The sequence below is a fragment of the Amia ocellicauda genome, chromosome 8 (assembly GCF_036373705.1).
Source record: "Amia ocellicauda isolate fAmiCal2 chromosome 8, fAmiCal2.hap1, whole genome shotgun sequence".
In the NCBI taxonomy this organism is placed as follows: Eukaryota; Metazoa; Chordata; class Actinopteri; order Amiiformes; family Amiidae; genus Amia; species Amia ocellicauda.
In genome coordinates this window covers 15,055,479-15,163,632 of record NC_089857.1, presented here as the reverse complement: position 1 = coordinate 15,163,632, position 108,154 = coordinate 15,055,479, and the positions used below count along the sequence as shown (strand labels likewise).

The window sequence follows — 108,154 nt, the reverse complement described above, 5'->3', positions numbered from 1 at the left end:
ATTCACACGAATCGCCCCCCACCCCCATCTATCATCTTTGGGCTTTGGGAATTCCAGACACAGTATTCCACAGCAGGCATATACTGTAGTAGTCTGTTTATTTTCACTGTAAGGCCGCAGCCTAAAGGTGGCTTAATATGATTTCTTTCAGTTACAGCAATCATTCCTGCCTGGATGTGGTAAGTCTTCTATGCAGACATTACAAGATCCCGTGGCATTGTGGTCTGTGCTTCAGATTTTCTTACAAATACCACTCTTCTAAAACCAGGAGCCGGATAAGGGTTGGAACCATTGTACAACATTCCTGCTGCTAATTAAATGCTTGCTAATTGTAGTGATATCCCAAGACTTTAGGGAATTATGGGAGTTAAAGCTTTATTAATTGATTAAGGCTGTTGCCCTCATACAATAATGCACATACCTTGGTCTGAATGAACTACAATGAGGGCTACTGGGTACTTTGAAACCTACTAATATCTTACAATGCTGTTTTGTAATCCTCAGAATATGTCTATTAATCCTATGAGGCTGAACTGTACATAGAATAAAGGGATTACTTGGAAATAGTGGAATATCACCTGCTGCAAAAAAGTGGCAGGTTAAGATAGTAGCTCAGTTTTCTCTGCCCACTTATTAAGGTCATATACACCAATTAACAAGGCTATTCAAAATATAGTCTACCAAGAGACTAATGAAATACATTTTGCCAAGCATTCACTTTTGGGATTTTGTTGTAATAGTAATTGCAAGGACATCACAAGCCTAATGAGAAAGGATGGGGTGCGAAAGAATACCACTGTAGTACTGATGTATAGGAATGATGTACCACAGTAAAGACCGAAGGTTTGAGCACATGTACTAGACTACCTCTTGCTGTTTCAAGAGCACAGACACAATATGTGAGAGGTGGTCACTGTGTTTACATGACATTAGTTGTGCACTATGCCTGCTTTCTGTGCCTAAATTGCACCCAGGCAGGACCACTTGCAAGTTGCATGAAACACCTTAAGTACTGAGCAACTGAAATATTATGTTTAGTAGCTTTTCCCTTAACTGGTGTATTGCCTTCCATGTATTAAGTACTTCATGCAACTCAATTTACGGGGTAATCTAAGAGTGAACCTCACTTGAAGTGGCGCTTTCCCAATTGACACAAGCCTAAACAGGCAGCTGCTCGAAGACTGGTCTCAATCAGCCCCAATTCACCACCCAGTGGAACGTTTAAAGAGTAATGTTGACCTCTTTTGAAGCCAGCTGGTCAACTCAGAGAATATCTTAAACTGCAGGGAGCAGCATCCAAAAGGTGCTCACCATGCACCAGGTATCCAAATGATTCAATCCTGTTTTATGCCAGCCATGCAGCTGCCTGATCCCTCTCAGCAACGCTCTCGCTTTTGCCTCCCTGTGCTACAGATATACTACTAAGCATCCTAGGCACGTGAATAAAGAGGCTGAGACACCGTGCATGCACGTGGGATAATTGTATATGTCAGTATTATAGACTGTTTCTTGAGCTGTTCAGTGGCAGCCCCCTATCCACAGCTCAGGCTCTCAGACATGTGTGACCAGGGGGTGTCAATCACAGCTCACTGCTTGCCACAGTCACCCATGTTTGTATTTGCTATGAACAGTGATAGTATTTTTGGAGTGAGTGAACCACTTTCTTATACAGTATATCCAATAAAATGCCAAGCAGCTGGAGTGACTTTCAATGAGATATGTATTTTATACAGCAGTATAAGCAAAGTAATAATCAAAACTCGACAAATATATGTACATGTTGATTTAATCAACTAAGGACATGTTTAATGCAGACTTTTGCATTAAAAGATACAAGATATGTTTTGGATTTGGCCTTTCAAAAGTACATTATTCCTCAGCTTTTTTAATCAGGGAGGCTCAGGGATTCACCCAACTTTCAGGCACAGTAAATGTGTGACTTAAATGTACAGCTTAAATATGGCACCTTTCTCCTATTGAAGATAAGAATTAAGAGATAAAGTTAATAAAAAGGGGAAGTGCAATCAAAAGTATTTAAGACTTAATAAACACTTGGGATGTACGTGTGTATTGTTTGAATTCTAGACTGAGCTAGCTCAAAGCCTACCTCTCACCAAGAACAAAAGTTATGCCTTCTGCACTGTGCTTTGATCCAGTACAGGCTCACATTGTGCTAATTCTGGTTTTGTGTTGCGTGTGCCAAGTCATGCCCCTCGCCATGTCTGAGAATTCAGTATTAGCATAATTTTATTATACAAATTATATTCAGTATACTCAGCATGGTGCACTGGTTAATGGATTTTCTTCATTCTTTTGCCTGAAATCATGGAGGTTTCAATGTACACAGGAGGGCTTTGTTAGGGGGAATAATTGCAATAGGAAAAGTGTTTTAAGTACTACAATGCTGTGGTAGTCAGCTCCAGTCAATGAGGATTACAATTCTGTACAATCACCATTATATACAACTTTACATTGTCAGCTTCTTAAGAACTGTCATAGAGGCCAGAAACAAACAAACACCAGACCAGAACCAGGAAACTAGCCAATATAAGCACCATTGCTTTAATGCAGTGACTATTTCCTATTAGGTAACAGTAGTAACTATTTCAGGGCCATTTAAAGCCAAAGCACCAGAAACAAACCAGAAACAACCTAGAAGCATCAAGGATTAAGTGTTAAACTCCATGCTTATGTAAATGTGATTGTTCCAGTTCATTACATTCCACTACTTTCTTCTTTGCTTGACTTTCATGATTAGGAATTGTATCTGTGATTACAGTTATCAGTCTGCACTGATTAACGAGTCTAGTCACGTCAGGGCACTTTGAGACATAACATGTTGCATTGCACTGAAATAAATCAATGCCTTAATTATTTAGAAATCATTTGCTTTGTTTTTTCCCAGTATAAGGGCAACTTCAAATTCCTGACCTGTCTTGAAGTGTCCACAGAGTGGTCAACAAATCCAATATAGATATGAATATATTTGAATAGTACTATAGTCAGTACAGTATAGTAATATAGTGCTGATATAGTGTTACAATCGGGGCTAGTAACAATACAGTTTAATAGTTCTGTTATAACAGTGAACTACAACAGAGATCTGTAGCGACTCCAGTGCATTACAGTACAATATATGACGTGTCATAAGATCAGTGCGTCTGAGTAACGATTACATTTGGGATTCAGAGTGTGTTCATTTCTGCAGCCTATATGTAATAAAGATTGATTGTTTGATTGATAGATTGATAATTGATAGATTGATGATATAGCCACCAAATATATTTACCCAGGTTGTAATTTAAAAAAAAGTGTCTATTCTGTATGACTATGTATGACATCTTTGTATAAACTGAACTTATTTGAAACAACAGTGAATACAAACAAACATTGTTTCTTAATTGATGATGATGATGAGATGATAACAATAATGTTATTGTTGAATTGTTACTACCTGATTTGTCTGTCCGTCATTTCCGTGGTACTTTGAATGGCTTGTCAATTGTAATGGATGAGCCCTGCTGAACTACTTAGGTAGGATATTTCACTTTAAACCTTCTCTATCTTTATCAGCTAGGAATAATTATTTCCATGGCAGTGAAACAGTACTTAATTAAGTCACAGTTAAATGTCTGATTTACATGGTAATGACTTTCTATTTAAAAGCAACTTTTAAATCCCATGCTGTCTCAAAGTGTCTCAGAGAGCTGTATAGTCATCCTATTCCTGACACAAAGTCAAAGCTTCCTCAAAGGTTGTAGAGTTGTATAGGGTTAAAAATAAACCATGCCATAGACCTACTGGACTACTTTGGAATACTTTGGTTGGTTGTATAGCTTAATTCTCTAAACTGTTTTTCATTCTTATTTTTCCATGCTACCACTGGTTCAAATCCTAAATACCATTCAATAACAGAGTGTGGAGTTATTGTAAATGTTTGAAAAATCGAGCTGACCATGTTGTACCTTTAAAAGGTGTCATGATCCTGGAATATCCACTAGAGGACACTGTTTGGAAACGATACAAGAAAATTTGAAACATTTTCTTCTCTTGAAAAGAAACTATTACTATTATTGTAATTTAGTACACAACCACTAACATACAACTTACCACATGACACAACAGTACATGAGTAGCAATGTTATAGAAACATTACATACACATAAGTTATCTTTCTAGGCATGAGGTATTGCATAGGTTTAAGACTAGTTCATGATAGAACAATTGATTCCCTTATTTAAAAGAAAAAGTAAAGTCCAAACAGATTAATATGATCTTGTAAGCCCCATAAATTAGCCTTAAGAAAACAAACTATTCTGCTTTTGCTACACATATCTAAAACTCTAAATTCTTACTGCAAACAATTTAAGACATTCATACTGTGGGGGGCACCTAGGCGCCAAGGACAATATGGATGCTTATGTTTTTAATTTGGAATGATAAATGGGAGGAGGGATTTCTTAAAATTAGGACCAGTATGTTGGCCCTTTAAAAAATATAAACCCTAACACAGGTTAACTGAAAACACAAGGGACACAATAGCCATGACATTTACCAGAACACAACACTGAAGCGTGCAGAACTAAAGACATTCAGTAAGCCAAACTCAAGACTAAATGAACCACCCAGGTTTTCAAACCAATCCTGGAGTACCCCCTGCCCTGCTGGTTGAGGTCTTAATTGTTTAATTGAATCCTTAATTGAACCAACAAAGCAATATACCATTAAATTAAGCAATTAAGACCTTGAACAAAAACCAGCAGGGCAGGGGGCACTCCAGGACCATTTTGAAAACCACTGACTCAGACCACACCCAGGAGACAGCAATTCAACTCTTCAGCCCATTAAGGGGAGGTAAGTGCAGCTGCCCTGCCACAAATGTGTCCATGCATTTTTTTTTTTATTCTACATTTCATCATCAGATATTACGACAAACCCTCTCACTCTTTTCTTAATGTATTGCTATTGCAAATTTGATAATACAAGTATCATATTAATAGTTTTTGTTTTCTAAGCTTTACCTGCGGCAGACAGAATTTTATTTTCAGGAATCCATAGCCCTTTCTGAATATAACAGCATGGGGTTGAGAATAATGAATTCTATTTTCACATTCGAGAATGCTTTTAAGAGCCACACTCCAACTTTAATTCTTTTAATCTTTTGTATCAAAGATTCCTCCAAAAAAGCCAAGGAGAGGTAAAGAGACACTCTGTTCTGATGAGTCGCTACTTGTCTGTGCTCTTTCTCCCATGCATGGTATTTTTTTTTTTAATCTCTTGTGGGGAGTTGAAAAGGAAATTTGTTTTCATGAAGATTGAATGCAAAGGAGTTAGAATGAAGAGGGAGCATTAGAGAGAGAGAGAGAGAGAGAGAGAGAGAGAGAGAGAGAGAGAGAGAGAGAGAGAGAGAGAGAGAGAGAGAGAGAGAGAGAGAGACTCCTATCAGTCATTTTGGCTCAGAGTTTGAGTTTTTCTCAAGCTCTGGCTTTTACTGATAACAGATAATTATTGACTTTTAAGTACACTGGTGACACACCTCATAGCGTTATAGGTAGAGATAGAGTTACAGACATACAGATACTATAATACTTCTAAAACTAAAATGATTTCTAATAAGAAGGAATATGTGAAGCTCCCTTGGAAGTCCACACAGCAGAAAAGAATGAAAGAAAGAAAGAAAGAAAGAAAGAAAGAAAGACAATAAAAAATTGAAAATGTATTTTCTTGGGAAGTGGACTGAAGAATGGACTGAAACTTATAGGCATAGCCTGATAGCTCTTCTTAATTCTTAGTTCTACACGACCTCCAGAGCTGATTGGTGATTGGGGCAGCTAATTTTGCTTTTGAGGCTTCAAGCTGTGTCAACATAGCACGAATACTACTACTACTACTACTACTACTACTACTACTACTACTACTACTACATAAACACCAGAGAAACAGGCATGCATGTCTTCCTTGTCTTGATATTTTGATCAGGTATACAAATCATTCAGCGAGAAACCAGAGGCTAAATGTTACCTGAATGTTATCTTACCGGTGGGACTCCCAGGAGGTGGCAGTAGTGTCCTGTTCTTGCTGACAGACTTCTTTCAGATGAAACACCTGCTGTACAACACCTTCACCCCACAACTATTGAACCAAAGGCTACTGGGAAATGACACGTGTAACTATTTTATTGCAGAAACCTCGGTGACAGGTGTGAAAACCGTTGCTTCGGGGGCACTTATTTGAATCTCTCCAGCTCATCAGTCCTGACAGTGGATTTCATGCATAAGCAACAGACGCTAAGACCCCTCAGAATACCACAGAATGTGTTACTCATGTTTAATGTTGACCGAAACATTGACTGTGAACCGGTAAATTGTGAAAGTCTGTACAGGATTCTATACTTTTAATCCAAAGCTTCCTGTTTTACCTTTGTTGGGCAGTTGCACAAGACTGGAAAACTTCAGAGAGTATTGTCTGAATCCTTGTTCAGTAACTTTAGAGATCCATCTATACTTACACACTTATACATCTTTGTGAATGTATAGTTGAACTGAGGAGGACAGATGTGTCTCTCCGATTAACCCCTGACCCAGGAATCAGGAGACGCATTCCAAACATTCTCACATGTGGAAGAAAAGTTCAAAACTGAAGGCAGAATACTCTCTGTGCTTCAGCGATCTGATATGAAATATCTCTGTTTAAATGTTTTCTAATTATGGTGAGATGCAAGGCAAGGCAAGTCTACATTAAAGAATACAGATAATACGATTTTTGCACAACTTTAATAATGCATTTCTAACTTGTCAATGTATGTACAGTATTATTTATGTATTTACTTATTCATTCATTCATCCATTCAGTTGTTTGTATATGCCAATAAAAAAACTAAACTAAATATAACAATTTTATCCAGTACGAAATTATTGAACAATACATATTGAACCAGTGGGGCAGTGCTGGTAGGGCGGCAGGGGGCAGCGACTCCTCACTTCTCTGGGCAAGCAGAGGGAGGTGTTGATGATTTTACTCATGTCAATGGGTATATATGTATGTCTATGTGTTTACAAATAAGCAAACCATAATATTACGTAAGACACCCTTTAGTGAATTAAAAATGAAATTGAACATATAGAGTGCCTCTGGTGCCACTCACTCTAAGAGCACTAAGAGACTATATCTTCTTGTGGACTAAACCATTTAATCCACGAATCAGGAAGGGAGTGTGAATTACGTATATGAATAATAACAATTAACAATAGTTCTAATTAAATTGTATTTGAATCAAGTAGTTATTTGTAGGTGAATTGAGATTATGTTCGTGAAGTATGAAGATCATGTATTATTTAATAAGTGATGTTATTTATTTTGACATGTTTACAGCGGATAGACGGAAACTGAACTGAAGCAACTGAAATCATGGCGAAAGAAAATCACAGGAGACCTGCTGAGGAAGCACCTCTAGCAGTGGGCCTTGAATGAGTTCATATATTTGATTTGTACTTTCAAATGGAAACATAGGAAACTTGTTATGAAAATACGTATTTATTTATTTGTTTAATTATGCTGAGCATAAATGGCTTTTGGTCTCGTGTCTTGTCTGGTCTAGAGAAGTCTGGTCAGAAGTGGTCTCTGACATGGAAACAAGGCCAAGAGACTGACAGGAACTGGCAGAAAAATGGCAACAGGTGCTGTGGACTGATGAGTCAAAATTTGAATTATTTGGCTGTAGCAGAAGGCAGTTTGTTGTCCGAAGGGCTGGAGAGCAGTACACGAATGAGTGTCTGCAGGCAACAGAGTAGCATGGTGGAGGTTCCTTGCATGTCTGGGGCTGCATTTCTGCAAATGGAGTTGGGGATTTGGTCAGAATTAATGGTCTCCTCAATGCTGAGAAGTACAGACAGATACTTATCATGCAATACCATCAGGGAGGCATCTGATTGGCCACAAATGTATTCTGCAGCATGACAACGACCCCAAACATACAGTGGCAGTCATTTAGAACTACCTTCAGCGTAAAGAAGAGCAAGGAGTCCTGGAAGTGATGGTATGGCCCCCACAGAGCCTTGATCTCAACATCGAGTCTGTCTGGGATTACATGAAGAGAGAGAAGCAACTGAGGCTGCCTAAATCCACAGAAGAACTGTGGTTAGATCTCCAAGATGTTTGGGCCGACCTACCTGCCGAGTTCCTTCAAAAACTGTGTGCAAGTGTACCTAGAAGAATTGATGTTGTTTTGAAGTCAAAGGGTGGTCACAACAAATATGGATTTGATGTAGATTTTTCTTCTGTTCACTCACTTTGCATTCAGTTAATTGATAAATATAATCTATTAACATGTCTATTCTTGAAAGCATTCTTACTTCCTAAACCTTTTGCACAGTACATATTTTATTAAATGTTCCAGAAAACAAGCGCACTAATGCGACTTTGTATATTACAATAAAACTTGAATAATATTGTTTACTTGTATTCAGGTGCATTAAAAGTTAAGGCAGCATCACATTGCAAAATCCATTTAATATTCAAAATCAAGGAAAGTCAACTTGAAAAGTGAAACCGATTTTGTTTAAAGGACAATAAATATCTTCTGGGTTAGTTATTACCATCAATCTTATTTTGTGTTCTATTTTGCAAGGGAGTACGAAGTAATCATCACTTTCAACATTTCTGCTGTCCCAATTATTATTATCATCATCCATAATAATAATGCTTTATTGGTTTTATTTGTTGGAAAATTTGCAAAAGGAGTGGAGATAATTGAAATGATTCTGAACGCAAGCATGAAAGTTAAAATTTTCCAGTCTCCAGTAGTGAAATACCAGTTGAGTGTGAGAGCTCTGGGACAGGGTGCATTGAGAGTGTACACAGACTATAGCTCCCTCCCCTTTGTGCCCCGTCCTGTACCCACAGATCCCTTACCACCATCCCTCCCTCTCTCTCTCTGACAGCTAACCTCTTTGCAGCCTTTGTCATCCTCACCCTACCCTGCCACCTCTTTACGACAACCACCATCTACCTGGTGGCGCTTGCGGTAATGGCGCTGGTTCGCCCAGCCGTAGCTGGCCCAGGGCACAGTGGTGGTGCTGGTTGCCCTCTCCTACCTGGCTCCACACAACCCTACTCTTCAAATATAAGGCCAGAAGGGCTGCAGTGTCCCATTGCTCCCTGAACTCCTAACTCCATTAACTCAACTCTGCCTGGGCTTTACTGGAAAAAAATCGATTCAGATGGTACAGTGGAGCAGTTCTGTTGTACCCTCGAGCAAGGTACTTCACTGAGATTGCTCTAGTAAAATGCCCAGCTGTATAAATGGGTACAAATGTAAGTCGCCCTGGATAAGAGCGTCAGCTAAATGACAAAAATAATAATGAGAGGAAACACACTCCACTGGCCTGTAGATTCAGTGACTCAGGAAGCAGGAATACCTATAGATGCCATTCTGAACGAATCATTGCTACAGACCTACGACAGACAGAGGAAATGCATGTATGTGTTATTTGATTATTTCAGCTTACACCATTGTTTCACTGACTGGATTCACACTTCTGAAATTGTCTCAAAGCAAACAGGAAGGAGAAATAAATTACTGTCCCTCAGTGTTATCAGGCCCACTGCTTCGGTACATGTGTAGAGGAAAATCAATTGCTTCCTTTGTCATGCCGTTGTCTCACATTCAGCTCGCAGATGTCCTCTTGGAGGCTGGTGGGCATCAGCACCAGTAACACAGTCTGAATGGGAAATCAAGGGTTAACTTTGAGTTTCACACAAAGCTCTCTGATTCTGTTGTCCTTTATCGAGCCTGTTCTCTTTCTGAGAACACTGAGTGCAACCAGAGGACAAATGCAATATATAAAGTATCCTGGGCAAATCCCTTGATGGATCATGTGTTTTATACAAGGAAGTCAATATAGCATGTTTGCAGTGGTGCTTGGAAAGTCCCACACTTGGTTTGTAGTCCAGTGTGTTCTAAGATCTGATGGTTAGATTCGGTTAGATTCAATAAATAAATAAATAATAGTATTTAATTGTTGTGTTCTCAGTGGTTTTCAGCTCCTGTATTTGTGCAGTACTTGTTAATGTCATATTTTGGAGCTCTAAATGGATTGCCAATGAATACAAAGCTATTTTAATGCAAACAGTAAATAGATTTTGTAAATCGGTCTTTTAAAGTAATTAGACACGTTTCACATGATCATTTGTGATATTTTTCTGCATTAGGTTTTTCTGCATTTTGTGTGGGAAAATAAATGTTTTTAATGCAGACAAAGCTGGAAGTGCTGTTATTTAGTATTTGTCAGTTACTGATTTGGTTGAACCTACTGTCCTTCAAGTAATGCATGGAATGAATTCGCATGAACTGAAGGACCCCATTGATGTGCTTTTCCCATAGGGCACTGTGGCTGCAGTGTCACATGATCCCACTTCACCTTCAATCATCTTTCACCCTGACCACCCCTGCTGGGTTTACTGTCATCATCAGCCAGCCGGGAATGTGCGAGATTTGGGGTTTGACTGCACTAAACTGACTGAACCTACTTAATCCCCCACCTGAGAATGTACTTTTTAGTAATTTTATCATCTTGCCACAGTGACTCATAACCCAGGAGGAGCGAGTGTCAAAGAGTGTCAAAAAACTGCTGCTACATCAATCGATACGTGACGTTACACTTTTCTTATTGAAGGCCCTTCTCCTCTAGAGAGGTACCTGCACAGGCCCTGGTGTTATTAAAGAGGTATTATGGAAAGTCTGTTTCTTATGATCATAGTATACATGCACTTTTTCTCACGAATTAAAACATTTACAAACAAAGGGATCGACAGATATTAATGCGATATTAGTTAACAAGCCAGGCGTAGTTCAGCATAATACAATTTAGGCTGGTTGCCACCCCCTCTTTAAAGACAAGTTTGGATTCATGAAGAAGAGTAAAAACGTCCTGACATGTAGACTGTTGTTATAATTAGTAGATAGTTCCACTTAATGCTCCCTTAATGGTTTAGTTTGTAACAAAACATTACAAGCTTCACAAAGCTCAGGTTTTCAGCTTTTCACACATGCTATTCCTGTGACTTGTAGCTGCTTTTTGCATGTGAGTAGCCATTACAATTTTCATTTAATTTTGCTTTTATTTTGTGCAATTGTTTTTTAAGAACTTGTGATGGGTATCCAAAGCAAAGGTAATAAACACTGAATGGAACATTTCTTGATTTGTTTTATTGGATGGACTCCTTATTTAATTACCAGGGATGTTGGCGACGGAAGAGGGATCATGAGGAATATCTGGGGATGAAATCCAGTCCTTCACACTAATGCATTCCCGATTCTTGGTCTTGGTTAATCTGAAGGGAGGGCCAGGGTCTGGAGATGACATGATGTGTCTTCGTTCATCAGTCTGTGGAACACGTTTGATATTGTGGCAGGTTTGTCGTGGTGTGGGATCAACACAGGTAGCAGGGCCAACCTCTGTGTTATCTAGTATCTAGGTGATGAATCTGATTTATACCTCCACCTGCACAGTCTGTTAGTCTAACGGACCCCTACACAGCAACCCCACACACTCACTTTCACACACACAATTTTCAATTTAAGGTGCTTAATTGGCATCACTTACAAATTCACAGTGCTGCCAAAGAAATTATACATTAAAAACATATATGGAAATATAATATTTCACAATGTATTATAAAATATATTAAAGCATAAAAAATATATCAATGATAGATAAAATGTTAGTGGATCTCTGTCTCCACCTCACTCACACAAACACACACAAAAGCGTTGAGAATCTGAATTGAGTGGTAAACCTGTCAGTGAGGTCGCTGTGTCCTGGGCTACGTACTCGAACCCAGCCAACCCCCCTCAACACTGTCCAGTGCTGTCCACTCCCTCCCCAACCCCCACACTGTGACCTTCTGTGAGGCCACGCTTGTGTGCACTTGTGTGTCTCTGATCTACTGGATGAGAGATGCTACTGCTTTACAGAGCCCAATCTCACAGACTGAATGACAGGAGCTGTTGGCATGATTTTTAAAACAAAACTTTATTGGATGAGCCGAGTCAGGGGTCTGCGTTCACCTCTTGGGTAAAGGCTGTGGTTCAGGTTAGCCTAGAAGTGATGACTGGGTGCAGAGCATGAGAATCTCGCTACATGGCTTCTGATCCAGTAATAGAAATATTGCACAGGAGTGTAAACGCAGAGTTTCATCATGCTGCCACACGCCTCGCCGAAGCTGCGCACGCCAAACACATAGAACTTCTTGTCCTGCGGGAGGTAGCACTGCAGAGCCACGCCGTTGTCATCCTGCAGGGAAAGGTTAGCACCTTCAATACAGTTGCTATTGGGCCCCAGTTCTAAGCACTGCTATGGCCTGAGGTTACAGAGCCTGGCCTGGCCCCCAGCGAGCAGCATGCCAGCCTGAGTGATGGGTAAGGGCCCATCAGTTTTCCTGCAGCATCACTGTTCCCCTTGCTCAGTTTATTTGCTTTACTGATTCAATATATTTACATGCTTTCATCATTTTGTAATAGTTTTAAACTAATGCTGCTTGAATACATCTCTAAATGACTTCAGTGGAAGCTTAATTAAACTTCAGTTTCAGGCAGGACTACAGTCCTCTAACCACAGATCCCTTCATGGTTTCGTTCTTAACTGTTTCTCCACAGAAGTCATTGGTCGGGGCCTCTCATTTTGTACTGTACCTGACATGCGTCCCTCCCACCAGCCCCTGCACACATCATCCTTTTCTTCAGCACCATGTTGTGTATAATATAGGCAGGTTGCAGATTCGATTCGAAATAACGAACACTCTAGTCTGTTGTAATATGCCATAGTCCCCTGTTTTGAATAATATATATATATATATATATATATATATATATATTCATTTAAAGACTTTTGAAAACATATTTTTCACATCAGAAGTACTCATCTATAGCTGGATCCTGTAGTTTCAGTATAGTTCAGGTACTTAATAGATAACCTAGAGTCCTTTATACACTGTATCTATGCCTGTCAGACTGCAGGTCAGGGTGTGCTCAGTGCTGGACAACAGCCCCCAGGGCAGTGAGGCTGAGTGGCGGGTTACCTTTGTACTGCAGGCCGAAGCTGGCGATGTAGCACTCCTTCAGATTGCAGCATGCCTGCATTTTGTCGGGCAAGCAGATGGGCACGTACTCGGTGTAAACCGCTGGGGCGTACAGCTTCAGCAGGGCGAAGTCATTCCTGGACGAGGACGGGTCGTACGCCTGGTGGGTGATGATGAGGCTCACCTGGAACTCCTGCGTGACGTTTGGAATCAGCTGTGTGCGTCAACAACCCCCACCTTCACCCGCAGACTCTCAGCCTCTCTGTGGAGGTGAGGAGGACGAGCTGTGTGAGGACTGATACTGCCATACAAACAACTGTTATCATAATAATAATGCAAGCCACTATCATTGATATGATTTTCCCCACTCTGTGCAGCACGCCTCTGGATCGACAGCGCCCCCTGAACTCCGCGAGAGGGCCGTGCGCTCACCTCCAGAAGACGCACTGTGCAGATGTGAGGACCCATAGTTTGTGGATAATGGAGCCTCCACAGAAATGCTGGTAGGAGTTGTTGACTTTCTCCTGCACCGAGGCTTGCCACGGCCACTCTCCAAGGCCCACGTCATTCCCTCCGACCAAACGAGAGATCCGCCGCTGTGACCTGGTAGCAACCTGTCCGCAATCCTCTTGATAGATGCATAGATCAATACACAGACAAATACATTGAGAAGATAATATTGATTAAGAGATCATCAGTAGATGCTTGTTACTTGTTTTGTGTTTGATGGATATTGCATACTCTGAACACTGTTTAGGTTTTTAAACTTTTACCTGTTTATTTACAAATTAAAGTGTGTATAAGTCCTAGTTAATATTTGTATTATTATTATTATTAATAATAATAATAATAATAAATCATTATAATAACACATTTAAGTAGTCACCAAAACTTGAATGTCCAAGTTAAAGGAGCACTGTAATTTGATATGCTGTGTAAGAATAATATTAAATATATAAATAAAATATATTTGAAACATGTATACACTTGCTGACCACTTGATGTCAATAGAAAACTGAAATCAATATTGCATGGCACTTTACATTTACACTGTTCCATCATAATGCCAACTGTGTGTGAATAGGATTTCAGCTGTGTAAAGGTGAATGATGAGGTGTAGTAATAACTATACAAGAAAATGTCACATTTAAAGGCGTTGAAGAGAAACGAGTCACAGCACAGCAGCGCCAGATACAAGACAGGACTGCATTGCACAGACCGCTTCAATGAGCAAAATCATGCTGTTGATGCGCATGCGTGATATCAATATCCGGTTCTACATTTTCTAAAACATGGCGGACTCTAGCTAAGCTAATGAGCAATTATTTCTTGAGATTACCAAGGGCTGAACACAGATCATCAGATATTAAACATTTAAAGAGATTCACTGCCAGATTCACGCAACAAATTTGTAAGACATTACTTTTTCATTGTTGAAGCTGTTTACCACTATCTGGCCGATACCTATACGATTACACCAGTGTGGTGTCTGATCCTCATGAATATTCATTTCAAACGGTCTACCGTTGGATTCAAATACTTATGTTAAAGATTTACAAAACGACACGTTAATCTCAAACGGTCGTTCTCATCCCTGGTACTTTTTAATTGTGCAACTGATAAAAACGTGGTTCCTTCATAGGATATCACGTTCCTTATACAGTTGTATACTTTACTTAACCCCCTACTGTTTAAAACAATGAAAATGCTCTGATTTAGGAAAATATTAGTTCAATTAAGGAGTCACGTAATTGAGGAGTCGGTTGGAACAAAAACCAGCAGGGTAGGGTTGAGAAGCTTGCTCCAGATAAAGCTTTGTCTGGGTCAGTGCACAACGCCAGGGCGGTCCCAGGGCAATTATCTGGAGTACATTTCAATGTTCAGTTGTAATTTGTATGCATTTTTTAATTGTTTTTTTAATTTTCAGTACGGAGCATTTTTGGTGTGGGGATTTTTGACCTAAACTGTTCATTAGTTATTGCTGTTATTTCAATGTAGGTAGTGCACTATTTGTATGTATTACTAAATACATGTATTCAATATGTGTATGTTACAGTGCAATACATGTTCTGCTATGTGCCTTATTTAAATGTTGGTGTGTCTTTTAGTTTTACCTAAACATTTTCTCACCACTGGAACTCCTAGAAATTACATTTTTAGAAAAGGTGAGTTTCATTAATTGTCTCCCCTCTGTTTGCATTTAATTCAGTGCATAATATGATAATGAGAATAATCTCTTAACCCATTACTGATTCTATATAAAATTAGGAGCAGGGTTCGAATTACGGGCGGGATTGGGGGTTGAACCGCACTTATTAAGACTTGCACCCCCGAAAGAGGCACAAATAGAAGGGTGGGGGGTCGAACCATGAATAAAAGGACAGCCTCTGAATAAACACCACAATCCCGGCCAGTCGGCTATAAATGCTTGACAGCAGCGATGTGCATCAAATTTACTGATTCGTATATTTTGATTCAGTTAATTTAGTTTAGTTAGTTAAACGGAATTAATTGAAATGCGTCGTTCAATGGATTCACTGATTTAACATACATTTGATATACTGATTATACAGATCTCTAGCTTAGCAAATAATAGATAAGCCAGATTCCCACTCTCCCTATCCACTAGTGAAAACTCAGCTCAGTTTAGTGCAATATAATAATATTACTGTTGCAGGGGTGGAAAGTAACGAATTACAACTACTCTCGTTCCTGTAATTGAGTAGCTTTTTCGGGTACTTGTACTTTTTTGAGTATTCTTCCAATGTGGTAATTTTAATTTTACAGTACTTAAATATATTTTGAGCGAAGTATTGTACTTCGCTACTTTTAAAAAGGCATTCGTTACAGAGTACAAATTTTGTAGGCTGTCATGGAAAAACAAAATGTGGACGACAGACAGACAAATAGACCAATAAATGAAGGAGCATTTTTGAAAATAACACTGATCTCTGAAACAGTAAATGTTCACACGATCATAATGAATACATCATTCAGCAATGTTGACAACATATAAGACAATATTAGAAATTACAAACCCATACTTAATAGCAATTTGCTTTTTGGAAAGAGTTGTTTCTGTAAAATACAGTGGACAGACTAAAACGCATGACAAAACGGAATGCCCAGTGACAGAAGGACAGTCTATATCTCCAAATCCCACACAGGAATCCTAAAATCCTGAATACGCATTCTTTACAATAACCTAATCTGAAAATGAAAAGTGGAATGACAGGCCTGGAATGACTATAGAATTATATATATATATATATATATATATATATATATATATATATATACCGATCAGCCATAACATTGGCCACTGACAGGTGAAGTGAATAACACTGACACTGATAATCTGGTTATCATGGCATCTGTCAGTGGGTGGGATATATTAGGCAGCAAGTGAACATTTTGTCCTCAAAGTTCATGTGTTAGAAGCAGGAAAAATGGGCAAGCGTAAGGATCTGAGCAACTTTGACAAGGGCCAAATTGTGATGGCTAGACGACTGGGTCAGAGCATCTCCAAAACTGCACTCTTGTGGGGTGTTCCCGGTCTGCAGTGGTCAGTACCTATCAAAAGTGGTCCAAGGAAGGAAAAGCGGTGAACTGGCGACAGGGTCATGGGCGGCCAAGGCTCATTGATGCACGTGGGGAGCGAAGGCTGGCCCGTGTGGTCCGATCCAACAGACGAGCTACTGTAGCTCAAATTGCTGAAAAAGTTCATGCTGGTTCTGATAGAAATGTGTCAGAACACACAGTGCATCGCAGTTTGTTGCGTATGGGGCTGCGTAGCCGCAGACCAGTCAGGGTGCCCATGCTGATTCCTGTCCACTGCCGAAAGTGCATACAATGGGCACGTGAGCATATTAAACCATCTACTTCTCCGGAACGATCGGGCCCAGTGTGCTGAATTTGTGCATAGGCCACACTAATACTTCTATCTATCAAATTTGCAAAAGGCAAATGACTGCACATAAAACCAAGCCTGCCATAATCCAATGAATATGCAGGTATGCAAAATTTGCATATTTTCAATGCATGACCTTCCATGCCTTCCATGACCGGCAACTACTTTTCCACATTCAATGGAAACGTTCAATAACACAAGCATTTAAACAACAAATGCATGCTAAAATCTGAAACCTACTGATAATAGCTTGGAAGCCTAGAAGTTCTAGAAGTTCTGTATTTTGTGAGAGTAACAGATAACAAGAGAAAATATTCTCAAACCATAATTTGGGCTTTTCTTGCTCTATTGCCAGAGAGGTTCCTAAAGTTATCTGCCAGCCAATAAACTGTCAAAACTACCTTCTTTTTCATCTTCTTTTTTTAGATCATTTAAAATCTCTCATTTATTTTATATGGAAATAAACTATAATATTATTACTCGAATTAAAACTCTAACTCGTTATATTAACTCGTTTTTAAGACGTAATATTATTACAGTAGCGTGTTACGTTACTCCTCTTCTCAACTCTATGAGAGAGTAAAACTAAATATGTAAGATAAACATGCAAGATATAAAGCCAACTGAGAGTCAAATGCCTAGAACTAAAGGTCTAATGAGAGATGGATCACTGCTAACTTTGAATGAACAGCTACCTGCTTCTCACATATCCTACTTGAGACTTTAGTCTTTCTGTCAGTGGAAGGAATTCCCAGTCTGTGGAGCAGTGGTTAGGGCTATGGGTATGGACTCTGGAGCACAGGGTTGTGGGTTCAATCCCAGTGGGAGTACTGCTGTTTAACCCTTGAGCAAGGTACTTTACCTACATTGCTGCAGTAAGTGCCCAGCTGTCTAAATGGGTAAACATAAAAAAAAGAATCTGGTATCTTGTAACAATTCTAAGTCACCCTGGATAAGGGTGTCTGCAAAGAAATCAAGTAATAATAATATACTTAGCAGGTAAATAGATTTGTGTGCTGGCACTGGTTTCTGCTCCAAAACAGCTTAGAAATTTGTAAATATGTATTTTGTTTTGTTGGGTATAAGATTAAATGTTTACATGTTATAACTTAATTAAAATAATTCCCCCACCACCTTTTTGTGGAATATATTTAAGATTTAATGGGCCAACTAAAAAATGACTATGTCATTATATTTCCAAAACATGCAATGTAGTTACCATTGTCCAATATTGTCCTTCACTCTCATGAGCAACTGCACAATTTTTCATAGTGTTTAACCTTATGTTGTTCAGCAGCTTTTATTTTCTAAAAACAATGATCCAGTTGCTTGGCAAAAAGTTAAACAGGGAAATTTTAAATTAACTTCATTTCGTGGTATTGACTTACTGTATGGATGGGAGTGTATTATGAAAAGCATATATTTCCTCTAAATACCAATTGATCTGGTCAGGCCTGTCATTCATCATTACTATGTTGCAAGTTAAAAATGCCCGTTTGATGACAATACAACTTTTCCATCCACATATGTTATCTCTGTGTGGTTTGGTGTGTGTGAAGTAGACATTAATCAATGTTGTACAAATACTACAATTAGCACTACAATGTCTAAGTATGATTAAGAGTAGCTCGCTCATTTTTAAAAGCTAAAGTGTCTTTTTACCTTTAAAGAACATTCTGTCAGAAGCACTTTTCCTTACGCAGCCACTGATATCTCTTAATTTTGCTATTGGTTGTTTGATGCCATGCTGGGTGGCACAGAAAGACATGCCCCAAACTGCTCTGCACCTCCCTGGATCCTGGGGGAGGTGAATTACATGAGGAGCACCTGATTGGCTATTCCCTCTTCCCACTAAGTAACAAGTTTCCTGCTGAGGAGAGGCATGGAGCACAAGCAATTGGATGTGCTGAGCAAATGCCTTAACTTTGTCAAGTTTTAAAAAAGATCTGCTTCCTGAAGATCCGAAGATCCGAAACACTATGGCTTTGTAGATGCATAATAATGAAGAAACTGGGATAATCCTATTTATTAGCTGGGGAATGCGGCATGAGATTCATTCATGTTAATAAGGCTCTTTAGCATTTGAGACAGCACCACTCTTAGCTGTCTAATAACAATGTCTAAATACTTTTTAAGAATAACACACCGATTCACAGATGGTCATAGCACTGTTAATTGGGTTCTTGAAATCAGCACTGGCTGCTCTGCATTTCCCTCAGGTGTCTCAATGATGTCCTCTCACAGTGCCAATTCTGTCTATTCCCAGGTAGCCAATCAGAACAAAAAGGGGTGACAGATTGACCAACAAGCAATGACACTTGTGAATTCCGGGTACATAGTTTCTCTATAAGTGCTTATGATTCACCTACATCAATCACTTCTCACAAACAGTTTTCATTTTACAGAGAAGGGGAGAAAATATCTAGAGCCTTCGCGAAGAAAGTTTTTGAGTGAAGGAGGCCATGTGCTCGTTTCACCCGGGCGACAAAACAAAAGCCAAAAAGCCCAGTGGCTCTCAGTTCACACAAATACCATTACGGAAATGCATTCACAAAACAAAATTTGCATCAAACTTACATTCTGCTTTGGGCTCTTGAGATATCTACAGTGGCTGAATTCACTGAAGTGTACCACACATTTAATAAAGGCACAGCTGTGCTTTAGTAATGAAAGAAATTATAGGCTTGCAAAGAAACCTAAAATGTTCCCTGAGTGACTGCTATTAATTTGTGCTGCCAGTATCTAATCGTATATATATATATAATCAGTTTGAAATCTGTGAAAAACATTCCATTAAGATTGAACTCTGGATTGAATTTTTATTTTATTTTTGCTCATTAAGCCTCTGCTATTTGGACATATCTTCAATTTCTCTCTCTGTGTTTAAGGTCCACTGATCTCACACTTCTTACTGTAACTCTTCAAATGTAAAGTAGTTAAAATATCTAAAATTTGAATAACGTATTTTTTTCTAGAGAGTTCATTAACAATATAAAAAGCAAACAATGTGCTTGGTTGGTGGAGAATTTAAATCAAGTTAAGTAATTATTAAATCTTACAATGGACAAGTACCATAACCTCTGCTTTCTATTCAGTCTTGATCGCCACAAAACAAAACCATTGCCCTAGAGAAATTTAGAAGAAAATCAAGTAGATACATTCTCGCTCTAAGAAGGAATATCAGAAAAGGACAGGTTAAATAAATCAAAGTCCTTGATCTTAAACAGAAGAGATTACAAGGAGATGTGATTCAGGGATTTGAAATCCAGAACAAGATAGACAACCCCAACTGTAACTTCAAACTCAACAATGAATCAGGTATAAGACATGACAGTTGGAAATTAGGTTTCACATTTAAGTGTTGAGAATCATGGAGAAAATTACCCATCCTTGATGAAATGGCTGGATGCATCTCTAGTGCTTGAGAGGTATAAAACATTGCGATCCCTGTATTCAGGGAGAGGAAAAACCTTCAAAGTCCTATTCTTTTAACGGATGGCTAACTTAACAACTGAAGCAAGGAATAAAAAGGGTTCATTGAAACGAGTTTTAGTTAGGCCTAAGAGGAGAAATGTAGAGGGAGTTCCTGTGTCTGTGTTCCTGTGTTCCTGTGTCAAGCTGTTAAAAAACCTTTATCCTCATCTTCATGACATATTAAAGCTTACCAGACCTTTGAATTGCTCTCTCTTCCGAGGGGTTTTAAAAATATATGGATTTCATCATATGAAACAATCTAGTCAGGATTTCAACAGCTTTTTATGTTGTTTCATGCATTTTTGCTTCACTCCTTATGATGTATACTATATAATATTTTTGATTAATTATTTTTCATTCCTTTACATTTTAGGGCAATATATTTATTTTTATTTCTGACAGCACAGGTCTAACTGCACAAAACACGATTTACTTTTTAATGCTGAATAAGCAAATAACTATGGGCCTGCTTTTCTTAAGCTGATAAGTTGTTTACTTGAAGTAAGGATAGAGCAAATAGTTATTAAAGTGTTAGTCAAAAAGCAATAAACCTTTCACCGAACAGCCACATTAGTCAAAAACATAAACATAATTAAATATCAACTATATATTTTTTAGCTACATGTGGATTCTTTGTTTAGATTATTAAATATTTATTCTGCTGTGGTTATTTAAGTTGAGAAGCAATAATTTAAATTCTTCCCTTCTGGTTTGTAGACTATTTAATTATGGATACTTTTCTTCTGCTTTTGCCTTCCCGGAAGCGTTCATATATAAAATATAACAGTGTCACAAATATTTCTTTTCCACATTCCTCGCCATCTGAATGTAGAAATATTATGCACATAACTTATTTTCAGTGCATTTTCATGTTTTATTCTTCACATTCACCACTTACCTGGAACATGTTTTCAAGTAGTGCTCCACTACAAGTGTAGCCCAGGCCCAAGGCAAGAGGATCATTATTACAGTTAGTATGAAGTATTATCTTAAAATATAATAAATGCTTGTGGCCTCCTTACATCCCATAAGAGTCTCTGTCTCTGTGTGTGTGTGTGTGTGTGTGTGTGTGTGAAAATGAGACTATTCAATATTATCAAGAACTTCAAGTGTGGATTTTGTGTTCATATATCTGTGATATGGTCAAAATGACAATTATGTTTTGGTAAATACAGTATAACAGTTAAAATGCATTTGAGCTGCTATTGTAATTCTGTCTTTTGCTCTTAACCTGGCAACCGTCTGAACAAAGTGGCATTTTAAATTTGCCAGTAAATCTACAACCAAATTAAAAAGTAAATAGTAGTTATAATCTAGAAGAATTACAATTGATTCATATAATTTTATATAGCTATATTCCAACACATCTTCATAAGAAATGTTATTCTAGTGTAAATATACATTCATTAGAATAATACTACATGATTTTAGTGCAGCATTTTGTGACAGAACATTTTTTTTATTAATTTTTTCTCGGTAAAAATTAAATCAGAATTGAAACTGAAACATTATGAATGTGTGCTCAGGCTTAGGTGTCATACATATAGCATTTTCATTGCAGCTTGTGTGCCTGCCTGTGTGTACTGTGCAATCTTAAACAAGGGAATTCATTTCCAGCTCTCCAACAGCTTCCATTAATAGCACTATTTGCCTGTCACATAAAAAAAAAAAATGTCTCTGTGGCATTAATATCCTCCAATCCTTCAACCTCCAAGGAGATTAGCCAAACAAAACTGAAAGTGCTGCAATATTTATCTGCACATCAACCTCAGAGATATTAAAGAAAAAGAAATCTATCAAGAAAAGTCGAGCAAATAGCCAAAGCATTTTTATTCAGAGATTGTTCTCTCAAGAAAAAGAAGTGAAACAAATATTAAAAGTAGCCTGTTATGAAGACGTCACTCCCTTAGACTTTATAGAGCGTCCAGTCCCCTTGATCATGGGACTGCTCTTTTGGTGTAACTGTTTTTATTGCTCTTTTGGGGCATCAAGTTCATGTGGATCACGTTTCTTGCCTATCTATCTATCTATCTATCTATCTATCTATCTATCTATCTATCTATATATACACACATATTCAAAACAGGAGCATCTGTGTTTCCTCCACATTTGTGTAGATTTGTATTATTCAAAATATATATTTATATTCAAAATAACTAGCAACCAACAGAGGTGTTTTTTGATGGCGTAGCTCAGTGCTGTTCCTGGAGAGTCACAATCCTGCAGGTTTCACAGCTGGACGTATGCAAGATACAGATATAGAAAACTGTGGTAAACTTGCTTTCTGGATGGAGCTTTTAAAAGCCTTATAAAATGTACATTCTTAAAGTCTTTAATTCCCTAAGCTATTCGTGGTTCTCCAGTTACTGTCTGTAATCCTTCTCTAGGAAAAACAAATCATTACTCCCTGACAGGGGCAATCGGTTAACCCCTGTGGAGAACAGCATGGAGTAAATTTACTTAGCTGTGTTATCATTTGGCAGGAGCAAGAACATTAATTCATATTGAGTCAGGAAAGGAAGTAATTTGCCCGAATTTGAAAGGAAAAGATTAACTTTTTTTTTTTTTAACCAAAGAATCCCCCAGCTGTCGGTCATTTGGAAATATAAAGCAACTGCTGGGGTGCCATTAGGGATATTTAGGCATACAAATCCAAGTGTTAAATATACACTTCAAGTAGATTTGAATTGGATATGTTCACACAATGTTATTCCATGCATACATAAATTTGATTATTAAGTATGTTCAGATGCCATGAAAAAGTAGTTCACCGAAAACCTTTACACATTTCTTGCATTTTAATTCTCTCCTATTCTAAAATATTCCTCAACTACATGGACAGGTGAGTCATGGATATCAATATATGTATATGTTTTAAACCTATATGGGGGAATATGATAAGGATCACTTGAGATGATACTGTGGTCCTAGACTGTAGGGGACACCTTCAAAATTACCCAGGGACTACAGGGGCCATGCGGAAAACTGACCGTATCAGTCAGTTCTGCCAGGCTGCTGACCCCAGCAGGCGAGACGGATCTTTCTGTGTCAGTTGATGTCTGTGCTTTCCATCCACCCTGCATGTTGCTCCCTCAGCTGTTTATTGATATGCAGGCACCAGTTTAGAAACTCCTCAGAGTGTGTGGTGCACCTGCAGCTGGGATTTAAAAAGCGTACAGAGCAAAGCATATGCGGCATGGAGTGTGAATGCTCAGAGAGACAGACAACAGGAAGCACAGAAGTGTGGTAGGGATCACAAACCGGACCCTGTGAACCATGAGTGATCTTGCAGATGTGCCTGAGAACACAGGACCAGTTACGCATGTTCATTTCAAATTACACGAATTTGAGTTCAAACAAATATTCAGCGAACCTGTTTAACTGATGCTCTGTTGAATGAAAATGCAATACTGACCCTGCATGTAAAATAATACAGTTCATAAGCTGTGGCTGTAATCCATATGATGGTTGTCTTCCAGATAAATAAGTTATTATCCCTTATTGCACTTCTTTATTGCTAGAAGGTCAAAGTGGTGGGTGACAAGTAATACTAATGACAATCATGCCTTTGATTTATTTTGTCAAACCACTGCACAAGCAGGAGTGAAATCAGTTCAGTTACCCCACCACTGAAAAGGGGATTAATACAATTTTTAGATTTTAACAACTTCTCTTTATAGGCCTGTTAATCACCTTGTGCAACACTATATACCCCGCTTGTAATTTACATTTGTATTAATTAGTATCTGAAGGTAGTGCAGTGCAGATGACTGGGACTAATTGTGAGTGTCGATTGCTCTGGACAGATACATATATCCCAAGCTTCATTAAGTAGTATCCCTTTTTTATGTTAGATTATTTCCTCACAGACTTTAGTTGCCGTAACAGAAACGTTTGTTAATTTAATCAGGAGATGGTGCAGGGGGCCAAAAGCGATTTTGTTTCAATGCCCCCTTAGCTTTCCTACTTTGCTGCTCCCTGCCTGGCTGGGAAAGAAAGTGTTGCTTTCAGGGGGCTTAATGCATAAGCAAAGCTTTCGCTACACCTGCTGTCAAAAATGATAATGTATGACAGTTCTTCTGTACAAGCTGTATTATTATTTTTCCATACAAATGAAGAGTAGTTCATGCAGACTAATGTATCTATAACATGCATGCACTTAAAGGAAATTAGAAAGATGCATGCTTGGCTGATATTCAAGTTACAGTGAGGGAAAAAAGTACTTGATCCCCTGCTGATTTTGTACATTTGCCCACTGACAAAGAAATTATCAGTCTATAATGTTAATGGTAAGTGTATTTTAACAGTGAGAGACAGAATAACAACAAAAAAATCCAGAAAAACGCATTTCAAAAAAGTTATACATTGATTTGCATGTTAATGAGGGAAATAAGTATTTGATCCCCTATCAATCAGCAAGATTTCTGGCTCCCAGGTGTCTTTTATACAGGTAACGAGCTGAGATTAGGAGCACTCTCTTAAAGGGAGTGCTCCTAATCTCAGCTCGTTACCTGTATGAAAGACACCTGTCCACAGAAGCAATCAATCAATCAGATTCCAAACTCTCCACCATGGCCAAGACCAAAGAGCTGTCCAAGGATGTCAGGGACAAGATTGTAGACCTACACAAGGCTGGAATGGGCTACAAGACCATCGCCAAGCAGCTTGGTGAGAAGGTGACAACAGTTGGTGCGATTATTCGCAAATGGAAGAAACACAAAATAACTGTCAGTCTCCCTCGGTCTGGGGCTCCATGCAAGATCTCACCTCGTGGAGTTTCAATGATCATGAGAACGGTGAGGAATCAGCCCAGAACTACACGGGAGGATCTTGTTAATGATCTCAAGGCAGCTGGGACCATAGTCACCAAGAAAACAATTGGTAACACACTACGCCGTGAAGGACTGAAATCCTGCAGCGCCCGCAAGGTCACCCTGCTCAAGAAAGCACATGTACAGGCCCGTCTGAAGTTTGCCAATGAACATCTGAATGATTCAGAGGAGAACTGGGTGAAAGTGTTGTGCTCAGATGAGACCAAAATCGAGCTCTTTGGCATCAACTCAACTCGCCGTGTTTGGAGGAGGAGGAATGACCCCAAGAACACCATCCCCACCGTCAAACATGGAGGTGGAAACATTATGCTTTGGGGCTGTTTTTCTGCTAAGGGGACAGGACAACTGCACCGCATCAAAGGGACAATGGACGGGGCCATGTACCGTCAAATCTTGGGTGAGAACCTCCTTCCCTCAGCCAGGGCATTGAAAATGGGTCGTGGATGGGTATTCCAGCATGACAATGACCCAAAACACACAGCCAATGCAACAAAGGAGTGGCTCAAGAAGAAGCACATTAAGGTCCTGGAGTGGCCTAGCCAGTCTCCAGACCTTAATCCCATAGAAAATCTGTGGAGGGAGTTGAAGGTTCGAGTTGCCAAACGTCAGCCTCGAAACCTTAATGACTTGGAGAGGATCTGCAAAGAGGAGTGGGACAAAATCCCACCTGAGATGTGTGCAAACCTGGTGGCCAACTACAAGAAACGTCTGACCTCTGTGATTGCCAACAAGGGTTTTGCCACCAAGTACTAAGTCGAAGGGGTCAAATACTTATTTCCCTCATTAACATGCAAATCAATTTATAACTTTTTTGAAATGCGTTTTTCTGGATTTTGTTTTTGTTATTCTGTCTCTCACTGTTAAAATACACCTACCATTAAAATTATAGACTGATCATTTCTTTGTCAGTGGGCAAACGTACATAATCAGCAGGGGATCAAATACTTTTTTCCCTCACTGTATTAAGGTTCTTGTTTTGCTATTAAGCTCTTTGTTAGAACTTTTTAATTGAGCATGCCTAAATTTAAAACTCCAATTTCTTTTTTCTTGTATTTTAAGATAGGCCGGTGTGAAAAGTAACAGCCTGGATAGTCTAGAATTCAGAAAATGGAAACAAAGTGCCAGAATGTGTCTGTTGACTTGCCAAAATGACTTAATTTGCTTAAATAGTGCTTAATAATTACTTTCAGGCCTAAATCTTTGTGATTTCAGGTTAGATTTACTGTGTTTTTCAATGAGTGTCATTTATTCAGGTCAACCACTTAAAACCTTTACTCAGAGCACAGATTAACCCTCATATTCCAAACAATAATGCCCAGCTGGGGGGGACACATCCCCCCCAGGATTGACAGTGTCCTCCCCAGTTCTGAAATGAAACCTAATCCCCTGCCGGGCATGGCCCACTTTTTACACATTAAATTAATGTTAACAAATGCTTAATTACACTGTTCTTATGAGTAACTAACATGTAGTTACTGGGTACCAACTGTGTAATTAGGGAGACCTATTGTAAAGTGTTACCAGTATGTCTGAATTCTCTACTCATTCACCACTCTATAAATGTGGCAGCCCTGAGTCTTCCAGACAAGGTTGTATAACCCGAGTGCCTCATTCTCAGTTTCTAGTGTCAGGACAGGCAATTGCACATGTATTTTATACCCAATATACAGAATGAGGTTACACATATCTTTTTAAATCTCTTTAAAAAAAACAAAAAACAAAAACTCCTGATGTTTGAATTTGGAAGAGAAATAAATTAAGGCTTGCAGGGATGCATGATTTTAGTCAGCACAATTGAATGGTATAACCCTGTAGGCAAGAATAGGAAAGGAACTTTGCTTTTTCTCATCCCTTTTAAATGAAGCCACAGATAAGAGCTGGGACTTGAAACAACATGAACAGAGTAATTGCGATTCCTGTTGGGATCAAGCCCGAGAGTTTTCTTTTGAAAAGCTGAAATTTTTTGTATTAAAATACTCTGATGTTTGATATGATAAATATTTAAGAATTTAGTCAAATTAGATTTGAGACTGGGGCTTTGTCTTTCCAGAGGGAAGAAATAAATCCTGCCACTCAATAAAGATTTAAAGAATAGCATATTTACTTTATATTATATTTACTCTCAGCAGGAATTAGAGTTTCAAGGAGTACTCTTAGGACAAGTGTACTTTAATAATTGAACAATGTATGTTTCCATGAGTTTCTCATTTATTAAAACCCTTAAAGCCATTTTAAGTCTAAATGTAAGTTATGAAGTGGACATTTGTAATTTTATATTAGTCAGTCTACAGTACATTAAATTAATGTAATTTTATTCATGTTCCCTGTAGCTGCATAATTAAATTTGAGTGGATTTGGATGAAGTACATCAGACAAATAAATAATTATAAAAAAACAAAGAAATACATATTAAATATAGAGTGTTTGAGCACCAGATACATGGGTTGTGACCAAAAACAAAAGGTTTGCATCACATTTGGACAAGTGAAAAACAAAAACAAAAATGAACATCTGTATCAATTAAGAATTTCATTTAAGAATTTTGAACAGCATGATGTCAAAACACAATGACATCAACAAAACCCTAACCTTGAAATGTACATTTTTAAATGGGCAGCCCATTTTTATATTATCTTGTTTGTCCATCATTTCACAATAAATAATCTGACCTTTCTGCAGACAACAATTACCTCTCTGGCCAATTGGCAGGCAAGCAGTGTGTCTTCATATTAAGTGTTATTAAAATTCTCAGACCTGCCAGTAATTGATAGTTCATCATCAGCAGCTGTAAAAAATAGCACAGCTTGACATTCCAGGGATAAAGGCTGATACATTTCACTGTTCCCATCAAATCCTCCTGCTAAATCCTGCAATAAAAACTAATATAGGCTATATATAGTTTCTTGCTATAGACTATATATATACACACCATTAATGTTTTGAAATCTATGTAATATTTGTATCATTCTTATGAATTAACTTTCTCCTTCAGTATGATAATATGCATGTTCAAAATATTATTGAAAGACTTTATAGCCCTTACCCACTATGCTGCTTTACTGTTAGTTCAAAGCTGCTGACACTACAATAGCGATTCAATAGTGAAACAATGTTACTCCATGTGATGCTGAGCCACTGACTGCAATCCAACCGTTTCAATCAATGTTTCCATGTTGCCACTTTCATCTCACAATTAATTGACTCTTGCCAAATATTACAAGGTTAAAGTTGCCTTCCAACTACAAAATGAAAGATTTGCCTGCCACTCAAGAGCTACAGTGGGCCATGTTTCAAAAAGCAAACTGCTCCCAATGCATCTCTTTGACAGAAGCCCCAGAAAGGGTCCTGCTATTTGTCATGCATCAATTCAACCACTTAAGCAATCTCTCCAGAAGACCCTGCTCCATTTAGGTCTTTGTTATCATAAGTCTTTTGTTCACCAAGCCACTCACACTACCACCAACACCACCAGAACCATTAAGCATACTTACTCTCATGTGGCATGGCTATGGCACAAATTAACTGGGACTAAATGTTCAGAACAGAAGCAGCCGTGTGTTTAGTTCCTACCTCTGGTTTCCCCAGTGTCAACAGCATTGTGCAAAAGCAGCCTAGCAGTCTGATCAGAAGCCTGCAGATTTTTATTACAGTATGTCTTGAGATGTAGCTCAAAACACTGACACAATTGTGAGGCATAGAAGCAGAAAGACAGATTTTCCATATAATAATCATAATAATAACTCATAAACAAACCTGAACTGGACTGGAGTCTGCTTTTTTAAGCCTAATACAAGTTAAAAAAGTAAATCATGCCTGATATCTGACAAATATGGTGAGCTTTAGAATATGATATCAGATAGATAATATATTTTAAAGAAATAAACAACATTTATAGTACATCATTGGCAATGCTTCATTTCTCAAGGAAAGCTTATAATGAAATACATTTTAATCAAAGGCTTGTTATCAGTTTGCACAGAAGACTACAACAATACCCATGAATCAAATGAAAATCTAGACAAACATTTTACAGAGAGTTTAATGACAAGATTTGACAATGAGATAACAATCAATCCATCATCCCAGGAAACAACTTGGATTAAATGAGCACAGCCTGCAGGATGCACCATGTCATTGCTTCAGTATGCATCTGCAAATCTGTTTTGAATTATCTGTGCATTTCCACAACCAAGTGTTCATCCAACCATCATTTTCTGAGACAATGTTTACTTTTATACAATAAAGGAATATCTTTTTTCATACATATATTTTTTAAACCCATCAGCTGTATCTTGCAGTGTGCATTCATTAGTTTACATGGTGGGCTATATCAGACACTTAACAGAAACAAATCCTCGCATAACAGCTTCCATAATGCTGGGTACATCTCAGTCACGACCTCTCTGTGCCAAATAACACATTAGTCACAGCTTCGCAGAGTTACCATTAATTTTCCTCAGATAAGCCAAAACAACCATGAATACAAAAAAAATGCAATCAATCATATGCCTCCGTAGACAGGATTCGGATTTGGTAAAAAATCAATTTCACCGTTATCAGGCGAATATCTTATGGTACAAGCCATCTATAACCCCCAGGGGATTTACATATCTGTCAACAGGGCATTAGGTAAGGTTCTGCGCCAACCTGACAAATTATATAAAAACCTGGAGGGTAACAACGGGGCTCATTCTTCACATAAGAGGTAGAACATCTAGACCAGCATCAAGGTTTTCTCCTGAAGAAACGGACAGTCCATTGAAGACAAAACATGGCGCTAAGGATTAATGGAGGCTGGTGGTTACTGCTGTTCGTCTTGTTGCCGTTTTGCATGAGCCAGGAAGAATACACGGAGGTGAGCAGGAGACAGCCTAGACCCAGAGCCCTGGTAACTCAGAGCCAGCAACAGCTCGCTGGGAACAGTCCCAGGAGGGTATTTAATAGAGGGGCCAGTGACACTCTTGTTAATGGGACTGATGGCAACAGTACTTCCTCAAGTCCAGTGCAGGAAGACACGAATGGTACAGAGGGTCTAAGAGAGTCAGCTGGAGACAGCGATCAGGTACTCTAGGCCACTGTAAACACTTACAAAAGTACATTTGAAGACAATTTTAGTCCTACTGTGCATGGCTGATCAAGCTCCAATATTTGGGAGCCTCATGGTCTTCTTGTTTTGCTTTGCTCCAGTCTAAGGTCACAGTTTACCTTTTTGATAGAAGTTGCCTGAGATGGTAATTTGAGTTTGATTATGACGCTTGTGATTCCAGTCACAAGACCTTAAATACATTTCTAGACCTGATATATGTGTAGAGTTAATTACATATTTAGAGCAATAACATAAGTGTGCTTGATTGGGAGAAAACAACAACAATCCAATACAGGCTTTTCGGGAATTGAGCCCTGTGAAAAGGGCAATGAAAGCTTTCATGTAGTTAGCAGAGACTACTGTGTGCGCTGTGGAAAAGTATAAAGTATAAAGTATATGAAGTATAAAAGTATAAAGTTGACAATTTGTTTTCACAAGCTTGTTTACTTTGAAGAATGTTATCTTTAGTGATTTAGGAGTGAGATATTGACGTGACAGTTCATTTCTTTTCAAATTTTCAGACATATATCTTTCTTTTTAGGTACAAGCATAATTAATTAAAATGGCAAGCAGTCTGACTGAAAATAGAACAAAGAAGGAGATATTAAGCAGTAATTTTGTAATATAAAATATATTAATATGAAGGTCAAGAATATATTAACAAAGTACATATTTTAAGAAAGAAGGGTATGCCTGTATGAAAATGTATTTGATTTAAGTGTGTCTCTACTGCTTGTAATTAATTTCCTAATTTTAATATTTTATTATAATACTAACCTCCAAGCTGCTAAGATTGGAATAGTCTGTGGTGAAGAATTGATGATGCTGTTTACTTTACCAGGGCTCTAGCTACCATTTTTTTTAAGTTGGATTGCTGCACATTTTTCAGCCATATTAAAATTAAAATTGGTCTATTGACTAATGATGCTAAATTAGAAGCAAGAAGAAATACATTGTAAACAAAGCAAAGAGCATGACAAAGGGGAAATTATAAAGGCCTTTAGTTTTACAAATTTCCATGCTGGAACCATTGTGTTTAGTTTGCTTTTCACAAACATTTAGCAGATTATGAATCTATTATGCAAATTGAACAGGCATCCGTATGTGAAATATATGTCACACTGGGCTCCTAAGGGTTAATTAATACTTGCTGCCTGCATGCATTGCTATGGCCCACTTTGATCTATTACCCACCTACACCCTTACTATAAAGAGTGCAATCAAAGGTAATTGAACCTTACATGCAGCTACCTATTAGGGATAGGGGGCATGGCTCAAGGCACTGTAGTGATACAGGTTTCTCAGTCCTGATCCTCAGACCCACTGTGCCTTCAGGATTTTGTTCCAGTGGATTCTTAATTACTTTTGCTTATTGAGCCCTTTACATTAAGAACGATGTTCTTAATTAGGCCTTTTTATCTTTTTCTTTTTAAAACTATTCTGTCCTTAGCTAACTATGAAGAATTGAGCAGACATCTTATATGCCCTGTTCTCCTTTTATTCTGTTCTCATTCATTATTGCTCCCCTATAGCTGTCTTAATTACTTTTAATGGTTTACTAATTGAGTAATTGATGCTATAGAGATACAGGCAGCAATGACACTGCATACATCACCCCAGTAATAGAAATTTGCAGATTCGCATTGGCCCAGTGGTTTCAATTACAAACACCTGGCCATTGAAACAATACACCAAGTGGTGCAGTATAGTACATACTCATGTCTAAGTCATATTATTTAAGAGCTTACAGGTTACAGGATTATTAGGGCTTGTCAGCAGACATGTATAGATCATGTAAAGGGTGAATTGTGATCAGAGAAAAGGACAAGTAAGTCATCAAATATAGTGGTTTTGATATATGCCGAATGTTCACAAATCTCTTGCGCAACGTTGTCCTCTGATGTCTAGTGAACTCACATTGAGGAATCGAGATGTTTATATCTGGGGTTTCTGAGGTAATAATTTAAGAGGTTGAATCCTATTTTAAGTGAATTTACAGTGTATTTGGTCAGTATTTGGGCTTTAAACCACAATCTAAAGCACACTTCTGAGAGCTCTGAGAGTCACACTACACTACAAAGTACAAACCCACTGCACCAGAAAGACTTGCTCTCAGGGCAGTTCATTTGTACTCTCTTGAGAATCAATGGGAGAGATATTACTGAAACAGGCTTGTTGTATTTGATGAACCTTGTCACTGTTTCAGGCAGTTGTTCTTCTGGAAACCCTCTAAGTGCACAATCAGCCACACGGAAAAGCATTATTTGTCACAAAGGAGTGTGGCAAAGTGACCATTACAGAACATCGTTCTATAGAAGCAAACTAAAACCAGCTAAAACAAACTGATTGATTTAAAAGGGGCATTTTGTGCAACAGCACTAGTAGTTATATATTACTACTAGCAGTATTCGTTATGAACAGCTCTTGTCTGACTACTGTCTCTTTTTCCATGTCTAAAGGAGCAGTTTGAAAGGCCACATCTTCCAGACTGTAATCAGTGTTGTCGGGGAGACTTTGGCATGAGAATGATTCCGGGACCCCCAGGAACAGCTGGATCTCCCGGTCCATCAGGTAAATGTCTCCTTTATAGAAATCCCCAGTCAGAACTGCAATTTAACCAGTTCTGAGTTATGATTGGTCAGCTGACACAATGTTCGATAGCTACCAGGTTAATTACAATGAATGTGACTAAATAAATACAAAAATAAGTTATTTTACACATTCTTTAGTTTTGTATCAACAGAGGCTTTGATGGTAAAGGGGGGCATTTACCTTCAAGACATAAAGAAATGTGTGAATAATCCCTGAATAAGACAATAAAGTCTATTTAAACCACCAAGAGAAAAGACCTACCTAATTTGAAATGACATGAGCTGAAATAAAAAAGGAAGGAAATATAAGAAAAGTCAATCCATTCACCAAAGTCAATTAAGACAATATTCTTTTTTTAATCACTTTAATCACTGCTCACAGCAATGGCGTTTTCTATGTTCCTTTTTTTTTAGATTGCTAAGCAGGATTGAAGTTTAATTAACACCTATAGAGAGAGAGAACAGCTAAACCAGGCATCAAAGAGAGCTGCAAAATAATTACACTTCTGCCAACTATAGACTAGACTACTGAGGAAATAATACCTTCACTTTAGAACCATTTTAGCGCAGTATAACCTTATTTTAAGAGCAGTTTTTAGCAGTCTTAGAGCTGAGCATTAAACAAAATAAACTAAATGAAACTTCAAAACCAGCTCCAAATGCCACATGTGTCCATCGGTTGACATATCTCCTTGCCAGCCGTTGTCTCTCCAGTTAAATAATCACCACACCACTGAAACTCATATAGCAGTGCTGCCAGTGTGTGCCCCTATCCACCCAGATTGCCACATAGGGCTTCATAAAAACATTCCCGATGTACACCAGGCAGACTCAATTACTCAGCACAATAGGAGGCACTGGAGAATGCCTCCTTCCAGGGGTTTTATACATTTACCAGATGTAATCAGTACTCACAGTTCTTGCTCCCTCTAACAATACAGTAACCTGCACAGCCCCTTTCCATTTCAAACTGTGCTTTTAATTGCTTTGCTTTTAATTGCTTCTTCAAATGATTTCATAACCTAGATGTATTCTGTCTATCAGACCATGGGTGAATGCAGCATAAAATGTGGGTTTTAAAGTGAAAGAAAGCTTTAGGAATGCAAAATACTGTAGTATGGTTGTTGAAACACATAAATGGGTTTTTAGTTTTGTTACAAGTTGTGTATACCTGCAGGATTCCTGGATATGTTAAATTCACGATTCATGGCGTTATTTCATTATCAGAAACTTTGTTACCAGAGGTAGAAATGACAAGCATAGGGATGTGACTTCAGAGAAGTGGAAGGAGGCTACAGTGGAAAAATATAATTGAATGTTAACAAATAATAATAGTAATATTGATTTCAAATGTGTCAGGAAACATGAAGTCTACAGCTACTAAGTTGTTTTCTGCGAGGGCATATACAAATATCTGTTGGTAATAAGACAGGTCTGTACTTTTAACTCCAAATTGAAAGATAATAAATACACACAAATGAAACTCATGAATATATAATAAGGCAATATGTACCTGGGAAGTGTTTGCTGGAGCCGTAGGCACTTGCTACACAATTTGCTTCCTCGCACTGCTGAAATCTTTGTGAAAATGTCATTATTTTTTGTATAATCGTTATCAACAACTTTGCCAAAATGACATAGCTGGATTTGTGTGATTTTAATTTGCCGATCTGCTTTGCTTGGCTTGTATCATCCTAGGCTACCTTGCAAAGTACAATTGTAATAATGTTTATATAGTTTATATTAAAGGCATTCATTGACAAAAGACACAAAGACCTTATCTACCAATAACTGGCTTGAGTTCTGATCACACTCTCCGGAGCTAAATCTGAAAATCAGCATCAACCAATTATTACATTTCAGATGAAAGAAATATCTCCAAAAGGCAAATCTCGATTAACACTGACAAAGGTTTTTGTGTTTTTGTTAGTGCAGTGGGAGTTTTTTTTCCAACCATATGGCCGCATTAAACAGTGGATTTAAAAATAGACTCAGGCTAATGTTGTAATGCTTAATGAGCTGCATAAAAAGGCACCCGTGTCTTCTAACTGCACTAGATGATTACTGTGATAATTTTGGAAGGGAATTGGCAAAAGATGTAGATAAACACACACAGAACCTTTTCATAGTGGTTGCGCCCATTCATTTGATAATTTCCCCTTGGTTAATTAAATCCCACAGCTCACCAAAATGAACACATTTTGTGCACATGGCATTTTTCGTTTTTTCAACTTTTGTTTTCTACATTCAGTTCTATAAACTGAACTTTTTGCAATTTGTTAGAAAGAGAAACAAAATAATCTATAAGAAGTCTGTCAAGGTATAAGGTTTCTCAGGGGTTCAATAAATCAAATAGTATTTTATGAAAATCCATGTATTGGAACCAACTAGAGACTGTCTGGTAGGGCAGGTGGAGAAGCAGTTGGCGATGTGCGATACGGAGGGTAAGGGTTCTGTCATCACAGCCTGAAGAATCGCCGCCAGGGGCCCTTATGACACTATTCTGCCCATTTGATGAAACAAATGCATCTTGTGTGGAAATATATATTCTATGTGTGTAAACAATGTTGGGGAAAAAAGCTAATCTGAATAATGGAGTTAAAGATTTAACTTTCAGTTTTTTAACTGTGGTGCAAGAAGGTGGTACAACTCCAGTTGATTGCAATGGGCTGGGCTTTATTTTCTGCCCTTTCAGGAAACCCTGGAAACAATGGCAACAATGGGGCCCCAGGCCGTGATGGAGGGAAAGGTGAAAAAGGAGACAGAGGAGACATGGGACCTCGGGGCGAGCGTGGGTCTCATGGTGTGAGGGGAGAAAAGGGCTACCCTGGAATACCGTCCGAGCTACAGGTACACTTAGACCCTCCGAGTAACTGACCTGTCAGCAGCTTTAACTTTACTGCTTATGTATGACATTACTGGATTATCACTTCCTTTTAATCGCTTTTTTGTAAATGTGATTCTGCAGGAAGATGTCAATTGCACATTGGGACAGGACTGACAAGAATCCATTTAGTTTATACTGCAGTACTAATTAAAAACCAAAAGTGCTGCTCATACAGTCATGATAAAAAAATCAATAGAATAACCGTGAAGGAGGGGAAAAAAACAGTTGCTACAAGTCACCTAGTGGAAAACTACTTGCATGGCTTAATGTTGGCCTCAAAGCTGGTGTGCATTTTGTTTGCTTGGTAGTAGAATATATTCAGTATATTTGGCCTTTTCTTTTCGTTTATAGTGTGGTGGATTCCTCAGAAAAAGCCATGATCAGCAGAGAAGCCTAAATAGTAATAGAAACCAGTGATATGCAAATGATACTTATGACCTCCAGTATTACACCAGACAATAGCTATCATACACCAAAAGGCCAAGAGTTACTGCAATTAATCAGGTTTATATTTCAGCACCTTGGATAGGAGCCGCCACTAACCTTGCTTAGTGATGAAAATGCGGTCTATTCAATGAGGAAAAACATAGCCCTGTAGAGAATCTGAGCATTGCTGAGTCACATTTGTCCTTGGATTGTATGTGTTGCAGGTCGAACTCTTTCCAACACGACACAGTGTTTTTGTGACCTAAAGTGCATTTCTTGAAATTATGACATTCCAAACAATAGTGAGATTTTTTTTAAAAACTTTATTAAGCTTGAAACAAACACTGTCTAGACTAGACTTTAAATCACTCAATTCACTTGAATTCAGCAGCCGCTCAAAGTTAAAAATATATTTTAATATATTTTTTCTCAGTACAGAAGTGACTATTGTAATAGTGGGGCTTTCAAAGAATTATGCAAGTTTTAAAATATATTTTTTTTTACTTTTAATGAATCAACAGGACTAAGACTAATTGATTTCTGAATCTCAAAAATCCCCGACCCCTGCAGTATGTATTTATTGTGTGTGTTCAAATTCATGTTGATAATCTCTGCATGAAATTTCTGACGTGACCCTTGGTAATTGATCTTGGCTTCCTATCCCTGCATCTCCACAACATCCCACTGTCAAAGTGATTGCACTTATTGAATCACTTAATTAGAAAGAAATGGGTAATTAGACTTAGGATGTTAAATTGTTTTTAAAGCATGTTACAGTTAGTCATTGGTGATTTGTCTCTTGGTAAATGGCTTGTTTTTAGAGGTAGCATGTTTTATTTCCTGTTTCATATGGTAAGTAATTAAGACTCGGTAAGGTATCTTCAGTAGCAAGATCTGCTAACCCAACCCAAATTAGATCTGCTGTACTGAACTGTAGCAAACATGATCTACATGAACACAAGTGATTAATTAACCACCATGATATTTTTACCCTTGTTTCAAATGTATTAGAAAAAAAATCACTCAAATAGAATTCCTTTCTGTTTACATACTAATAAGGAAATTGAGTGGTTAGTATAAACCTTATATACTGGTATTCAACCAATTTTCCACTAACTGTATATGTTTAACAGGTCTTCAGCTTAATGATGTACTTTCCTCAGATTTTCCTAATATGCTGCTCTTTGAGACTCTGAAGTTAAATGTTACATTTTGGCCCCTACAAATCCTTTGGGTCCAGCCTTCTGAAAATATTCCTTCACTGGCAATGTAATTTGGCAATATCAATGTCCTATGTGCTTATCTGGAAATATACTGGCAGTCAATGCTCTTCCAAGCTGAGCAAAGGGAAATGCTCACAATTATCCAGTGAAGCAGTGCCATTGTTAGCATTTTAAACCCATTTTAAATATCAAGCCTTGTTCTCATAATTCACTCCTCCATCACAAAAGATTACATTACACCAAATTTCTGAGACTCTTCTCCTTCCGAAAAATGTCTCAGTGTCCGTATTTGCTGAATATCGTTGGCTGCCTTTATGAATGAGGCTGTAGATTTCATTAACAAGCTTGAATTCAGTTGAATTAATACATGAAGAATGAAGGGTTTATGAAAAGCAACAAACACCAAAAAAACAATACCACTCCATCGTATTCCCATCTTAAGTGACAATTTCTTGCAAATCTGTCTGCTTTTCCTGTGCTGCTTATATAAGCTTGTGATTGAAAAGGCAAACATTCTGATCAGGGGGCTCTAAAGAAGAGTGTGTACAATATGTTCATTGGTATGTATAAAAGTAGTCTTTACAAATGTTTTTATTAGGTTTATTTTATTTTGGCTTGTTATATTTTCAATGTAGATATATGGGAGTTGCTTTGCATACAGTGAGGTAAAAAAGTATTTGATCCCCTACTGATCTTGTACGTTTGCCCACTGACAAATAAATTATCAATCTATAATTTCAATGGTAGGTGTATTTTAACAGTGAGAGACAGAATAACAACAAACAAATCTAGAAAAATGCATTTCAAAAAAGTTATACATTGATTTGCATGTTAATGAGGGAAATAAGTATTTGATCCCTATCAATCAGCAAGATTTCTGGCTCCCAGGTGTCTTTTATACAGGTAACGAGCTGAGATTAGGAGCACTCTCTTAAAGGGAGATGTGTGCAAACCTGGTGGCAACTACAAGAAACGTCTGACCTCTGTGATTGCCAACAAGGGTTTTGCCACCAAGTACTAAGTCGAAGGGGTCAAATACTTATTTCCCTCATTAACATGCAAATCAATTTATAACTTTTTTAAAATGCGTTTTTCTGGATTTTTTTGTTGTTATTCTGTCTCTCACTGTTAAAATACACCTACCATTAAAATTATAGACTGATCATTTCTTTGTCAGTGGGCAAACGTACAAAATCAGCAGGGGATCAAATACTTTTTTCCTTCACTGTATGTGAACAGGGCTGAAAATATATCATAGTCAATAAGAAATACATCAACTTAAGTAGGCAATACTGTACTGTACATTTCACAATCAGGTACTTGTTATGTTTCCTTTCCTTAATATACTCTGCCCTGCCCTGTGAAAATGTAATCAATGTGTCAATCTTAATTTTCAAATTGAAGTAGTGTCATATATCATATCTTAATGAACATATGCAAAATATATTTACCTCACTTCACAATGGTGGAAAAAAGTCTGTAAATGTCAACAGGTCAAAAAGTAAAATTGATTGCATATGTTTATCTTGGCCTCAGAAGTGCATAAAGAGAAAAGCAATTTGCCTAATTGTATTCAGTGCAGAGCCAAGACTTCGGGAGAAATGCCAAAGGCTGTCAGCCTCAACTGGAGCTTATTTTCTGTGCAGTAAGTCAGACCGAAATCATTTCATTTCAGTGTCAGTCCTGTTAATTTATATATTTCAGATAAAATGTAAAAATAAATTTTGCAACAATGCAGGTCTAAATACATGTTTCTGTCAAGCTTAATAAAGAAGATGACGCAATAGATTTGGAAATCATATTTGAGCGAATTAATGGAATGTCAAGCTTTCACAGGAAACTCAACATACTGTGACAAGTGCATTATTTTCTTCTCTAAGTCCGTCAGTTATATATTTTCATTTTGCTTCTCTTGTTCTGGCATACAACAAAGATTTCTGTTGCTTTAAAATTATTTTCCTATAGCCAAGACCCACTCATCCAGTTTATAACATTATTTAACTTGAACAGGAGACCACCGCAAACATCCATGATCCTCAGCATGAGAGCAAGCCTTATATTCAGATGCTCTTGTAAGTCAATTAAGCAGTTAACTGGATCTTGGGACACACCACTTAAGTAGTCAGGGCAACAGAACAATCAAGTTCACCTGCCACACTGTTTCAGTGTTTACAAATTGAACAGATTATTTAGCTAAGTAAACTTGAATATTAATCTAACAATAATTGTGCTGTTCCTATTTAAATCTGGAGTAATATCTATTAATTTAGTTTTTTTTTTGTCCCTATTAATATAACTTAATAATGTTTGGTAAAGCGTGTTTGAATGTGGCCGGTATTTTCAAGGTCAGCCTTGAGGGAAAAACAAAACATCTAATTTAATAATCTCCTTATCTCAAGTACTGTTTAAAGCACGCAACATCTGATATTTTTATTATTCAAAAGAAATAAACATATCTTTCAAGGTCCCATTACTTTATTTCCCTTCCGATAAGAACAAGTAGTCCTTTACCAGATAAGTAACACTCAATTTCTTGAGATTTATGGAAATAGGGGACAGTTGCATTTATAGTTTTTATGCATTGTAAGACAAATGTGATTGTCTTTATCATTCAGAGCAACACTATATTTTCTATTATGCTTTCCATTATGATTAGCATTTCAATATCTTAAATCTATTTAAAAAAAATGCAAGGTCTGTCACTTGAATATTAAACAGCAATCCCATTGTATGAACTGTGAACATCCAGCCTTTAATGTAGGTGTTGTGTAAAATTGTAATCATAGAAATGGAAAATAAACAATAATCTAACTTATAATTGCTTTATATAAAGCATTGGTTATCTTAATGTTTCGATTTGAAATGCTTATTTTTTCATGTCCTTTGCTCTGATATCCAAACATTGGAAAATACTTATTACATATGAAAACAAAGATGTCGACTACAATTCCCTGTTCCCAGTTCACCTTCACTGTTTCTTGCCTTTAGGAATGTAAGTATTAAAGCCCCAGATCACCTCTTCAGACCTGTAACGTTTCCTCCGTTTAATGGCACGACAGATAACTCTTTTTGCTTTCTCGTGGGAGATCATGACCTCTTTTGTGGGGTATTTACCATTGGAAGCTTCCAATAATAGTTGCAGACGTATTTTGCTTGCATCTTCCTGCGATTTGTCATCCCTCATGTATGCATTATAATTAAACAAACAGCTCCCTTGCAGTAGACTCACTGAGTTGTTATACTGCGGTGCCAAATATGTTCACATTTCTGAAACATCAAGTAAGCTCTACATATTTTTCCTAAAAATATATTATAAAACATGATTTAATACATTTTTTCCACACACATTTGTGGCTATTGGTTTCAGAGACACAGAGCATTTTTCTCTGGAGCAGAAATCCTCCCGCCAGTCCAGCTGAAACGCTGTGTTGCTGTGACCTGGAGCGCAGAGTGCTGGCAGAGTTGTGTCTGTTTGGGTTTAGTGATGATTCTTCTCACAATATTCATGAGCCCTAGCACTAAAAGCCTATGCTGCAAAAAAAGTCTGCATTGCAGTTTTCTACTGAGCAATCTGTTAAGCAGGAATGCTTTGTACTGATAATTAATGCCTGACTTTTTGTTTATTCTTATGTGTACCTCATTACCATTATTTTCAACATAATTATACATGTAATGATTATGATAGGCAGCAAGTCTAAGACCTTAATTTTGACCCACACCCCCAAGCTCAAATCCCAATCCAATATATGATCTTGGCTTTTTGTCTGAAATGAAAGAATTGGCATGCCATACTACTAACTTCACAATACCAGGAAATCAGCCAAGAAAACATATGCAAAATCATTAACACATAACAACCTCTGTTCAAAAGCATATCATGTCAACAGATAATTATTTCACACATATATCAACATTTTGAACTGAAATTATTATTTGAGTTTGGATATGGCTTTTCTACACTACAAAGAATTTTCCCTGTCACTCTTACTTAGCTTTGTGTATTGCTTTTTGTGATGGGTGGGTGGTTAAAGGTTTGCATTGGTCCAGTCCTGAATCTTAATTAGAAAAGAAGAAAGAGAAAGAAAGAAAGTGCCTCTTAGCAATGTTCTCCTCATTATCCTGAATTTAACCTTTCTGAAATATTAGGATAGGGAATTTTTCATAAAGTAAAGCGTCAAGTAGAATATTGCCCAACCAGTCTCAAAGCGAACAGATTTTTATCTAAACCAATAGCTTATGTCATTGTTGTATTTCAATAACATTCTAGATAACATGCTAATTAAACTGATTCCAAAATCATTACTACTGAAAAAAACATTTGGGTTGTTTGTTCAAATAAATACATGTACGAGAGAAACATAAAGCCTTCCCCTCTTTTAACCACGGTGCTCCCACGCAAGGCCTGAAAAAACAACAACCATGCAATCAACAAGTGACTGCCCTGAGGGCCAATTTGAGCTGAATATTCATTAAAACCATTAACATTAACACATTAGGTGTTAATTATGTGTGGGAGGTTCACGCTGTCTGCAGTTAGTGGCATTACCCGTGGTGAGCACAGTCCGCTGAGTCCTTGACGTATTAAGCCTTCTGCTGACTCCACGGCATAACAGATGCCACCCATCTATTAAGCCCATCCAATGTGTTGGTATGTTGTATGTTTATTAATATTTGAATTTATGAACTCACTCTGGCAATTAAATTATTAAAGATCGACCATTTCAGGTACAGGTATTTCTGATACTCTTACACATCTGCAAAGAAGAACAAAATATTGCCTTTCTTGCCAACAGTATTGTTTGCACACTTCTACTTCATTTTTGTGTGTGTTTTTTTATCTTAATTGAATAATGTTGAATTCTCTTTTCATCCTGTGGTATCGCTGAGCAATTTGTTAAAGCGAGTAAACACATCAAACACAGCCAGACGATAGACAATACAGTTTTGTATCCAGAAGCAAATGAACACTCTCTGGCTTAAACACATCGGTCCCTCAGCACACGTCTCTAAGAGTCAGTGGCAACATGTAACCATGGATTCTGGGTTTGTAAACTCCATTGGCAACAGTCGAATTTACAGGCATTACATTAATAGCCTTTACTTTGACGGTTCAGGCCTAGTAGTTTTACTGCTGAATGGGAACTAATGCTGGGATGCCTCTGGCTTTCCCAAAGGGAAGTCTGCTGCTTGTGTTTGTGAAATTATACTTCCTGCCACACGAGAGTGGCTGTAGAGAGGCAAGTGAATTCAAATGGGAACATCACAGCTGTGAAAACACTAAGGGGCTGCCTCTTACATGTTATCTCCACACTTAAAGCAATTGTGCCTTTTTATTGCGGAAAAACAGTAACGTGTTTAAAACCTAAAGGAGCTTGGTTATGTCCTATGATGGAGGACAGAAATCTCAGAGCAGTGCTGTTCAGTGTTCTCAGTGATCTAGATGAATTAGACAATTCCTACACTGCAAATATGTGTCTTGTGAATATTTTGTCGGGGAAAGTGCTTGAGTACTAGCATCTAGTAGATACAATAGAATAGGTTGCTGTGATAGAGCCGATGCAATCATTGCTTTTCAACTTTAACAATCAGTGCCCTGGGCTGGTTGTTATAAATACATGTTAGAAGATGAAGTTTCACTCTGTCGATAACAATAATGGCAGAATAAATGTGGAGATATGCAATGGAGGCAGGAACGTCTGCCAAGCCATTGTATAAGCTCATCTGAAGGCCAAACAAAACACATGGCCTTCCATTGAACCAGTGAAGTATAAGCAAAGACAGATGGGGTCCCTACGCACTTCACTTCCACTCCAAAACTATTTTAATTCTCTCCCTCAGGTTGCATTCATGGCATCCATGGCCACCCACTTCACTAATGAGAACAGCGGCATCATTTTCAGCAGTGTGGAAAACAACATTGGAAACTTTCTCGATACGATGACTGGAAGATTTCACGCACCTGTCACAGGTTGGTGTAGTAGAGGACCAGAAAAACTTAACCCTATTGACTTGGGAGGTTTTTTAACATTTGAATGCTGACAAGAGTGGTACCATTTCCCCCCACTAATATGTTATTTCATTTACTTGACTGTGATCTGATCGGCAGTGCCTTAAAATTGGGGCTGGGGTTATCGCTAGCATAGAACCAGAACTGGGACATCTGAAGCAAACCTCTCTGTGAGTGAGCATTGATTGTTCAGCGTATTGGTTGCGACAACTATATAATGAATTTCTGCTTTGTATTCTCCCAGACCCAGAGAAAATGCAATATTAGAGGTATTAAGGGATATACACCGATCAGCCATAACATTATGACCACTGACAGGTGAAGTGAATAACACTGATAATCTCAAGACAATTCCCTGCTGTGGCTATTAGGTGCTTAAAGCAGGCCTAATATAAATATATAAATCTCAGCTAGCATAATGGTTAAGATGCACGACTGGCATTGTGGGTTTGAATCCATATGTATATACACCGATCAGCAATAACATTAGGTGAAGTGAATAACACTGATAATCTGGTTATCATGGCACCTGTCAGTGGGTGGGATATATTAGGCAGCAAGTGAACATTTTGTCATCAAAGTTGATGTGTTAGAAGCAGGAAAAATGGGCAAGCGTAAGGATCTGAGCGACTTTGACAAGGGCCAAATTGTGATGGCTAGACGACTGGGTCAGAGCATCTCCAAAACTGCAGCTCTTGTGGGGTGTTCCCGGTCTGCAGTGGTCAGTACCTATCAAAAGTGGTCCAAGGAAGGAAAAGCAGTGAACCGGCGACAGGGTCATGGGCGGCCAAGGCTCATTGATGCACGTGGGGAGCGAAGGCTGGCCCGTGTGGTCCGATCCAACAGACGAGCTACTGTAGCTCAAATTGCTGAAAAAGTTCATGCTGGTTCTGATAGAAAGGTGTCAGAACACACAGTGCATCACAGTTTGTTGCGTATGGGGCTGCGTAGCCGCAGACCAGTCAGGGTGCCCATGCTGATCCCTGTCCACTGCCGAAAGCGCCTACAATGGGCACGTGAGCATATTAAACCATCTACTTCTCCGGAACAATCGGGCCCAGTGTGCTGAATTTGTGCATAGGCCACACTAATACTTCTATCTATCAAATTTGCAAAAGGCAAATGACTGCACATAAAACCAAGCCTGCCATAATCCAATGAATATGCAGGTATGCAAAATTTGCATATTTTCAATGCATGACCTTCCATGCCTTCCATGACCGGCAACTACTTTTCCACATTCAATGGAAACGTTCAATAATACAAGCATTTAAACAACAAATGCATGCTAAAATCGCAGTTTGTTGCGTATGGGGCTGCGTAGCCGCAGACCAGTCAGGGTGCCCATGCTGATCCCTGTCCACTGCCGAAAGTGCCTACAATGGGCACGTGAGCATCAGAACTGGACCACGGAGCAATGGAAGAAGGTGGCCTGGTCTGATGAGTCACGAGTTCAAGGTGTTGACTTGGCCTCCAAATTCCCCAGATCTCAATCCAATCGAGCATCTGTGGGATGTGCTGGACAAACAAGTCCGATACGTGGAGGCCCCACCTCACAACTTACAGGACTTAAAGGATCTGCTGCTAATGTCTTGGTGCCAGATACCACAGCACACCTTCAGAGGTCTAGTGGAGTCCATGCCTCGATGGGTCAGGGCTGTTTTGGCAGTAAAAGGGGGACCTACACAATATTAGGCAGGTGGTCATAATGTTATGGCTGATCGCTGTATAACATAAATATCTAATATATTAACAGCAGTGTGGAGTAATGTTTAGGGCTCTGGACTCTGAACAGAGAGTGGGGGGTTCAATCCCAGGTGGGGGACACTGTTGTTGTAAACTTGAGTAAGGCACTTAACCCTGTTATTGGCATTATAGGCCATGCAAAGGATAGCTTAGTGATGGGACAGTGAGGCAGCACATCATGATTAACAATTCAAAAACAAGCCTTTTGTTTTTTATTTGTTTGGATCCTTGCCAGTATGACACACAAACCAATTTTGTTAAACAGGAAGGATTCATTGTATAAAGACACCTCTGCTGTTAACACTTCTTTGATGAAAAGAAATGTGTAATAGAACAATACAACAACAGAACAACGGAAATAATTAAACATAAAGCATAAAATGCTTTGTGAGAGAATAATTAGAAAAGAATAACATCTGGATAATTGCTCACAAATGTAATTAATTAATTAATTTGCAGACATATTAACACATTATGGTGTTCTTTACAATTGTCCAGGTTTATACTGTTATGGTTATAGTGTCAACATGAAGCAGGATTTAAGAACATTGTTAATCCTCCCTAGTTGAACATAAGGATAATTGTATTCAGTAGGCATATAAATAAAATGTAATACTTGTCAAACAATGCAATTTCATAATAAGTGCAGTCCTGAATGCTGATAAAATATAACCTATATCTACACTATATGGGCATTGGGAGAGAGATTAGCACCTGGGACAACAATAAGAAGTCTGGTACTAATGCTAAAACCTTGAAGAAAGTTCTCAAACCTTCTGCATGAGGCACAATTAATCAATACAGTCCTGAGACACTACACAGACAGATGTGAATGGTACCAGAGGTGCCAATTAACACATTTCAATGCCAACCTGCACCACATGCCTTAAAAGCCCAATATCTTTAGAGCCTGGAATAATAACAACTTAAATCACAGGGTTAGCGTTTCCAATTCCTTTTGGGTTTAAAGAGTAGGAGAAGAGTTAATGGGGTCTACCATAGTGGGTAGTAGCATCACTAAGTAAATAAGATCATAGTGACTGGCACCGGCATACTGTGCATATTGTAAATCATGTATTTGGCTTTTTAAGAGCCAAATCAGCTTCTCTTCTCAACTTCCACTGTGTAAGTGTGGAAAGGGCCAAAGCATCTCCTTACCATCAGATTTGAGGTACTGCTGCAACATACCAAGCGAACAAATAACAAATTAATTCAATTTGGTTATTTGTACGCAATATGTAGCATATGCAAAATGCAGCTCAATGCAGCTGAGCGTCTGTTCCGCACAGATGATGAGTCCTGTTACAAATATGTATCATAAAGCTTGCTTGTGTGTATTGTTTGTGGGTGAGATTGATTTAGGTAATTAGGAACAGCCCGGGAGATGTATCGTATGCAGAGCCACTTTTGACAGATTACCAGTCTTGCTTTTAATAACATTTTGTTTGTGCATGTTTTTGCTACGCTTCCCCCACTCCTCTCAGGAACATGTTTGTAAATAGTGTAAAAGACAGTTATACTCAACATTGCCAGGGTAAACAAAATTGTGGAATTGTATACGACAGCTCTGTCATTTCAAAACAGGGGTAGAAGCCTTTGTTTATTTAAAAAATATAAGCAGGATGCAACATCTTGGAGATTCAAGCAGGAACATGAAAACACTGATACTACAACACATGGAATGTCTGATACATCATTTATGGAATTTCAAATTTTGTTACTAGGTGGCTATACGTCCTTTATATAGATGCTTTTTGCAAGGTCCTTGAAATTGGTTGAATTTTCATTTCGAAGGTAAAGGAGACCCCTATGCAGAAAGTGCATTAAATAAAGGAGTGTAGTTTATCATCAGGATGCAAAATGATCCCAAAATATATTCTACCTGTTTTGATTTCCTGGGCTGCTCATGCACTGGAAATGCACTTTGCTGGTTAAGACTCAGAACCTGGAATCTCATTAATCTCAAGACTAGTAATAAAATGCACAAAAACAAACAATAAACCTAGGGAACAAGGTGTGAATGATGCAAGAATATAAAATACTATTGGAAGACATTAAGGGGGTTGTTATTTATTTTTTCCTGGGATTCCAAGTACAGTTTGATAGCTTGTGGAAATATGCATAATTACCTGTTTTGGCAACTAGTCCCTAGCATTTAAAACTAATTTTCATTACATATTTATGGCAGATGCAGTGATACTGAATCCTAATGTAAAGATAAAATCGAGGATAAACAGAATAAACCATAGTTTGTTCTAACAGGTTACACCAGTATAAGAAAAAACACTAAAAATCTGTGGTATAAAGCGAGAGCACAGTGTCAGTTGGAAACCATGTAAAAAGGAGCATAGCTTTTTGTACATTGACAGAGCTCTTCCTTTTTTTCCTCAGGGGTTTATTTCTTTACTTTCAGTGTGATGAAGCACGAGGATGTGGAGGATGTGTATGTTTATTTAATGCACAATGGAAGTGCTGTCCTCACCACACACAGGTAAGGGTGCTGGGCTGACTGGTATAACATATACCAGTGACTGGTATGGCTTTCAATTAAACACCAGCAGTATGCCATATTATCTAGTGCATTTATACTATTTTTTTTTAATTAAGTTCATGAAAGCCTAGGCCAAAATAACATATGTTGTTTTATTCTGTATTATATTCAAATTCAAAAACCTAGAAACAATTGTAAAAAACTGTTTCTGTTGTAAAAACTGTTGTAAAAAACATAAACACCACAGTTGTAGGTAAACCATGTGACCCCATCCTCCAATAACATTTATCTTTGTATTAGGTTCCATTTTCATATAATTAACAGTTTATAAGAAATCGAGAGCATCTCTGTCTTGCTCTCCAGCAGAAACTGGATTTTTTCTAATTTCTGAAGTTATTCATACTTGCTTATTCATCTATTTTGGAGTTTGATATGACAAAGAACTTCTCCAGGCAAAGAAAATAATTTTTCACATTAGCTCAGGCTACATCTAAAATCCTTACTAAAGGTACCGTGTCTGTCCAATATTCTAGGGATTAGGGTAAGGAAAGAACTCTCGACCTTGGCAGATATTGGAAACGAAGCCTAATGTGAAAGTAAAATTGCCGACAGGAAAGAGTCGCCCCAGACAAAAGTACTGCAAATTTAAGTTTTAACCAATAGAGGCTTGTGGAAAAGTGCTTTGGACATCCATATTCCCAGCATCCTATGGGATAGGAAAAAAATGAATGTGAATTTTTGTTTGCCTGATCTCACAGCCACGGGGTCAAGGGTAAGCATGACACCGCAGGGAACAGTGCCGTTCTGAAGCTGGCGAAGGACGATGAGGTCTGGTTAAGGATGGGGACTGGCGCGCTCCATGGAGACCACCAGCGCTTCTGCACTTTCTCCGGTTTCCTACTGTTTGAAAACCGAACCTGACGGAGACCTGACGCGGCACAAGGAGGCCAGCCACCTGTTTAGAGTTTGTCATTGATGGCAGCACACAAACTTGTACTTGACTTTGACTTTGAAAAATAGAGCTTCTATAGATTTCTTCTGGCATCTTCTCTCCTCATTGACTGTGCTGTCTTTAATTCTGATCTCACAGGTTTCTTTGGTGACACAGGGTTCTCCAATTTTGCCAATTTCTTTACAACACATTGCAGATGAAGGAATGCTTAGGTTTCTGAATATAGACTTCATACAAATCAATAAAAATATAAATTAAAATTCAGCAACGATCGGAAAACTATATCACTATGGTTTGTTGCAGACATTGTGTGAAAAAGTGATGTGTGTGTAGCCAACTGACAACTATATTTAATGGACAAAAGTGTTGCTGTTCTGAAAATGCTGGCACACATCTAGAAAACCCATTTAGTACAGAGTGTCAAGTGTCCAGCTTTTATGCAGTCAGGTAGTTTTCTGTGCTGAGGTGCTATTGTGAAAGTTTTTATTTCCTTTCTTTTCCTGTGCAATGAGCTCCAGTGATGTTAGTTATGCCAGCAAATGGGTTTTAATTGACAGCCCAGCCCTTGCCCGGAGGTCAATAAGTCATATAGCCACCCAGCGCAGATATTGCAGCATAGGGCAATGCTTTTCTGTAGTAGTCACAACTGGTTAGGATTCAACCTGCATGACTATTATCATTTTAAAAAGCAGCCAATCAGTGTGAATGTTTGTTTGTATAGATGGTTTCTTTTGACTTCTGCAGCTGGTGGGTGGGGGGCAACTCAGGAACCTATTGCCTGTTGCTATGAAGACAGTTTTTGCTAATTCATTCTCTCTAGTTATTTTTAATTAAGAATGGCAATGTGTGATAATAAACTCAACTTTGATTTGGTTGCATTGGAATATTCTTTCATTTTTTTATGATTTCTGTAGCTTTTTGAGTTTTCGCTCTTCTATTTTTCTCTCTCTCATAAGAGTTAAAACAATGCCTCAAAATATGTAATATTATAATTAGAGTCATGATTCCTAGCAACAGGCAACATTTTTTTTTTTTTTTGGTTCCCCACTAAGTAAATGGCTTTACATTTTTTATGATTACAGAATTAAGCAAGGACCTTATCTTAGTTTGGTACAAAGCACTGAAGTGGACTGAGAGTATGAATGCCAACCCTGGAGCCAATTGCCTTATTGAATGGGCTGATTGAAACAAACTGTGAAAAGCAGGTGTCACTAGATGATAAGCCTGCTGTAAGGTGAGTTTTTGCAGCCGAGTAGTTCTGTCCAGATGCTGGAACTTCAATGAAAATGAGAGCCAGCATAGCTGTTATGAAATGGGAACAGCTTGAATGAGAAAGTTTTGAGACAAGAGCCAGGTTTTGACATTGAATTAGGGCACATGATTAATTATGTGTGATTGATTGTTGCTGTGAAATTTTGTATTTCATTTATTTTTATTTTTCTGGACCACCTTCTCCACCAGAGATGGCAAAACATAACAATGGGATGCAAGTTCATAAAAGTGTGTTGAAGAATTATGGATGAAACAGGGAGTACCACAGGCCAAGACAAAACCAGCCAGTGAAACCAAGAGGTGCAGCGTGAAGTAGATTGAAACTTTCAGTGAAAAAGTGCATTTCTTTCTTTCATTTTTAAAAATTTTAAAAAATTTTAAAAACTTCAAGATCAGCTGCATCATTATATAATAAAAATCATTTCATGGTGGCCCACAAACTAGGGTTTATTCTGTTTATACTGGTAAGTGGTATAGTTCATTTACAGAAAGATTATATTCCCTGCAAAGGTGAGATTGCTTAGCTGAGTATCTTTGCTATCCAAAACTGCTTGCTAATTGTGTTGGTGAAAATATATCTGATAATTTATATTATTCAAGGATATAAAAGTTTTCAACAAAAATAATACAAGTGCCAGGGCAAAATAATGTTACAGGCAAGGCAACATTATGGTTTTCATAACGTGAAAGAAACAGCCCACTTGATAATTGATTGACATGTGCTTTTTACTATTTGCTGTAGGGACTATCTAGTTAATCATAATTCTGATGAATCCTCCAAGTAAAGGGATTCATCTGCTAAGTTCTTTGTTCTCAGTTGCTTCAAATCTAAACAGCTCATCTCAAAGGGGAAATAAGAACAGTGAATCCTAATAGAATTAAACAATACATCCATCCATCCATCCATCCATCTTCAAAACCGCTTATCCTGGTGAGAGTCGCAGAGAAGCCGTAAACAATACATCTTCTATATATTATACACAAACAGACACACACAATTTTAACTCAACATCCTCTGAAAAAGTTAATGTCAGTATAATTTTCTTGTTTCATTTTATTTTATTTGGATATATAACAAAGTACATACAATAGTTGTGTATTTCCAATAACCTAAGGCAGTCCAAGCTTTGGCACACTGAAGGTTTCATCTGTTCAATTGTATTCAGTTTTTAACATATTGCAATTAAAAAATTAAAGTGAGGAAGTGCTATCAAGGCTACTGATTGTTCTTTAGGGAGGCCTTACGTGGTTTTCACATTATATCAAGTAGGAAGGAAAAGCTAAGAAAAGTTGATCAATTACAAGGCAGAAGTGCAAACACAATCTGTTTCAGCGGAGGCACTAAATTGGACTGAGTGTTCATGCGATTAGTTTGGGTAAAGTTGACTGGGAACCCTGCCTCAACTCTTCACAGTCAAACTGTTTGCTTAATTATGTTTATTCTCCAAATGGCTCTTAGTCATGGCTGTTTTTTTTTTCAATATATATATATAAATCGCAGTCCAGAAAGAGTGAAATCTGGCTTGGTGCCAGTGCTGGAAAGCAGTAATAAAGATGACTTCATCTCATAATATAAGCAGCAATAATTGTGATGCCATTATAATCACTCTTTCAGGAATTCAATGAAAACCCTTTCTTTCAAAGGCTTAACTAGCAGGGACCAGTTTCATATTTTAATCAGGCTGTTTAATAAGACTGATAAACAAAAGCCTCCCCACTAATTTGCCCTACATGGATCAATGCAATAGAGAGAATGGAGACAAAAAGACAATATATTGCATTGCAATCCTCCCACCCTCTTTCCAACAGGAAAATGTGCCTACATACAAAAACTTCAAACCTATATGTAGGTGAAACAAATAATATTTCTAAAACCTATTTTATTTCTGGTTATTTTTGCAGCTTTTTCAGGAAATGGTGAAGACATTTTGCTGTGTGGGAAAGATCCTTTAAAATCTGCTGCCATTTTATCTGCCTTCTTTGACATTTTCTCAAACTCACATAAGTTGATTAATTGCTGTTGCTGTGCATAACAGGAATCGATGCCAGGAATGGTTAACTATATTCAAAACTATTGGAATGGAATAAACATTGTCCATTCGCTCTCCTGCATTGATCCATGTGGACCTAATTTTGTGATAATATCTGTTTTTTAAACGATTTTGGGCACTATCTCTTTGAATATTCTTAATAAGCCTACTTTAAACAGCTGGATGCAAAGCTCTTGTGGATAATGTTTCAGCAAAATCCACAGCAACATACTGATGCATTTCTATTTAAAAGAAGAAGAAAAAAAACATATAAAGATTATAGAAACTGTGTCCAAATCGCAATTTCTTTCTATGTAGCAAAACCTCTTCATCTGAACACAAAAGGAGCCTCAATGAAAGGGTTTTCAACAATGAATATTATATAATAAAGGACCTTTTCTTTGTTAAAGAAACACCACATTCATAGTTCATAATTTTGCCCATTATTTAAATCTTGTAATAAAGGAAATGAAGGAGAGAAACTTGAAGTAATTAGTGCAGTTCCACGGGGGAATTAAAGGATTTATGCATTTTGCACATCTTCATTACATAAATGATGTTACAGTCCGTAAACTTGATTAATTTTCAGGTGACAAAAGGAAGGCGACTAGCTTATAGTGCAGTAGCAGTAAAGGAACCATAATAAGACTTAGAACCTATTAAAGACTAGACAGAAACCTACTGATTTAAATGTAATGGTAATGTATATAAAGTACAACATGTCCAGTATGTATGTACATAGAATATACACTCACCTAAAGGATTATTAGGAACACCATACTAATACTGTGTTTGACCCCCTTTCGCCTTCAGAACTGCCTTAATTCTACGTGGCATTGATTCAACAAGGTGCTGAAAGCATTCTTTAGAAATGTTGGCCCATATTGATAGGATAGCATCTTGCAGTTGATGGAGATTTGTGGGATGCACATCCAGGGCACGAAGCTCCCGTTCCACCACATCCCAAAGATGCTCGATTGGGTTGAGATCTGCTGACTGTGGGGGCCAGTTTAGTACAGTGAACTCATTGTCATGTTCAAGAAACCAATTTGAAATGATTCCACCTTTGTGACATGGTGCATTATCCTGCTGGAAGTAGCCATCAGAGGATGGGTACATGGTGGTCATAAAGGGATGGACATGGTCAGAAACAATGCTCAGGTAGGCCGTGGCATTTAAACGATGCCCAATTGGCACTAAGGGGCCTAAAGTGTGCCAAGAAAACATCCCCCACACCATTACACCACCACCACCAGCCTGCACAGTGGTAACAAGGCATGATGGATCCATGTTCTCATTCTGTTTACGCCAAATTCTGACTCTACCATCTGAATGTCTCAACAGAAATCGAGACTCATCAGACCAGGCAACATTTTTCCAGTCTTCAACTGTCCAATTTTGGTGAGCTTGTGCAAATTGTAGCCTCTTTTTCCTATTTGTAGTGGAGATGAGTGGTACCCGGTGGGGTCTTCTGCTGTTGTAGCCCATCCGCCTCAAGGTTGTACGTGTTGTGGCTTCACAAATGCTTTGCTGAATACCTCGGTTGTAACGAGTGGTTATTTCAGTCAAAGTTGCTCTTCTATCAGCTTGAATCAGTCGGCCCATTCTCCTCTGACCTCTAGCATCAACAAGGCATTTTCGCCCACAGGACTGCCGCATACTGCATGTTTTTCCCTTTTCACACCATTCTTTGTAAACCCTAGAAAAGGTTGTGCGTGAAAATCCCAGTAACTGAGCAGATTGTGAAATACTCAGACCGGCCCGTCTGGCACCAACAACCATGCCACGCTCAAAACTGCTTAAATCACCTTTCTTTCCCATTCAGACATTCAGTTTGGAGTTCAGGAGATTGTCTTGACCAGGACCACACCCCTAAATGCATTGAAGCAACTGCCATGTGATTGGTTGGTTAGATATTTGCATTAATGAGAAATTGAACAGGCGTTCCTAATAATCCTTTAGGTGAGTGTATATTATGTCAAATGTGTGTAGTTAACTTGATGCAAGAAGCAAGTTTTGAAAAGACATAGAAGTTTCTTTGTCCAGGGAAACTATATATAAACTATATATAAACAAAATATGAGGTATACATTAATGTTAGCAATGTAAAAAGACAGAGGTCATTTAGCTACATTGTTCTACCAAAAAAACATAAAACATAATAGAAATGAAGGTGGGAACAAAGCTCAGAGTCCGAGATAACATTTCCTTCGCTCTTGCGGATGTGAAGATATCAAAGGTAATGCTGATGGGATATCTTTAACCTCTGTTAACAGCCAATTAGCTGATCCTCTGCTTTGTCAAGATTTATTTTTAGCTGTTTCATCACATTCAGTTAGATTTATTTTGAGAGCAGCTATCTCTCTGTCTGCTTGCGCTAGATACAGCGCTGATTACCATAACATCAGCATAACAATGAAGACTAAGATGTACTCCTAGAGATAATGTATACACACTACACAGGACAGGGCTGAATGGTTTGATACTATTATAAACTGCATTGTATACTCCTAACTTGTATTTACCTAAAGGGGAAATTGTCCTGGGTGGATGGCATGTGTGTGTGTGTGTCTGATAACTGCAGGCCGGCTTCACCCTAACAGTCTAACAGCGGCATTTCTGTTGTATAGAGAGCACTATTTCCACTAATTTATCTACAATTAAGTGGTGGAATTAGGGTTACTCTTTACCCTTAGAGGACGGACCAGGCTTGGGACAGATTTAAAGTTGACTTTGGGAGTCAGTTTCCATCAGATGGATAAATGCATGGTTACTGAGGCGGGAAGATAATAATGTCACTGATTTAGAAACATGCTCATCAATGTTTGATTCACGGATTAAGCATTGTGCTAGTCATATGCCACTTCACAAAACAATAAAAAGCAAATGTCAAATGGAAGGAAAATAAATCCTCAGAGGGACTTCCTGGACAATCACTCATGAAAAATCAACAGAAACTACAACAAAAACTTGTGTTTATTTATTTTGTTTGAAAGTTCTTATTATTGACATAATTGTAATATAAAATGAAAAGAATAGAGAAGCCCCCCAAAATGGAGAGTGACATTGTTATTGTTAATAGGGCTATTTATACAACATTTTTTGTGCATTGGCAAAACACCTGTCAGCATTCAAACACTGACAAGTGTCACCTTCTTCAACAGCATTGTGTTTTCTTAGGAGATGACACGAACATTATTTTCTCTAAGCATGTCTCAAATAACAGTGCTTTTTGATTTAGATTAAACATGACAGGTAACTTGCTTTTCTCAGAGTGAGCGAAACTCACTAATTATTTTCACATAAAGATGCAAGAAACCAGAGACTTGCAGTAGCATTTCATAGAATATTCTTCCAGAATAAATGTGTGTGTGTGTGTGTGTAAATATATAGTATAAATCTATCCAGTGGTACATTTGCACAATCCTATTCATGTGCTGCCCAAATTACGATGATAATATTTCTACTTTTATTATTATTATTGACAGATTATTTATTTATCCATGGCATAATAAGTAACAACTACAACAAAAGTCATGGAAGTGTAATTTTGAAAACACAAAGCAAAATATTAGGAAGAAAAAAATCAATAGTATTGAATCCTCACCAGAAAAATTGAAGAAATTATTTCCTGAAATGTAGTGTTTGGACGCTGTCAGCAAAAGGGCAAAGCCTCAGTCCAAGAAATTGATCAAAGAAAAATAATCAATACAAACGTATTATTAAAGATTTGCACAAAATGTAATATTTATATGTGTGGGTTAGATATTCAAAATGCAATCTGTTCATTACAAGGCTGTATATAAAGTGTTGTGCTCTTCTGTGCTTTTTCAGTCAGCCAAGGCAAATTCATTTATCAATGCAGGAATAACAATTACAACTGGAAGCATTGCTTGGAGCGCCTGTTTAATACTGCTCATGTGGAGCAGTTTTATAATGAATAATAGTCTAAAGATTTTGACACACACAGTAGAATTGTTGCAGAAGTGTTGGTGGGAGAGATGCTGAATGGACACCTGATCAAAGCACATAAAAAGTTGTTGAGGATGAAAGCTTTGCCACATGTATAGTTCATATAGCCTGATGTTTTTACTTGGGGATCTAGATGAAGTTAGGAATGGTTTGACGGTTACGTTAAGCTTATTTAGAGCACATTATGTTGAGGAATTTACCTACATTTACATTAACTTATGTGTTACAATTAGGAGAATGTTTTGGTCTGGCCTTAGGTTTAGAGTTCCCAGAAAACATAGGTTCTCATTAAGGTTAGGGATGCTTTTCTATTGAGGAAACTGAATCTGGTGTCGATGTGTTTGGGCCGGCCTTGAAATGTTGGTGTTGGCTAGGGTTGGGGTTCAGGCTGTTGGCCGGCCCTAGTAACTTACTGATGCAATATATCGGGTTACAGTGAAAAGTATTTTCTTGCTCCAATGAAATGCAGTATCAGAATTCAGCATAAAGGTTATGAATATCATTTAAGACGAATTACTGCAATTGCCGTATCTGTATTAACTGAATACTGTATAATTTAAAATGTTCATGATTAAACACAACAATAGTAATAATAATAATTCAAAATGATAATATCTGAGGAATCTTAATTTTAAAGGGAAAACAGATTATTGTAAGCATTGTTTTTTGGTAATTTTTAAGTTGTTTATAGTGAATGTTTTTTGAATATTATTATTATTATTATTATTATTATTATTATTATTATTATCTGTATTATTATTATTATTATTATTATTATTATTATTTAATAACAGCACACATTTTTGAAACTATGTTGTAGACTAGCGTAGAGCAGCCAGGATTATATAAACAATAAGGTAACAATTGCAATATGAAGAATTTAACATAGACATTAGATTTGATTTATTTCCTCATTTCCTTGCTTACTCACCCCTGAGGACTTCAAACAGGTACAAAAATAACAGGCGCAGTAAAACTGTTTGGACTGCATTTCCCATCTCGCAATTGTCCTGCCATCAACATGGCGGTGACGTCATCGATAAGCGCCCGTCTACAAAGAAAAACAGCAAAACATGCAGCTGTAGGTCTCTGACACATAGCAGGTAAGTCAATGTTGGTTATTTCAGTTTATTATAATTATTGCACTTATATCGAAATGTGTATAAATGCTAAACATAGCAATACGTTTATAATGGCTTTAAACAAAAATACACTTACTTTCTAACAGTGACACCTTGAACTTTGTCCGACTTTGAATTTTATGATGATTTATCTTCCTATTACTCGTATTTACTCGTATTTAATTTTCGCATTCAATATGCAGAACGATTTTATTCTGTAAACCGAGATAACAAGTAACAGTTGCATGAAATCCCGTTATATAAATGTTTTAAAACACATCGTGTTTAGTAAAATATGTTACTTAGAACAAGCACTTTCCTTCATGTTTAGTTACTTTTGCAGTATTCATTATACAGATGTATCCACTGCGAATTGAGTCTACATATTGTTGTCCTTTTCCTTCCTTTCCAAATACCCCAGTAATATATGATTATTAATGTATTTGTTTAAATTCACACAACATTGCTAAAGTGCAGATGTACAAATGTACACAAATGATGCACTTTATTGTAACTTTGTTCCTGCACTGTTTGGCCTCAGTACAATGTTCAAGGCAAGCAATGTTGGCCGATTACATTGGGGAGGGGCGTGTGTCATATATTAACAGTATGATGGGGTAATATTAAATGGAAGAAGGAAATATTTTCTTTCTTTTTAAACATTTCCTAAATAAGTGAAACTCTGGTGCACCATTTTTTTAATCCTTAGTGGTACATATATCTAAATATGGATATTTAGTGGGGGATTGTAGCTGAACTATTGCAGTAGGAATCTCTTGAGGTGTACCTTGCTTGTGGACTTCAGTCACATTCTTATTTTTTTAACAAAGTGTCATCTCACAGTATTTTCTACCACCAGAAAGGGTTCGAAATCACTTTTATGTACACTAAGGTAAAGTTCATATGGTGCAGGTGAGCTGATCAATATTCTCCAGGAGCTTGTGAGTATCATGTTGCCAGTTGTGTCCAGTTGCATACTGTTCACACAATCAAAGGTCTTTATTTCAATCATAAGCAACATATTGTAATCGCTTTGTGTATTTGAGGATGGGGGGATTTCAGTTTCTGACAGTGTGTCCTCCTCTAGGTGGTGCTGTAGATTCCAACACCGGGATCTATACAAATATATAGCTAGAAATTTAGTTTTTAAGTACTTGTCCGTATGTCTGTTAAGCGTTAGGCTAACTGTTTAATAGTACCCTGTTTGCAACAAATGTAACTTGTTTTTCTCAAATGATGTGCTGCTTTTTGCATTAAGGTTTGTTATGGTAACAAGGCAGTTTGAACTGTGTTTCAATTAATAATTAAACCTTTTATATCATTAATTTTCCTTCTCAGAGTTTTATTGGAATGCAACTTGTTTTCCTCTCTCTCTATGCTTTTTGTCTGTTCAGATGCTTACCAACATTCAGTTCTGAGTTCTGTATGTTTTCCATTCAAATATATTTTCATTATTGAGAAATGTAGATTTGGTGATTCATGAGAATCATATATATATATATATATATATATATATATATATATATATATATATATATATATATATATATATATACACTCACCTAAAGGATTATTAGGAACACCAAACTAATACTGTGTTTGACCCCCTTTCGCCTTCAGAACTGCCTTAATTCTACGTGGCATTGATTCAACAAGGTGCTGAAAGCATTCTTTAGAAATGTTGGCCCATATTGATAGGATAGCATCTTGCAGTTGATGGAGATTTGTGGGATGCACATCCAGGGCACGAAGCTCCTGTTCCACCACATCCCAAAGATGCTCTATTGGGTTGAGATCTGGTGACTGTGGGGGCCAGTTTAGTACAGTGAACTCATTGTCATGTTCAAGAAACCAATTTGAAATGATTGGACCTTTGTGACATGGTGCATTATCCTGCTGGAAGTAGCCATCAGAGGATGGGTACATGGTGGTCTTAAAGGGATGGACATGGTCAGAAACAATGCTCAGGTAGGCCGTGGCATTTAAACGATGCCCAATTGGCACTAAGGGGCCTAAAGTGTGCCAAGAAAACAGCCCCCACACCATTACACCACCACCACCAGCCTGCACAGTGGTAACAAGGCATGATGGATCCATGTTCTCATTCTGTTTATGCCAAATTCTGACTCTACCATCTGAATGTCTCAACAGAAATCGAGACTCATCAGACCAGGCAACATTTTTCCAGTCTTCAACTGTCCAATTTTGGTGAGCTTGTGCAAATTGTAGCCTCTTTTTCCTATTTGTAGTGGAGATGAGTGGTACCCGGTGGGGTCTTCTGCTGTTGTAGCCCATCCGCCTCAAGGTTGTACGTGTTGTGGCTTCACAAATGCTTTGCTGCATACCTCGGTTGTAACGAGTGGTTATTTCAGTCAAAGTTGCTCTTCTATCAGCTTGAATCAGTCGGCCCATTCTCCTCTGACCTCTAGCATCGACAAGGCATTTTCGCCCACAGGACTGCCGCATACTGGATGTTTTTCCCTTTTCACACCATTCTTTGTAAACCCTAGAAATGGTTGTGCGTGAAAATCCCAGTAACTGAGCAGATTGTGAAATACTCAGAGCGGCCCGTCTGGCACCAACAACCATGGCACGCTCAAAATTGCTTAAATCACCTTTCTTTCCCATTCAGACATTCAGTTTGGAGTTCAGGAGATTGTCTTGACCAGTACCACACCCCTAAATGCATTGAAGCCATGTGATTGGTTGATTAGATAATTGCATTGAACAGGTGTTCCTAATAATCCTTTAGGTGAGTGTGTATATATATATATATATATATATATATATATATATATATATATATATATATATACAGTGAGGGAAAAAAGTATTTGATCCCCTGCTGATTTTGTACGTTTGCCCACTGACAAAGAAATGATCAGTCTATAATTTTAATGGTAGGTGTATTTTAACAGTGAGAGACAGAATAACAACAAAAAAATCCAGAAAAACGCATTTCAAAAAAGTTATGAATTGATTTGCATGTTAAGGGGGGAAATAAGTATTTGACCCCTTCGACTTAGTACTTGGTGGCAAAACCCTTGTTGGCAATCACAGAGGTCAGACGTTTCTTGTAGTTGGCCACCAGGTTTGCACACATCTCAGGAGGGATTTTGTCCCACTCCTCTTTGCAGATCCTCTCCAAGTCATTAAGGTTTCGAGGCTGACGTTTGGCAACTCAAACCTTCAGCTCCCTCCACAGATTTTCTATGGGATTAAGGTCTGGAGACTGGCTAGGCCACTCCAGGACCTTAATGTGCTTCTTCTTGAGCCACTCCTTTGTTGCCTTGTCTGTGTGTTTTCGGTCATTGTCATGCTGGAATACCCATCCACGACCCATTTTCAATGCCCTGGCTGAGGGAAGGAGGTTCTCACCCAAGATTTGACGGTACATGGCCCCGTCCATCATCCCTTTGATGCGGTGCAGTTGTCCTGTCCCCTTAGCAGAAAAACAGCCCAAAGCATAATGTTTCCACCTCTATGTTTGACGGTGGGATATGGTGTTCTTGGGGTCATTCCTCCTCCTCCAAACACAGCAAGTTGATGCCAAAGAGCTCGATTTTGGTCTCATCTGACCACAACACTTTCACCCAGTTCTCCTCTGAATCATTCAGATGTTCATTGGCAAACTTCAGACGGGCCTGTACATGTGCTTTCTTGAGCAGGGGTACCTTGCGGGCGCTGCAGGATTTCAGTCCTTCACGGCATAGTGTGTTACTAATTGTTTTCTTGGTGACTATGGTCCCAGCTGCCTTGAGATCATTAACAAGATCCTCCCGTGTAGTTCTGGGCTGATTCCTCACCGTTCTCATGATCATTGAAACTCCACGAGGTGAGATCTTGCATGGAGCCCCAGACCGAGGGAGACTGACAGTTATTTTGTGTTTCTTCCATCTGCAAATAATCTCACCAACTGTTGTCACCTTCTCACCAAGCTGCTTGGCGATGGTCTTGTAGCCCATTCCAGCCTTGTGTAGGTCTACAATCTTGTCCCTGACATCCTTGGACAGCTCTTTGGTCTTGGCCATGGTGGAGAGTTTGGAATCTGATTGATTGATTTCTGTGGACAGGTGTCTTTCATACAGGTAACGAGCTGAGATTAGGAGCACTCCCTTTAAGAGAGTGCTCCTAATCTCAGCTCGTTACCTGTATAAAAGACACCTGGGAGCCAGAAATCTTGCTGATTGATAGGGGATCAAATACTTATTTCCCTCATTAACATGCAAATCAATGTATAACTGTTTTGAAATGCGTTTTTCTGGATTTTTTTGTTGTTGTTCTGTCTCTCACTGTTAAAATACACCTGCCATTAAAATTACAGACTGATCATTTCTTTGTCAGTGGGCAAATGTACAAAATCAGCAGGGGATCAAATACTTTTTTCCCCCACTGTATATATATTCACAAAATTAAACAATTTCATTATTAATATATAATAATAATTATGCCCATATTCAGACAATTGTACAATATCACATTAATTTGACATAGTTACCCATTTATACAGCTGTGTTTTTACTGGGGCAATCCAGGTACAGTTCCTTGCTGAAGGGTGCAATAGCAGTGTCTCCCACCTGGACTTAACCCACTGTTTGGGGGTTCAGAGCTCAAACTGGTATTCCACACTGCTGCCCGCACTGCTTACTTGAATCAAAGGCGGAAAAAATAAAATGCATATCCTGGGAATCCCGTGACATTTTTCATTTTATATCCAATGTCAAACCTACTAAATTCCAGAACATTGTGGATTGAAGTCTATCCAAGAATATGACAGCCAGTGGCTGTTGTGAGGCAAGTTTGAGGTTCTCTCTCTTGATATTAACTAGGTCTGCTTGCGTCATAAAGAAGGATATTTGGGGAAGCTGGGATTGCCATAAAACCTGCACAAACGCATCACTTTACCATGATAACGGGCTGACCTTATCTTAAGCATGGTTAACTTTTAAAGGTCAGACTGCAGAGAACATTGTTTCTAACCTCATGGTTTGGTCTGTCTGATGCAGATCATAGTGGTGAAATGAAACCTTAGCCTCAATGTTGAATTCTGTCAAAACTACCACACATTGTGCAGTGTTTCTATGATGGTATAATGAAATATTGTCAAACTATATATATAAAAAACAAAACACAAAAACACTCTGCCCTTTAAGCTACTTTAATGTCATGCTGGCTTCAGTCATTCTGCCGTGTCAAGCTTTTCCCAGTGGCATTAATTATCTTAACAGAAACAACAGCTCATTTTGGAGTTCTAGGATGCTTTAAAAATAGATGATTCTGCTGCTGTTATAATTTTAAACATTTTCACTATGATTCCCCATCTACATTTTTACTTCATGTAGTGAATGTATTGATTTATTTATAAATACATGTAATGCATCTAAAATGTGTCCTGGATGAATAAACCTAGCCAGCAAACTAACTAACTAAATAACTAATGAAAATATATTTGCAATTTCTCAAAGCTGTGCCCCCAAAAATGATTTGTATGAATATAGGCACCTTGAAGGATTTTTTTTACTTAGGGCCGGATTAAATAAAAACTTTGACCCACCCGCTAAAGAAAACTACAGAACTGTACTCAGTTGCGGCTTCATTTTCAGTAAGATGCCACTTTCTTTTAATCATAAAGTAACTGCTATCATGTACAGCTTTGTAGTTTGCTATTAGCGGGTGGGTCAAAGTTTTGATTTAATCCGGCCCTAATGCAGAAAATGAATTTAAAAAAACAGCCTGACCGTAATAAACCTCAAATGCCAGTGATTTTTCTGAGTGGTTTTTTTCAGGTTTTCAGAAAGCTTGGGTTCAGCCCACCTTTATACTTGCCCTATTTAGTTATTAAAATGCTTTATTTTTAAAAATGTACTTTATATCTAATGGATACTTTCTTCATTGACTACTGCAGATCAGTATGTCTATGGCAGTACCAGGCTGTGGCGTGCCTTGTCCGATTTTAAAACCCTTGTGTTCCCCTGTCCTTTGGTAGGCATGGCTTTAGTGGGAGTTCGTGTGGTAGAGCTGGCCGGCCTGGCCCCGGCCCCCTTCTGTGGCATGGTGCTGGCCGACTTCGGAGCCAAAGTGATCCGCGTGGACCGGACACGGAATACCATGGCGATGGACGTACAAGCCCGAGGCAAAAGATCCGTGGCCTTGAACCTGAAGAAGCCAGAGGGAGCCGCCGTGCTCAGGAGCCTTTGCATCCAATCTGACGTGGTTATCGAGCCTTTCAGAAAAGGTACTGTGACCGCTGATACTGCTTAACATGCTGGGGTTCTGCAGATTTTCTTTCATGTAGTCCTGTGAAGTGTAACACAGTTCATGTAGCACATTGTGTTGAAATGCATAGGGTAGAAAAATTTAAACAAGCTTTAGTAAATCTCTGACCTTTTCTATCTCTAATTTTACAATATTGTAGGACTGAAAGATCATATTCTTTAATTAATTATTTAATTCACTCATCCATTCAAATTGATGTTCAAGTTTCATAACCAGGAGAAGTCAATGCTCAGACATTCTGTTCAAGGGAGCCTTACACCGCTGAAGCAACACAACATTTGATTCTAGAAAAAAAAGCATGTTGATTTCTTCTTATCGCTATATTTTTCTGCATCTCCATCAAAAGCGCAGCTATGTGAAATTATTTGGAAAGTTGTGAAAGCTGGGCAATCACTGAAATACGCAACTTCAAAGGACCCTTCTGTTCCATTCCAGAAATGAGAAAGTGAAGCTGGAAGTCTGCTTGTTCCTTGCTGACACCATAAAGCACTCTGCTTGGCACCATTTCATTTTCGCAATGTAATCTTGGGTTAGAGGTGAATCTGCTGATTTAACCTTATTGAGATACTTTACTTTAAGCTACTGTATTTTGATAATACATTTTACAGCAGGGAGGCTGTGAGGAAATGCTCAGTCACTCATAGGAAATTACTTTATTAATCCAATTATGTCTAAAGCCCGTTAGTGCTTTTAGAATATATGATCAATAGGGTCTGTTCTCGTTATGACTTTAAGAGACCATCATTAACAGTTAAGAGGATGGCAGGAGACCTCCCTGGGGGGTGTGAGCTCTGAAGGATGTTCTGAAGGTCTGCTTCTTAATTTCCCCAGAGAAAAGGTCATGACTTCCACTTGATCATTGATAATGCCATAGTGTGTTCATGGCACAGCTTTTTATATATCAAGTCCAAGACAAAGATTGACAGGTGGCATTTCTGAGTAGATGGAAAAGGTATTAAGAGGTTAATTTTTTTTTTTATGATACCTATGAGAAATCATATTCTATAAGACTGCAGCCCTGCATAAATGTATTCGGTGTTCTGATTTTAAGTGACTTTTCAACCTCATATGGAAATGTACTATTTTTCAGATAGTACATATAGGTTAGATAGATATATAGGTTAGGCCTAATCCTTAAAGAGGTTCTCGACACTTTGTTTTAGGAGCTGTAAATAAAGTTTTATTAAATTCCAATGTGTGAAAGCCATTACTAAGCATTTCTCTAGATTTCGGTAGCTTGCATGTGGTCAAGATGGAGATTTCTGCTTTTTGTCCAAATATCATATCCGTTTAAATTTGTATTTTTTCCATTCACATGAAATCTGTTTTACAATAATGCAAACATTCTGTCAATGTGTTCAGCTAAACCCAAACTTCTTTTACTTTATCAGCAGGTTTCACAGACCTCGATTAGCACTAATCTTGGAGTACATTACCTAAAATAACATTGTGCAGTCCACAACCAAAATCTGGTAAATTCTGAGTCTCTGAAACCAGCCCTGTAAGCACTGAAATGAAAAACTCAGATTCCCTACTGGCAAAAAAAAAAAAGAGTCCTGTAGTGAATGTTTTTATATAATCTGTTAAAAATGCCTTTTATTCAAGAAGCTGGCCTGGATATTACTAAAGTGAAATGACAGGTCAAAAGACCAGATTCTCTTGAGCACTGGAGACAGCAAGGGAATTCGCTGAACTGCTAGAACTGCTTCGGCCTTCACAAGAAGATAAGGAATAGTGGAATTATAGTGCTCATAGAAATCAACATAGAAGGCCCTTCTTTACACAGACTCTTGGGCATCTGGAAAAAAATAAATTACAGCTGTATTGTTCAAACTGACTTACAAGTGTCTTTTGAGAAATTACTTTCCTGAGGTTCTGGAATTGATTGTCTACCAGCAACAGAATGAGCAAGAAGAGCCAAATGGCCTTCTCTTGTTTTTTTAACCTGTTCTGTTTCTGAACTCTTTCATTTTCAGTCTGTTCCTTTTATGTATTTAACAAAGACTTGAGAAATACATTGTCTTTGAGATGTATAATACTTTTTCACACAGAATGGATCAACGTATTACAAGAAAATTATGTATTGTGTTTCAGGCAGCTGAGTTATTGTCCATGTCTGTCAACAAAGGGAGACTTTAGAAGAAAACTTATATGGATAGTTTGTGCTTCTTTCTCTAGGAAATTAATACAGGCCCACTCATCTTAAAATGTGTTCAAATTGAGGGATGCAGAGTAATTTCTGCTCCAGTAGGTTTGTTGAACCAAACGTTTAATCGATACACCCTAAGATTTCATGCCAACATGAAAAGGCAAGTCTATTAAGTGGACATCAGGTAATTCAAGTCTGAAAGCTATTTCAGTTATGTATTTTTTACTTTTTAATGGCTATCTAACATTGTTAATCCAGAAATCAATCAATAGCAGCTGATTAGTATACATGCATGCTAAATGTAGGCTAGTAATTAAACTTATTTTGGTAAAACATACCAAATCCAGATATGAATGCATTCATTAGGTTGAGCAAGTCCAAAATATATGTTTTTTGTTTTTGTTTTTTATGAAAGTGCTGATCTTACAAATCCTCTCCTCCAAACAAAAGTGGATTTGTTGAGCAGAGCGACAAGTATTTTTACATAAATGTGCAGGATTTCTACATTTTAACTGGGTCAAGTGCATGAACCATGTCTGTTTGAAACATCATAAAACCTAAAGTACATCTGATGTCTTCTGGGTGCTTTGTCAGACCCATTTCATATGAATCCAAAGATTTTCAAAAAATCTATAAATTCGGTATTCAAGAATATATATATATATATATATATATATATATTTTTTTTTTTTCCATTTAAAAAAGAAAAGTTCTGTTAAAATGTGAAGAAAACTCACATTTTTAATGTTTCTTCAATGTTTGTTTTTTCTTTCAGTAAGGAGGATGGTAGGTTAAGAGATTATACATGTTTTCACAATATTCCTGGTCAGACAGTTGTATGTGTGTCTGGACTCATTTTGCACTGATACAGATCCCCCAAAGACAGAGGACATATAAGGGAATACTATTCTGTAACATTACACAGCTATCTGTTATGTACACAATGGATTTTATCTTGGTTATCCAAACTCTAGTACTACAAAGTGATCTTAGGACTGCCATTGAAGACGACATTTCTAACGTGACTGCTGTTTGCCTTGAGATAGGAGTGAGATTAGTAGAGTAAGGAGAGAGTGCTTTGAGTTGTTTTCTTGTAGTCATTTACCAGACCTCTTTGTCCCACTGTTTTTTTAGAGGCACAGTTGTACAAACTTATACAAATGAGTGCAGATAATTATCTTTAATTTCCTCTTAAATATCTGGATGCACTCTTCAGCATTTCCACTCTCCTTGAACACCTATAGGAACTCCTGGTCTACAGATTCATCATCATGTTGTCTGACACTTAAAAATGAGGGTAATACACTTGTTTTGGCAAGTGCTGTATTAATTAAGCAAGCTGTTGAGACCTAATTATTAAGAACATAATGAGTGAGAAACTTGTAAATGAAAGATGACTTAGGTACTGAACCTCATTATTTTTCACCTTACACAGCTTACTATGCATTTTAAATGTGGTAAATGTTATGTGTCTGTAATTAAAACTACAGTACCATGCTCTTTCGTCTATAAAAAACACACCAGAGTTGCTATTTGCATATTTAATTAATGTATAGTATACTTCTCTTAAATTTGTTCTCATGATCAGTACTACATTTTGCGCAACAAAATCAAATTCATTAGCAGTTTGATAGAAAGGCATAGGGTCACTGTGGTTTTTATGCTTGAGGAAGGCTCAATATACAATACATATTATTTATTCATAAGAACAGAGTGAAGCTGCAGAACTATATTTTATTGTTTGTTCTGTTTTGTTTTTTGAAAATGTTTTTTTCACAAAATGATTCCCCTTTGAGATAGCCAGTAGCTAATTGTTAATCATCTGGATGTATGCAAGTCAAACAAATGTAGCTCTGTTCAAAAGAACTTGGAAAAAGTTGGTATATTTTATTCCACAGATTTACACAATTTTGTTTTCTGGGAAGGAGATCTTGGCATTCTTTCCCATTACATTTGACAGTCCCCTCAGTTTAGATGGATTCAGACCACTTGGAAATGCTGTGCACGGAAAATTCAGGGACACTAATTCACAATGTTACAATTCACAGTCTGAAGACCTCTCTCTATGAGATGATGTATGGAATTACTCATGTGCCTTTATCTCTACATCATTCTTCATTACAAAGTCTGAATCTGTGAGCTTCAGAAAGAAAATCAAGTGAATTACCCACCTAGACAGCAACCTGTTCTGACCACTTTCCATGTATCTCAAGGATGAACTGCCTGTGAATGTAAGACAGACTTAGAACTTGACGGGGAGAGTTTCAAACATCTATACGAACGTGAGCTGCAACATTGAAGAAAGTGAAGGCAGGGCTGCAGTAATTAAAAACTTGTCAGATAGATGGCAGGGCTCAGGGCTCACATTGGAAATTACATTCACTGGGTCTGCTTATTTGAGTGCCTTTGTTTTTGTAAACATTTTTGGCATCTGCTTCATTCTAATCCTGTTAAAAATGTGTTTGTGTGCTAATTACACAAGATGGACGGAAACCAAGCCGCACACAATCTTCTGTTTACCCTCAGTGCAGCATAAATGTAGGCACTGCAAATATTTCCAACTCTCTTGTGTGCCATTCTTAGGAGTGATGAAATTCAGTACAGTATCTGTCCTGGAATAGTAAATAAAAGATGGGTCATATAATTAGCTTTTTGTTTTATTTTTTGTAATTAACCATAGAGCTGAAATTATTATTTAAATGTTATAAAGGGCAGAGAAAACAAACACTCAAAAGTCTCTGTTTTGCAGCTCTCTGGAAGAATACTATTGTTTACTCTCCTGATATGATTTGATTACAGTTTAAATGTGTATTTGAATGCATTAATTATATGGATGATGATAATAATGACGATTAGACCTTAGACCTTATTGGTCTATAAGATCAAATAATGGAATCTGTATAGCAAATATTTATGTATTAACCACTTAATACTTAGATAACTTAAACTTAAACTTAGATAAAAAATGAAAACTATTCCCAGGTACTATATTTTGAAAGTAATGATAGTATTACCTGAAATTGCTTTAAAATGTAAATATGTGATGAATGAAATAATAACAATACATATGGTAATAAAAACCAATACATTGAAACATTAAATAAAAATAATACGCAATACACTGGAACACAAATTAAAAAATGCACATTTGTTTTGGAATAACTGAACGATGTTAATAAACCGATGACAGTGCAGTTTGTTTTTAAAGCAGCTGTGGTTCTCCCATGTACTTTAAATGATGAATGAACGCTAAATAAGGTCAAAATTGACACAAGCGGCTGTGATGTAGTGCACATTCCCCCTGATGTTTTTATCCCTTGGTTGCCTCTGTAGCTGGCAGACATGTTGCCTCAAGCCTGTGCCCAAAAAGGCACAGAGCCCAGAGTGGCGCCACTGTAATTGTCAAACATAATTTCAGGCAGCGGATCATATGACATTGCGGACACCTGGGTTACTTGCTTTTGTATCCACAGTGGGATTTAAACTGTAATACTGTGTTATGTAGAGGTTTGGTTTATTATCAATTTTCAATTATTTTTCGTGTGATAAAACATTTTAAACTGTCTCAACCCAGAAATGAAAATGCAAGATCTGCTTTAGCGAGTGTACTGCCGTATAGTACTTTCATATAGTCCAACACCCCTATTGAATACAAAATAAAATGTAAGGACAGTGCACCCACATTTTTCCATTTCTCCAAAAGGCAGATGATAACATTGTGGTCCACTATTCCACAGTGACCCATTTATTTAAGCTGACTGATTTAGTTTTCTTCCATCTGTCCCCATATGAAGTTGCAGTGCAGGAAAGAATTTATTTTATTTTATGTGGTGTTGGAGAGCTTAAGAAATATATGCCTTAATGTTTGTCTTGCAGGCGTGATGGAGAAGCTGGGTCTCGGCCCCGAGGAGCTGCTCAAAGAAAACCCAAGATTGATCTACGCGCGCCTGACGGGATTTGGACAGAGCGGTTCGTATGCCAAGGCAGCCGGTCACGACATCAACTATGTCTCAATGTCAGGTAACGGAAACTGCCACGCTCACGGCTGCTGTCATTACTACAGAGCTCACTTCAAAGGCTCTTGGCAGACTTTTTCTATTTAATCTCATGAAAGCTGCAGGAAATGCATCTAACATCGCTTAAAGCTCCTATAACCACAGGCACCATATAGTCTACAGCTGACCCAAAGATGTACTTGGGTCTGTTGCCAAATCAAGCGGAAAATTAATTTCAGTTTTCAGTACAGATGAGCACTGCTGGGAGTGTCTGTACAATAAGTGATGTGCGGAATGAAAGACAGAGTGCTCCGGCCTCACCCAGCCGGCCCTCGAGCTTTATGATTGCTTGTTTGCTTCCTTAACTTCTTTTTGTCTCTCCATCCTCCGGCGATTTTGCTGTACTACTGAATGGAATCATGCAGTATAAATATAATTACTGAAACTGCCCACAGAAGCGTATAGCTCATCCAAAATGCTTAATACGGGGGAGGCTTTGTATCAGAAATGACAGTTGCCTGCAGGAGATGGAATGAATTGGGTTGAGACATGTACATTTATGCATATTTACTAATCATCCAAAACTGAGCCTCAGAATGTTGAATAAAAAGTACACAGCGACAGAACCTTCCATCTTCTAAGATAAGTGGTAGGTTAGTTAGTTTTTTCCAGGTTTTGCCTAAAGGTCTTTAATGTGATTACGTTTTGTTTTTTCAGTTTTGGCTTAAAAGTAGCTTGTTCACAGCACACTATATATGAAGGTACAATATAGAAATAAAGATCCTGTATCGAGCCGTGTCATATTTGTGACGGTCCCCTCTTGTCAGTGTCAGTCAATGTGGGGAACATAGGTGTCAGGTTTTGCTTGTTGACGGTCTGTCCCTCAGATCTGAAATTGAAAACAACCTGAGAATGTCTCTGGAGTCTTTTTTTCTGACAGCAGTGTTAGAGTTTGAGTAAGAGATGACACCTCTCCAATCTCAGACCAATTGCTCAGGGAAAAAAATGTTTTTGTTTAATCCTTTGGAGTCGGGGACAAGGCTCTGATGTTTTTGCTTCTTGTATGGATTAATACTGGCTCATATAGTGCTGTCATACTGTTTTTAATTATAGATAAAAAAATATTTTTCTATAAAATGCAGCCACATACCAATATTAGTTTGCAGTAAGGAAGAATCCCACGGTTTCACACTTAGTTATTCCAATGCCAAATGTTAAATTACACACTGCTACAATTATTGCAACTGTTAACATGTAAAATGTAATAAATTCCATGCGGGTTCCATGGCACATAGAAAATACACTAAATGCTAATTTCAGATTTTACAAGTGATAAACACTCATTTCTGTTTTATGTCTTGCTTCCCCTGGTGTTTTCAAAACTCCAGCTGAGCTGCCCAGCTTAAATATGTCTGTCTGTGTTCCAACCACATATTTTCCAGGAACAGTTCAGCTAGATTTGCATTACTGTAACCTAGTATTACCTGTTTTAAGACAGAAATACTAATAATGCATCCATACGGGACCCAAAACTGAGCAAGAAAAAGAGGCATTTGTTGGCATTTCCCCTTGGTCACACTGGTCAGCAGGGCTACATTTTAAAATGGCCATTGAAAGCTGCACATTTCCCACTGACAATTCTCTCGCTGTGTTCTTTACTTTACACGAATGCCTTAAATTGCTAGCTGCAGGGAGTCATGAGCATCTTTGAAAATATTCCCTTTTTCTGGAGAAGAAAGTCAAACACCAGCGCTGAATGTTCTTTTATTCTGTGAAGGTGGTTGCGGTGGGGGGGGGGGGTTCTAGGATTCAGCATCAAGAAGGCAATAATGCGAACCAGGCTTTAAGCTCACACTGTATTATGCAGATGCCTTGGGTGCATTGAAGCATGAGGGGAATTCAACTGCTTTCAACCATCTGAGGAGGCCAGATTTTATTGCCCGAATGCGCAGCCTGAAGCGTGTTATTGCTTGCTTTATTTAAAAAGACAATGCTAAATATCTGTTCCATTACAGTGGAGCAGGAAGAGAAACCCAACACATGCTTTGCTTTGCTTTTCGTGGATTTTCCTGTCCTGATTTTTGAGTGTATCCTGACCATTCTTATCTATTTTCCCAAGCCATCGTTTACTACTATTTTTTATCCATGTGCTTCCTCATATACTGGAAAGAAGTGGTTAAACTACAATCAAATTATATGCTTTGTTTTCACACCTTGTGATTTTACTGAAAGGAACCATCCCCCCTGTGTTTCTGTGCAACTCTACAATGCGGCTTCATTGTACCCAGTCCCATGACTCCTAGCTGACTGTAGTCTGAAGTCAGCAGACTGCCATCACTGATTTAGACGTGATCCCCAGGAGTATAATGTGGATGTTTGTCAGAAAGCCTTTTTGAAGTGTTACAGTGAAGGGCAGGCCTCCGTTTTCAAGACTCTTGCGTGCATCTGGTGTGGTACGCCATCTGACCCCTGCATTGTGAAACCAGCGGAGATATCTATTTTTTTGAACGATGAACTCTCAAGGAGCACACACATCCCAGTCAGCTCCCATGACTAGTTGCATTTTAAGTATTCAACATTTAACAATAATGTACAGAGATTACCTCATGTGTGTAATACACAATCTAGGGTGATGTTTTGCAGTTGGGAGGTCTGTGCAACATACATCACAAGCAGGTACTGAAGTGATTGTATTCAGTTCTGTCATATATGTCACCCTGGGTTCCGAAGTGTTAAATAAAGCTGGCTTGATTGAATGGTTTAGTTTGATCATTGCTGCTCTCCTCTCATTAACGCAGGTTTGCTGTCTATGCTGGGCCGAAGCACTGAAAACCCCTACGCACCCATCAATCTGGTGGCAGACTTTGCAGGCGGGGGGCTGACCTGTGCAATGGGCATTATCCTGGCGCTGTATGAGAGGACCCGGTCTGGAAAAGGGCAAGTGATTGATTCCAGTATGGTGAGTGTCTGGATATTCTAGATTGAAACTTAATACCAGGGACTCTGAATTATTTGTATTTGTGTTACAAGTTTCTGCTACAGGTAAGCACTTTCACTTCAGAAAGAGGGGGAACAACTTCACCTGCAAGTTCGCCTGCACTTCAGCACTAGAGCAGTCCTGCTAGGCCACCATAGCTGTAGATAAACAGCCTTAAGCAGTGTTCAGCAAACTGCATTTGTATTTTAACATATTTAAAATGTATGTTTTGTGTTGGATCCGAAGGCAGGACATAGTTCGGTCAAGGAGGAACACAGAAAGTGTCGTGTAAAGTGTAAAGGCTCGAAGTGCCCAGCTATGTAGCGGACACAGTCCTTCTGACTCCCATAATGAAATGTCTTTCTGCAGGAAATGATGTGCAAGCAAACAAAATAACCATCATGGCATCCTTTCATTTATGTCCTTAGGGATCCAGTAATTATGTACAGAGTCGGGGGATTCTTTTTTAAATTTGTGCCCTGGAGCACAAATCTCTCGCAGTTAAAAAACTTGAACAATGATACACTCATACATTTTCAGAGCTTAAGTAACTTGGGAATTCTGTTTTTTTAATTTTTATCTTATTTGTTTTTCCGTATTAGGTGTCATGTGTTCTGCACCCTAATTACCTGAACGCACGTTGCTATTCAATCATAAGATCATAAAAGGATGTGTTTTGGTAGTTACTTTGTTTATGTGTTTCAGTTTTTTAAATATGAATGCCTTTGTTGTATCAGGGATTTGATTTTAAATTTCAATAAATAAATCTGCTTATCTCCCCTGATTATTATTAACATTGTATATTTATAAACGTCCTTTCAACCACTGTGTGACACTGACTGCTTCTTGTAATGTGTTCTCATCTTGTCTCCGGGGTATCTCTGGAGGGGAGTTGTGCTTGCTTACAGAGAGATAGTTAAATGTTTGAGTACTTCAGTGCATTTTGTAGCATTTTGCAGCTGACTTGACTTTCATAATGTGAATACGTAAGGTAAGTATTGTTCTAAATAACCTGGATGTTTTAGAATGCATGCGGCTTCCTGGAAAAATCTACACAAGTCAAGTCCCTTACTGTTTTAACATTTAAATTATAAGCATTTAACAGCAAAGATGACTGTACTCTATGTACTGTGCCAGTTGAAGACAATGGACAGATTTCAAAGTGCTGTGGTTTGAAGCGAAATGGCGGTTCCTGTCGGAGTTGATAAACTATCAGTCCTCTGTTGCAAATGATAAACTAACCTCCCACCGTGGAGCCGCACTGTTTCAAATAATTGTAATCCTTGTAACAGCAAGGAGAACAATCGTGCCTAGGGAATTATTGAATATATTATTCACTGAGGACAGCACAAACCTTTTTCTTTTTAGAATTGAAGAATCATCAAATCATAGTTTCTCATAAGGCCAATACTGGATATAAACCTTTTTCACTATTAATCTCATGGTCCATTTGAATCCTTTCTGTACTATTTAACACATATATGTTTCTGAACTCAACACAGGGAGCAATATTTGGGGAGCTAAAGATCCCAGCGTGTCAGGTGTTTATCGCAGGATCTTCAGTTTCTGACTGAACCATTGAGTGATGAGAGGGTGCTGGAAAGGTGGTGGGAATGACTAAAGTCCTTTTGTTGGGGGGCAGCTCTTCTACCAGCCTGATGCAAGGTGGAGGAAATGGAAGCAGGACAGTGAAGAGCAGTGGCAATGCCTACCTGGTTAACTTGTAAAGGATGAGTGAAGAGAACAGACACCGGGAGAATACCTACTGAGCACAGTCAATGATTTGAGTGCAGGAATGATGTATTGGGAAGAACATGCTTTTTCTAATCTACAGCTCTGGAAAAAGTTAAGAGACCACTTAACATTGATTTCTGAACTTGGAGTGGTCTCTTAATTTTTTCCAGAGCTGTATATTAATGATCTGGACTCTGGGATAGTTAGCAAACTTGTCAAATTTGCAGATGATACTAAAATAGGTGGCTCAGCAGATACAATCTTGCCAGCACAGGTTATTCAAAGGGATTTGGATAATATTCAGTTGTGGGCCGATACCTGGCAGATGAAATTCAGTGTGGACAAGTGCAAGGTAATACATGCAGGTAACAAAAATGTCCATTATAATTACACTATGGGAGGAATAGAACTGGAAGAAGTAATGCATCAGAAATACCTAAGAGTCTATAGCAATAAAAAAGGCAAACCGAATGTTGGGTATATTGTCAAAAGTGTAGAATTTAAAACAAGGGCAGTAATGTTAAGACTGTACAATGCACTAGTTGAAGGATATCACTGCTCTAGAGGCAGTTCAGAGGAGAGCAACCAGACTTATTCCAGGTCTGAAGGGAATGTCCTACTGAGAGACTGAGGAACTGAACCTTTTCACCCTGGAACAGAGGAGACTACGTGGGGACTTGATCCAAGTCTTCAAAATCATCGACCACATCAAACTAGAGGAGCTTTTCCAGATCAGCAGGGACACGCACCCGGGGACACAAATGGAAATTGGGCTTCAAGGCATTCAAAACGGAAAACAGGAGACACTTCTTCACACAGAGAGGCGTCACAATCTGAACAAACTCCCCAGCGATGTGGTTGAGTTAAATAATAGACTGGATAGGATCCTTGGCTCACTTCATTATTAATGGACACCAAACGAGCATGATGGGTTGAATGGCCTCCTCTCATATGTAAACTTTCTAATGTTCTTATTTGAGCATTTGCCAGTCTGTTAACTAGGGCCTAGCAAACCCCTCAAGCATTTTGCGATTAAATATGCAGCCTGTGCATTAGCTTCCCTCTCACACCTATTGAATGATTTGATCTATATCTGCATTTCTGTTCCTGAGTGAACACTGCTGATCATTGCACTGTGGCAGCTATGGAGGAACAGTGAAGAGTACACATGGTATTAAAGAGAAGCACATGGGGCACCAAAGGGTACCAGAGGGGTTTGTCAGCTTAAGGGGTTAAATTGTGTTAAACAAAACGATTCCATGATTTATTTTTTTATCTTCAGTTGTTTATGTGTTCTATGCTTTAATTTCAGTGTACATTGAGACATTAAACTGCGTACATTTCAATCAAAACTGGAAAAATTAAGGTTTTCTAAAACTTTTGACCGATAGTGTGTGTGTGTATGTGTATATATGTATATATATATATATATTAGGGCTGCTTTGATTAATCGATTAATCGGGTCTATTAATCAACAAATTAATTGATTGACGATCAATATTTTCTCAATTTAATCGAGCAGATTTTTATTTTTTATTTCTTCATTATAATAATGAGTGGCGATTATACGGTTAACACTAGAAGCGCCGATAGCTCTTTAACCGCTGTGGTATAATGGATGTCCAACAATCGAATAAAACTAGCACACATGTATTTAAATGCAAATATTAACATAAAACAATACAATTATTGGTATAAATGACATCAAAGCGTTTTTTTTAAACACGTCACTGCACAGTCAAAACAATGAGACAAGTGTTTATTTGCGGGGTAACTGTCCGCTCAGTCTGACTACAGTTGTAAGGAGGCGCTTGTAATGCTAAACGCAAGTGTTTTTCAGGCGCATGAAAGACTGCACACTAGTGCGCTATGGAGACTGCGACTCGGGCTTGATTTGTGTTTATGCAGCTAAAACGCCGTAGACATGTTTAATACATATATTTAGGAAAAGTCAAGAACGGGTCTGCACAGTGTATTCATGAACACAGAGTAATTCAAATGAAATCTGTCAAACTCGCCAGCCCTGCGCTTCTGTGTGCCATGATAAATCACATCAGTAATATCAGCGCACAGACTGCAGGGACAGCCGCTAATAGGACAACTGCAGTCTAGCTCTGGATTCAGGAGGAAATATTGAAGACAAAGTAAAGGGTTTCTGTTTCATCTGAAAGAAATGCTTTTATTAAAAGGACCGTGTGCGCAGTTTACAGTATCAATTGCAAGCAAACACCGTTTGTTATAGTGAGAGGGAAGGAGAATCCTCTGCCATGTTGCGGCTATACAGTATTTGTTTTTGCATTATAATTATGATTTTTATTTAGTGTAGCTGTCAAGCATTGAGTCCCCATGTCACTGTGAATCATTGTCGCTAAAATCTCACGCGTCGGGCGGGTTAACAATAATCTGTGCGCCCCCATTGTCACACACTGTCGATAAACTGTCACTTTAGGATTTCGTTTTTTATTATTATTGTTATTATTTTTTTGTTATATATATAAAATGTTACCATTGCGTTAAGCATAGTTATAGGCTACTGTAATATCAATGGCTAGTATTTATTAAAGTATTACTGTGTAGCACAACCACTTAAAGACCATTACACTTATTTTAATAAGTGTCCGATTAATCTATCAACTAATGGCCATTGATTAACCGATTCATTTTTTAATCAACTGACAGCCCTAATACACACACACACACAAACATATGTTCTTTTCTTAATTGATAAGTTCACTTGAGACTAGTAATTCAGTCCAATCAAGACAATTCCCTGCTGTGGCTATTAGGTGCTTAAAGCAGGCCTAATATAAATATATAAATCTCAGCTAGCATAATGGTTAAGATGCACGACTGGCATTGTGGGTTTGAATCCAGATGTATGGATTTTTATGTATATACACCGATCAGCCATAACATTAGGTGAAGTGAATAACACTGAAAATCTGGTTATCATGGCACCTGTCAGTGGGTGGGATATATTAGGCAGCAAGTGAACATTTTGTCCTCAAAGTTGATGTGTTAGAAGCAGGAAAAATAGGCAGCGTAAGGATCTGAGCGACTTTGACAAGGGACAAATTGTGATGGCTAGACGACTGGGTCAGAGCATCTCCAAAACTGCACTCTTGTGGGGTGTTCCCGGTCTGCAGTGGTCAGTACCTATCAAAAGTGCTCCAAGGAAGGAAAAGCGGTGAACCGGCAACAGGGTCATGGGTGGCCAAGGCTCATTGATGCACGTGGGGAGCGAAGGCTGGCCCGTGTGGTCCGATCCAACAGACGAGCTACTGTAGCTCAAATTGCTGAAAAAGTTCATGCTGGTTCTGATAGGAAGGTGTCAGAACACACAGTGCATCGCAGTTTGTTGCGTATGGGGCTGCGTAGCCGCAGACCAGTCAGGGTGCCCATGCTGACCCCTGTCCACTGCCGAAAGCGCCTACAATGGGCACGTGAGCATCAGAACTGGACCACGGAGCAATGGAAGAAGGTGGCCTGGTCTGATGAATCACGAGTTCAAGGTGTTGACTTGGCCTCCAAATTCCATGGAGGCCCCACCTCGCAATTTACAGGACTTAAAGGATCTGCTGCTAACGTCTTGGTGCCAGATACCACAGCACACCTTCAGAGGTCTAGTGGAGTCCATGCCTCGATGGGTCAGGGCTGTTTTGGTGGCAAAAGGGGGACCTACACAATATTAGGCAGCTGGTCATAATGTTATGGCTGATCGGTGTGTATATATATAATATATATATATATATATATATATATATATATATATATATATATAATTACATATATAATTTCCTGGAGTTAAACATTTTCAGAGTATGGAGGACTATCCATTCTAAAATTGTAAATACACAGAGAAAATAAATTATTAAATAAATAAATACATGGACATTTATGCCTATCTATTTATTTCAACATTTATTTGTTTGTTTATTTATTTCAACATGTGTATATTTATTTCTCTATGCTATTTATTGTTATATTTCAATGTGACAACCCCACCCCCCTCTGTCAATCACAGCTAGTGTGTGATATACAGGTATTGGCTAATCCAATGCACATAATCATCTTCATAATCATATTAATGTTCATCTTCATAATCATGTTCATGTTTATAATCACGTTCATTTTAATTTTGGCACTGATCACCCTCCATAGCAGCAGCCATTTTGGGTCAGTGAATTGTGACTGCTTCCTCAGCGCAATGGCAGGATCCGTGTCACTTCCAAATGCAGCTGCTAGATGGCAGTGGCAGCTGTTTTTTAAAGCCATTCCAAAAGTATATCGAAGAGCTTGAAATTAGGAGACAAAGGTTAAGATGGATGAAGCCATGCCAATATCCACAGTGTTTCTAAGGAATATGAATCCAATATTTTATGTAGAAGTTAGGTGTGGTTTTCAGATGGGTCGTTTGCTGTTCCACAAATGGACAGTGCAGTAAATATACTGAATACATGATAATTAATTCTTCAACAGCATCCAATTCTGAGGAAGGTTACTTTTGATTGGAATGTTTGATATTCAGCCCGTTGGGTGGTCACATTACATGCCGACAAATTGACATAAATATTTAAGGAGTGCAACAGATTTCAAAAAATGATGCAGAGCTTCCCAACCCCATGACCTTTATCGCATTGGTTTTGATTGCATCCATCTTCATTAACAACGGTATTGAACAACTGTGCTAATGACACGACAGAGAAAAAGCTTAGTAAAACAATTTGCTGGTTCTGTCTTTTCAAATCTAAATTTCTGACACATCTGTTGTGTTGCAGGTGGAGGGAGCTGCTTATGTGGGTTCATTTGTTTGGAAATCCCAAAACCTGGGTCTGTGGAACAGGTCCCGGGGGCAAAACCTGCTGGACAGCGGAGCCCCATTTTATGAGACGTATAAGACTGCGGACGGGAAGTACATGGCCGTGGGTGCAATTGAGCCACAGTTCTACGATGAGCTTATTAAAGGTGAGTTGACTTCAGCTGCGTTTACACTAGTTTTGTTTAGGTTTGCTGCTGATAACAGCGAGTCCACACTGCTAACAAGCCCATTCACCGCAAGGGACAAATATGAAAGAATAAATGCAGAAACCACATTAATAAAGTGTGCAGCTCTAGGGAATTTGACTGTCGAAATTGAACAGTCTGGAAAAATCACATTATTTTGAAGGCACCAATGTCTTTGCTCAGCAGATTTATATATCCCTTCTCATGTTTCATGTCAGTGAGATGTCCTCTTATAAAAATCAATGGGGTGGGATTTAAAAATCAAATAAATAAACCCCACTACACAGGAAAGTTGGAAAGTAATCTTGGAAAGATTAGAATGAAAATCAATATTTTTCATGATCATTTTAAGAAAGAGAGAGATGGAGTAAAATATCATATAACACTCCTGACATATGTTTTTCTTAACTTATCAAACTGAAATACATTGTCAAGATGTTTTTGTTTTAGTCCTATACATTGTCAATGGAAATCACATTTTTTAAAAAGGCGTTTGTACAGCAGGTTTACATCAACACAGAAGCATTTGTTTACGATGTGTTGTTATCCTGATTGGTTTAATAACTGAACAGGATGGCTGAATACCGGTCTCATTGCCTTAGAAAAGAAGCACGATTATCAGAATAGCCCGAAGTATCACAGAGTAAAGGGGATTTAAAATGCATTGGTTTATTACCAATACAGATCTAATTAACGTCATAATTTGTTTATTAAACTAATTGCCTTTTTTGTTACATTCAGATTAACATTTATTTAAATGTATATACTTCACGTTAATTTCTTTGACAAGCATGTTTTGTTTCTTTATGTGTTATTAATTTGTTTATTTTATGGGGATAACATACAATTATAATCTTTGCACTTTGTAAAAACACAAGCAGGAAATGTTTTTGTTAATGCTGATTTCCAGTGTCAATGTATAAGATACTAATGCAGTACAAAAAAAATGCTACTATTTCAATTCTGGGCTTTATTGAGCATTTTAATGTAAATTGAATAACAGTTTAATTGAATCTGAGTAAAGCACTTAAATTTATTTATTTTAAATATCATATTAGCTTTTTATGTATTTTATACTTCCCTTTCTGTCCCAAGCTAAGTGATGCATTGTTTCTGAAAAGCATACTTATATAGCAACTCATTATATGCTAAATTAAACGCCAGTTATTTGTTTAGATCACACAAGCTGTGAGTTTCTGTAATATTACTGCAGAAATCAATGTTGCATTCCCATCTAACGGAAGCGGCTTCACTGCGTTTTACTCAAGAGAATGTCAAGAATTGCTTTGAAGTTCTAAGAAGAACTTTTTCACTGAACTCAATTGCATGGTCTATTGTGTGACTTTTCAAAAATCTTTTCATATCCTGCCTCAAAAATGACACACAGCACTCGATTGCACTGATTTTTATTTAAGATTGTGACTTCTTCCACTTACTGTGAAATACACTTTATATATGATTTTTTATATACATAAAAGCCAGCTATATTTTTCAGGGTCATGCTTATAATAAGGAAATTGCTGTATCGTTTTTTTTATTTTATAGTCTGTGTAGCATATAATAAATGTCATCTTTAAATCTCGGAACTCTTTCATTCTGTGCTTTATACTTTGTGATCCGCTATTAAACCATTCATTATTTTGACTCATACCTAATTAAATGTACCCTTTATCAGAAACACTGGTCGAAATTCTTGAACTGTTTCACCACTCATAACAAACCAGCAACAAACCCACGTGACTTTTGGACACATTAGAGAGCCAATGGGCAACTTAATTCATTATTTCCCCTTTCCTGATGACTTAATCGCAGGTCTTGGCTTGGATCCTTCGGAATTGCCTTTGCAGATGAGCTTCTCTGATTGGCCGGAGCTGAAGAGGATATTTACCAAGACCTTTGCCACCAAGACTCGGGCCCAGTGGTGCCAGATCTTTGATGGGACCGATGCCTGCGTGACTCCCGTGCTGTCTCTGGACGAAGTCAGCTCGCACCCCCACAACAAGGAGAGGGGCTCCTTCATTAAGGACGGACAGGGAGAGGTCAGCCCCCGACCTGCCCCTCTCCTCTCCCGCACGCCGGCCTCCCCCAGCCTCAGCAGAGACCCTTTCATAGGGGAGCATACCCGGGATGTGCTGGCTGAGTACGGGTACAGCACAGGCCAGATCGACAGTCTGCTGTCTGCAGGTATAATAGAATGTAGCAAAACAAAGTCACGCTTATAGTTTCTTGTGATGGGGCTCGGATGCACTGAACTACTGCCAGTGTGCCGTCAGAAACGAGAGTCACCTAGCAGTTGTGACTTAGAACTAGCCCTTCAATTTCCGCCGTATGTGGCCTTCCGTCCTGTGGAATACATAAGTTGCATGAGTGGAATAAAGTGGGAAAAGCAAATTAAAAAAAACAGTTCATGCATTCGAAGAGAGAGAAAAAATCATTGAAATGTCTTGGAAATATAAAATGAAACATGAATATATATATGTGTGTGTGTGTGTGTGTCTCCAGCGATCTGTAGACAGTCTTCATGACCTTCATGATCATGATCTTCAGCAGTATGGGATTGTACCAGATATCGTTTCTTTGACAGGGGTGATAACAAATAAAAGTATTAGGAATCCAGGTGTTGATAATGTTCTAATCAGAGGTCTAGCATTAATGTTTCCATAATAATGTAATCAAATCCCTCACATTTGTAAGTTTTAAGACCAGATGAAAACAAATACATGATTTCTATGTAACATGCTGAAGTTGCCCACTCAATGTATTTTGTTTCACCATATTCTGACACGACCCTTTGTAAATTGTATTTTCTATAATTTAACAATAAAATTATTTAATACTGACACTGTCTTTGGTTTTACTATGTACAGTATGACTCCAACATGTGTTCAAGAGGTACCAAAACATAAATGTAAAATGAGCTTGAAAAATACAACATACAACTGGGAAGGAAAGTATCACTGGTTTATTAATAAAGCAGCAATGCAATTCACATCTTGTGTTTTGTCAGTTGGGTCTGTGTTAATTCCCAGAACTGCTCTAAGGTTACAGAGATTTGATGTTTGTCTTTCTGTGGAATTTATTTTTCAAGAGATTTAATTAATTGCAATGGGTGTAAAGACTTAACTTGTCTTAATCTTTGCATTCCTGTAAGTGAGTTGATACTGACAGTACATGATGTGTAACCCCCATTACATAAAGGAAGAAAGTAAAAAAAGAGAGAAAAAGCTTTTGATTAGGAGAAGAGTTTATCTATCTATCAGTCCTCAGCAACCCTCAAATGGCAATGTTTTCTAACCAGCCAACATAAAATCAATAATTTTCATACCTACATTAGAACAGTTTGTGCTTATACCAGCCTAATTGGGTTAATGCAGGAGGATAGTGTATTTTTAGTGTGTAGTGTAGTGGTGTTTATTGTTCGAGTGCATCATGTATCTACAGAGGCCCCAATTCATTTCTGAGGTTTGGATTGTCAGTGTAATGAGAATAGCTCAATGAGGATTGCTAATTATCCTCCTAAGTGTAATGTGCAAACACATTAGATACACTCTGGACAAAAAAAAAACTTTATGTAACAGTGCAAACATATTTGAAAATCAATACCTTCAAATTGCAAACGTATAAATCAACATCACAAGCTCATTCCCTCTAATCTCATTTGTTTAAAAACCTGTGTAATTATGAATGTTATTGAATGTTTGTAAATCTCTTCCATCTCAAAAGTCTGCTGCAGTGTAGTGCAAATTATTTTCAAATGTATGTCAGCCGTAAATTCGCTGAAAATAAAAGCTTAAAGTTATTGAGGCTTTTTTAGCTTTAGTAATTGAAAGTGAGTAGGCATAGGTGCATTTGGATTATTGTTTTGGGATGAGGTTCAAGATTCCCATCCTCTAAATAGGACCCATAACCTAGCTTACATTAAAGATTAGTGCAAAAATCTAACCAAGACCATTAAACGTATTCTGAAAACACGATGGAAAAGTGCTCTATCGCTTCTTTCACTTTTCACTTTCACTTCTATTGTGCCCCAGCTTTTCCAGAGTCCTCGTACTCACACCACTTACACGCCAAAAATTCTCATGACCAAAGGGCAGCCTGCCATTGGTTTATCAGACTGTTAACCTTAGAGTAACCGCCTGCAACTACAGAATTAAGTATTACGCAGAGAAAAAAAAAAAGATTGTTACCCTCCTATTACAAAATGCATTAGAGGGTTAATTGAGGTCTAACTTGAAAGCTACGCTAGTCTCAACCCTGACTACGAGATACAATTAATTCAAGTCTCACACACACACACACACACACACACACGCACACAAAGTGCCAAAATCCAGGTTTAAATCCTCTTTATTATAGATTAAACCAAACTAATTCTGAATGTTAAATCCATGTAAATTCTAGCATGTTTACCACGAAGATAGTTTGAGCTCTATCAAGTGACTGAGTGTCTGTTGCTTGTGTTTTGCTAGACTGTTGGCTTTTGTTTCCCAACCACACAATTAATACGATGATGATCATGTTAGACTAAGCAACCAATTGCACTACTAAAAACACACAATGTCTCTGTAGGAAGGCCCCCAAAACATGCATAGTCACTGTGATGAACATGTTGCAATATTAAAGTTTCCTTTCCCACACTTTTCTGCAGGCTGATCATATCTCACAATGCATTATTGTGCTTTCAATTATACACTACATATGAATTGGCCTGCGTACTAATGTATCTGGGCAATCACAAGTTTAACAACAAGTGACCATCCTGCCACTTCAACCAAGAACTTTATGAAAGAGAGAGACAAACAGACACGGTTTTGTGTTTGTGTCTGAGCACTTAGTGTAGTTTAACGTAGACATGCCCCCCCCCCCCAAAAAAAAAAAAAAAAAAAAAAAGTTCAGTAAGCTCTCCCACGTGGTTTAAGACATAACACGTGACTCCACTTCATGAAAAGCGGAGAAGAAAAAACAATGATCTTCATGCATCTGAATCCAACTTTCTCCGCTTGTCCTGCCGTATTAGCCTTTCAGATACAATGCCCAGGAGCTCAGCAAACAATGCGCTTTAGATCATCTTCATAGTGTTGGCCAGAGCTGGAGAGCACCTGGACTCTGCACGATGACGCTCCTAACGGAGGACGAGTCGACTAAACTACCTGAGCCCGGGCATCACACCACCTCCATGGATCCCTACCTGGGGCAATATGGACAGAAAGACTACCAGGACTCCTTGGATGCCACCGCGGAGGTTTTCGGGGTGGTGGAGCCCCCCAGGAGGTCCAGGGGCAGACTGCTGATGCACGGCACGGTCATGCTGGGGAGGGAGTTCTGCTACGCGGTGGAGGCTGCGTTTGTGACCCCCGTGTTGCTCAGTGTGGGGCTCCCGAAAAGCCTCTACAGCCTAGTGTGGCTCATCAGCCCGATTCTGGGCTTCATCCTGCAGCCGGTGATCGGCTCGGCCAGCGACCACTGCAGATCCAGGTGGGGCAGGAGGAGACCCTACATCCTCAGCCTGGGCTTGATGATGCTGGTAGGGCTCACCATGTTCCTCAATGGAGACGCGGTGGTTTCAGGTGAGCTGCGTTTGCGTGAGTCGTCCTGAATAAAGGTCGACTGTTACACCTGGAGTGGTATTGATCTGTATCCTCCTGTACTTTCTTTCTCTGAGTTTGAGTGGATCTTATTAGCATTGGTGAGGTTAGAAGGTAAGGGCGGTGTTGTTCATTAGATCATATGAGAAAGTCAAAGCAATCTTGGAAGAGCAGTGCCTGGAGTGACATTCAGATCTAAGTCACATTTCATGCTACTTGGCCAAATCCGAGTCGTTGGCAGAACACACTACATTGGAAAACAGCACTTTAATGATGTTGTTTAATTGTGTACTGCTGTCTAATTTAGAAACTAATTGCAAGATGATGTTCTTGTTTTTAAAGTGCTGGACATTCTGAAATAGATGTTCTCTCTGTGTTTTGATATCCACAATCTGAATCCTGCAACCTGTTCTTTACTAATGACACTGAAAATAAAATGTCCTTGCGAGAACATGTTCTTTATTACAGACGATGCCAAGAATGCAAACTGCAGCTCTGTCCCATGAAGGACTGGCTTTAATGTCCATATGCTTATCACAGGCAGCACATGGGAGGCATGCTGAAGAAAATGTGCCTAACAACTTCACTCCACTGATAGTCCGATGTTTTGTACTATTTGGGATCTTCCACAAAGCAAGAAGACTAAAGCATTAAAAACCTGAAAATAATGGATCTTTTGATTGGTTATGTTAGGCCAGGACTTAGCGGTGCACACTTTTTTTCCTGAATGTCAGTCAATATAAAAACTTGAGAATTACTAATTACCATACCTTGGCTAATGACACCAACATCTTGGTATTAATATAAACACTCCTACCCCAGTTTCTTTGTCTTTACCCTAAAGAAACATTTTAATGGCATAAATCGTTTGCTTGTTTGCATGTTTTGTTTCGCTTTTTTAATTAGTTTTTAGTCAGTCAGGGTTTGCCTTTTTATAATTTAACAATACCATAATAATCATAAACCAAATTGCATCTGATCATCGCCATCCAGCTTTATTCTTAACCTAAGCCCACGTAGATGCAGATTTGGATTGGAAGGACTCCAATCCATTGAAAATCACGAAGTTATGTATTTATTGAAAATTATATAAGAATATGAATGTGCCTAAAACATAACTCCATATTCATTCAACCAATGATGTTCAAGTTATGGGTTGTTGTGCTAGTAGTAGTAGTAATAATAATAATTATTATTATTTGACACTTGCCAAGATGAACCAGAATTTGCAGTTGACTGAACTGAATGCTTAAAATGATTTTAATGTAGCCAGCTGCATAGTATTGCTACCAACTGAGGCCCACATATCTGATTTAGGTGTGAAAGTGTGGAGTTTGGTCTTCCGTTTCCTATTCCATCTGGTCTATCCCCCTGAACGGTGGCCTGCTGTGAATTATTCCAGTTTTAGACCCGAGGTGAGTTTTCATGTGGGGTTCCAGAGATGAGCAGTTGGAAAGGCTGTGGAAAAAAATATTCTGTTCCCCTCTGTTGATTGTGTTTGCACCTGTGAATCTGTGAATCATCCTCTAACAAAAAACAACAAGCTTTAAAGCCAAAGGGATTTCTGTTATCTAGTGTCTATATTTTGTAATTTGAAGGTTTAGAGAGAAATATCTAAAATCTCCCAATTCTATATTTTGCATAATAAGCTGAGTGCTTAGAGCTTAGGTGGTTTTCATGTAATCTATACCTTTGACCTTTTTTTAGAAGATCAGAGTGTCTCATCTTTGAAGATCAGATTGTACTGCTGAAATAATCTATGACCAATACTTGAGGAAAGCACATGATTTCCCCTGACTTGGTTTAAGGAATGCAGCGCTGAGCATTTCTGCAGTCAGGCTTTTACAGGGGCAACTTGTGATCGGCTGACAATTTTGATTTTCACATGTTCCCGTACAGGCTGAAGTAGTTCGTTACTACAGTTGGCCATCAGTTCTGGTGTATTAAAACCCAGACTATGTGTGATTTTCCAGTGAATTGGTCTTAACCCTAAGATAAGTGTAGACACTTCATTGAATAATCACCTAATTAGCCTAGATAACTAAAGAACTTAATTAAAATGAATAACAAAAATTGCATACTATCAAATTCCATTGTGTAGCACTGAAGGCTCTTATACTCTCTGTTGTGGAGCTTTGCACCCTTGCATTTTTTTTGTTTTTTGTTCTTTTCTTTTTCATCTCTTTTCTTTCTTTTACAGCAATTGTGCAAGAGCGGAATTTGAAGCGAACGTGGTCTATAGTGACGGTGATGTGTGGAGTGGTGCTCTTTGACTTTGCCGCTGACTTCATCGACGGCCCAGTAAAGGCATATCTGTTCGATGTCTGCTCACATCAGGACAAAGAGCGAGGACTTCACTACCATGCTCTCCTCACTGGTAAGCATTATGCCTTTTCGTTTTCCCTCAGCTGAGTTAGTAGAGTTTAGAAAAGTTGAATCGTCCTAATTGTGTTGACATTGTGATTGAGGGGGGAGGGGCTGTATGTATGTATGTCTGTGTGTGAAAATTGAAGGAGGTCTTGAATACAGCACACCAAATTTCTAAGATGTAACATGCAGAGATTATAACTATTGCAAAATAAAGACTGATGGACTTCAGATGCAAAATTCATGATCAGAGACTTTTTCTCACAAAAACATCCATGTTGGCTAGAATTTCCCTCATGAGGCTCAACAAAAAAACAAAATAGACTAATGAATGTCACATTTAAGGTCTTATAATCCTCATTAGTGCATTCTAATTACTTCCCTGTCTTTAAAGTAGTGTGAAACAACTGCACATGAATAAGGCTAGACTGTTAAAAACCTCGAGTATTAGCAGGCTATGACAAGTACACCCCTGTCACATTTTATCTTCACCCAGTGCATTTCAATCGTAGCTGCGGTGACACTTCGGAGGTGGCACCTCTTTAATAGTCCACCTTCAATTAAAGGCGCTGCATTGTGCACAAATATGATATAGATAATTGGATTATATTGTTCGAGCACCCCATTTGCGTGTGACAGGGGCACTGCACCTGAACGATTTACAGGTTAATGACTGCTTGTCTTTCAGAATCGCTGTAGGTAATGTTGATACTTTCCTCTTCAACAAACAAACCCAACGTGAGCCGTGCGTAATTGGAGTAATGAGCTTACACCATCGCACTTACCCAGGAGAGCGCTGCTCGTGACAGCATGAGGCCACTTTGATGTGAAACGCAAGGCAGGTAGTGGCTGCTTGCTGCGTTTTAATTTCCTTTATATTGGGACAACAGGTTTTCAGGTACGGCGGAATGCAGTTTCATTCCATCCTGTCAATCAGACACCTAGGGGCATCCCATAATAAGGTCAAGTTAAAGGAGGGTGTGGAATCCTCCTGTGATGAATGAACGCTCCTCGTGAAGCGCGTCTCCTCAGAGCTTAAGGGAGGCACACACCTCCCACTGTGATCAGCAGTCTGCAAGTAATTACGGTGTCCTCGTGTAATGGGGAAGAATGAGCAGAAAATGCATGGAGCGTATTTCCAGAGTGTCAGAAAATATATGTAGGCTTCAGTGAGACTTGCATATGTTATAAGGGCTGAATTATTGATAAAAGCTGCTCTAAGAGCCGGAGAAATCCCTCAGAATGCATCATGCGTATCAATATTAAGTATTGCAAAATAAATTAAATCAAGATATTAGGATGTATCATGTTTGAGCAGATTTGTACACAGAGTTTTGTAGATTTGTAGGAGTTTATATAAAAAGAGGCTTGTTTGATAAGCCATGCCAGTTATTTGGTCATGTGCTGGAGTCATGAGGGTTTTTTTTTTTTCTGTAGGAGATTTAACTCATGATCAACTGCTTAGTGTGGGGCAGGGAGAAGCCTGAAACCTTTTCCTCGCGGATATCATCAAAGCACAGGCCGTTTCTCTCTCTCTCAACCCCTCCCCACACACTTTTTTTTTTTTTTCTCCCCAAAAAATCTAAATCATCTTCCATAAAAGCAATAATTCTTATTTTGTGACCGCGTCATATAGTTGATCTTTCACAGTTCAATTATGCCTTTATTCCAGGATCCACACCATATCCCAGTGTAACCTTGCTGTGGTTTGACCCTTGTAAACGTGAAAGTTTCCCATACATACTGAAATCATAATGGACTAAATTTGATGGTAATCATTTGTTTTTATTAGCTTAATGAAACATATTGATCTGAAGAGTTCTTTCTAATCTGTTAAACATTGAAACACAACTCATTTTTTTCCAAATTGCTCACAATGAAAAAGCAAAGGAAAAAAGCATTCCGTTATATATTTTGGTATTTGGTATAGATTGTGAGATATATGATGCCATTCTTTTTTAATTATGAATTTAAACACAATCAAATGTTTCTTTAAATGTGTGTGGTATACTGATGGCTTGGACAACAAACATTATATTTTAGAAAGGATTCATAACCTGTAGGCTGTATCGCGGGGCTGAACCAATCGTAGAACACCTACTTGAAAGGAGTATATTGTGTAACTTAGTTTCATGAGACAACTGCTTTGTTGCTTCTCTTACGACATCTGTAATCATGTGTGGGTTACATGGAACCGGTCTGAGCAACTTTAACCTTGTGACTGTAGTAATGATATCAAAGACAACGCGTGGAATTCCACCGTGCATTTGCAGTCTCGCCTCTTGCCTGTTTTCCTCAGATCTCTGTGTTTCTGACTCTGATTATCACTCTCTCCATTGACTGTCCTGAGCTGAAGGCCAATTTGTTATTCAGAATCCAAAAATGCTCTGCTACCCAGCCTCTTTAGTGAAATAGAAGATGTATTCATTGGAAAGTCTTTTCTAAATCCCTCCACTAAAACTGTCACGAATCTTAAAGAGAGTTTCCCTCTGTGCTTTGTAAGATGAGATAGGGCATGCACTCTGAAGAACTTGTTCATTTGTTGTCCTCGTTGTTGGTTTTGTTTTGCCTTGGTGGTATAGGAGCCGGTAATATGAAGTAAAGAAATTGTGATGAAGCTCTCGTGTCTCAATCAGCATTCAATTAACTTAAACCTCCACAGCAAAAGTTCACCCAATTCTATGTAACCGACCACACTTAATTATACTTTTTTTTTTATTTGTATTGATTTATTTGTTTGTTTTAGAATATGTAACCGTTTACATCGAGTTCAGACAGGTGCCACGGCATAGCACAGACGCAGACGGGAGACTGTCAAAGTCGTGTGACCTTGTGTTCTCCCACTGATATTTGAATGAGGAAATATTGTCATCCTATGCAGACTTAAAGATGGAAGTCCGTGGGCAGTTTAATCAGTCTTTTTGAATAGTTAGCAAAGCAATAAAACAAACATTATTATTTGCAGTGAGTATTCAGCAAACCTTCAGTGTATAGAAGGTTTGCCGCAATGCATTTTTATAATTTATAATTTCAGGCAGCTATAGTATAGTTATTACTTAGTATTTCTTTCTTAACAGATGTCCTTATCCAGAGTGACTTACAGGTGTTTTTTGAGCTTTTGTAAATGGAAAATAAAAAATATATACATGCCCGTCTGGAGGCATTGAGAGTCACAGAAATGCATACAAATCATCTGACTGGTGAGGATTCGAGTGACAAGGATAGTTTGCATAGCTGTCGAGAAGATAGGTTTAGTCTTTGGGATTACAGGTCTGGTACCTGAAATGTATTATTTAACTGATGAAGCTGTGAATTAATGTACCTTTTCTTGAACATGGTGGGAGAGAATTGAAGCTGATTTGCAAACAAATTAACTTTGTGTAAAACTTGGCCTTTGGATGTTATTTAATTTCCATTTTACCTTGGAAATATGACAAAAGCTGCCAAAGATGACAATTCAATTAATAACCTACTTTCAAGCGGCAGAGAGACGTATCAAGGGAAAGGCAACACAGAGACAAGGCTATGAGTCAATGTGTTTACACTGAAGATTACATCAGTTTGCTGAAGTCAGAATCAGCTTGAAGGTTCTTTGCAAGCATCAACAAAAATAAATAAAAAAATGAATAAAATGCTCTTTGCAACAGTTTCTTTGTCAAGGTGAAAGTTTTGATACTGAAAATGTTGAATTGTTGCATCGGCCTGCCAATATCATCATGCAGGAAACTTTGTTAAGTTACAATATTTACATATATGAGGTTTATTATTATTAATAGTAATAACAATAATGGAAAAAGCATGCTTTTAGATAAAACTAGCCACGAAGCAAATGCATGTATGCAACATAGCTACAGGTACAAATTTGAAGTTAATTGTTTGGAAGAAATTACATACTTGATGGAGAGAGAGCACCACAAAAAAAAAAAAAAAGAGCTAGAGAAAAATAAGAGCAATATAATTAAAAGTTTTATGAATAGTCATTACATGTCTACTCTCTGGCTACTACGTCTCCAAATTGAATGTTTGCCTTCTAATGAATCATTCACAATGCCACTATCGAACACAGTGTCTTGAAAAAGTCAGAAAGGATATGATCATGGATGGATTTATGGGACAAAATGAATGATAGTTAATTCGTAAGGGTTTGTGCTCAAGACCTTTAACATTTTCTCCTGTGTGTGTATTTTCGCTGAAGGACTTCCAAGGACCGTTTCCTAGTAACTCCTATTATAAAGTAAGTTACTGAACGCCTGTCTTCCTGCTCTCGGGGTCACATCTCTGCAGGTTTGGGAGGTGCATGCGGTTACTTCATTGGCGCTATGGACTGGGGACACTCCACTCTCGGCCGTCTCCTGGGGTCCGAATACCAAGTCATTTTCTTTTTCTCGGCTATCACTCTGGGGGTGTTTCTCACTATCCACCTGTTCAGCATCCCCGAAACCCCTCTGACACAAGAGAGCCACGCGAACTCCGATTCGGACACCACAGTGCTCTTGAGCAACCACTGCAGCGGCTATGGGGCCGTGGTCAAAGAGGCCAGCTATGAGCCAGACATTCGGCCGCGGTCTTTCTCGATGCTGGGGGAGGCCAACTCGGTTACCTCCAGCGTAAAACAGCCCAACAAAGAGGTACTGTATGTTTCTTTTTTAGTCCCAGTGACTGAGAAACAATCTGATTTATGTGTAGCAATACGATCCTTTCAGAAATAAAGATTGTGAGGGGAATTAGGAAGAAAAGAAAGTTATTTATTTAACAGACTTATCATTGGAGGCAGAAAAACTGATAGCTGTGTGAAAAGAGAACTATACACAAACAACTTTTGACTTAAGACTTTTGATTAATTCCCAGGTTAATCCTTTCCTTACCAGGGCTCAGATGGTTCATGACTTCAATTCCACATGAAATCTGTGCATTTCAAAGGACATTTTTGAGAAACTGATATGATTTTGAACTGGTATGAAGAGTTGCACATGGGGGAACAAAAGAAAAAAAAAAACTTGCTCATTTGTGAACAGAGAATTTGGAAAGGGGTATTAATGAAAAATGCAATAATGTTTGAATTTTTAAACTGTAAGAGGAAGCTGTCTGAGAAGAAAATCGGCAGATAGTTGGTTTGAACGTTATGTAGTGCCAAAAGTAAAACATGGTGATATTAAGATCCACATTTCTGAGGGGAGGGGAATTAATAAAATATGCTAAATTTATTCATTTAGACAATCAGATGGTATTTTGTTTTTCCTTTCATTATCATTTTCCATAGTTTCGAGAGAAGTTTAAAAGATTAACAAAGTCTGCTGAGCAACTCTCTTCTTCTTATCAGTGATCAAACATGGCCTACTTTTAATCTTTGTGTACCTTAAACTGCTTGTGTAATTTGTGTTATACATCTTGCCTCCCTGCATGCTTTATTTTTATCTTCTCAATTGCCACAATTTACATTTTCATTGGGGAGATTTATATACACAGCACAACGAAAATGCTGAAGGCTATCCACTTTTTTCACTTCATTAAAAAAAAAAATGTATTAAATCAACTGGGATGTTATTTTCTATTTATTTTACTTCATTAATATGATTACTTGTTTTAAACTATTTTCTCTCCCCATACACAAATTAATAGCTGCTTCCTACACATTGCTACAGATTAAACAGATAGAATACCCAGTTAGACATATCAGACCATTACTGAAAAACCCCAATCGTTACTTCTATGAGTTTTGTTTAACTATGGGGAGACTAGATCACCTTTCTTGTGGCGCTTTCTCCAGAATAAAACGTGACCTCCTATTTTCTTCACCCAAAGCCTTCACCATACTTTATAGTAAAGACTAATATCAAGCGTGCAAAATGCAAATACCTCTTGAAGTCTGAATCCAAATTACACAGAGGTTCTTACATTTCCGGAGGATAATAGAGGAAATTCGCTAAGCTGTTTATGCAGAGACATCATCTGCACTAATTCAGCCCTAAACAAAATGCAGGAAGGACACATTCAAATCACAGTATGCAAGGAAGAAAAGTTGAAATAACAACAAGTACCTTGTTTATGCTTCAGTTTTCTCTTTCTCCTTTTTTTGACTGGATTTGGCCTATCCAATTCATAAGTGATGGAAATGTTCAAAAGCATTGTAATACAGAGGCAAGAAAGCACATCACTTGGTTTCTAATAAAGGTTGTGAATACTTAAGACTGCTGTGAATGAATGTGTGCAATAGATATGTGCATGGCTTGTCTAAACAATTGTGACTTGATTAAACATGAATTTCCTTTAAAACTCCTTTAAAATTCAGCAGTAATCATCATACACACGGATGTAATGCATTCATTAAAAACAACCACGAGAACAAAGGCATTATTTTCTTAATAGCTAAATATATAAAGCAATTTGCATTATAGTCATTTCTGCTGTATATGTAATGTATATGCTATGCACTCTGTTCTGTTTAAAGGGGGAATTTAGTTGCTATAATTCCTACATTTAATATTTGACACTTTGGCTACATACATATCACCATTCATACTCCTATATGGTTTGCCTGATTTTGTGTTTTGCGTGTTGTTTTCTTTGTCTGCCAGGTGCAGAAACGGATGACGTTGAAGTCCTTGGTAAAGGCAATGATGAACATGCCTAGTCACTATCGCTGCCTGTGTCTCAGCCATCTCATCGGCTGGACGGCCTTCCTCTGCAATATGCTCTTTTTCACCGATTTCATGGGTCAGGTAAAGCTAAAGCTGAACGGTTTATGGTTCCTTGTTTTCCCACAACAAGCATTTAGAATTTAATAATGGCATCTCGGCAGCTGAATTAAAACTGACACATATTTTCTGAACACCTAAAACATCCCAAAATGCCACACGACAGAACTTACGGGCTTCTTAACTTTAAGAACTGGAGACCTCTTGACAAAAGCAATTCACAAAGCAATGCAGCGTGATTGAAGAAGCACTGAATTCAAATCCACTTTTCAGAAAGTCCTGGGTTTCTCCCATCACTCAGCTTGGTGCTCGTTTCAGTTCTCCCTGTATCAAAGACAACAATCCTTAAAAATTTCAACTCAAAAACCTCACTCGTGGAAAGAAGTCTCAAACAGCTACTCGGTGTCTGAGTGTTTACTGGACACTTCATGAAAACATGCCTCCGTTAGGCTCTGTTCCAGACTGCATGTATAGCAGAAGATGAGTGCTGTTTGGGAGGTTGATGTTCTTGGCAGCAGTTTGTGTTTTGCTTGATGTGAAGGCTTACTTTTCTGTCCAGTTCCTTCTGTCTTAAATGGATTATCACACTAGCTGGGGGAGAGGTTTACAAGTTGAATCCATGTGCAAACCCCAATCCCCAAATTGCTCCTTGTAAAGTAATGCCAGACAGTTAACCATGTGCTGCCACCAGCTCATCAGCCTGTGTTTCAAAGAGCCTGGGCCATCCTTTTTTCTGTTCTTCTTTTTTTGTAATACTGTCCTGCAGCTTATTGCTTTAGGTCAGTAGCATACACATTTTAAATTGAATAACTTTTTTAATGGAGGAGTTTCCAGTGCCCGTATTTTTCAATCATGTGTAAATATACCTTAATTACCGCACACACATCCTAGTTTGCAATTAATATTCGGACAATTAAATATTGGCTTTGGTCTTGCATAAAGCTTTTCGCTATTAAAAATACAGATGTGCGGTCAAAAATCAAATGGTTGGGGGAATAAATAACTGAACTTGACCACATTAAAACAAGTTGAAATTCATATATAATCAAGAAAATGAAAGACATGTGGTAAAGCATTAAGTGTGTGGTGATGTGTGTCTAATCCACGTCATACTGTAGTTATTGTTCACATTTTAAATTTGCCTAACCTAGTGCTATCATGAATGTTATAATGTGGAAGTTGTGTCCGGCACACAGAAACATCCAGCAGAAAATGTGGGATTTAAAATACCGTACAGTAGCTTTTCTTAAAACCATGTTATTTAGCTTTTGGTTCTATGTCAGTTTTTTTGTAGGAAATAATACTAATTAAAATATTATTATTATTATTATTAATAATAATAATAATAATAATAATAATAATAATAATAATAATAATAATAATAACCACAATCATTGCTATTAACCGTTACCTTGCTTTGGCTTGACCCTTTAGATTGTGTACAAGGGTGACCCTTACGCTGAGCACAACTCCACAGCCTATATAACGTATGAGAGAGGGGTGGAAATTGGGTGCTGGGGTCTGTGCATCAATGCTGTCTCTTCTGCCTTGTATTCAAGTAAGTGAAATACAGCTTAGGCTGCCCAGGTATACAGTGGATATAGGAAGTATTCACCCCCACTTGGACTTTGTTACAAACTGACATTTTGATGCATTTAATTGGGATTTAGATGTGTCACAGCAAAGGAGGTGAATACTTAATTCATGATTTGATTTACATTTCAGGTTGCAGCTCAACAAAATGTGAAAATGTCCAACAGGGGTGAATTCTTCTTATAGCCATCTGTATCCTCCTTAATATGATTTTTAATTTGAGTGAGTGACAATAATGCACTGCTATTACATTTTTGGTTAGTTTTTTAGACTGATGTTGAAGTATTTTTGCATGTGTGTAGTGTTTTTAAAATGTACACTGTTATACAATATTCCAATAAGTTGCTGTGGTACAGATGAGAAAAATGTGAATTTTCAAAAACGCTTGTGATGGCCTACGTTTTTTGTCTGCTTCTGTTCAGATGTGCAGCAGTTTCTCTTGCCACTCATTGGACTAAAGGGCCTGTACTTTGCTGGCTACTTCATCTTTGGGCTTGGGACCAGCTTGATCGCCCTGTTCCCCAACGTGTATTCCACGCTGACCTTGTGCTCGGTCTTCGGGGTGATGTCCAGTACGCTGTACACTGTGCCCTTCCATCTCATCTCGGAATATCATCTCGAGGAAGAGGCAAGTGGACCTGGTTACCTTGCGTTTCCTGAAGAACGGCTCGACAACATCTGCCCACTAGCACGTATCACCTTTTTCACGCTAACACTCCAACCTATATTTGTTTACTGGCTGAGTTTCTCTTCAGGGGTTTTAAGAACAAACATTGCCGAGCAAAACGGTGCTATGCTAAGCAGAGACATTGATGCATGCAGGAGGGTGGGCCGGCCTGGGTGGAACTAAGTTAAGCAGCAGGTGTAATGTCCTTATGTCTCCCTGCTGTCTACTCTCACTCTCTCTTCCCACTCTCTCCATCTTCTCTTGGCAGGGGGGGGTTTGAGCTAGAGTGCTCCGTGCCCGTCGTGCACAGCATGAGGATTATGTATGCGCCTCGACTGTATTTCAAATCCACATGAAGGAGCACGATCCATACATTGACTGCAATAAATTAAGAGACGAGCTAGCGAGTAATGGGCTGCGCAAAACACGAACAAACATGAAATGCATTTACCACTTCTCTTCTCTTCTCAGACGGAAATATGCGGCAGCTAAGTTTTGTTTTGTTTCTTGCCCAATCAGGTACAGAGGCAGCTTGACGGGACCGGAGAGGCCAAGGGTAGCCGGGGCATGGGCGTTGACTGCGCTGCTCTCACGTGCATGGTCCAGCTGGCACAGATAATCGTCGGAGCGGGATTAGGGGCCTTGGTGAATCTGGCAGGCAGTGTCGTTGTGGTTGTGATATCCGCCTCCGCCGTCTCCTTGATCGGCTGTTTTTTTGTCGCTGTCTTTGTCAGATACACCAAATAATATTGTTCATGACGCAATAAAAGCCTTTCAACTCATCTCCTTTAATTTTCTCTCATATCTATACGAGAGTATCAAAACTACCTACGTCAAGGGTACATCCGAGTCCTTTGTATTCGAGACTGACTGGGCATTGTACCACAACTGTCTGGATCCAAAGCGCTGGATACAATAGCTGTCAATAGTGTCACAATAGCTGAATCAGACATGGTTTTATGGGCCAGAGAAAAGACAGAGTTATCCGATTCATTAATCAACGGACTAATTCATCTCCAGAAATGCCAAATGTTTGTGTTATTAGAAAAAGAAAATACAATAACTATACAAGCATTTATTACTCAAACACCCTAAAATATGCAAAACAACTAATAGCTGGGACCAAAGACACTAGTTATCTGAAAAAGACTGGAATTTCAAGCAGCAAAATAAATTCTCAGTAGATGAACATATCAGAAACAATGCAGAATGTATAAACTGCAACTATATCCCTTACATAGTAAGAAATCTGGTGTGGGTGTTTTAAAACAGTTTTTCTCCACAGACCTAATTAAGAAAGCAAAAAGTCAGAATGTTTCTTTTTTTCTTTTTTTGGTTTGATTAGTTTTTTGCTTGAAAATGGCTTCTGTGTTCTAGCTTTTAAGTGGTGTCTTTTCCTTAAGTGCTCTGAAGTCTTCCGATTTGAATCCGTCGAGTTCGCTTGCAGTGGGGGTGCTATTTTAAAGTGACTGTTGGCCTTGTTGTGCTTGGCACCAGGTCAAATGTAGATTGTACTGCACCTTTACATCCGGTTAAAAGCATAACAATAGCATTTACAGTTTTTGATATTCTATTGTTGTGAGTGCCCAAAGTCTGGTTTGTATACTTTGCTAAAAGTGCCAAAGGGTGCCAATGATAAATTAGGGATATAAAAGTTTATACAGGGGCTAAACACCAATTTGTTTAACCGATATATATATATTTTTTGTTGTAATTAATTTATAAAGCAAACATGCCAACAAAACAAACCGCAATACAGAAAAATCTGTATCCATTGCCAACCTCCCCCCACCTTGAACCCACCCCCTTATCCCCTGTATAGTAAATACAATATTTGATAAGTCATGTTACATTATGAACCATTACGGAAAGAAGTCCAGAACATTTAGTTTTTAAACGATCTGATGCTGGTCATATGAGCTCAAGCAGATTGGTCTCTTTTGTTTTTGTTCATTTTACCATGCTTTGCTCAGTCCCGTGACATTCCACACATCTTGTCAGGGTTTGATTTCATGTTTGGGAGACAAAATTAGTTTTGTTTTTGGTCTGTCACAACATTGGGGATTTTCATGTAATAAACCCCTGCACAACCTCAAAAGGGTCTTTAAACTGTGATATGATTTGCAGTTGGTGTTAATTAAGATGATTGCAGCTAGAATAATATTTTTGTCTCCAGTTCAAAGCGGGGGTTGCCAATTTGAAATATCTGCTTAGCCATTCATAACATTGCAATTGTGCTGGTTGAGTTCTTCAATTTAAGAAAAAAAAACGGTACATAATAAACACCAGAGCATATTTCATATCTATGCAAATATATATGATGAAAGCAGTGTTTTTCTTTGTTGCACAGAAGGGTGGGCCTGCTGCTGTGGCATATCTCAAATCTCAGCTCAATCTGAATGAAGGTGATGCCTGAAGTGAGACCTCCACATCACTCATAAAACAGAATCTGATTGAAGGTAGATTTCCTAAGCTTTAATAAAAGTGTTGAAGCTTGAAAGTAGTGATTCATTTGCTTATGGTATTGCATGCTTGACCAGTGAGACATTACTAAATAATACAAAAATCCTTAAATAGTGTCTTGTATTTTCCAACGATACTTAAATAAAATGCACAAGCTCCTGTTTTATGGCAATGTTTATAGGTCAGAGCCTAGTATTTAACGATTTAAGTATCTTCGATATTCGTATTGTGTATTTTAAACAACCGATAAAGGTCACATAAATATTAATATAATGTGCTGCACCTAGGCTTAAACTTATCTGTGTTATATATTGAGATAGATCGTCAGTAAGATTATAGTAGGCACATTATGAAGCAAAATAGTTTTTCCTGCCACGGGGGAATTTATGGATTTGTTCATCACCCAGACCTTGAACACGTATTATACGGTGTGTGCTCTTTTCATTACTAGTCTCTTGGTGTCTGCTCTTCCCAACACAGATGTGCAGAGTTGTTAATTGTCGATCTTTAAGTTCAAGGTGACCTTAGAATTGTGCCTCTCCCAACCATAACTGTAAAAATGATGACTATATAACTGTGAAATGTTTTTTTATTATTGTCCCTTTGTTCTAAATTATCCTTTTATTTAATTTTCCTGTTATTCCTTGATATTTTGAATCAAACAATTAGAACTGGTACAGTATGTAGAATATATCTGATCATAAAGAAATGCCTTGAAGTAAAGCCACAAATGGATGTGAGTGATTGGGACAGTCTAGGGTATACATGCTAATGTGTTCTTCAGTTTTTTTGTGTTCGAGCAGCTATTGCCATCTTTATAATTACTCGGGATTTGTATGCATTAAAGTATTAAGTTGCAGTTCTGTTGAAGAACCAACTATTTGCTCTCTTCAGGATCTGTCAGTCACTTGTTTAACAGAAGCCAAAGATGTTTCCTTTACTCAGACCTTTGCTTTGTGCTTTACTTATCTCGTTTGATGTGATAGTAGACTAAAACAAAGAGTGTGTCGGGGCATTATGTAAATGCAAGTGTCGCTGTGAGGGAGTTTCTCAGTGTTATGATAACCTTGTCATTATTGTTCTATACAGGTGTTTATACATATTTTAAAACACATTTTTGTAACACATTTTCCAGCATGAAAGGGCACTGTTTGAAATTAAGTGATTGTTTTTCATGATGGTGCCAACTAACAAACCAAAACACTTCTTCACGATTTCAGCTAATATTAGACTGTTGTTTTGAAAGTGAGATCTTGTCCTTATAGGGTGTAAAAATAAACATACAATTTCATGTAATTTTATGTAATCTTTAGGTGAGTTTTAAATAACAAACTGTTATCCATCTTGCCATGCTTGAAATACCTCTCTCACCTAAGGTAACTGAAATGTACGAGGTATGAGGTCAGTTGTCTCTCTCTCAGGAAACTGAACACATGAGTAAGACTTTCCCTAGCCCCAGTCCCACCAGCATTTCGGTCAATTCAGCAAAGATACTGAGGGCTCACCCAGCACTCCAGGGAGACTGACCCACTGGGGATGCCCAATCTCCATATCGTAATTTTTCTTATTTTTCTCTCCCTTTCCAAACTATTTTATAATCCCATTGACTAACATTTTTCAAAAGCTGCTATTCCCAGACATGGGCCTCAGCCAAATCTAAATTTGGAACAACACAAATTACAATTGCAATAATTAATGGCTTTCTTTGACAGAGGATTCTACTTAATGCAACCCTGCCATTATGTATTGAATTTTCATTTTGCGTAGCAGGTGGTTTGAGATGTACTCATTGTGCAGTGCAGTGTTTGGTATTCAGCAAGGCTGGCACAGGTTCATGGATCTGAATGGCAGTTAGATGTGTAAAACAATAGCTTCCCTTGTTTTTGAAACGGATATTTTGAGATGGCCCTTTTTTTAAGGATTGGGCATGTAAAGATGTGTCATACTGGCAGCTCCCCCCCCCTAGGGAGTAACTGATGGTTGGAACTGATTAACTCAGATTCATTGTTCTTCATATCTTTCATCCAGCTCTCAATTATATGTGTTTAGTTTACTGCTTTCAGCATTGCCAAAAGATGAATGAATTTGCAAACCTCATAAAGGCCAAGTGGCTTCCAAATACAAAACATTTCAATTTAAATGCATAGTCCTACTTGTCAATTTCCACATGTTTTTCAGTCCTTTTTGCTGTTTTCTGTGTTGTAGGATTTATAATTGTAAGGGTGTGTGCTTTGAGAAGTACAGTAGGGTGAGTGACTAATGAGCCGTAAGTAAGGTAATTGGTAAGCATTCGTCTTCTAACTATTTGTACTAGAATGTGATCTTGAAATAACTGATTACATGGTTTCACAAAATACAATATTATCCTCATAGCTTTAGCTGTTCAAATGGTATCTCAAGACTCAATGTTTCTACCTTGGTGAATAAAAAAAAAAAGCTTTCCACTACAATACTTTTGTCCCACCCCACACTGTACGACATGTTCCTCAGGTATGATATTTGTTTGCTTCTGTAAGAAAATTTGTGTTTGTGTTAGTCTCTTTTTGGTCGCATAACTTATTTTTGGTTCCTGTCCACTTTTTGGCTGTCCTGCACACTTTATCTGTCTTATCCTTAAGGTTGACAGTGAACTCTGTAGAGTAGATGTATTGCAAAGTGTTACTCTTGACTTTATTGTACAATTCTTGGTTCTCGCAAGGCAAAAAAGGATATGTGGGGTTGTGAGTCACATAAACAAGAGCTGTGACAGATAGTGCTGTAATACTACATAAAAGGCTGATTAATGCGTAGGAGAAAGACAGAGAACCATAACAGAAAATGCCTTTTCTGCGTTGCTGCTGAATCACCATTAAAACATATTTATGGATTTTCGGTTGTGTGATTCATCCACACAAGTGTCTATAGTATATTTTTAAACGGGCACAGAAATATGTTGCTAATACAGGTAGCAGAGAGAGGAACCCCTAGTTCTCCCCTAGTCAGTTCATACATAATTTCTGACTTCCACAATTTTGACGTGTACTGTATATCTATATATAGTATAAGTTTTATAACAAGGAAAGGTAGTTCTCACCAGTATAGGAGTACACAACTGGTGCTTTCTACTCAAATGACCAGGTCAGGAAAACTACTTGAAGTCCTGCAATATGAGACTTTTACAAGTAATTTCAGATGGAAAAATCAGAAACCACCTGATTGATAAGGTTCATCTAAGTGAGCTGCAGTAAATGGGTTTGTAAAGACTTTGAAATCATGGAAACGTCAGTTCTGGCACCAGGACTGAAATATTGTTTGAAGGCTTTTATGAAAGGGGTCCAAAGATCAGTCGATGTTTGTCTTATAGACAAAGGATACACATCTCTGGTCCTAAAGGCCAGACGTTTTGCAGGTAATGAAGGTGCATTTGAAACGCCAGGACCTTACCAATGGGAATATGTTGTTAAACTGCAACCGATAACAAATTGAGCCATGGGGGGCACCGTCATCCTCCAATGCATTGCAAAGTGAGAAAAACTATGACAATTTTATTCAAAGAGTGAATCCAGGCAGATGGACCCCCCAGAGGCAGACATGACTAATCGATCAAGGGGAACTGACAGAGTGAGAGCGTGTAAGAGACAAGGGACTGGAGGAAGGAAGGAGTAGTTTGTTGATGAGAGTGGTGTCTGAGAGATGTCAAATACAAAATCCTGTAAAGGAGTAATAGAATCAATCGCCTAATGCTTGTTCTGAAGCGTCCCAGATCTAAACCAAATCAAAAGTTTGACCTCCCCACGAATCACTAATTACAATCTCGCACCAAATTCCTATTTTATGGGCAAGTAGGCCTAGTACAAATTGGTCTCTGGCAATATATTAAACTGTGATCAGGCACACATTTATAATTTGCTATTCCCAGGTAGGTAAAGGTTTTGAGTTACATTACATGCTTTTTAAAAATACTTCATCAGAGAATTGTGTTCTTTCATTATTCACACTCTTAGGGAGATCTGCAACTTTCAGGGTGAATGCAGAGGGAATGAACTTGGTATGCTGAAATGAATAGCAAGTCTGCTGCCTGTTTTTCGTGATTGGCTCTGTCTCACAGTTGCAAAACAGTTTATGACTTCATCAGTGGCGGCAGATGTCAGAAATCTCCTCTTGAGATCTGCTGGAGGTTTGAAGGGATTGTTTCACATCTCTGGTTACCTTAGAGTTTGGAATCATGCCTCGGTATGCTTGTTAGCAAAAGCAATATCTGCTGGAGAACACTTTGACACATTTACACCTTACAACAAACAGCTTAATGCAGCTTTGGCATTCTTCAATGGAAATGACGCCACCCAGTCACTTACAGCTACACAACCCTGTGGTGGTCTTCTAGTGTGCCATACTGTGCCAGTGTCATACATCTGTCCTTTGCTACATATCTAGCATGTTCGCTCCATGTTCTCCATGTTTGCCAGTCATATCACATGATTTAGAAATAAGCCTGTACATGAAAGAGTGGAACATTTTAGATTTAAGCCTGAATCAGTGTGGCTCAGAGCTTTCTTTATCGCGATGCAGAATTAGCATTGTACATGTGATTAACAAACAATGGCATAGTAAGACATGTAGCTCAAATCAATTTTGAACATATAGAAGTATTTTGGTTTGTTTGTCAGCATTGTGCATGTGTTTATGTTTATTCCACACTTTCTTCTTCTAGAAAATGCAGGGAAGCGTTACAAACTGACAGATTTATTTAGTGAATTTGTAATGCAATTAAGTGAATTTACTGTAAATCATGGGTTGTTATTCAAATTTACATAATGCACCATAATGCCTTATTTAAAATGTTGTGTAACATTTTCGTCTAAAAGGTTACAAAAGGAATATTTTTGCTCTGTAAAGAATTCGAAAACATTAATTTTGCCTGGACTTCTGTGGACTTCATCAAAAAGTAGGTGCTAGGGGAACAATAAACGGCTTAATGAGCTTCTGGAACGGATTAGCTTCTATATAACAATGAAGTGATGGTTACGTCTGTACTGTACCTTTCTTACGCATGCATGAAATATGTATTAATGATCAGATTACTCTATTGCTCAGTGTTAATTTTACTGTGTGCGTTTTGTTTTCTTCTACCTCTTTCATCTGATATCCGGATCATTTGACAGATTATGAATACATACATTTTAAGTGACATCATTGCAAATGCTACATTTGTCATGAATAACTGCACATGCGTGATGGCTTATGTCCCGAGAAGTTTTAGTTTACCAAAAGTTCAGAGGTTTCTAAATATGTAAAAAGTGACCTTTAGCTCCTCTAAATACGAATGACATTGATCTCCTCTACCCAATATAATTCCATCGCACCACTTCGCTGCTGTGTACTCCTCCGCTGTTGTAAGTAATACAAAAACTACTTATTAATTAATTATTGGTTACCAGTATTTCATGTTCTGCTGTTGTTGATTTTTTTTTTTCATTATTGTACTTCTTTCTCAATACTTATACACACTGACATGCTTCAGTGTGATCATAATAAGTCTATCTGTGTCTTCAGGACAGGCTACCTGCAAGATTTAGATTGGATTCAAATATGATTCAAAAGGAATGCAAATGCAAGTTGTAGGTGTCTGTGCTTTGCGCTCAAGTGCTGCCGGTTGATTACGCATTCCAAACACTAATTGGCGCAATCTAGGAGATTAGGACACCCTGCCTAGAGTTAACAGCAATTCCAATTCAGTGATTTTCAATCTCAGCGAATTACTTTTAATTTAATTTTGGAGGGCTTTTAATCACTCGTAGGTTATTGTTAGGCTATCTTGTAATTGCCGTATAGTTCATGGTATTTCCGCAATTATCAATAGTGATTGCAAATGTAAAGTGTTTTGCTCTTTTATGCATATTACCTGTAAATGAGTGGATTTGCTGATTTTATTCAAGTAGAAGACCTAGGTTAATGGGTGCAATGCTGAATGGACCACTGTCCAAGTATACATACGCACAACAAATTTTAGTACACTTAACCAATATCACTTTGATACATTATTGTGCATTTTTCTAAATTGATCTGGTTGCTATGACAGTCCAAATAACTGATTAAAACAATGCAAGGAAACAAACCCCAGATTTATTTCTTAACATCGACCTCCCAATACACCCAACAGTGCAGAATTTCTCTTAGGTAAAGCAAGTCTTTGTTTTTCTTTAAATAATGAGGCTACAATTAATAATAATAATAATAATAATAATAATAATAATAATAATAATAATAATAATTATACAAACTTTCCAATGAGAACGGATCCCTATAGCGCATGAGTTATATCGTTTTTAACATGTATAAATATATATTTATAATCAAGAAAAATATATTGTTTAAGATATTGCTAAAATATATTAAAATACCATACTTTGCAAACAACAACATAATGCGATAAAAAGCTTTATTAACTTTGAACAATTGTAATATGAATAGCACTTACAAATGGGGTTCCACAAAATGTTTACTGATATTTAGATGTACATATAAGATACTTCAATAAGAAACTCAAATAAAAGTGCATCAAAATGTTCCTTCCATTTTGTTGATATTACACGATGTATTTTTCTCTGTCTGGTTTATTATAAAAGCAACAACACATCCATGTACAACCATAGTGCACCAGGTTATTGCTACAATACAACACTTATTAAAGCTTAAATGTGTTACTAGAGGTGGGCTGAAGGTTTGAATAGAAAAGGCGTCACATTCCTTATAAAATATACAGTTTACTTTCTCCCTCTCTTTTTGTTTTCTTTTGGCAGTTTCAATAGATCTTCTCTCCTATACTTAAAAGAACAGGTGGGAGAGAAACGCAGTCCTCACTTTTAAAAATGAGTGTGTTATCATCAGAATTAATCTGTAAAATACATGTAGCCAAATGACAAGCCAGTGCTCAGATATGAAGTATGGGCAGCATGGACACGAATGCGTAAAGATCCCTGATGTGCTGTCCCTCCATGTGAGATCTAGTACCGCTGCTCCGTGGTGTTGTTGGGGAGAAGGTCGTACCTGCCGTTGTATATGGCCGCTCCTGGGGGGTAAAATATCAGTGCGGGCTCAGCCGGGGTCAGAGGCACCAACGCGTTGCCCTGCTCGTCCAGTTCGGGCTTAGTGGTGGCCGTGAATGGCCGCATGTTAGTGACCGAAGGAGACGTGATCTTCCAGAAGAGGTTTTTCAAAGCTTTCCTGAACTCCCTTCTCATCAAGCAGTACAGGATGGGGTTCAAACAGCTGTTCGAGTGAGCCAAGCAGACGGACACCGGGAAGATGTAGGCTTGGGTGGTGTAGTACTCGTAACTGAAGTGGACCACGTTGAGCTTGATCAGGATCCCCCATGCTGTCAACGCCTGGTTGGGCAGCCAACACAGGAAAAAGGAAAGCACGACTATAGTCACGGATTTGGTCACTTTGGATCTTCTCTTGGTGCTAGAGGTGTTGACGTTTTTGTTGGTGATGAAGCGCAACAGGAGCAAATAGCACACGGTTATGATTGCCAAGGGGATGACAAAACCCAGCAGCACCTTTTGCGCTTGGTAAATCCCCAGCCAAAACTGGGCATCGCCGCTGTTGTCGGGGAATTTAACTAGACACAGTTCTTCATTGGACACTCTGGAGGTTGTGGAGAACACAGCGTGGGGCAAACCGGCCAGGATGGCGGCTACCCAGATCAGTGCGCTCATCCACTTGGCTGAGCAGCAAGGGGGTCTCCTCTTACTCTTCAAGGCTGAGGCCACGGACCAGTAGCGTGCTACACTCATGGCGGTCAGAAAGAAGACACTGGCATACATGTTCATGGCGGTCACATAAGACACGATCTTGCACATAGCTTTGCCAAACAGCCAAGTGAAATCCAAAGCGTTCTCCACGGCCCAGAACGGCAAGGTCAAGACGAACTGGAAGTCGGTTACAGCCAGGCTGGTCACAAACAGATTTATGGACGATTTTTTCCATCCCTGCTTAGACTTCATAAGGTACAAGACCAGTATATTTCCAATGAGCCCCAAGGCGCAGACGACAGAGTAAACTGTAGAAATGAAGATTCTCAGGATAGCAGATCCGTCGCCCACGAAATCGGCTTTATCCAGCTCCAAGATATTGAACAGTTCCGCCCAAGACCGATTTGTCCTGTTGAACATAAAGCTGGTGTTGTAATTGTATACAGCAGCAGGGAGCATCCCAAATATGTCCCGGTCCAGTTTGGCTTGCATCTCTGAACTTACAGCCGCATCACTGTCGTTAAAAAGGACATCCATCCCATGTTTCAGTCCCGTCGCCCTGGGGTTGCACTTTAAATGATTTGTTGTATGATGTTTCATGTACTGCTTTTGGGTACCTTCAATAGCCTTGTTATCCACCTGCTTTCATGTCCAGTCCTTGTCGTTTGTTGCCGTTTCATTGTCTTTTGGGACTGATCCTAGAACAAACAGGCTATTATCGGTAAAATGACTTTCAAAAGCACAGATATTAAAACATGCTTTTAGCTGCAGCTCACGATTCTGTAGAAGGAATACGCTTTGAAGCTGTTGTACATTCATCACCAACTTTCTTAATTATTAATGTACTAAGTAGCATTTTTACATTTTTAAACCAGAATTGATATCAAAATAACAGCATTTCCTAGGAAGATACATATCCCTTTGGTGGTTAGAGTTCCCAATCCTCCAAATTGAACTTTTCAACCCAGGCTGCTTGGGTGAAGCTGCGGATTCAAATAAAATGCAGTTGTCTTTGGAGAGGAGGTGTCTACGAGCGTCTTGGACTGTCCACTATCGCATTTATCTGAAATGCTGTGTGTGAAAGAGATGCGCGTCTTGGCTTTTATGTCAGTACCGGCGCAGGGATTGGATGCTGCGCGTTTTTACGCACGTTTCTGTAGTATGGCAGAGCTCTCCCTGGTGCTGAAGCACATCAGCTAACTGGATTTCTGTGATGTGATTTGATTTGATTCTTCTCTTTTACAAATGTGTTGAATTACCAGACAGGTACAGAACAGCAATATTACACGTCTGACATAACTAAGTGATGCCTTGGTTGGTTGGAGAGCAAGGAAACCAAATAACTACACTGCCATTTTAATCAGTTTAATATGTTTATCTGGTGAGAAAACTATAGTAATGGTAACATAGAAAACAATAGAATGTGTGTGTTCTATTACTTGGCAACATTTCCCCATATATAGCTGTTTATTTATAGCATGGTAGTAGTAGTTTTCGTGGTAAGAGTAGTAATAGCCCCTAGTAGTAGTATTAGCTGTCGGTGGCGTCAGCAAGGTTAAAAACAACCCTATAGTCCATTTCGTAGCTTTCAGTGAACCCTGAATACTTCGTTGAATACTTTTTTGTACCATCTTCCTGCCCCCCCGCACCATTTATTTTTAAGTACTAAACGACTCAAAGTTAACCGTGTGCTTTCATTTTTTAATCTGTAGCCTACGAGAACACACGCAGAAGTCAACACTTTGTTTTTGGAGCTTTCACTTCGTCTGCTTAGTTCCTTTAATTGTTGTTAAGATGTAAATTAGCTGTAAATAATAAT

The 108,154-nt window shown here is 38.2% G+C and overlaps 4 protein-coding genes across 4 annotated transcripts; 3 read left to right on the top strand and 1 right to left on the bottom strand.

Moving 5' to 3' along the window:
- Window positions 1–30,064: 30,064 nt before the first annotated feature.
- On the top strand, window positions 30,065–48,785 carry LOC136755209 (complement C1q tumor necrosis factor-related protein 3-like). Its single transcript, XM_066711693.1, has 6 exons — window positions 30,065–30,355; window positions 32,839–32,950; window positions 35,666–35,820; window positions 43,345–43,474; window positions 47,651–47,750; window positions 48,509–48,785. The coding sequence occupies exons 1-6, from the start codon at window positions 30,065–30,067 to the stop codon at window positions 48,669–48,671; spliced, it is 951 nt and encodes a 316-aa protein (XP_066567790.1). The 3' UTR covers window positions 48,672–48,785.
- Window positions 48,786–56,982: 8,197 nt separating this feature from the next.
- Window positions 56,983–82,072, top strand: amacr (alpha-methylacyl-CoA racemase). Its single transcript, XM_066712133.1, has 6 exons — window positions 56,983–57,079; window positions 63,084–63,332; window positions 69,399–69,542; window positions 72,316–72,476; window positions 79,007–79,193; window positions 81,045–82,072. Exons 2-6 carry the CDS (start codon window positions 63,086–63,088, stop codon window positions 81,452–81,454), a joined length of 1,149 nt encoding a protein of 382 aa, XP_066568230.1. The 5' UTR covers window positions 56,983–57,079; window positions 63,084–63,085; the 3' UTR covers window positions 81,455–82,072.
- A 2,104-nt stretch (window positions 82,073–84,176) lies between these two features.
- Window positions 84,177–96,921, top strand: slc45a2 (solute carrier family 45 member 2). The gene is made up of 7 exons (XM_066712132.1): window positions 84,177–84,799; window positions 87,018–87,194; window positions 91,469–91,812; window positions 93,760–93,903; window positions 95,314–95,437; window positions 95,895–96,100; window positions 96,659–96,921. Exons 1-7 carry the CDS (start codon window positions 84,346–84,348, stop codon window positions 96,884–96,886), a joined length of 1,677 nt encoding a protein of 558 aa, XP_066568229.1. The 5' UTR covers window positions 84,177–84,345; the 3' UTR covers window positions 96,887–96,921.
- Window positions 96,922–104,984: 8,063 nt separating this feature from the next.
- On the bottom strand, window positions 104,985–107,445 carry rxfp3 (relaxin family peptide receptor 3). The gene has a single exon (XM_066712131.1). It carries the CDS (start codon window positions 106,933–106,935, stop codon window positions 105,586–105,588), a length of 1,350 nt encoding a protein of 449 aa, XP_066568228.1. The 5' UTR covers window positions 106,936–107,445; the 3' UTR covers window positions 104,985–105,585.
- Window positions 107,446–108,154: the final 709 nt, after the last annotated feature.

Bases quoted from the DNA above. Each gene is read 5' to 3' on its own strand.
- LOC136755209 (XM_066711693.1), top strand. From the start codon at position 30,065: ATGGCGCTAAGGATTAATGGAGGCTGGTGGTTACTGCTGTTCGTCTTG. The intron at 30,356-32,838 runs GTACTCTAGGCC...CCATGTCTAAAG, and splicing joins CAGCTGGAGACAGCGATCAG to GAGCAGTTTGAAAGGCCACA. The intron at 43,475-47,650 runs GTTGGTGTAGTA...TTTTTTCCTCAG, and splicing joins ATTTCACGCACCTGTCACAG to GGGTTTATTTCTTTACTTTC.
- rxfp3 (XM_066712131.1), bottom strand. From the start codon at position 106,935: ATGAAACATCATACAACAAATCATTTAAAGTGCAACCCCAGGGCGACG.
- amacr (XM_066712133.1), top strand. From the start codon at position 63,086: ATGGCTTTAGTGGGAGTTCGTGTGGTAGAGCTGGCCGGCCTGGCCCCG. The intron at 63,333-69,398 runs GTACTGTGACCG...TTTGTCTTGCAG, and splicing joins TATCGAGCCTTTCAGAAAAG to GCGTGATGGAGAAGCTGGGT. The intron at 72,477-79,006 runs GTGAGTGTCTGG...GTTGTGTTGCAG, and splicing joins AAGTGATTGATTCCAGTATG to GTGGAGGGAGCTGCTTATGT.
- slc45a2 (XM_066712132.1), top strand. From the start codon at position 84,346: ATGACGCTCCTAACGGAGGACGAGTCGACTAAACTACCTGAGCCCGGG. The intron at 84,800-87,017 runs GTGAGCTGCGTT...TTTCTTTTACAG, and splicing joins TGGAGACGCGGTGGTTTCAG to CAATTGTGCAAGAGCGGAAT. The intron at 95,438-95,894 runs GTAAGTGAAATA...GCTTCTGTTCAG, and splicing joins CTCTTCTGCCTTGTATTCAA to ATGTGCAGCAGTTTCTCTTG.